Here is a 119,557-nt window from a genome sequence, read left to right on the forward strand (position 1 = left end):
TTAACGTTTAATTGCACAGTTTCGAGTTTTAATGTTCGAGTAATCAATGCACAAATATTTTCTTTCTGAATAAGAAAAAAGTTTATATTTAGTATTTATCTTATAGTATTTTAAGGAAAAAAAAAACAGAACGTAGGGTAGGCCTCCAATGGAATCATCACATGTTTCAAAATACGATTGAAACTAAATTAAGGAGAAGGTAATGGATGCACTGTAAATACTGTAGTGTTAAAACTGACACCAATTAGTGTTAATAGAGGACCCACCCTGAGGTGTTAAAATAACACCCTAGAGATTGAACATAACACCAAAGAGTGTAAATGTAACAACCATAGGTGTTGTAATAACACCTATAGGTGTAAAACTAACACCACCAATTTAACACCGGTGTAAAATAACTGGTGTGATCCTCTATGTACACCAGTTAACACCACAGTTTTTGCTGTGTGAATATTGCCCAAAGTATTCAAATTGTCATTGGTGGCTCTTCTATCTGGTGCTTTCATTAAACAAAGTGATATTAATATGAAAATTAATGTATACATGTTCTTGAAAATCAAACTTTGTAATAAATCCTAACTTTTGAGCAACACACCAAAGCAGAAGCAACTATAGTAACCATAGGTTTCACAAACGTATCAAATACACAATAACGTTTAAACAAGTGAAATGTCTCTTGATGTATCGCCTGAATTACGCAACTAAATATAGCAGCTGAATTGAAAACAAGAATTGAATATATATTCACAAAAAACATCATCAGTGTGATAATAAACAAAGTTCATTGAACTTAAATGACATTTAACCATAGTTATACTTCATTACTCTTGGGTGTAAGTTTCATGTACTAGATCCATAGACTCTCAAATTTATGACGGCAATTCAAAGTTTACCCCCAACATGGCTAAATATAATTTACCCTAATTGAACTATGAGATTATACATGTGACCTGAAACTTGCACAGGATGTATAGCGATACTTAATAAATCTTCTATGACGGCAATTTAAAACATACCCTAACATTGACCCCAAGTTAATTGACCCTAAATAACTTTTGATCTCTTTGTGACCTGAAACTCAGTGATACGCCAAAACCCTTTCCAGGTAGCAAAAAATATGGGGCCCATCTGGTTTTCCTGGGGGCGCAAATCTGTTCGCAGATGGGTACAATTTGGAAACCCATAAGGTACCCAGGTGGCATCTGGGGCCCATATTCCGTTTGAACCGTGGTCTCCGTCCAGGCCCCATGTGACCATGTGCGATTTATGCAGGATACATAGAGCCCATGTATCAATATAAACCATTTGGGCCCAAGAAGGTCTATCTGCATGGACCAGATGCAATATCTGGGGACCAGATGCAACATTTGGGAATCCAGATGGCATTTCTTTTATTACTTCATCTTGGCCTTGTCTGGGCCCCACATATGTATGCACTTGATGTGGGCGACATGAGGGATGTGGGACATAGGGCCCAGACAGAGCCCGGATAAACCATTTGGACCTCAAATGTCTATCTGGAAACTATCTGGGCCGAGATGCCCAATCTGGGGCTTATTTTCCGTTTGCATCGTGGTCCCCATCCGGGCCCCATACTGGCATGTGGGTTTAATGCGGGTTACATGTGAATTGTTTAAAAACAGAACCCATATAGATCTTAGATAACTATCTGTGTCAAATGAAGACCTACATGGGAATCATATAGGATAATTTTGCCCACATGGTACCCAGATAGGCCCCAGATGGGTTCAAGTATGGCCGATAGTAACCCACATAGCCCATGTGGGTTCCTATATGGGATCTATATAACGTTTGCACCCGGGTTGCCAAAAAAAAATGGGTTCTGCACGGGTTCGAGGTCTCGTTTCCATTTGGGTCAAATCTGGACCCCATGTTGGCTCCACACGGGTTCAATAAAAAATAATTAGTGTCATTAGGTCATTGAAGCACATTTTGGCAACTCATTACACTACGCCATATCATCTTATCCTATTCTAAAATCCTACATCCTAATCCTAAATCCTAATCCTATCCTACACCTATTTAACAGGTCTTGTCATTGACTTCTATATAAGAGCGAGTTTACAAAACTTGACAAATTATGGTTAACAGTATTGCTTAATCCTAAAACATTCTTATAAAATTCAATGTCATGACAATGAATAATATGATATATAAAGTACATATCTTTACTGAAACCTTGCATGGTGGAGTAATTGCATACACATAAAAAATATTAATTATTATAGCTATATTAGCGAAGATTTTTGACATTTATTGTTGTAATGAATATTCACGAGTGAAGTCCAGATCAAGGGATACATGATGTAAACCATCTGGGTCCCATGCAGAAAGTTCATCTTGGAACCATATGGGATCCATTTTGGCAAAGCTAAATAAGGGCACTTACATGTCAAAATTGGCATTTTTGTGCAAACAAGTGTTTTCAACGTCAGATTGCGTTTCTACATGAAGTAGCTGTGTGTTTCGCGATATTTTAGTTGAGGGCAACTTTTTTTGAAAATATCTCTCATTGATTATAAATTTATTTAGCTCCAATTTGGTGAGCGAGTTTAGCGATTGAGTGGTCTTTAAGTTGAAAAATGTAAAACTCACTTTATGGTCAATTTTGGCGCTAATTACTGTTAATAACGGGTATCCTTTAAGTTGTATGTTGAATAGATAGTGACCGGTGACACTTCTTTTTATAACTTTAAGAGATCATAAACTATGCACAGGCGGGTGTAAATTTGCAAAAGGGGGTGGGTATGCAGGGAAAAAAATATCCACACTTTCCCTGCTCGGCCACTTGTAGCTTATTTTTTGTAGGTTTTTTTTCAGGGGTAGTCCTAATAACTCCTAAACTAAAGACTAAAGTTTTGAGTACATCTTAGTTTTATTCCTACAAACATAATCATAAAATCTACATCAATATTGCGAGCACCGGGCGTGAGATCAAATTTGTTGGCATTTCATGTAGGCCTCAATGAGCATGATGAGTGTTCAAACAGGAAAATTTAAAAAAAAATCGTAGCAGTTTTCAATATCACGAAAAGAGACTTTGTACTGACATGAATATGCATCTGTTAATGACTTTTTTAAGTGACTCATGATATTGTCCAGAACAACCCACAGTGGTCCAATGTGGGGCCCACATATTTGGCTCTGGGATAATCTTTATCCCGATTGCCCAGAACAACACATATGAGGGCCCACGTGTGTTGTTCTGAGACGATTTCAATCTGGATTTTGCCCAGAACAACTTACATATGGGGCCCATTTGAAGCCAGGGGGTGTTTCTCTGGGATGTTTTCTGTTCAGAATTGCCTGAATACGGGATCCATATGGGCCCTACATGGGTGGGGTCTGGGATGATATCATTTTGAATCGACCATATGGGTCCCACATGGTATTCATGTGGAGCATATGTGCCCAAGTCAGCCCAGATAAAATCTATATGGGGCCCAGTTGTTTTTCTACCTGGGTTATGCCCAAGTTTCATGAACTAGATCCATATACTTTCAAAGTTATGAAGACATTTCAGAAAACTAAACCTTGATTGCCCTTATGTCCAATGTTTGATGGACTAGATCTATATACTTTAAAGTTATGATGACGTTTCATAACATCTATGCTGATGGCGCCGACACCGTCGGAATGGGTGCCGACAGTCTCGCTCTGCTGTGCAGGTGAGACAAAAAAAGATAACCACTAAATTTTGTTGTAAATATACAATGCTTACTACTATGATTATTGATCGAATCAGAAAGCAGGTTTTTACCATAAACAATGGTGGGAAAAGGAAAAGTTTATCAAAAACTAAGATGCGGTACACATCCTTAAACTGAAAATAATACAAAATATCATGAGAGTGATGTTAAAAGCAATCAAAGATATGTAAGAAAGGTGACCCAAACTGCTAATTAAACGTTGGGTATGACACTAAACGCCAGAGGCGTCGATCCTGGGGGGCAGGGGGGGGGGGCGATCGCCCCACCAATGAAAATATTGGGGGGGGCAAACATATCGTTTTGTCCCCCCCCCCCCCAATATTTCGGCATGTGCAAAAAATAAAATAAGATTGTAATGTTACAGAGAAATCAGCAAGCGAGATTGAGATACACAACTTGTTCTTTATCTAAAATCGTGCTCAAAATGTGCGTTTTTCAGATTGGAATATGAAAAATTGTCAGCTCGCGCTTCGCGCTCGCATCATTTCTGTAGCAAAACCCATACTTTTCATGATCAAACAGCTGAATAGAATGTCCCATTTTCAGTTCTAAGCCTCAAAAGAACTCCCACTTCGATTTGCAATAATTTTTTGTTGGATCTATATCTCGTTCTTTATTAAAAAGGTCTATTAAACTCTTTACTCCATTAATTTTTTTTCAGATGGAAATATCAAAATTTTGAGCTCGCGCTTCACGCTCGCATCTCTTGTTTTTTAGATACCTATCTTAATCATTGGTACCTAAAATTCTTAGAATATCAAGCTTTCAGGTCAGAATATAAAAAAATCAGCTCGTGCTTCGCGCTCACATTAATTTGTTGGTGAGATATGTGTCTCTATCTCATGAGTCATATATATATTTATAATATATAGGCATATGTGTGTGTGTGAGAGTTTGTTTGTTTTGTGTGATCGAGCGCCTTTCGAAAGTTGATTCATGATTTTGCCCCCCCCCCCCCAATCTGAAAAATTGATCGACGCCCATGCTAAACGCTGATCACGAAGATCGGTTTTTGGGGGGTGTTTTTTAACCTAATATTTGCCAGAAAGTTTGATGACATGCATATAAATTTGCGAGCGAACGAGGTTGGAATACTGAATGAAGACCAAAGATGTCTTTCAAGTGTTTCAAGGTCTATAGGTATGTGAGGCTAAATGCATTCAAATATATTGCGACCGAGCATATAAAACATTAGCTGGTGCATTCAAGTTCAAGTTCAAGTTTATTTTCCATTTCCATTATCAACATAAGCAAATACAAATCAAGCATACATTATAAATATAAGCAAATACAAAATAAATATGATAACAATAATTACAAATCAATAGCAAGTTCCAAAATATTTGTAAAATAGTTAACACAATCTGATATGGAAATGAGGGGATCCACTAAAAAGCATTGCTTGTAGAGCGTGGATCCCCTAAAAAAGTATATTAATCATTTGAGAAATCGGACTCATTTGCAGGTGTAAATACAAAAGGTTGAAAAAGAATATTGGAAACAATAAAAAAAGATGAGTAATAGCGAGAAATTATAAAAAGATGACAGAGATATGGGACGATACTAAAAACTAAAAAGAAAAAACACATGATGAAGAATAGAGGGCAGAGAGAAGGAATAAAGTACTGAAAGGGGAGCGAGAGAGAGAGGGCAAATATAAGTGGGGGAGAGGGAGAGGGGGGAGAGGGAGGCATAAAAACACACACAGACACAGATTATGTGGAGAGAAAGGGCCGAAAAGAGAGAGATAAGGGGGGGGGGGCAAGAACGAGAGTGCAAACGTGGATCAAAGAGAGTGTGACTTAATAGCATGCTTAGACAATACTAAAAGAATATACGAATTAATTAATTACTTTGGTAAGACAGTAAAATATTTTTTTTTAGTTTTCTCTTAAAGGAATGGATAGAGGGGGCCTGTTGAACATCTGTATGGAGTGAATTCCAAAATTTGGGGGCGGTGAAAATAAACGTATTTTGCGCAAAACGAGTTCTTAAGATAGGCAGATGGAAGTTATCGGCTTGTCTGGTAGGATACCTATGAAAATTGTTATTTTGAGAAAAAAAATGATTAAATGCCAAAGGAACGATACTGTTTTTATACATGAACATAAACTGCCCAAGCTGAAATTTGTATAAGTCTTGGACCTTTAAATTTTGTAATCAAGGAAAAGCGGATCAGTGTGAGAACGGGGGTGTGAGAATGAAATAATACGAAGGGCTTTTTTTGTAATAATAATATTTTGTTAAGTAGGTTTTGGTGGGTATTGCCCCAAACAAGGATCCCATAGTTGATATATGGTAATATAAGAGAAGAATATAATGTAAGTAGAGAAGTTACAGGAATAAACGTTTTCAACCTATTTATGATGCCTATATTTCGGGATATTGTTTTACAAATATTATCAATATGGCATTTCCAGGAGAGTTTGTTATCTACATGAACTCCCAAAAATTTAATTGAGGAGACACTTTCCAGATGAAAATCTTCAATAAAAATGTCAAAAGGTAAGGAATCTATGGTATTACTGAATAAAATGTATTTAGTTTTTTGAAGGTTAATTGATAATTTGTTAGCTCTGATCCAATTCAAAATATTAGTTAATTCAGAGTTTATTATATTAACAAGTGTAAGCGGATCATTGTGAGAGAAGAATAGATTTGTGTCATCAGCAAAAATAATGAAAGATAAAATGTCAGATGCTCTGCAAAAATCATTTATATATAAAATAAACAAGAGGGGTCCCAGAATACTTCCTTGTGGCACACCACAACAAATATTACACAAATTTGAGGAATGGTCATTAAGAAAAACAAATTGTTTTCTGTTAGAAAGGTAATTCCTGAACCACCCCAAGGCCTTCCCACGTATGCCATAATGCAATAATTTATGAAGTAGGATGTCATGATTAATAGTGTCGAAGGCCTTGGAGAAGTCCAGGAAAATACCGACCATGTGTGAAGATTTATCGACAGCATGAGCAACTTTTTCAACAAAGGATAATAAGGCGTGAATTGTACTGTGCTTTTCTCTAAAACCAAACTGGAAATTTGAAAAAATGTTATTATCGTTCAAAAATTTAATCGTTCGGGTGTATATGAGTTTCTCTAGAGTTTTAGAAAGACATGGTAGTAGAGAGATAGGTCGATAATTGTTAATATAGGTTTTCCCGTCCAATTTCGTCAAAATTTCAACCGATTTAATGATGTAATAGTTCAATTTGCAACTAATTTGAATGACCTATGAGATCAACATTTAAATAGCCATTTACTTTATTCAATTTAATCCTTTTGTCATGCGATTTCATGTTTATTTCATTTAAACAAGTATAAAGATCGATCAAATTCAAATAGCTGAAGAAGTGTTTTCAAATTCGCACCGGTACCCTCCTTGCGAAGGTTTAGGAATTCAAAATCATTAATATGCAATCACTTATAGGATATGCACAGTGTTTTTCGTTGTTTTTTGTTTACTTCTTTTGAATAATTATGAAAATGGGTTTTACTTCTAAGTTGGATGTTAAACATTTTACTGAAATGTATCATCCATCTGAAAAACCATCATCGGAACAACAAGTCGTTTTTGTTCCACTTTCATAACTCTATAGATCGTGGTCAATACCATGTTTCCCATCCCTTCCCCACAACGATATAATTTACAATTATGTAAAATAAAAAAAGAACAAGATGATGAAAAAATACCTACCATTGGCATAGGTCATTCATCCACTCACTGGCGGATCCAGGGGGCACAGCGGCTCGTGTTCATGCCCCCCCCCCCCTTGAGAGCCACAATTAAAACAATTTCGTGGACCGTCCTTATTCTTTGGTTAAAACCCTTCTTTTTTTGCTCGTCAAATTCCTAGGGAAAATGCCCCCCCCCCCCCCTTGGGAAACCCTTGATCCGCCCCTGCACCCACTCATTAATCACTAATACCCTTTTTACACAGGATTTTCTTAACCCCGGACTATCGCTAACCCCGTACTATCCTTAAGCCCGTACTATTTTTTTTCCTTTTTACACATGCCAAATTGTTATCGCTAACCCCGGATAAGGAATGCTTGCTTTTCACACACGAAACTCGCTAACCCCGGACTAGTGGTTTTTGTCGATCATTTGTGGTACAAGTACTTCACTCGTACCTTTTTACACACGCTAAAATTTCCTTAACCCCGTACTATAGGTGGGGCTAAATTGCCATTTAGCCCCACCTATAGTTCGGGGTTAAGCTTAGCCCACTTTCGTTTTACACTAGCGATCTTAACCCCGTACTATCGCTCTTAGCACCGCAATTGCTGGGATAACCCTGCTTTTTTGCAGGGCCAAATAATCCCGTACTAAAGGTGGGGTTAGCCCACTTTGCAAAAATGCTGTGTAAAAAGAAAGTGGGCTAAGCTTAACCCCGTACTATAGGTGGGGCTAAATGCCGTACTATAGGTGGGGCTAAATGGCAATTTAGCCCCACCTATAGTACGGGGTTAAGGAAATTTTAGCGTGTGTAAAAAGGGTATAAAAGAATAACCGTTCACAACCATATCCTATAAATTAATTACGTCTTTATCAAACGTAATGGAATAAAATTATTCTAACTGAAAGAATAGAAAAATAGAAAGATAGGGTAAAGTTTGGAGAAAACAAATTGTATAACGTTATAAAAACAATGAAACACAGAAACATGTTAACTGAATTTGGATGTTTAAAGTGCAAATATGTATGCCGATTAATGAAATTGAAAATGGTATTTTGGGCGAAATTAAACGATCAGTTCGTCGTTGCCAAATTAAATGACAACTTTGGGCCATTAATTTGAACGAATTTCTCCCTAAATTGAATTTTTACCAAATTCAAAGGAATGATATAGAACGGAATTAAATGCTGAATAAATGAAAATGAGCCATGTGTGCAGAGGGTTGACAAAATATTTCGAATTTGAAAGTCCTTTCATTAATTTAAATGCAACTCTAATGAAATTGGACGGGAAAACCTATATTAAGTCTATCTCCTTTCTTATAAATAGGAATGACTTTTGCAATTTTTATGGAGTCAGGAATTTGTCCATGAAGTAAAGACAAATTGAAAATGTAGGCAAGAGGATCAACAATATATGGAATTATAGTTTTAAGTACAACGTTATTGATATCATCATAATCAGAGCTTCTTTTATTATCAAGATTAGAGACAATATCTATAATTTCATAATGGGATGTCGGGGTCAAAAATATTGAATTTGGATTGGGTGTGCCAAGAAATTCGGTAAATTGTTTATATGAGGGCGCTATATCCATAGCAAGGTTATTTCCGATTGATGAAAAATGGTCATTAAATATGTTAGCGATGTTGAGTGGCTGTTGAATAATCTCGTTGTTTGATTTAACTTCTGAAATAACATCTTTATTTTCTGAGACATTCATAGCTTGCTTGAGAATTTTCCAAGTGTTTCGCATATCATGTTTATGTAGTTGTAATTTATTTTCGAAGTATCTTTTCTTTTCGATACGAATGATTTTAGTCAAAGTGTTTTTATAAGATGTATATTTCAATTTGGTATTTTCCGTTCCTTTTGCTTTATATTTATAATAAAGATTATTTTTTCGATTAATTGAACGAAGTATGGATTTGGAAATCCAAGGTAGTCTCGGGGACTTTTTATAATTCATCTTGTCACTCCTCCGTTTAGGAAGGTGAATGTCAAATTGGCCTAAAAGCGAATCACAAAATTTATCGTAACAAGAGTTAACCTCTTCTATGTCATAAATACAAGACCAATCCATATTTTCAAGACTAGCACTTAATCTGTTTAAATTACTTGAATTGACGTTACGTCTTGAGGAACAAGCACCTTGTCGAAAAGACGGTTGTGCTAATTTGTAAGAAGTCATAATAGGATAATGATCGGTGATATCGGACAAAATTATGCATGAATCAGGATTAGGTATAATATTAGAGAAAATGTTGTCAATTAGCGTAGCAGATAAATTTGCGACACGAGTTGGTTTGGAGACAAGTGGTAGGAAAGAGGCCGCTAAACAAGTTTCAACAAGCTCGTGAGCAATGTTATTGTTTGTTAATTTCAGTATATTTATATTGAAGTCCCCCATAATAAAACAATCCTTGTTGGTAAAAGTGGAACAATTTAACAGGTCAGATAAATACGAGGTAAAGTCATTTGCATTGGAATTTGGAGGTCGATAAACGACACCTGCAATTACATTCCTGGCGCCGGCGATTTCAATTTCTATAAAAAGAGATTCAATAATGTCATTGACAATTGAAATATTTTCGTGGACAGAGTAGCGAAAACTATGATGAATGTACAGAACAACGCCTCCACCTGTCCTACCTAGTCTGTTTTTGTTAATGAAGTTATAGTTGTTTAAAGAAAATGGAAGGTTAGTGTCCTGGGATAGCCACGTCTCTGTAAGACCTATAATAGACATAGGTTGTGGTGATGGATTATTCAATATCAATCAAGTCATCGAAGTGCTTGCTCAAGCTCCTTATATTCAAATGAAGTAGGGAGAATGTATTGGGATAAAAATTCTTAACAATATCTTTAAATTGGGAAACAGTTACGTATTTACAAAGGGAAGTATGTGCCGGGTCATTGTTATCAAAGTCAAATTGCAGCTCTTCAGCCGATGAACTGATGGCATCAGCAATGAAATTATCATATGTACCTGAAGAATATGTGGGGGTTACATTAGTGGGAGGAGATCTAAACAATTCAAATAGTTCGTCATCTGTTAGAGTGTTAAAAGCGAAATTGTTATCCATATTGGCCATTGAGTGCTATGAATTAATACCTGTAGAAAAGAATAATTGCCAGTATTTAAATCAAATGAGACATTGTTCGTACTGTCGTTGATAGAGGAGTAGTGAAAGGTAAAGACGACAGGGGAAAGAAATATGCAGCGAAAACAGAAACAACGGTGGTGAATGACGAGCACACAATAAATTCACAGACAAGATGATGATCGCAACACTTAACAAATCACAGCCAAGAGAGAAAAGAGAGAGAGAGGGAGAGAAGGGGGACAGGGGTTGGTCTTAAAATGTAAAAGAATAAGATAGAAGAATGATGATGTAGACAAACTAATACGAAACAAAAACACTAAAAACAAAACAAACCAAGAAAAAAGATGAGTAAACAAAGAGTGCAATGAATGCAAGCTCAATGCATTTGTTCGTTGAAAATAGTGCGCAAAGTAGTTTCATTGTTGATATACTAACATTAATTTTTCTCGCCTAAATCACGTAAATGTCTACACTGAATGGATTGATGACTGAGAAAAAATTGGCGACTGTTGGCTAATTTACAAACTCTTAGGTGTTCTAATAGGTGAATTCTTACGCTTCCTAGTGGTAATCCAACGACAGGAGTGTATACATATAAAGCTTCCGGAGAACTTTCTTTGCCGATATAAATAATCTTTTCACCGAAAGTCTAAGCCCAATTTCAATTTATACAATTAACAATATTTTTCCCTTCTTTTGTTTGGAGCGATGTGAACGAAAATTTTGCATATGTATAATTGTTTGAAGTGTGACTTTTTTAAAGGTTTCATGAGTGTGAAACATATTCCATAGACTGTTGTGCAAAAATAACACTTAAAAAGCAAATCATTAAAAATAGGAACTAAATCATTAGGTTAAATTGTTAACTACCAGTTGCCAGTTGGCAGGATATGACTTATAACCGGACATTTCAATTCTGACCAAAAAAGATAGCTGCACCTACTCATTTTAAAAACAAATATGCATTTATGACGTCAAAATCTCCTGACGGGGTCAAAATCATCACCTAAAACATTAAGTCTTCCACCAGTCAAATAGTTCCAAAAGTTCTTCCATATTTGTGCTAAGGACGTTTAGTAGTTGCCCTTCCTATAATCAGTGTTAGATGGCTAACCATAATCGTAAAATTTTGTCAAAAGGCAGCTATATAAATTTAAACCTCCTAAAGATAGGAATAGGTTGGATGGAATTATTATAAGCCTCGTGACACTTTTGAGCGCCCTCAGTGAGGACAAGAAATATCATATTTGAATAACATATGCATGTCGATTAAAACGTTGCACTTTATTGTTCAGACTGTTTATTCTGTGTTGCTTGAATAATAGTTCATTCCATTATCCTGAGGGATATTTTTGTTGATTAACGTGAAATGTGGATAATTCATATACCAAGAATGCACCGACGGGGGTCTTTTATGTGTACTCCTTAAAAACAAATCAAAGATTTTGATAAAGGTAGCTCATAATTCGCCAAAGGTACTTTTAGAAAGCAATAAATTACAATTTGAATATTTGAAATTATCTTTTTTTAAGATATGGTACCTTCTAAAAGCGGAAGAAGTGTAAAAATTAATCGAAGTTCCAAATCTCACCAGACATTTTATACAGCATCGCCTTCCGACTGATGAGTGTCTACAAAGTCAGCGTAATGTTTTCTCCTGCTTAATTTTACTTTAAAAGTAAGTATAGAATATATTCTGATAAATCATTCTAGTTTATTTCATGTCTGTTAAGGACAAAATCAGGCAATTAATTTAAGTGTCGAGTTAAGCTGACGTTATCCTGTGACTATGAACTCTAAGCGTAGTTGCTGACAAATGACTTAAGACTACATAAAATATCAATGTATTATAGTGGGACCTCATGTAGAAATGTACAATTCAACCCTATTTACAAGAGAATTTAACCATATTTACAAGATAATAATTTAATATTAAAGAAATGAATAGATTGGACGTTAGATTTATGATGTATTTCAGTCAGTACCTATTTGTTGATGTGTCAAAGTGTATGTTTCTAAATAAATGACTTGCATACATTTTGAGCATGCATATAGATGCATGTAAAAAGTGTTATTAAATTTTGAACTTTTCATTTTCCCCCTAGTTTATAATAGGAACTTGATAAATGTTTGAACATAAGTTTTGCTTTTTGTTAATAAGAAAAAAAATAGCACATGGTTTCTTTAACATATACACACATATCATTTCATTTTCATTTTACAATATTGACCTCAAATGGTCGAAGAATCTTTCTTCTAGGCTGACCGTTGTTATTAATTCGGACTATATCCCTAAATGAAACTTTCTCTAATTCGCATACTTGCTTTACACTGTAGTATAACTTATTTGTATTTTGGTCTTTAACTGGTGAATGATATTATTTGATCCGTTAACTTTGCAATGGTTTTCGTATGACAATTGAGTTGTACTACTTACACAGAAACCAATGGGTGGAACTTATGTATACAAACCGTGGGAAAGATCACACGTTTCCACCTTCAATAAACACATCATTATACTTTATGTACAATTATCATGATGATATATTACAAAATCAAGCCTATTTTAGAAAATGCATACTTACAATATATCGGTGACGTTGGAAAATGAAATGAGCAGAAGGATTGCTAACATATTGTTACTTCACTTTTCAAAAAAAAAAAATCATAAGCATATGAGACTACCAGATGTTCATACTGCCCCCTTCGACCTATTTGCAAATTATCCAACCAGGACGTTCCATTTGAACATGTTCAAGTTCAAGCAAAAGTTTGTTCAGTCTATGTGAAGGGTTCACTGTAGAGGAACTTGATTTAAACATTTCAAGAAAGATTGCAAGACCCACAAAGACCTATTAAAGAAACCATAGGGAGACTTTCTCAAACAAAATTCAAAGGGAATTAAACAGTAATTAATGCATATATTGGGAAATCTAAATAAGGAAAATAAAATTACTTCTACGCAGTGGTGTAAATGTAATGAGAGCGAGAGGGGTAATAATGTTAATGGCTCGCTGGAAAAGGTTTTGATAAGAATATTTCAGGAAAAAAGCAGACCTAAGAGCTATTACTCACCATTTATTTAGCCACATGCAAAATAGTAACCTGTCTTAATCCCATGCAGACATGTTTAACAAACTTGCTATAAGACTACGCTTTTCCATGTTTTCTGATTTTATAAAAAGAGCTGCCTGAAATGTCGTATTCTGATATCTTTATTTTTACAGCTTTGATCTGAAAATACAAGCCTACTTTGTAGGAAGCATCCAGGATCATGACTCACAGTGTATTGGGAATAATTCTAATCCAGATTCTGATATCATGTCAGGTCGGATCAATCCAATCAGCTCCTCTCTCCTCCTACTTGGTATCTTCATTTACACCTCCTTATTCTGACTTCAACCTACCATTCAACCACATAGCGATCAGCAGCATCACTGGAGATATCTACATAGGAGCACGAGAGCGGCTCTACCAACTCGACTCAGACCTGAATCTCAAAGAGACTGTGAACACTGGAAAGTGTTCTTCTCCGAATGAAGACCGTGTTAATGATAACAAACTCTTAATTTCTGTGGTAACACCTCAGAACAATACCCTTGTTAGTTTCGGAGGCTGTGGTGGCAATTGCCAGACAAGAAACTTGGCTAATATATCCGTTTTTCTGGGATATGTAGTTAATACTGAAGGTGTTCTAGCTCCAGAAGACCTACCTACTGTCGGGGTACTTGCTCATGTGGGTAAACGTAATGGATCATTTAACTTTTTTATTGGGGCCAGTGGTGGGCCTTCAGATAACAGTTTCATCTCAAAGCTCAATTTAGAATACCTCCAATCACAGCAGCATGTTCCCAAGAATAGGCTATCTGATGAATCAGCGAGGTTTAAGCATCTTATTTCTTACAATGATTATCTATACTATTTCTTATCGAGATATGAGAAATCTTATTTAGGACGTATTTGTCGTGATTCTCCCGACGTCGACTATGCATCTTACACGGAGATAGAGCTGCAGTGTGGACATGGTGGGTCTCAGAATGTTATTCAATCAGCTTACATTGGACCTGCAGGATCCCAGTTAGCTGAGTCGATGAATATCAACACCACGGATGACTTATTGTACGCGGTATTTTCATCTACACCTTCGTCTTCTCTTTGTGTGTATAAGATGATCGATGTCCAGCAGAGGTTCGAAGATGCCATCTTAGGGTGTATTTTAGGGACGGACACCGGCACCGAGAATATGTTCATAGAGGGAAGTGAATGTAGAAAAGTAAGTTGTTTTAATTCGATGACCATGAACATGATAATTGATTGTTCTTTTTTTTCTTTTTGGAGTAAATGTGTCTATGATAAAATTAAAATCGTATTTAAATTAGCAAAGGTTTGTAAAGTTTTTCCTTCTCGCGATTAGAGCAGACTGGTATGTTTCCTTTTCCCCCACATGCATCCCTACAATGATTTGTTAATGAAAAGAACCAGAACCAAGCATTCGTGTCCTCGGTTTCCTTGCACTCTAACCTTAACAAATGAATGAATGATTTAAAAAAATCATTGCAACATTGAAATCTGACGAGATTCTGGAACTTGTGAAATTTGAAATCAGAGAAGGATTTAAGATGAATGTAGCTCCATTCCTACGAGACGTGAGGTGTCAAAATTTGAGATGTTGGTTTCATAACTCTGTGTACGTGAAACGATAAACCCTGCGATGACCCAGGGGAAGGGGGCTAGCCCAGTGCAAACTAAAAGGGGAGAAAAGGAAAACAGGGGAGAGGGAAATAGGAGATGAACGGATATACAACAGACAACAAAAATATCACAAAATAATAAATATAGTGCAAGGGAGGTGCCGTGACGAATTGACATGCATCCCCGCCTCCCATCTCCACACACAAACACACCCGCGCAAAAAATGAGGGAAAGTGTAAACAAAAAGGCCCTGACAGTAAAAAGCAACTCTGCAAAGTTGTTGCCCCGCTCCATGTAGGATCCATCATGCTCACACCCCCCCCCCCCCCGTCGAGGCAATAAATACAGATAGAAAGCATAAAGGAAAGTATTATTGTTTCATTTTTTTCAAACGAAATTTCACGTTAGTCTTTATTCAGATTAGCCGGGGCCTTAAGTCAAGATAATATTTAGAACCAGGTAGAAGAGAGCCTGGAAAATGATTGCAATATCTGTCGCAATTCGATCTGCAGCTCTGGCTCGGCAAAGAATGACGTTTGAACAATCAAAATATATTTTTTTTTTACATTACTATGTGAGTTATAAAGATAGGCCATTGCAGAGAATTATCTCTTGTGTTGGCGGGTGTGGGGGCGCAACAATATAAGCCCCCCCCCCCCCATAAACAATGGATAATCCTCCGCATTAACATCCATGTTTAAAATATACAAAAAATAGTAAAATTTAAAAAGTGTCTTTCTATAACCCAAAAGAACACAGTAGTAATGCATTCTTCCTCACTTGATCCTGACAATAGATTAATTTTTGTTTTATACCTACACGTCAACACGACATAAATCGATTATGCTGAATATATTCACTAAACTCTAAGTAATCTATTCCTGCCCACCAAATGCATTACATGCTTTCTGCTTTCACCTGACAGTATCCCACTACGAATTGCACACCACCGGAATGGTACCCGTGTAGAGGTATATTTGAAGACGGGTATGTACTTTACAAGTATGTCAGTGCAACGGATCCCCTTTCTGCCTCCCCCACTACTACTATCCCTAATAATGTGATTTCAACATCAATTGTGACCACCATAGAAAGACATCACACAGTGGCATTCGTAGGAAATACAGAAGGAAGCCTACATAAGGTACGTGCACCAGGGCCCTTACAAAGAGTTAAGATTGATCCAATCAATCTCAAGTATATGGAAATCCATCAATGCCAATTGTTTTTATTTAGGCAATTTTCTCAATGTCCTTTGGAAACAAAGAGAAGTATACTGAATTGTCTAGAAAACAGTGAATGCATCACTTCTAGAAAAATATTTTGAACAAACATGTATTTTAGATGTTTACATTGCTGGCTTCCCATAGTTACGATTAATCGGATCAATCATAACCCTTTGTAAGACGGGGCCCAGGACTACCTCCCCGCCCCCTTCCACACACTTCCAAACATTTACACACACGCCAACCTGCACACCCCTTAAGCTCCCCCCTTTTTTAAGGAAAAGTCTGATGAATATTGTAAGGAATGAATGTCTTATATGCAAATGATCATACTCCTTGCGAATTTCTAACAGAAGAAAACTACAGAAAGGTTTTGTTTGAAAAAAATATCCTGAAGTTAATTTAAAATGATGAATATGCGTGGTTTATTAGTATTTAATAGTTATTTGTTAGCAGAGTTTCATTTTGTTTGTTTAATGTGTAAAGTAGACCCTGCGGCAAAACACTTGTATTGTCAGGGGTCAGCTGAGCAGGGCGATTACCTAATGATCTTATGCTGCAATTTTTGTAGGCCTATTTTCTTTTGGTAAATATATATTTGTTCGTATACATGTAGTTTTCGTAAAAGGATTATCTTCTCCTTTTTTGAAATTTACAGAAATGAAGTGACCGCAACATTATTTTCACAAATTAAATAATCTGATAATTGTGCAATGTTTGATTTTATTTGTTTTTATCTGATTAATGTCAACAATATTAATGATAAAATTTCTTTAGGAAAAAGCCAAGACGATTAATCTTGTAAAAATGCAGTATAATATTTTCAAGAAGTTCGTCATTTTCTTCTTACCCCTCCGTGCTTTTGAGTTTGATTGAAAATCAAATTTATAAAACGAAGACTGTTTAATTGAAGTCGTTTTTTAATCTCAGATCTACCAGGCCCTTGTCATCATCTATAATTTTCTTTGACAAAATAATTCTCTAAAATAAATGATCTAACTATTCATCAAACGTTTTAAGAACAAATTCGTTCAGCTTCTCGTGTACGTGTAAATAATATATATTGCAACAACAAGATAAACAGATAATGGGTTAAAACCGGTTTCAAAATATCTCGTGGAAGTAGTTGTGAAGCCTCTTGTCCATGAATAGATGAGAGCCATCGACACATCTCGGTTATGTGGTCGTCTTTTTTGTAATTTCTTCTATAAACTGTTAATTGTTGGATACATGTATTTCAACGTAGGCCTAATATATTCGATATGTTAAAATGCTAATTATCACTTGCTGTGTTTGTCAAAATAGATTAACATAGTGAACAGTTCTTACGGGTACGTGTATGAAGATGTCTCTCTTGGAGGAGGATCTGTCTTACAAGAGATGTTCCTTAATGAATCAAAAGAGCAACTTACACTTGCTACAAGTTCAGACCGAGACTCGACTCAGGTGAGAATTTTCTTATACAAGTTTTATTTGAAATTGATGGAAGTTATTGGAAATAAATGGAAATAAGATTTTAATAACCAACTAGTACACGTGTGAGAGAAGTTAAATCTAGCATTGAAATGCACTTGGTAAAATTTAAATAGATATGTGAGGAAAAGCTTATAACGTGGTAAATTTTAGCGTTGGCATCACACGAAAGTGGTAATCTTTGTTTCCTAAAGCTTTGAGATTTTTTATTTCTGATTTGGAAACGGACAATGCGTGTTATAAAGATGGAACATATTTTTTGTATACCATTATGAGCTCTGGAATAAGAGCCCCAGCACAATATTTGTTTTCCTCTTTTACATAAATGTGAAGAATCGGGTTGTTACAATCGATATAGTCAACTGTGGACAGTACCAAACCTGCGAGGAGTGCATTGGCGAGGATGGTGGAAATGATGGAGATCCTTACTGTGGATGGTGTACTCTAGAGGCAAGGTAAGTTTGTAGAATATCCCCCCCATAAAAAAGGATAAATAAATAAAATAAAAATAAAATTAATAAATATAATGAATAAATTGATTAATTAATTAATTTTTGAATACATATATAAAGAATTAAAAAAATAAAATACACTAAAAAAGAAAATAAATTTCCAAATCGATTTTCGACAATTTTTGAAGCAAGAAATCTCCCAAACTAATGATATGCAAATTTCATTACGTAATTTGCATATGTAAATAATAACTTCTGTTCGTGAAATTTTGCATATCTCTTGTGCAATATTTGAACAATATATTTTGAAAGTTTCATACAAAACAAGCATGGTTTGGTTGAGATATTCTCCCTTGAATTCATGCTCGGTGTAGAATGTCTAAAAAATGGTGAAATAGGGCCATTTTGTAGTGACGTCATATATTACGTCATTTCGGAAGGAATACCACGGATAGAACCCGGCAGCAATGTATTTTTGTAAACTTCAGGGTCCATGCCATCCAGCTATGGGATCATTTGCTTGTCCGGCTTTCGGTTGAATAAATCTCCTGGGCTGCCGGACTATAACTATGGATATCTGTCACAAACCTCCTTGCATAGTTCATCTGATTTGATATTTTATGAAAATCCCAATGTGTAATGCTTCGGTGAGCACACAGTATTCGAAAATTATGCAAATAAGAAGAAAATTAAGGCTCTGCCCCCATTCTATGCCGAATCGAATATTATTTTAGTGTGGGCTTCTTATGGATAGTGTCACTTTGAAGCCATGTGTGAAGTTTCAGGAGAAAACTGTTGGCACAAGTAACAAAAACCGTCCATGAAATAAGCCCTCATTTCACTTTTGTTAAAATGTTGACGTCCCCTCTCTTAGACATTGTATACACGAGGGGTGCTTATGTTTAAGAGTAGGTAACCCCTTATTCAATGTGGTTGAACTTTTTCTCAAAAATGTCTTTAGATATGTCATTTAAGGTAATGTTCATCAACCAAGGGGCAAAACCCTGTGCAAAAATGAAATTATTTGTTTATGTATAGATGAGTGAACACGCATCAAAGGGATAATAATTGTATTTTCAATGTCACAGACTCATTTTGAGGGGTTATAAGGTACATAATGAGGGCCATCGTTTGTCTATTTATGGATGAGTGAGCACGCATCAAAGGGAGAATAATTGCACTTTCAATGTCACGGACTCATGTTGAGGGGTTATAAAGTAAATAATGGGGGCCAAATTAAATTTTAAATGTGACTTGATTGCTCACACTTTCCAAACCTTTTACACTTTCATGGTTAAGCGAGCACACTTAAAAAGTTAGGAATTAACATTCTTTATATTGCGTTCTTTGCATTCTTTTCATAGCAATTTCTCAGGATCAGATAAATTATGGAGAAATCAGTGGCTGATCCAGAATTTGAGAATGAGGAGGGGGGGGGCAGAAATTGGGGAGGGGAGCCACTAATATTTACCAATTTCAACATTTTTTTAAGGTACAGAGAATACTAACATAAACCCATGATCCATTAATATTCGTTTACAAAATTTGGTGTGAAGTGGCTTAATGGTAGACATTAAAACAGTATCAGCACCATAAAATGCATAAAAAACACCCTTCGTCCAACTTTGTATTTACACAATCTGCAACACGATTCTTGTGACTTTCGAAAATGGTATTTTTTATTATTATTTCATCTTTGATTACTCATGCATGACTCAACCGATCAATCTCTTTTTTCTCTGGAGTTGCTAAATGAGTGGAGACAACCTCCTACGAAATATTATATCAAAATGATTAATTTCAAAAGTTACAGCATTTTGATTCATGGGGACTTTTTGTTGTGCACTTATCCTTTTTCTGTAAGGTGTACACGATACGAGGAATGTACTTTCTCTGACGAATCTACTCGGTGGCTCTCGTACAATGCTATCCAATGTGTATCAATCTCAGATGTTCAGCCCGATCATAGACTACCATACCAAGTTACAGAACAAGAGGTTTGTGGTGTTCTTAAACAATAAGTTTCTTTTGGTAAAAGCAGAATTTGGTGGGTGATTTCAAGTTCGGCAATGGTCTTATAGTTTTCTAGCCAGGGTAAAGCCACTTCTTCATCATTAATTTTTTGTATTTTTTTTTTTTTACATGGACTTTACAGTACAAAATGTCGGATTTTACTTCGAAAATAACGTAAAACGAAGAGCCTGATATAATCGTTAAAATACTGCTTAATCATTAAATACTAACAAAAAATACTATATATATATATATACACACACTAAATAAATCATGAAATGCTAAATAATAAGGTTTACCATAAACGTTACGATGGAAAGACTCACGGCATGTTACCAGAAATCTTGGAAACTTGTTTCGAACCTGAAGTAGAAAGTTTAGCTGTGTTGAATAATTTCATTGGGAATAACTCAATGCACTGAATACACTTTGTTTAACTTGACAAGAGATTAACGTCAGGGTCTATTTTTATTTCCCCTTCCTTATTGTAGTCATCTAGCATGTCTAGAAACATTGAAAAGTCCGCTTTTACAGCAAAATAGAAAAATATTTTTACATCGTCATCAATAGATAACAAGAGGCTATTCAGAAAATATCGAACATAATTTGCAACCAAAGGTTATCTTTTCTCTATACCGACTCTAGATCACCATTACTGTAGAGCAGCTTCCAACCCTCAAAGACAACCACCAATACCAGTGTGCCTTCGACTCTTACCTGGTCAATGCTGTGACAACATCTGATACAGTAGTGTGTACAACTCCTCCTGTGGACGAATTGCCTACAATCCCTGACGAGGGTGAGGCGAGAACTTTTAATCCCATCGATGCTCTTATGGCTTTACAATTATTACATGTATAGTATTTTTTCTACATTTTCAAGAACTTGGAAAACCTTTCCCCCAAAATCAATGACTAAATCTTCCGATAAACATATTTTAAATATCTTAAAATAACCTCTTCCTACAATTCATAAATAAAGATCCATTGGCCATGTACCGGAAACTAATATTTTTCACTAACCGTGTCGTTGACGTCTCTTGGAAGGTATTCTTTATTCGTTATGTATATTACTGCTGATGATTTTTGTTTTGTTTCAACCACCAGATGACCATAAGGCTTTGATTCTTTCCATTGTCTCAATGGAGACCACAGTTAACTTCATAAGCACGGATTTTATCATGTTCGACTGCACCCATCATAAATCGTATGTAGCACATTTTTCTGGATATTTTGACACAGCGCTTTACGATATCGTATAAACGTAATGATTGCACATTTTATTGTCTTATGCTGCTTTCACACCAAGGTACGATCACTCATTCTATGAACAAGGTTATGATATAACCTTGTTCTCTGTTACTCCTCCCCGTGAGGTGAAATAAGGTTGGCAATGTTTGGCTCATTTTCTCTTTTCCTTTGAGACAAATGCTTGATTTTTTTTTACACTGTCAGGTTCCAGTACAGCTATTCATCATATAACTTGGCTATTAATTAAATTTGAATCTTTAAATTATTTTTTCTTAATTAAAAATAGAGATTGAAAAACCAAAATTGTGGTGCCATATTACTTTCCACCAATAGAGGGCGTATACAAAAATATGCCCAAAATTCGATTTTTCGAGCACTTTGGTGAATAAAAAAATACACCCAAGTTACTCATGACAAATAAATTGCAACTGTATGGAAACTAGTATTTTTGGTCAGAAAAGTGATATTTTAATGATTTTTTAAAGTTTGTGTTGTGTACAGCTTTGGCACACCACAGTCCTACCTGTAGATTCCCCACAGGCAGAATAGAAATGAACCCTTGAGTGGGTACGATCGGTGGGGGTGGTCGCATCGACCGTACCCAGCGACTAATAAAATCATGATCTGAAAGCACGTCATTACTCAGTGACCAGTCAAAATGCCCTATGCATTAATGAACGATCGGTCGCTAATTACAGTCGGAGAGGCACTTCAGCGACCGAGCAAACCCTATAGTCCAGGATAAAAGAGGCTTAACCTTGTTATATATATATATATATATATATATACATAATAACAGGGCCTCCCACAAAAAACGAAACCGAGATTTAGCGATGATTTATTATAACTTAATCATAAATAAAATAGATAAAAGACCTACCAACGTAAAGCTTAGAATCTCCTCTTTAATCTGATACTATTTAGATTATTCCTCATTCACGCATGAGTGAGCAAAAACAATTCGCAGAAAGGATGCCAAAAATTCATTTGGCGGGGCGTATCTGAATTTCAAAAAGAAAGTCACATGACTGAAAAGTTCAATATCTGCTCTTTCATTTGATACCTTAAACACAGAAAATGGTCAAGAAATAAGAAAGGTCTGGTTATTTGAAACAAGGCTTGATTTTCAATAATTTCATGAAATGAAGAGGTTTTACAGGCTAGCGTCCAGACTCACTTTACGCTCCGTTTTGTTGACGATCAGCCATGCGTTCAATCTTTTGTTATACCGTGCGATAGCTTCGTTGGAAACTGGTGAAAACACGTTTATTTAATGAAATTATTGAAATACAAGCATTGCTTCGAGGGATCATAACTTTTGTACTTCTTGACCATTTTCTGTGATTAAGGTATCAAATGAAAGAGCAGATATTGAACTTTTTAGTCATGTGACTTTCTTTTTGAAATTCAGAAACGCCCCGCCAAATGAGTTTTTGGCATCCTTTCTTCGAATTGTTTTTGCTCACTCATGCGTGAATGAGAAATAATCTAATTAGTATGAGATGAAAGAGGAGATTCTAAGCTTTACGTTGGTTGGTCATTTGTCTATTGTATTTATGATTAAGTTATGATAAATCATCGCTAAATCTCGGTTTCGTTTTTTTCTGGGACGCACTGTATATATATATATACAATATGTTTTTATGGTTTCTTGTCAATTCGAGGGTGCGCATTACGAATCTGAATAATGCCACTCGTGTAACCTTGATCATTTCCGTAAATTGGCAAAATTCAACATGGCCGCCAAAATATGCCTATCACCCATGAAAATCGTAAAATTTCCAGCAAATTGTCTATAAAATGTATGTAATTGTGTTGCAGGAGTGAAGTACTCTCTAAAAAAATATTAAAAATGTCCGCCACATACCTCTGTATATCCTATAATGTACAATATGAATAGGGAAAATCAATTTTTCACAAAAATGATCACTAAATTGCAAGTAATTCTGATCTATGGACGAAGTAATATATGAAACTCATCAATGCTAAAGAGGTGGGCCGATAACATAAATAATAATACACTCGCTATACACATATAAACTTCACACCGGGAGAAAGCCTTACCTTATTCTTGTTCTCTATCCAGGCACTGACAGCTCTCTTATAAACAGGTCCGCTACGACCGGGGGTTGGGTATGGAATGATGAATGGCGTGTGTAGTGTGTGTGCTGGGTATGTGTGTTGTACAGCTGACTGGTCTTGTGTTTGTTCCTCCCGCCGATGGGTCATGTGATGTTGTGTGCTTAATTACTACTAATCCCCTAACACCATACTTCCCCCCACCCTAAAAAAATTGGGTGGCCCATTTTCTATATAACTTAGCATAACTTGACATACTTAACACCCTAAACATAAAACCATAAAATATACATCAACGTACATTTGTTTTTCCTTTTTTTTTCTTGATCATATCTTTTTCTTTCCTTTTTTCGTATTCTTTGATCTTTTTTCTTTCTTTTCTTCTTTTGTTTTCTTTTTCTTTTCTCCTTCATTTTTTTTGTCTGTGATCTTTTTTCTTTTTCTTTTCTTCTGTAATCTTTTTATTTTCTTTTGAGATCTTTTTTTTTCTTTTCTTTGTGATCTTTTTTCTTTTCTTATTTTTTCTTATTTGTTCATGACATAGATATAACATAAATACATCAATATATACATTGTACATCACTATCAATCATAAAACATATTCTTACCTTGTCTCTGCCTTGTTTATGTATCTAAGTAAAAAAGTAAGCAAATATTTAAATCGATACATACATACATATATATATATTATTACTTATCTGATCTAATTTTCCAATTTCAACAAAAAGCATAACTCAATAAGAATTGTAAATCATAGGCGTCTATTTTCCGTATTACATATATAAAGCATAATAAACACATATAAAATACAACTTTTGTATATAAAATAAATAGCCTTACAATGAAGGTAAAAGGCAGAGACAGGTGCGAGGGAGTAGCATTGCCCCATTATTTGAGGCAATAGAGCTCCCTTGCTTTAATCTGCCATAACCAGGATCGATACTGAATTCAAGATGGACACATTCCAAGGGGGCGCTCTCATGAAAACGTTTCATAGGATGCCTCCCAGAACGGGTCGCTTTCTTGTTTTACAAGTTGCACACCTGGCTATATGCAGATGAGTGTCTTCCGACATGCCGTATCGGTATATTACTGAGAGCTACCGATCCCAGCATGCCCTGCTGAAGGAGGATCATGACTAAGCTGGATGATGTAATGTCGTAGTGATTCAGAAATCATCATGACCTCACGCTCATCCTTCTCCATCAAGATGACTCCTTCTCTGTAATGGTAGAAGAGTTCCCTGTTTGTCCACAAAAACTTTCCCTCTGGCGGGAGGAGAAACAGAGTCTCTTCAGCCGGCTCTTTCTTGTATGTTAACCACCTGCAGGGGGGCTCGAGGAATTGGTTCCGCATGATCTTGACTAAATCGTCAGAAGGCGGCTCCTCTGCCACCTCAGCTGGGTCAACTATTCGGATCTCAAATGAATTGGCTTTGTTGAAGGATGCTTCCATGCACATTACAGGAAAAGATTCAACAGCCTCATTTGGGACCCTTTGTCTTTGACTTAATGGCACATCTTTGTCTAATCAATCGACAAGGTGTACCAATCTATTTCTTTTTAAGTAGAAACCTTCTCAACTCCTGTTCCCCTGGGGCCAGCCCCTCAATAGAGCGGCTCCAGGGATCCAGAAGATGAAGAGTATAGACCTGATTCATGAGTATCCACAATGGGACACATTCTGAGGGTTCTACGTCAGGTCCTACAATCAAGACTTATAAGCCTTCCCAATCATATCACCTTGTTTTATGGATCTTCTCTTTGTATGATTGATAGGTCTTCACCATTCATAGTTAAGATAGCATTTGGGATGCTAATATTGGCATTGTGTTTTCGTAACAAGTCAACGCCAAACAACATCTCATCTGCTATCGGAGCTACATAAATCTTCTCGCTGAGTATTTGGGCACCCAGCTTGATATTGATAGGCCCTACCACCATGCCGTCCATTGTCATGTCTCGGCCAGCCCCCTTAAGGATTACACGCTTAAGGATGGGCGGCCGAGGCTGGAGGCGTTTGAATAGCCTATCTGATATAATGGTGACAGCTGCCGCAGTGTCCAAAACAGATGTAATGGGCTCTTTGCCAACTGTCAACCCAACACTCAATGTTGAAGTAGACATAATTCTACAAATGACTACTTCAATATCTTGATCTTTAACCTCACCAGGAATGTCTGGTGGCCATGGTGGATTCCTCCAAGGAACACCTATTACCTCAGAGAATTTTGGGCTCCCTGGACTTGCTTGTGAGTCCGGTGCCCGTGAGCTACCATGGTCTTGTGGCATGAGGCTGTCCTTTAATGGAATGGAGATGGTGGGGATCTGTAATCGGATCGGGGATTCCCCATCTCCTCCGATCCCTGTCCATTTCCCTCCTCCTCGAAGGTGACAGCCCTAAGTTGTCTGTTCTGAGCAGGCGATCTCCCTCTGGGGCAGGCCCTACTGAAATGGCCTTCTTCCCCACAGTTGAAGCAGCCTGCGAAGTTTCGCTGCCGATCGGTTGGTGGAAGGCCCGAAGATGGTCTTCTGCCTCCTTCTGACCGATCCGGCGTTCTATTAGAGGTATACCTCGGCCTGTCTGATGTACCCGGAGCTCGACCAGAGGTATACTTTGGTCTGTCCGGTGTTCCCAGAGCTCGGCCGGAGGTATATTTTGGTCTTTCAGGTGTGACAGGGGCACGGCCGGAGGAGTAACTCGGCTGGCCTCTTGACACCGACAAAAGTTCTTTAGTACTCCGAGACAGATCCGTGATTGCAGCAACCATCGAATCCATCTTGGAGGCCCACATTGCGTTCTGAGCCTCCAGAGCACTGATTCTAGCCTCAAGGCTAGAATTTCCTTTGGTGGCAGCTTCCGGAGGAGACGACTCTTTTACCCTGAGGTCATTCTTATCTTCTCCTACAGAGAGCTGCCTTACTTCGTTTCTCAGCCTAGGGCCATGCTTCTGCATGGTCTTCTGGGTAAACTGAAACCATTTGTACTTGGTCATGGCTTCATCTAATGTCCCAGGCCGAGAAGTCAGGACATGATGCCCTGCATCTTTGTCTTGGGCACCTTGGCAGAACCTTGCCACTACAAGTTCTTGGACGAACTTGTCAGGTAGGCCTACGAAGGCCTGACCTGCAAGGGTCATAAGCCTATCTGCCCATTTGATGATGTCTTCATCCGAGCTTTGAAAAGCCGATTGAAATTGCATCCTAGTAACTTCCGGCTCCTCGTGGAGAGCGAACCGCTTCTCCAACTTGGTAACCAAGTCAGAGAAGGCGATATTTGGATTGCTCTCCTGGATGAGGGCCATGAACTTACTGGCTTCGGCCTCCAACGCCAGACACAGCTGATATTTCTTGTCTGCATCAGACATGCCATGTCTTTCGGTGTAAAGTTGGAACTTTGAATAGAAGGCCGCCCAACTTCCCTTGCCGTCGAACGAAATGGTCTTCGGCAAAGAGGTTGGTCTAGAAGGGGGCCTTCTGTCGTCATACTCTGGTACCACAGGTCTTGAGGCCGAAGTAAGTCTGGTGACGCGGGGCGGCTGATTTCTTATTGGCAGCCCCAAGTATCCAGGACTTACTGATGGCCTTGTGGTGTTTCTATTTCCACTGTATACTGGGCCTCCATGTCCATCTCTTTGGGGTCCAGCGCCTTGATACACAGGGTTGCTACCCCCATGTTGCAAGTCACATGGTCCTTGGGGAGAGGTTTGCGGGGCCACAGTGTTAGGGTAGTGTGGCGGATATCTGCCTCCAGCCCATGGTGGGCAATACCCACCGTAGGCGGCAGCAGGGTTGCAGTATGGAGGAGCTGGTTGTCCAATTCCTCCGAATGGCATCATCTGCATCATCCTAAACATCACGCCATACATTTCATCATACTGTGCTTGCGAGAAGTTTGGAGCGGCCTGTGGAAAGCTATGTGGAGGTGTCTGGGTAGTTTGGTTGGTCATTGCTGGTCGGCCACCCTGAGTACCGGGAGCCTGACCATGCAAATCTACTTGGGCATGATGACCAAATTGGAACTGGGGTCCTGCTGGGGTAGCTACCTGGGCACGAGGACCACATTGGAACTGGGGTCCTGGTGGGGTAACTTGGTGGGGACCCTGTGGTGGGAACAGGCCATCGTTCCATCCTGAAAGCCCAAATTGATTAGCCCAGAGGGACTTAGCCCTATCTTCTGGAGAGGCCGAAGGCTGCTGAGTAAAAGCGCCACCTGGCCTCCCCCCTGTGAAAAATAAGGGGGCCTCCCCGTCCTGTGTCTGAGAAGACTGGCCTACAGCACCCCGAGTGCTATGTGCACGGGTGTGCTGTGGCCAAGCCTCAAACGCCTGGCTCACGGGGGGCTCCTTTGATGGAATCATTGGAACGCTCGTAGAAGGCTCGTCTCCTTCAGAGCGCACTTCTCTGCGGTCCACATTATGAGCCGTTGTTGTTGGCTCATAGTCAAAGGCGTAAACTAATAGTTCCGCCTTCGGTATGTGAGGTATTGACATGAATGTATCCGGAGTAAGGTCAGCCGCCTCCCTCGCGTGTAGAATGCGGTTGGCGGTGGCCATACCCACTCCGGGCAGACTCATCAATTCCTCAGACGAACAAAAGTTGATTTTGATTCTTGGAATGTTGCTCGCCATCTTGATGTAGAAATTAATCAGTAACAAAAATTAAATTCCAAAATTGAACTGTAATTAACCAAAAATTATCCTGCAGACTTTGTCTTGCGGATAAAATCAAAATAAATCTGGGACAAAATTAACTTTTTGAAAAAAAAATGAAAGAATTAACAGAACTAACCTCACAATATCCTGAGAATGTAATCAAATTAAAATCCAGAGGCTACCTTGCCTAAAAAATAAAATTCCTAATTCTTAGGAGAGAAAAGAAAAAATGCAAACAATCGAACGCTCACTTGTTCAAAGAAAGATATGAAAAATATATAGAAATAATTTCAAATAAATAAATTCTTATTATTTATTTTTTTTTAAATACAATTCGAACAAATGGAATAATGATTTGATCTTTATACAATTTATTTAAATATATACAGAATTTATTTAATTGTACAATTTCTAATTTATTAATTTGAATGTGGATTTATATAAAGATCAGCAGCACAGCTCACAGCATTCACTCAACGGCAGCAGCAGCAACAATACAACAGCACAGCAGCAACAAAATATATAATACAACAGCAGCAGCAACAAATTAATTACACAACGGCAGCAGCAATAAACAACAAAATATTCAATACAGCAGCAGCAGCAAAATATTCAATACAGCAGCAGCAGCAACAACAAAATAATTAATACAAGACTGAATTTCCTTATCTCCTGAGACGCGTGACCAAAAATAATAAATTCCTAATAATTAACAGCAGCAGCAGCAGCAGCAGCAAATTTCTGGTGTTTTCTCCAAAAAACACCCAGAAATATAATTACAAAAAAATACTAACAGCAGCAGCAGCAGCGCGGCGGTCAAAGGAGAAAAGCTAATTCAGGCTTGTAATAAAATAATCAACTCACAACATCAATAATATTCAGCAATCCATTCACACCACATCAGTAAACACAGTCAAACGCAATCAAAATTACATCAAAGTCAATCACACTCGGTGGCCACAAAAATATATCCTAACGAGGGAAGATTTAAATATATGGTCAACAAAATGAGTGGATATTTCCCCTAACAGTACAACGTATAATGTTTTGTCCAGAAAAATCCGATTAGCTCCTGTCGAGCTAGCCGCTGAATTCCTTCAAGGCCAGCACGGCAGTGCCGATCGGTAAAAAAATAGAGTATATTTACGGAACAAAAAATCAAACTTTTTCCACCAAAAAATAAAATCTCAAACAAAAATAATATGTTACTTTTTGTTTTATTTAATATAATGGACGAAACAGAGTCAAACAGCTCAAATTAATAAAAAGCCTAAAATTTTCAAGATGGCGGCGGCTTTTTTATATTCGGCCACGGCCAACGCAGATTCTGCAACGGCGTTGGCTGTGGAGAAGTAAAGAAAATGTTTTTCCGAAAATAAAATAAAAATCGCTTTAATCCTCGTCGCCAGTAAAGAGGTGGGCCGATAACATAAATAATAATACACTCGCTATACACATATAAACTTCACACCGGGAGAAAGCCTTACCTTATTCTTGTTCTCTATCCAGGCACTGACAGCTCTCTTATAAACAGGTCCGCTACGACCGGGGGTTGGGTATGGAATGATGAATGGCGTGTGTAGTGTGTGTGCTGGGTATGTGTGCTGTACAGCTGACTGGTCTTGTGTTTGTTCCTCCCGCCGATGGGTCATGTGATGTTGTGTGCTTAATTACTACTAATCCCCTAACACCATAATGCTAACATGATATATCATTGATTATGTTTGTTACGATACTGCAACAAATAACAATGAAATATTTTTGAGTGTTGAAGTTGAATTTCCTTTTTTATTACAGGAAATTAATTATACATTTACAAATCATAAATTGAGAATGGTCTTACGTCTCTTGAGATTGCGATAATAATCCAAATGATAGTATCCAGATAAAATTCCACAAAGATGGCGATGATGAAACTGATGCTGAAGCACGATGAATAACAAGAGTCGCTGTAACGAGTTGAAATGTCCGTGAAGACGGTGTTGATGATGATTAACAGTCAAATTCAGCAATCCATGGGTTGAAAAACGTTAATTAAACATGTTGATGATCTCGATGAGAACTGAGAATTCCTCTCTCAAAATAACTGCAAACAGTTCATTGATGGCGTGCAAATAATTCCACAGAAGATAAATATTCCAGGTGGAAATAAACACTGCTCTGACATAAAGTCTGGCGTGAAACTCTGAGTTCTGATCTGATATGATGAAGTGATCTCATATGATGAAGTGATCTGATATGATATGATGAAATCCTCGTAGAAACTGCAGCTTATAAATGCGCATTTCAACTATTCTAGATCGTTCTAGTATTCACTACCATGGAAGGTTCTAGTATTGTCTTAAAAAAACATTCTCATTTCAGGAGCAGTCCTCATTTCTAAAACATTCTTGAATGACCTCAGTGAAATCAACAACATAGCTAATTCTATTGTTTATTTCCACTACCACTGGAATCCTATTGTTCTCTTCCACTGCCCCAGGAATCTATTGTTTGCTTTTCCCTATTCAAAAATAAAACTCATTGGCCTTTAAATAGGAAACAGGCCTGCAGAACAAAAGCTTTTACAAACACGTTCTCGAATATTCTTTATCATTCTTGGATATCCGTAAAGAGGAAATAACTAGATAATGAATGTAGTTGCTCTTACAATTCTTCTTATATAACATGTTATGTATGGGAAAATTGTTTATTTGATATTACAAATAGCTGCCAATAGACCAAATAGTAATATTTTCTATGGCAAAGGGGCCAACAAAAATCGCAAGTGTGAGCACTAAAATGAATATTATTGAGAGAAACGAGTGGAATACTGACTAAAAATACCCAATTGTTAGGGAGATATATTATTTAATATGCCATGCATGTGATCAATTCTGTATTTTGATATTCAAAATGGCCGCCAAATTCCGTAACAGTATTATGTAAAATGAGCAAGAGGACCAAAGAAATAACAAGAGTGAGCACTGAAATGTATTTATTTGTGATGAATAAATGGAATACTGTCTAAAAAAACATAATTTTTAAAGAAATATATCATTCAGGTCTATAGTTTGTTTTTAATACTGTATTTTGACTTTCAACATGGCCGCCATCGACATTGATTGTATTATTTACAATGCGAACTGGGAAATATATTCCACACGAGTGAGCACCATAAATGCACGTAATTGTGATATTTGAGTTGTTATATATAAGAATTGTAAGAGCAATTACATTCATTAATTTAGTTATTTCCTCTTTAAGGATATTTTGGAATGATTGAGAATGTTCTAGATGGCTCTTTATTACAGCTGTGTTACACATGACTAATCTTTGAATACTCTTTGTTATCCCTTGAATGTCCCAAGAGAGACAATACAGACTGAATAGAGATTACTTTACAATAGACTTGTATTGGTAGTGAAAATAACAATATGCTTAGCTATTTTGTTGACACTGTTGACATTTCACTGAGGTCATTTCAGGAATGTTTTAGAAATGTAGAATGTTTTGTAAAGACAATATAGAACCTTCCATAATAGTGAATACTAGAAACTTCTAGATCAATGAATGATCTAGAATAGTTGAAATGTGTATAAATAGCTGGAGTTTCTTCGAAGACATCATCACATCATACTAGAAGATCACATCATATTAGATCACTTCATCACATCAGATCAGAACTCAGAGTTTCGTGCCAGACTTTATGTCAGAGCAGAGTTTATTTCCACCTTGAATATTTATCTTCTGTGGAATTATTTACCCACCATCAATGAACTGTTTGCAGTTATTTTGAGAGAGGAATTATCAGTCTTCATCGAGATCATCAACATCATCAACCTGTTCAATAAATGCTTTTCAACCCATGGATTGCTGAAATTGACTGTTAATCATCGTCAACATCGTCTTCACGGACATTTCAACTTGTTACAGTGACTCTCATTATTCATCGTGCTTCAACATCAGTTTCATCACCGCCTTCTTTGTAAACAGAGTTTTCGCCAGCCAACTGGGATACTATTATTTGGATCGTACATTTGGAATTACACCAGAACTGACTCAAGAGATTGTTGTAAGATGTTCTGTTTTAATTTTGTTTAATAATTAATATAGTTATATTTCCATTAATAAAAGGGAAATTAAATCATATTATTCTGATTGTTATTTGTTGCAGTATTGTAACAGAGTAAAATAATGTATGAAAACATAATTTCTATCAAGATATATCAGTTCTTCTGACAGGTAGGTGATAAATACAAAATTATTAAAGTCAAAATGGCCACTACAGGCCCCATCATTATCATGTACAATGTGATTGGCGACAAATGATTTTGGCTTTGCTTGACTAAATAGTGTCGTATGAGTGACATATTGTCTGAAAACATGATTGCTAACGAAATGTGTCATAACATCTAAAATTTAGATGATAAATGTTATATTTCAAAATTAAAAATGGCCGCCATATGTCCTTTTGTGAAAATTATCTATCCTCTTCAAATTGTATATAATACAATAAGAGCCCATGGTGGCCATTTTCCAATTCAGAACGCAGCATTATCTCGTCAGGAACCATGGTTTTAGACAATTAAAAACTCTTACATCACAATTATATGCAATACTTATAGTCAAGCAAAGCCAAATTCTATCATAATTAAATGTCCCAAATTACAATGTACATAATACTTTTACGACCTATGGCAACTATTTTGAATGTCAAAGTACAGCATTTATTACCTCCATGACCAATATGTGATGTATTTATTTACAAATCATGTTTAAGACAATATTTTTACTCTTACATCACCGTAACATGCATTTTATGATTCCCTATAAGAATGTATAGCATAATTTAGTTAGGGCCTGTATCAGCTATTTTGAATGTCAAAATACAGTATTTATCTCTTACCTGGCAGAAGAAATGCTATATTTCATAACAATCATGTTTTCAAATAATGTTTTATCATACATCAGGATTTTATAGATTTCATAGTCAAGTAAATCCAATTCTTACAAAATTACATGTCCCCATTTACAATGTAGAAAGTACTTTTAGGGCCGATAGGGGCCATTCTGAATTTTATAATACAGCATTTATCTCATGAATGACAAAAGAAATGATATGTTTTCAGACATTATTTTACTCAGTGATTAAATTTACATTCATTTTATAGTTCATTCTATTGTAAAATTAATTTTTCCAATCGCATTGTACATAATGTATAATGGGCTTAGGCGGTAATTTTTAATGTCAAAATACAGCATTTATCACATAAATTGCATTTATATTTCGTTAAAACATTTGTTTTTAGCAAGTATTCCACTCGCTCTTAATACTAATAATATGCATTTTACTACTCACTCTTGTGATTTTTTTGTCCCAATTAACATTGTACATAATACTGTCAGGGCACTTGGTGGCTTTTTTTTTTATATTAAAATGCTTCATTTATTACATACATGACATAGCAAATGATAGAAATCATGTTTTCATCAATTTTTTCACTAAGATTCACACTTGCTTGCATTTAGTGCTCACTTTTGTGAAATTTAGTTTTCTCTGCTCATTTTGTACGTAATATAGAATACAGCGGTCTATGACGGCCATTTCGAATATCATTTTTTTCAGAGAGTATTTTACTCCTGCAACACAAATACATACATTTTATAACCAATGTGCGGGCAATTTTATGATTTTCCTGGGGAATTTTCATTTTTTGGCGGCCATAATGGATTTTGGGAAAATGTTCAAGGTTACACTAGTGGCATCATTCAGATTCATATTGGATTTTGGGAAAAGGTTCAAGGATGCACACGAGTGGCATCATTCAGATTCGTAATAAGCACCCCCGAATTCACAAGAAACCATCTAAAAATATTGTATATTTAAAAAACAAGGTTTGGTCAATTTTCTGTGGGGCCTATCCTGGACTATTTAGCCACGTCACGTTTGCTTCGAGAAATTTGAGGAGCATCTTGGAAATATTCCAAGCCTTTCACATCATGTGGGGCTGTAATAAGTACTGGCATCTACCGTATATTTCCTTAAAGAATTCGTCACTTCGTTATGAATAAGAACTTGCAAGTAATTCACTTTATAATTTGCAGTCAAAGGGGGGGATATTCTGGCGTCGTGCTTTATATCTTTCTGCGCTCATTGTTATCATTTATTACAAATAATTGCACATTGCTGATTTAAATACCGCTATTCAAATGAAAATAATCGCGATTAGAGTTCTTAAGAAGTGGTGCAGCAGCAGTTATCAAGCAAGACACATTCCATAATGACGGTACAGACAATCATGGTCTATGGCCTATGTTCAGCTGCTAAAGTCGTTCCCATATGACCCAAATGATCTTGAGAACTTATACACACATCTATTAGTCTTTTTTTCATTGTTGAATTAAAATATAAACTGAAATGAGTTTCAGATCTCTCTACAGCAAACAAAACATAAATGTGGCTACGTGATAAAACTTAACGGTGCAGACTTGAGCAATAATTAACAAACGAGTTAATGTTTTAGATCATAAATTGGTATCATGTCCCTCAACGTTTATCCAACGATTGTCTATTTACAGGGTGTTTCTAAAAAAGGTAAGCGAAGTTCAAGGGACAGGTATATCGATAATTCACGATCTATTCTTGTGATTTTTATTTGACATAACTGAGTGACCCCATCAAATTTAATTTGCCACCTTATTTGCGTCAAAATTGTCATGGGTCGCAAAGTTATGTTCCTCCGAAGGCGAAGGGTACACCCCATACTTTTTCAAAGTGTTGGGGTTTGATATACATGCAACGAACCCATTTTGTTGTAGGGTTTTGCTTTCATCAGAGTTTTTTTTTCCTCTGCAAATTAAAAAAAATCATACCTTCTGTTGTTTTGCGAGTGAATGAGCAATTTCGGTTGGGCACATCCTTGGTGACTTATAGACACATGTTTGACAATACATGTAGATATATGTTCTTCCTCACAATCCTGCAATAGCTAGAAGAGCAATACAAGACATGCAGCGTCGACAGGTAAGGTACTGTGAAAACATTGAAGGAGTTGGTGCAAAAGGTAGGAATGAAAAACGTGCTCAGCAAAAAAAAAAATGAAGCTAGGCAGTTGCTATGTAAATGCATGTCATTCAAAAAAAAAAATAATAACAGACGGGGTAAAATTTTACTAAATGTGTAGGGGGACAATCTCAGATGAAACCAAAACCCCAAACATTACGATAAGTATGTTTCATGCATGAACATTAAAACCCCATTTTTATTATTTTTTTCTGGGGGTGGTTAGGTTTGTACCCTTGGCCTTCGAAGTTCTATAACTCTGTAATTGATATTCAGTATTTAATTCTCGTACTTAAGATGGCTCTTCTCATTACGGCATATTAATTTTGACTGAAACTTGTTTAAGCATACATTTTTAGGGCAATCAGTGATATGTCATGCGTGTTAAGGTATTACACCAAACCAATATTAGTTCTTTTAACAAGACTGAGTTGTTCTTGGTAGAGGTAAATCCCATGACCAGGGCACTGTTTCATAAAAGTTACCATTATGGTAACTTTGCTATCCAATGGTAACTACTCAGGTAGCATGGCCTAACAACTAATCGATATCAAGGATTTCTTGGAAGATATCAATGCATGTTAAAGTTCCCATAATGATAACTTTTATGGGGCACAGGACTGGCAGAAAACAAGTAGGCCTGGAGTGTTTTTTTAACAACTATTCCATTTCACGCTATCATGGCTTATACAACTGTACTTCTCTTTCAGTTGTTCGTCTTGTGTCACAAGTTCATGGCCATGTGACTGGTGCGTTTACGGCAACAAGTGTACGTATGATAGCAACTCATGCCAGGCCGGTGAAACTGTGGTGATTGGAGAAAATGTAAGCATTTATCATTGAAAACATAGACCTCCATTGTAGTTTCGCATTTTAATGAGCATTTCAATAGTTTTAACTAATCGGGATTTCTTAGGGATGTTAATTTTAAGTGTTTTTTTTCTTTATTCAAGTTACTTCAAGCAAATTTATTTAAACGTAGAATGAAGATGTATACCATTTGATGCTTTTGAGCATTGTACTAGTAAGTATCATTTTCAACATTTTTGATATATAGTTACCATAATGATGTTACTGGCATAAATGGCTATCATCTTCATTATTGTAATTAATCATCATTATATAATTATAGTTAATTATTATACTTATTCCTACTATGTTCGTTTTCATGCTGTTATCAGTAACATCCGTTTAGAATCATATTACTTGGCTGCTGCTACTAGGACAACTACCAATCAATTTAGTATGATTATCAGTAGCAGTATTACCCTTATAATTCAACATCTTATACATGTATGTGGAACCATAATTATAGAGATTTCCATTTAATTTTGAATAAGAAACACATAAGTTATTATACCCGTTTAATTTTCTACATTTAGAATCCAATAGGTTCTGGAGACAAAGGTCAGAGCCACTGTCCTCAGTTGGTTGGTACCTCAGAAACCTTCTTCATACCAGTAAATATTCCTTCAGGTTTCTCACTAGTGGCAAGAAATATTCCTACAGATCAAACAAAGGTACTGCTGTGGTGTAATGATAATTGTAACGTGAATGTTTCTATTTATCCTTGCATTCGTGACACGTGGCCTGCTGTCACTCATTGCAATACTCTTAGAAGGCACAGAAGGTGAAAAGAGTGGAAAAGGGTCGAGGCGTGACAAGACAGTGTTGTCCACCCTTTTTCAGAACGTTGTCATATTTCAGCCAGTTTTAATGATGATTTACCATTTCCATTCTTTCAAGTTTTTTTTTAGAATCAATCTTACCATACCCACATTATCTACTTACTACTGTAACGATTGTAAGGCAAGGGCATACTGCCGGGTCCGCTGCTGCTGCTTTTACTGGCTGTTCTAGTACTCTTCCTTGGCTAGACTACCAATAGTTAAATTTTAGTGCAATTGATATTGTTGATGCGGCTGTTGTTGTTGCCATACCTACTTTCTCTGAATGATAGTTTGTATGTGACTGCATTCTACAAAATAGGCCTATATTCTTACTAATATATATTGACAAGGCTTTACCGATTAGCATGCAGATTATCACAGTGATTGAGTAAAATTACAATCAATGTATTGTTGTTATTGTTACTACTATACTACTACTACTACTACATATTTAGTATTATTATTTGTTAGAAGTAGTAGTAGTATTATCATTATGATTTAGTAGTGGACGCATGAACCTTTGCTCTATACAAGAATCAAATCACCATCATATTATCGATGGCAAAATGTATATTTGATCATTATGTATTTAATTCAATGTTCGCAGATCCAGTCATTCGACTGCATTCTTCTTATTGATGGAGACGAGGCACGAGTAGAAACTATATTCTTCAATGAAAGCTATGTTCTGTGTGGGACTAAAGAGGTAAACATTACTCATTTACAGTGTTCAAGTCATATGGTGTATGCAAAAGACACATATTCTTTAATTTACTAACTAAAAGTATTAAATTACTATAACGAGTGTCTTTCAAAATATTTAATAAATTCATACCTACCGATGTACAGCAGCGCTTTTTTAATATCTGAAGCGAGAATATCACGCTTCATATACACAATTTAATATGTACTTTGTCTCAGGAACAGTCTTTTCCGTATCTTTGACAAATTGAAATCACAGAATCACTCAGTCAACGTGTAATACTCCACCGCATCCTTGTCGAGCTATTCCTATGCGAACATTGACCCACCCATTATGTATTAGCTTTACTTTATCAATAAACACCTATTACATTTATATCTGGCACACGTCCCTTGCCAATTAGCACATCTCTTTTATACAAGAGTGAGGTTGGTACATCATGTACCAACCTCATGAAGTACTTTGGACTTTATTACCATAGAGTTACTAACAATTAGTAGCTCCATGTCATTACCAATGACAGTTAATAGGATTTACATGATTTATATGGAGAGTTCAATGGGGAGGCTTAATTAGACCAAACAGAATGCGCTAACAAGAAATTATATTAGGCCTATATACAAGCATTTCCCTGCATATCCATCTACCGACCCTCTTTGGAAGCAAATAATAAATATTCAATTAGATGAAGTATACTCTAGCCTAGATCTTTATTTCAATTATATACATTTTTTACAGTACATGTATGCTGACGACATCCTTCAGAACAATGTGAGCGTCTCCGTTCAATGGAATTACCAACACTATATAGATGACCCTAATGATGCATATGGTATGACAAAAGTATCTACAATATTTTTTTAATCTGTCTTCTAATTTGAAACTTCTTAAAACATTAATGTATCAAATAATTTTTTTTCTGTGTAGTAACTTTAGGCACAATAGTAAAAGTTTGTGCTTTATTTCAACTTAAGTCAACAACACCTAAAGCGTTGAATTATTTATGATCAGTATAAAACAGTAACGACGATTTATTATTTTATTCAACTTTTGATTAACATAAATTGCCCGCAATGTTAAAAGATGAGAACCAATTTTTAGAAATTCGTACGTAAAATGTGGGGGCTTGTATTTTGGATTGCGAAAATATTTTGTAATACGAACAAACTTTCTTTTGCCTTGAAGTGACTCTGTACAAGTGTTCAGCCAACGATGGAAGCTGCAGCCGGTGTCTATCTCCAGAAGCAACACCTTCGTTCCTAAACTGTGGCTGGTGTGGGAATGACTGTAATGTCCTTGAGAGTGATGTTTGTCAGAGCAATCGATCTGTCAATCAGAATGAGACTAATCTTTGTTCAGCACCAGTAATAACTGAAGTAAGATGATAGCATATGTTTTTAAAGTAATAGTTAAAAGACCAAAATGTCAATTTGTAAAAAGTATGTGTCGCGTCTTTTATACCAGGACTCTCACAGTAAGGATATACATCGCTTCATAGCAGCTTTCCGGTTACACTTCGTAATTCCGAAGGTTCGTAATTCCGAAACACGTAAAATGCCTATACCTTGATGTTCGTTAATCCGAAAACGAAAAAAGGTTCGTTAATCCGAACATTTGTGGCGTTATTCCGACGGTTCATTATTCCGAAGGTTCGATAATCTAAAAACGAAATAAGGTTCGTTGTTCCGAAAACGAAATAAGGTTCGTTAATCCGAAAACAAGATAAGGTTTGTTTTTCCGAAGGTTCGTTAATCCGAATACGAAATAAGGTTCGTTAATCCGAAAAATGAAAACCGGGAAAGCAGAAGCAGAGGCAAGGGGGCGGGGGACACTGTTGCTGTTCAATTGTTATGAGGATGGGAAGGCAAGGGCGGCCGAACGAATTTTCGTTCGGGGGGTAAAGCAAAGAAATGAAACTCCTACGTCAAAATGGGCACTTTGGTTAAGTGACTTCTTATTATGGCAAAATGTATATATAGGCTTTATTTTTCGGGAGAGAGTATAATGAGCGAGCGGCTTGGTAAAAAAATTAAAGGTGAAGTTGTAAAACTCGTTTAGGGGTCAATTATTCGTAAAATGGCATTATTGCGAGGTGTTGCGAGCGTAAATCACAAGCTAAAACTTAAGGGTATTTCAATAAAACATGAAAATAAGTTTTTAAAAATCCGAGCAGATTTCTGCTGTCATTAAAAAGATGTGAATCTAACTAAAGAATTTACACGAGCGCAAAACGCGAGCTTAAACATACTGACCAGAGAAGGAACCTGTTAAAGAAAGCATTTAGTGACCTCTTTAGGATACATATTTCTCCAATCGAATAATTGAGAGTGCGAAGCGCAAGCTGAAAATTTGCAATATTCCAGCCTGAAAACTTAACTTGTATATTTTAAAAAGAGTATTTTATTTCGAAAAACATGAAAAACAGCATATTTATTTTTGAAAAAACGAACTTTCCCATTTTGGAAAAATAAGCATTTCCCTGTTTTTATTTCATTTTTTGGGTGCAAGTGCCCCCTACCTCCCTCCCAGTGGATCCAACTTTTGTCAAATAGGGGGGGGGGCAAATTTTTGTTTCAGTCATATTTTCCTCGATCGGCAGCTTAAGTTGATTTTTGTTTGTTTCTTTGAAAGGGTGGTCCTAACAGTCAATAATTATATAATATTGACTGGCCTTGAGGGGAAATCAAATATATTGCCAGCAAAAGAATCATATTGGCCCGAGTCTTTAGACGAGGGCAATATGGGTCATTTAGGGGCAATATATTTGATGTTCCCGAAAGAAGAGCCAGTCAATATTTTTATTATCATCCAAATCAGATATCTAGAGCAAAAATCATGATAATGGGGATATTTCTTTTAAAAATAGAGTTCTATTGAGTCATGTTAATATCAGTCTAGGCTCTGTACTTTACCATTATGACGTACTTGCAAGCGCCCGGATCCAGCGTTGTCTTTATTATGACGTATATTGTTGGTGCGCGGATCCTTATGAAGCGTATCTCTGTATACGCATCAACAAATGCCCGGATGTGAGACGAGGGAAAATACAAAGGTATATTTTGCGTCGTCTCTGCATGCAAAGTAAATACGCGCATTGAGACCGAGGAAAATACAAACAATATACCTACCCTTCCCGATATTCAGAAAATGTAGGGCAATACGGTTTTGTAAATGACCAGCTCAGATGTCTGATACGGGTGATAATTAGCTTTATACTTATAAAATAATGTAAATATGTAATAACCTGATAAACCCTTTTTAAATAATGCGAGATCGAGCTATATTTTTTTATATGATGGGCAATATGTTTGTGATCTTCAAAACGTGATGCCTATGTAACTAGATAATAACTGCTAGCAAGAAGCGCGAACAGAAATTTTAAATATAAGCTCTGACCTGATCTAAAGGGGACATTTTAAGAACTTTTTCCACTTACCCATGAAGACGATGCGTGTTTTTAAACCAGTGGCGGCTGAACGTATTTTCCTTTTTTGTGGGTGGGCATAGCCAAAAAAGGGCCAATAGGGGCATTTTGGTGCAAACAGATAGTTTCGCCATAGGATTATCATCTGTGTAAAGAGCTTGTGTGTTTTGTAGTAATTAAGTTGAGCAAAAAAAATTTAAGTGATCTCTGATTGATAAGTTATATATTTACGTTTCATTTTTGCGAGCGTAGCGAGCAAGCGATTTGGGGAAAATCAAATCTGAAGATGTAAAATTCACCTTTTTGGTCAATTACTGTTAAAAGGGCATCCTTGTGAGATGTTGCGAGCGGATCACGTGCTCAAACTTTTGGAAATTTCATGTAGGCCTAAAATGATAATAATGATATGGATATCCAGGGAAGCCACTTCAGTTCTGAAAACTGTTCTTCCAGCTATTATTATTATCCCGGCTTTATCTGGGCTGCCTAGGCGCCCAAATGAAGGCATTAACGAATTTCTACCGGGTACCCATTCACCTCACCTGGGTTGAGTGCAGCACAGTGTGATTAAATTTCTTGCTGAAGGAAATAATGCCATGACTTGGATTGGAACTTACGACCCTCTGCCTTAAGGTCAGAAGACTTATCCAATGGGCCAAAACGCCCCACATAAAAAGTAAACGTTACGATTTTATTTCGTAATCATGAAAAAGGGATATGAATTTAATGAAAGAATCAAACGCGAGCGCGATGCGCGAGCTGAAATTTTTCATATACTGACCAGGAGAGGAAGCTTTTGCATTTGGTGACTCATGAATGGGATATGTGCTAGGCCTATATATCTCACCAATCGATTAATGCAAGCGCGAAGCTCGAGCTGAAAATTTGTGATATTCTATCCATGAAACTGGACATTCTAGGAATTTTATTTCACCAGGATCAGAATGACTACCAATGAGCAATAATTAGTGCGAGCGCAAAACGCGAACCAAAAATGTGTGATATTCCAACCTTAAAAGTGGACATTCTATGCATGTTTTGTTACCAAGAACTGGACGAATACCTTATACCAAATAAAAAAACTGATGAGGAGCGAGCTTCTTTTTTTTGAAATTTCATGATTGCAATTTTTTAGTCAATTTAAACAGATTATTGTTCTCACGATTCGATTTTTGTAGCTTTCAGCGAGATACGCGAGTACGCATTCTTTTCATGATTACAAAAGTACTCAATATGGAAAAAAATTATATCCCATTCCTTAAGTCTAAGTAATAATCTTTGAAATATCTAATCTTCTTGTCAGTCGACCACTCTGCCCATCTGCCTATATGTGTATATAGATTGTGTATATGTGTATATTTTGATATGTGTATATATATATATATCTTGTAATTTCGTTATATATATATGTGTGTATATATATATATATATATATATTCAAATATTTAAAACGCTTTGCACTCGCATTAATGGTTTTGTTTAGATGCTCACCCTATTCATGATTAGTAAGAGTTTAAGTTACTAGAGCTAAATCGCCTATGCTCCAAAATCTTGCTCGCTTCACTCAGGGGTAGCGGACCCGGGGACAGGGAGGGGGGGGGGGGTGGATACTTGCCCCAAAAAATCCCGTCGGAAAAAAGTGACCTTTTTCAAAATGGAATACCCTTTTGGGATCGCGCTTATTAGCACTTGCATCTATTTTTTTAACAAGAATGCTTAGAATGTCCAGTTTTCAGGTTGGAAAATCGGAAAATTTGGCTCACGTTTCTCGCTCGCATCAAGTATTGTTTATTGAGGAACTCATTCTATTCCTGGTTACAAAATTGTATAAAATGTCCAGTTTTCAGGTTGGGATATCATAAATTTTAAGCTTGCGGTTCGCGCTCCCAAATCTTAAAAGGATCATTATTCGTATTATTTTTATTTTTATTACCAGCAGAAGCTGTTATTTAAAATGACATCCCCTCCAATACAAATCCTATTATCTGGAGGTTACTCGCACGCGACCAATAAACTTAATCCCCTGCATCCTTAAACCATTTGCTAAAGGCAGCAATTGCTCAGATAAAATCGAAATTAGCCTATGCTTGATCCGGGCGCCTATTCTTAATGAAATACATGCTTTTGTGCAGTCCTGCTTTTGTGCCTAACACACGCATGTATCATCGATCGTTTTTACTATCATTGCATAATATCGTGTTATCTTGTAATGACAACACCGTGTTTGTTACCAAAATGAATAATTTTCATTTTCGGAAATACGAATCTTATTTAATTTTCGGATTAACGAACCTTATTCCGTTTTCGGATTAACGAACCTTCGGAATTACGAAGCTTATTTCGTTTTCGGATTAACGAACCTTCGGAATTACTAACCTTATTTCGTTTTCAGATTGACGAACCTTCGGGATTACGAACCTTATTTCGTTTTCGGATTGACGAACCTTCGGAATTACGAACCTTATTTCGTTTTCGGATTGACGAACCTTCGGAATTACGAACCTTGTTTCGTTTTCGGATTAACGAACCTTCGGAATTACGAACCTTCGGAATTACGAACCTTCGGAATAACCGAACCTTCGGAATTACGAAGCTTCGGAATTACGAATGTATGCGCAGCTTTCCTGCAGTCGTCATTGTTATGTTTACTGATTTGTATGATAATTTTCGATGAAAAGCTGTTTGTAACTTTCTTTCGGGGAAAGACACTGCTCTGAATTTTGACAGGGTGTATTTAGAGTCTTTTTCTTGTTATATTTATTAATATAAGATATTATGATTCCATCCTTTGTTTTCCACAACTAAAACTGTAAAGAATTGATACATAGTCAAGTGATAACCATTTTGCATAATATGGTTAAGGTCTATGCCTTTGCGATTTACTATAATTACGATTTATCAATGATCTTTGTATGTCAAAAATCAAAAGACCACAACAAACCTTTTTTCTCTAGTTTTACCCCATATCAGGTCCAATCAATGGCAGTACAAGATTGGAAATCATCGGAACCGACCTAGGAGTGGCATTTAATGATGTACTAGAGGTTACTATAGGAGACTTGATGTGTAACCTCGCTGACATGGATTCCTACTATCAACCAGGGCAGAGGTAACGGTGTAGTCGTATCGGGAAAGGTTGGGGTGGGGGACGGCCCTCGCAAGGCCCTATACAGCAAATTTAAATATTACAGACAAATGAAAAGTGTTCGACGTTCTCATAACAAGATGAAATGTTTGCATTTTTGTGATTTTAGAGCTCACCTCGGCGATATTGAAGGGCCTACTGCTAACATGCTACACAAAAAGACGTTATTGTTTACATCAATGTAAAAATTGGAATGATCATAATTATTTTGTGATACTTTTAAATCATCAAACTATATTAGAGAACATTGCTAGGGAATATTTGTTGGAGATACAAGCTATGCGTGTGTTCAACCCATATTTGTCTATAGCCTACCTACATTCCTCCTGGCAAACGTGGCCATTATTTAAATACTTATTATATGTTGTTCATTGCACAATGCGTGTGCGTCACTTGTTAATTGCCATTTTGCTTGTCATCTCTACTTATTTCCCTGATGCATTATTCATTGAATATAGTATAAAAGAGTATATACGATACTAGTTTTCTTAGTACACATATCATGTTTATATGTAGATATGTTATCAAATAACACTCCGTCTCTCTTTTCAGTGTAAGTTGCCTAACTGGGTTATCTCCCGCGGTAAAATCAGAACACATCGCGATTAAGATATGGTCTGGTAGTGAGACTCGGACGGGAAACAGTATTGAACGGTTCCACTATAGGGTTAGTGCATTCAAAGGAACTATATATTATAATTTGTTCATAACACTAAGCATACTAAATGCTTTAATAAATTTTGTTAGTAAACCTAGCATTTTGTTTTACAAATACACATGTTGGGCAGTTATTGAAAACATTTCGGTGGAGCTATAAATGAAACATTGAATAAACTAGATTCATAGCGTTCCAATTTGATGATAAAGTTTGTTTAAATCACACAATACTTTAAAAACATGCTTAATATGCACAATTTCTTTATTGCCTAATAGCTCTACATTCTTTATCTGGGTTGCCATACAAAATTCCTCAATGGATTAAGGAAATGTTATTCATGCACATTATAAAAAATGTCAAAATAATAAGGTATAATATTATCGGACGCCACTAGAGAATCCTTTTGTTTTGTTTGTTTTTGTTCTTCTAATCAAAAATGTTCGCAATCGATGGATAAATAAACCTCCACTTCTTTTTTTTGTAGGATCCCATGATCTCGGGGTTTAGCCCTACTGAGGGACAGGCAGCGGGAGGGACCCGGGTCACCATTGCAGGAATGTACCTAAACACAGGAAGAATCATCGAAGCGAGATTCGGAGCAGCACAATGCAACGAATTGTAAGTGTCATCATAATCTTAAATATTATAACAAAACAATGCGTGAGACTATAATGCAGTCATGGTATGTAATTAAATAATGCGAAACTAAAGTTCGGAGGATTAGTTTGTTGTCTCCGTCTTTATTTTTATCACACGCACCCACCCTCAAATATACACACACGCTCAAACACACTCGTTCAAACTAACCCCTCTTCCACGCCCACCAAACTGAAAGAACCGTAGGCACACTGGCATTCCAAATTTGATCAAAAAAGTTGCTTTCTTGGACAGTGAATTTAATATTATCTCGGAAATTCAATAACCCGTACATGTACCATTACAATTAAAGCAAAGCAATTTTTACGACTTTCACTTTTGAGCAAGTAACCGATTTGTTCCAATCTTTCAGGATGTTCGAAAATTCGACGACGACTTGTATTACAAGCGGCATAACCAATAATGAAGAAACCTCTGCCAAATTGATCATGTCATTTGATGGAGTTGAAAGACTGTTTGGGAAATACAGCTTTACCTACAAAGTTAACCCGGTAATAAGTGTTACAGGCACGCCCAAATCCATTTTGTCGTAAGTATATATTTGGTGGTCTTTCTAGATAATTTTCCCAATAATAATAAGAATAACAATAATAATAATAGAATTTTATAAAGAAATAACAATTAAAATAAATAACAATAATGATAATATTTCATTTGATTCGATTTCATTTTAAAGTTGTTTCTCAACATTCAAAACGAAGATTTGGAAATATATAAGTGATAAAACTGATAGTTCAATTAATTACATATATTATAAAGAATAATGTTAGAAATGAAACTGTGATACCTAAATTGAAATAATGAAATAACAAATTATGACACATGAACTTTAAAAAAGAAAATCGTTAATTTCGTTAATAGAAAATTAAGACGTTGGGATTTTTTATTTGTACATTTTCGCTTTACTGATGTAAGTTTCCTTTTTTACAAATATGCATGTACTTATAAAGATAAAACGTAATTTCTTTACATACGATTTACTACAAGTAACAACTGAAGAGTTAAACTACTCTGACTTGCAAGTATTGGTTCTTTTCCCAGGATAAAAGATTTCGATCACATAATCTGAAACGATAAACAGAAAGATAAATAATTTTCAGCATCACTACATCATTTCTACTGGAAACATTGCCAGGAGTTCATCATCTTCTTTCATTGTAGTGTTACCACGAAAATCATCTTCTTCAACTGTTCCATTTTTTTCATGCCCACAGATAGAAATGATTACAAACTTTACCTGATAAGATTTGTAGATGACATGTCCAATGAGTAATATATTTTTTTTCTCTCTCTCTCCTTTGGTTTCATACAGAGGAGGCATTGATATCGAAGTAACGGGGGAAAGATTTGATCTGATCCAAGAGCCTAGGGTTCTCGTTACTTCACTCACGACACATTCCATCGGATCCGAGGTAAATTACGCCAAAAAAATGTAAAATATTTATTTTTTTCAAATATTTTGTTAAGCTTAACAGCTCATGTGCTTGGAGAGAAATTACTGTGATCCACACGTCTCAACCCACAATATAAGTCAAGAAATAAAAGTAGAAAGGAAAACGAAAAAATCGTTCGTATTATTCTACAATTCAGATTTCTCCATGCTCTTGTTTATTCGCGGTGCGTCCATCTTTCGTAGAATGACTCTATTTCTGGACATGTGTGTATGTTGTTGCCATAATTGCTGGGGTTTCTATAACGATTCAAAATTTCTTTTTATAGCAATCGCGACCAAGCAGCACTAGCGTACCTATAGGGAGGGGGGGGGGGGCTGACGAGTCACAAACCATGCAAAGGACGTACATTTGTATACCTGCACCCCTGAAGAGTCATAACTGACAACTGATCCCTGACGAGCCAGTGTCCCCCCCCCCCTCCTTTGAAGTTGAAGATATTTTTTTTGGTTGTCAATTTTTTGCGGACGATTTTGCCCCCCCCCCTTCCTGTGGAAAATTCTAGGTACGCTACTGTCAAGCGGTGAACGATTGCGAAACATTAAATTGGATCATGGCAATTTTCTGCGGTTATCAATCAAGTTCTATGGAGTTTTTATGTTGTTGTTTTGTTAAAACACACAGGAGTGCAATGGAACGGATACTCTTCTTATTTGTCCTACTCCAAGTTTCCCTGATGACGTCATACCTAACAGAAGAAGACGAGCAGTAAATGACACAATAGAGGCAAATCTGGCCTTTGACTTCGATGGATACATCATCGATGGCGGTCTCATTCAATACTACCCAGACCCTCTCTATTGCAGCTTTAATGGATCAGACAGAATCTATGAAAGCGGCAACAGTCGTCTTGAGATCAAAGTGAGTCTGACCTTCTCGGGAAATTTCTATAACATGTATAAGCCAATATCAATAGATCGTTACGAATTTCTAATAAAATTGCCACTGTTTTTGGTTGCACCGAGTTTCCCATTGATCCATTGAAATCACACTGTTCACAAAACACTGATAATGCTCTTTCCACGAAAGATTAGTTTCGATGGCTCTAAGTTGGAGACCTCTTGTGAGAACTGTCCCGCTTCCAAGTTCTCTGATATTCGGTTAAATATAAATGAGGTTTTAAAATGAAAAGTTTCTTTAGGATTGCCAAATCAATTCGGTCATCAATCTGCACACTACTTTAAAGAGAAATGAGGTACAGTTTGCAGATACTCGACACAACCATGCAATCGCTCTGCGCGGTATATTAGATAAACAGGTCAAACACATACATGAAGAAATAACAATTGTCCCAAATGAACAGCGACTATTTGCCAGCTAATTGACTGGAATCTAGGCCAACTGCTCGATATAGTACATTACATCCTACATGTATCATATCCTCTTATAGTGATTGGTTCATATCGAATCATGTGACCAAATATATTTTAACTTTGCTGTTGTGTGACGTCAGACCTCGATATCTTTTTCGTTATATTCGTCATAATAATAATCTAAACCAGTGTTTGGTCTTAACCTCGTCATGTCACCAAAGATACTTCCAACGCATGTCACAAAATTTTCAAAAAATGCGAAGAATCGCGACTTCATGCCGTAAAGCCAGGAATAGTACCCGAGCTTTTAAATGAAAAAAAAAAACATTTACTTGGTTGGCGTGGCTTATTAAAAGTCATTCTCGTGAAGATCTTGTAACAGTGTCCGCGTACACGCAGTAAGCTATCAAATTTATTAAATTATATTCATAATATCACACTTGAAGACCGGCATCATCCTTTTTTTATTATACAAACGATACACAGGTGTGAGTTCATCAATATGTTTTGTGGCAAATACGGTAACTATGGAACTGATAAAACCCACGATCGATTGGATTTAGACTAGTTACCATAGTTACCGAATGCTCACTTATCATACCGATGAACAAACGAACTTATATATCATTTGTTTTATAGAATGGTAGAATTTTAAGGCTAATCATTTTTTTTACAACATGCATAATCAACAAGTAATTACCGAAGCATTACTTGCCATGCATCCGGTAAATTTACTATGCATAAGTAATTACCGGGCGCATGGCAATTTTACCGGATGCATCGCTGGCCATGCGTCAGTACTATGCATGATACCCATTTAATAATATTTCCTATCTGTTGTATTTAATGATGATACCGATAACGGATATCAACCAAATATACATGGCCTTCGATCGGAGGCTTGGTGAATGCGACCAATTTTCCATTGGGCATGCTTGGGCTTCGCCCCACGCGAAAAAATAGTAATTGCCAGACCAAACTTGGATACACATATTTATTTGTATATTATGATCCAAAATCGATTATTTTTCTACTACATAATGTACATCATCTGTGCGTTATTTTACTCATTGCGTTTATATTAGAAATTGATCAGCAACAGATAATAGAAATTGATCATCAACGCACTGTTCACATATTTTATTCCTTGTTTAGGGAATGAACCTTAACTTAGCCAGCACGGAAGATGATGTTACAGTTTTGATAGGTCCTGATGGTGTATGTGATGTGGATGATCTTGAGACGGATATGTTACGATGCCAGCTACCGGAAAAGAGGCCTCAACCTGGTAACATCAATGGAACAGTTGAACCCGGACCTACTCAAGGGTTACCAGCTGTCACGGTATGTCGTTCCTCGTAGGCAGTCCCACATGTTACACGTTTGCATCATCAAAAGCAGAAAAGTATATTACGCAACGCAAAAAAGTACTTTCATGCCCTTATCAGCAGCTTGTACATGTTGTAGGAGGCCCTTGTAGCATAGCATATCATCATTATCATAGCATTGCTGCTTCAACAATATTGTCCTTTCTTTTTAAGCTGATTGTGTTTGCCATATAGTTCATTGAATGACAGATAAGCATGCATGATTAGTATTACCATATATTTCTTTATAAAACGAATATTCAAACACAACCGTTGGCACATGCCAAATTCTCGTTATATACCTAAAATTCTCGGCTGTAAGCATGGCACGTATAAACCTTACCGGTTTATGCATGCATACATTTATCAAAAGATTCAAAGATTAGAAGACTACAAAATATCAAATCTAAAAGAGAACAAATATTTTTTTTTCAAATCAAGTACAGGTATTCCATGGAAATTTGGTATTCTACCCTGGCTACGTAGATTACTCGACGACAAAAATTAACGTTGGTCTCATTGTCGGTATTGTACTTGGTGTTGCTGTGTTCGTCACCATTGTCCTCGTCGTCGTAGGCGTCATCCTCTACAGACGAAGTCACCAGAAAATAAGCAAACAAGTCCGTGAGATTGAGATGTTAGAGAAGAAGATCCAAGGTCGAGTGCAAACAGGTACAAGGCGTCTTTAAAGGATACATTGCGTTGTTTGATATATGTATCTTTTCTAAAATGGTGGAAATGTTTTTCAATTCAACAAAATCTCTTTACCTTCCTCCGGTTCCATAAGTTTTGACCTTGTATTTTCCCCCTCTTTTTATTCAATACATGTCATTTCAACCCGACTTACCCCTATAAAAATATGGTTGTATAATTAATATGATAAGTTGCATATGAGTCAAATACTCGTATTGATCCTATACGTTTATTCTCAATGTGTAGCTTTTCATGAACTACAAACCGACATGTCTGAAGTGGAGGAGCAAATTGGCCATCTTGGTGTACCATTTGCGAATGCACTGGATTACTTGAAGAATATGCTCTTTGCAGGCTTGGCTATTCTTCCACCAACCACAGACCCCGAGGTAAAACATGTCAGACAATATATTATTTATCATAATAGTATTGTTGTAGACATGACTTTCGATGCAGTGATATATCCAACGTCAAAAATTGGATTAACTCAGCTGTGGAACACTTCCTAAAACAATAATTATATCATTTGTATTTAACAGTAGCGAGGGAAGTCTATAACGTGATTAGGTGTTTTAAAGCGGTTGGATAACATAGTCTAGAGATTACCTCACAAAAAGAGTGATGATATAAAAAGAGTGTTTCATCGCACTTTAATAGACCCGGGGGCGCATGGGGACATTGGTCGTTAAGTTCATGCATGTATATGGATCTTAAACGTTAGCATGCTCATATGCAGAGGATTTATTATATGATATTGGCAGTCCTTGCAACAGCAGATTCTGAAGTAAACTGTTGTCATGGTGACGAACGACTCAATCTCCATGTTCACAATGTTCAAGATTAACTTATCGTAACAATGGACATAAAACAGTTATCAAAAGTCTTCCAAGAAATTATTTCACATTATGATATTAGATTCTGTCGACTTTCTTTCTATAGTATTTGAACTCTGATCTTGAGACAGCGATGATCATGTTATCAAGGCACCTTAGTAATCCAGATTTCTTGATCAACTACATCAAACATCTTGAGGAACAAAGGAAAACGCAGCGAAGAGATAGGTTCGAAATATATTTATATATAGTAAATTAGTAATGTTTCATGAATGATATCCAATGAATTTTCCCCAAAACACTGTTTAGAACGTGAACCATATTGAACTCTCAGAAAAGGTATCTAAAAGATAGTATTTAAAAATTGTCAAGGCATACACATGACTTGTAAACATAACGGTTGATATAAAAGCTAATATAGATTGTAACGGCGTTTATCCTGCATTACACTGATAAAGAGGCACGAATTGTAATGCAGATTAACAATTTCAAAATGAATTTTTTGTTCATGTCTTTGTCAACAAACTTTGTACAAAGCTTTGCTTATGAAATATGCACAAAAGAGCATATACAAATACATGTGATGTTTTTTTAACAAAAGTATTTGCTGATACGTTGTTCGTTGTGATGATACTTCAAAGTAATAAAAACAATAATAACAATTGATGCAAACATCTGTTACATCTGTACGAAATCCTTACGTATATTCCCTTTTTCTTCATCTTCTGATCTACCGCAGGGTCAACATTGCCTCTCTAATAACCACCGTACTGATTACAGAAGGAAAGTTTGGATATTTCACGGAGTGAGTGTGTTATAAGTATCAGATCCTTTCTTTACTTTACAAAGGGAATGACTGCCCCCCCCCCCCTCCCTCCGGAATATCCGGTAGTAATAAAAAGAATATATAAACAAACGAATACTATTCTTTTCCCACCAGATTTTTATTAATCATTTCAGTAGATAACCCATAAAGAATGAGAAAACAAAATTGATATCGAAAAATAAGGTGTTAACGTGTAACGAGATATGCTAATTAATAGTGTAGAGCATTATAAATTTAAAGTTTTGCATTTTTCTTCTATTCGAATTATACTCGAATGAACAACGTACATTTGTTTAATCCTGGTAAAAATAGAATTAACAGATAAATTGCAAAGAAATATTTAAAGACTTTGTAAGATTTAGAAACAACCGTGCTACAATCAATAATCGGGGAAGTATTTGCTGTGACGAGTACATTAATTCATGATCATTTAATAACTTGTGAGAAATACAATAATAACACTTGTTTGGCGGTTTCTGTTTGAACTAAAGGCTTATTTCCCTTCTACAAAATGATAGCCTATTTATTGGTGTATTGCCTTTCAGAACTCTCTTCAAGTTGTTGGAAGAATGCATCGAGGAGGGTGCAGAGAGCGGAAGAGCTAAATCGCTCTTTAGGAGGTTTGAAACACTGCAATGTATTATTTTTAATGAATAGAACGGTATTCACTCAATACGTTAATTTGAATATAACTAATATTCAAATTATGTGTTTTTATAATAATTTTCAGATAATCCCTTTATCTGTTGCCCAATAGTAAGCGTTATTATTTCGAAACACGTAAAATGTTCAATCAAGAGATGTTAAAGCAGAAAGGCCATGCAAGATCGCCTATTTGAATCATCATAATATGATTTACCATTAAGGAGTTTTCTGTTCCCTAACGATGATGATGATGATAAACATTGCTTAGCGCAAATCACAGTGATAACATCACGTCTCTACACACTTCGAAAAAGAAAATAAGTGAAGAAGGAAAACCTCTTTACAGAGGAGTACATAACCGATGATGTATATGAATATATTATCTTTAAAAAAGGAATTGGTTAAAACATTTTACTGAGTTATTTTTTTCAGGAATGAGACGATCGTTGAAAAACTCCTGTCCAACTGGATAGCCATATGCATGTATCGATACCTCAAGGTAGTTACAATAAACAACATTATTAAAATGAATTAAAACGTGACCGTTTATAAATTTGATTTTGAACGTTTTCAAACTAGGCCAAGACATGGAAATCTTAGGTAACAAGCTGATTTTTTTTCAGGATAGGTCCAGGCATGTGCTGAGAATAACATACTAAAAGTCCTCGAAAATCCTTTTGAGGGGGTTTCCGTAATTCGAGATGGCGACTAAAATGGCCGCCATTCTGCGAAAATGGATATAACCCAATCATTATTCGCACTAGACATCAAATTTGGTGCATGTTTTATGGTTTAACACTGAAAAGGACTGGAAGGCCATGATGCCCCCGCCCTCCCCCCTCGACTCCGAGCGATATTTCCATAACGCAAAAAGATAGCTCCGCAAAATCTTACGACTTTTTACTTTTAAATTTCGTGCAACTTTTGAGACCAATTTCGTGACATACGGGTATAGCATCGGGACGTCACGTGACTTTTTACGAAACAGTGCCATGCCAGAAATGGCTCATTTTTTATACTTTGTGTACAAAGTCTAAGAGAGATGAAATTCATAATAGGGTGATCATTTTTCGTTCTAATTCGCCTGCATAATCAATTTAGGTTTAACTTTGTTAACTGTTCTGTAGTAATTTCCATTGAAAAAAAAAGAAAAACAATTAAAAAAACATAGAAATCCATGAGAAATTCTAAAAATAAAGAAATAAGGAAAGAATGGCTTTCCAAATTTGAGTCTTTTGTGGAAAACATTATAATTAGATTAAAAAGATGATATCAGCAAAAAAGAAGAAAATTTGAACTGAAATTGGGTGTTAAATATACAAATAATGTTTTTCATGAATAAATATGCATTTTGCATTCATAATGAAAAATAATAATTTTCAGATTTTTTCTATGCTAGCTTGTAGTTTATATGGTAAAGAATGTGGGTGCCATGTTTCGGCGCAAACGGTGGCCGAGATCGGGAGGGGGGGGGGGGTATAATGCCCCCAGTCCTAAATACATCTCAAATAGCCCAGCACTTTTAGGGTTAAAGGGGTAAAAAGATCTGGTGATACAGGTTGGAATCAAAATCAGCAAACCAGAGTACTTAAAAATCTAAGATGGCGTCCAAAATGGCTGCTAAAGCCTAAAAAACAACAATTCATCTATTTCTTATTTTAATGTCTTTTTAATTTTGCTTCTATTCAATGATTTTAATGGTCAAGTAGTACATAAGCACAAGTTACAAGGACAGTCAGTGGTCAAATATGTCCTAAAATCCAAGATGGCTTCCATGTAGACTTCATGGAGTCTAAAATGAGTGCTTTTACTTACAAATAGACATAATTCATTTGATATCTGCCTGAGATATATGATTTTGATATCTAATCCATGGCTTTATGTGAATGGCAGCCATTTGGACGCCATCTTGGATTACGGAAAACCCCCAAAGAGGATTTATGAGAACTTCTGGTATGTTATTCTAAACATATTTCTGGACCTATCCTGAAAAAAAAATCAGCTTGTTACTAGAAATTTCCCTTTTAAAGGCCTAATTTTGGCCTAATACTCTAGGCCTAAACGATGGAAGTGGATAAAAAGAAGATTTTAGAGACATCGTAAAAATTGTCTACTTCTTCCTCGTTTTCAAATCTCGAGAAAAATATATATGCAAGAAACTATGGTATATTAATGCGCTACCCCCCCCCCCCAATCGTTACAGACTTCGGTTTACAGATAAAAAACTAATACATCCTCACTGAATTGCTATCTGTATGTAAAGAAATGTAGGCGATATCTTTACACAGAAGAAAGATATCGAGTACACAAAGAACATGTCTTTGTTTCTTTTATTTTTGTTTCCCTTACGCATTTATTGATTTCATATATATTTTTTTTCTTTTCAGTGATGTCAATTAAGAACCTAAGTTTATAGCATTAAACAATTCCTTATGTTGATGTGATGAATGCTTAGTAGATCCACCATTGCTTGCGTCTCCAAGACTACATTGCACACGCAGTTCTGCCCCGCAATTTTCCAAAGATATTTTACTTACTCTCGAAGAACTGCAACTGTTTAGAATTTAATCATAAGGGCGTAGGCTGGTTTAAGCATGGGGAGGTGGAACTAAAATGGTATGGGGTGCACATCTTGGGGAGGTGGAATTAATGTTTGGAAAATCAGCTGTTGAGAGCAGAAGGGGTACAAATTTCGTTTTGCTTTCGGATCTCCTCTGCCCAAGCGGGAGAGCGGACGTGCACCTTCCCAGTCTACGCCCTTGATTCACTTTTATATTCCACACTCTGTAATTTTTTGTGATATCTCCCCCCCCCCCTTCTGTTATTGTTACATAATTGATATAAACCAACATAATCAGGAACATTTTATGTAATTGAACTAATGATCAAATTACCCCAATCATTTAATTTTCCAAACAGCGTCATGCGGCCGAACCTCTGTACTTGCTTTACCAGTCCATCAAGATACAGGTTGAGAAAGGACCAATTGATATCACTACAGGACAGTCTGTCTTCTCATTGAACTTTGAATGCCTCTTGGAAGAAGAAGTGGAATTCAACGAAGTGGTATTCTACTTTTATTCCCATTCATGTGCCGTGCAAAGAGTCATGATCGAGAATAACATTTATGTTTCATTGTACGCATGTGTGAAGGACCATGACCAAGTTAATATGTAAACATTAAAGACGACAACTATTGTCTGGTGTCGTGACAGTGAAATTTAAAGTTGGGAACTTAAGAAGTTATTTTAGTATATTCATTTTTTGGGGGGCAGGGGGTAGCGCTAGGTCCGAAGTCAGTTATTTGATTGAACAACCAATATAATGATAATTGGATTTGTTTAACGCTTTTTCCAGAGGATACAAAGCGATGTTAATGGCATAACAAGGTGAAGATTCATGGTGTGTTTTAAAATGTTTTTGAAGAGGACAAGAGAAGAGAGGTTTTGGAGTTATGGAAGGAGTTTGTTCCAGAGACAAGGGGGGGGGGGGGCAAGAGATGACAAAAGTTTAGGGTTTGTTTTCTGGATTTTGCAATGGCATAGGAAGGAGCAGCTTCAAAACGAAGAGAGTATGTAGACCTTTGTTGCTAAAAACCGAAATGAATAACTTAAGGAAGTGTGTTTGACAGAGATTAATAGTTTTGAACATGTATTAGATAATAGATTCTATCAGAAACATGTTTCATGGACTCAATATCAATTATACCAAAATAAACTAAGATTTCATAGGTGTCAATGGTTGCAGCAATTACTCCGATTCTCATTTTTTACAGACTCTATCGGTTGTTGGCAGAGACAAAAGACATTTGTACTACGTCAAGGTGCTTGATGTTGATTGCATGACTCAAGTCAAACAGAAGATACTGGATGCTGCGTACAGAAACAGCCACATCGTACAGCAAAACAGGGCTCACGAGATGGATCTCTGTGAGTATTGAAGAACGTATATCTGCTTAACATTCTTAATATGGTTGGTTTAGGGACGCACGATCCCAAGATTCGGAGCGCGCAGGTGTGCGGACGATGCAAACTACGCATAATATACGACGCGAACGCAGATACCATATTCAAAATGCCCAATCGTACGCTCCAGCTGCTGTTCGAAGTTTGTGGCTGGTTGGCTCATCCTTCTCATTCGTGAAGTGACGTCAGCAAATGTTTTGGCCATAGCCGATGCTGCCAAAATCAACACATCGTTTGCAGGGGCAGGGGCACCGTAAATGTTTTGCTGTTGTATTGGCATTCTTCAAGAAGATGAAGCAAATTGTGGTTTACCTTGGTTTGCATACAATTGACAATTATATTCTTCCTTTACTCTGTTGTCAGTGTGGTATCATCCTGGTGGGGAAGAGAGGGTCTTGAAAGATCAAGATGAATTCAACAAACTTGTAGAGAATTCCAAAGGCGCATGTTACATCAATACCATCAAGACATATGCGGTGAGTTGGTAATGACATGCACAACGATAGTTTTAGTGGTGGGAGGGTTGCGCGTATTACAAAAAAGTATATACCACTTACCTCTATACCCTCGCATCAAGCATGAACTCTGCAAGCAATTCCCGTCTTGGGTGGGTCACATCCAGAAGTGCGAATCTATGGGAGAAAAAAGGCGCAGGTTACCCTTATATACTGTACCGGGGGGGGGGGCACATTCATTGACAAGTGGATACCATGTGCGACCATGGGGTCTCGAAAAGCACCCTGTATATACAAGCATTTTTCATATTCTGAAAATGCACCCCTTAACTAGTATTGGCGTGTAAGCCCTACCCTTAACAAGTATTTAAAACAAAACGATACCCTTGGCAAGTGTTCCTCGAGTTGAACCCCAAAACAAGTACAGCAATATTTTAATTGTTATATGTCAAGGACGTCGATTTTACCTGTACCGAATACGGCCTCACCTCCCACACCTCGCGCAAATCGGACTCTAAACACATAGTGTTGACTGTTGGACAAAAAGTACATCCTTTATTAAACAGCACAGTCTTTTGTATACCCTCGCAAAGTTGACCCTAAACACGCAGCATTCCTAGTGAAATAAATACCATTTTTCATTATTTAGTGTTTTGACACCCTTATTACGTTAAGGACGTAACGTGCCTAGCTTTCTTGAAAAATACACCATTTTTACGTGTTTTTTACGCATGGTATACACTAGTCTATGTAAGTGTCCCCCCCCCCCCCCCCTGAGGAACTGTCGTATAAATAATCTCCACAATGCGTTTTAATTATTCTGTCGATGTTTTGTAATAGCACTAAATTGTCGATCTATCGGCTTGACAACATACACAAAAAACAGCAATCACTTCGTTTTAAAAAATGTGAATGGCCTTAAAACAAATATCATTAAGAAATTACCGTTGGTAGTGGTTGAAGCAAATACATTTTTGTGAAACGAGATATTCCTAATTGCCTGGAATGTAATTGAAATGTAGGTATGTTTCTCTCATTTCATTATTACGAATGGTCATTCAGTTTCTGTTATAGGCTTAATTGTTATCGTTCTTATATGTATATTCTTCATTTTCCTCTTCATAGTATCATGAAAATAAATCATTCCTTTGATATTATCATTTTTTGCAGGTTCCAGACAGTAGCAGAGTAGCCCTTATTACCAAGTCATCCACGAATGACACAGGGGTATACGAGCCTGTGACCCCAGGGGTGCAACTCTTCCAACAATGTAAGATATTGGTCCAAGGGGTTCACAAGGAAATCACATGAAAAGCGTTTTTATAACTGATGGCAAAGGGTTAAATATAAAAGAAAAATGGCGATAAAAACACGGGGTTTGGGCATCTGAGACAACATCGCAGACTCCGCTATTTAACTTTCTCGATGTCTTTCTTTTTCAGATTGAGGTTAAAAATGAATAAAGAGATTAATCATTCTGTCATTATTCAATTGCATAGTGCAATTTTATTAGGTGGACAAACCGACGAAAACTTTCATTTAATCGAGAAGTCAACTGTTTGCTTATTTAGCTATCTAGTATAAATATTACACATTCACCACGTGCATTTCTCAAAATTGTATTATTAAGCGCCAATCTCCTTTATTGTTTCACCAAGATCTTGAGGAAACAGGAACCGATGACATTCCCAGCAGAGACTACGTACGAGTCCGTACGATGGATGCCAGCGGACAAAGTCTCATCCACTTAGTAAGGAATATGTTTTTATAAGAATTAAGATAACTCTTAATACAGATTTTGTAATAATAATATTACGGTACAGATCGCTCTCATCGGCGTCCAAAAAGCCTTTGGCACTAGCTCAGAAACTGTTTTATCTAAACAGGTAAAGAAAATATTTTGTGACATCAATCAAATTAATAATCGAAATCGCCTAGTGTAGCTCAAAAGAGGAAATCATCATTCTATCCCCCTTTTCGTACAAAATGATCCGTTATACGTACCCTCCCCCTTTTCGCCAATGACACTTTCGCATGTGTATAAGGACTCTCTCAGAGAAAATACGAAAAAATCATTGTCTTTGATTATTTACATTATAGGTTCCTGAGAACCAAGTTCCTACGGACATCAGCAGTAAATCCAAGACTAAACTTGATCGTGAATTCCTGGCGCCTCGTTTGCTTGTCACCAAGGTTAGCAATAATCATTTACTACTCCATTTTCCAAAAACATATTGCGCCGTCCTCATTTCACATTGTATAAAGTGTACATGAACCATTCTGAAATCATAGATTAAAGTATTGAAAGCTATGAGAGTGGCATTAGTATTAACCGACCAATAGTCAATGATATAAGACTACCTTTATACGGCACAACAAAAACATATTGGCCCAAATGAACTCTAACATAGTGCCATGTGGTGGCTCAGTGGTAGAGCGCCCGCCTCATGAACGGGGGGGGGGGGGTGGGTTCGATCCCCGGCCGAGTCATATACCAACAACTTTAAACATGGGACCTTCTGCCTACTTGTCTGAAGCTCGACGTATGAGAATGGGGAAGTTTAATAACTAACATATTATGTTATGCAGGGGCCACTGGAAGAACAGCTGACAGCTGAAAGTGGCTACCCTTGGTAAATAAGAGTTGTTATTATTATCATTATTATTAATATTGTATCATTATTATCATTATTGTTATCATTATTATTATTTTTTATTATTATTGTTATTATTATATAACATTTATTGAGCAGAAAACAATCCAACCGCGCCTTGACGGCTTCCTGACATGCGTCTTCAAGAAGCCGTCTGAAACACCATGCACCATCAAACATCTCTTTGACTTCTTTGATAAGATGGCGGACAAGTACTGCGACGAGAAGCCAGAGGAGATTGCAGAAACTTGGAAGAGCAGCAGGTAATCAGGATTATGACGGTGTTTAAAGGATCTCGCGAACGCGCTCCTTTGGTCACATAATTTCACACAGGACAAATAATTGTTGTTAATGTTCTATTGCAATTTTCATCTTGGGGTGCCTCTTATTTGACGATGCTTTATACAAGTTATAGAGGGTATGTTCATTTTATACCCATCCTTTTGTGTTTGAGAAAAGACGTCACAAACTAGGAAAAAATATTCTTGACATTTCACTGTGTCTTGTTCTACATAACAAGGCAGCTAAAAATAATCCATTAGAAGACTACTATAGGAGTAATTGCATTGAACCAGAGGGTGACGGTAGTTTTAATTCTTAGCTTTGATATTTCTGCTAGCTGCTGCAATACTATTCATGTATGTTAAAATACAGGCTGCATGTTTTATTATACGTCGGCTATTAGCTATAAATATATATGCAATTTTGTGTTTAATAGAATTGACCAGTTAGAAACACCATTCAGAGAACTGTTAAAGTATCATTTCAAGCCAGAATGACACTTTATTAAACATGATCTTATATCTTTCATGTTATATCTCTAATTCCAGTCTACCACTGCACTATTGGATGACCACTTTGACCCACCCATCTTACGTCTTCGACATGCGCCAGTCAAGGTCTGCTGATCAGAGTGTATCGGTCCTGGCTAACATGCTGGACAATGCATGCAAGAAGATCCGATCTGAAAATACCAAGGTCAGTACTTAGAGAAGACAGAAAGGTAATGTGACATCAATACTCAAAATGAAGTCTCGGGCGTCGATTGCATAATATCGGATGAAAATAAACAGAGCATGGAAAGCACTTTAGCGTCAAGAAAAAAAGGTTTAAATAACTTGGAAGTGATGTGAATTGGTTAATTTAATTATTAGATTGTTTGGAATAATAATAGAAGGTCGATGATGTCATTGTTTCAAATGGAATGAACTCGAATTTCCTTCAATATCTTTATTATTTCGAAGAGGCTCTTCTCCACCGTTCATTTGAACATTAAAGGAGAATGAAACCCTTGAAACCAGCTGAATCCATATCAAAGAGAAAAATCAAAGAAACATATTGTTGAAAGTTTGAGGAAGATTGAATGAATAATAAGAAAGTTATGAGCATTTGAATATTGAGATCACTAGTGTCATGTAGATCCTCCCATCGGCAATGCGACCAAGATCTGTGATATCACACACGTACAACTCCCTCATTACTTTAGTACTTGTTTCACTTATATTCTCACTTTTATAGAGTCTATCACAAGGTGAGGTGTTCTCTTTATGAGATGACAAGTACAGAGGTTTCACACCGTCATATGATTGATGAATCGTTTGTCATATGATTAGAATGAGCAAAAAGAGATGTTTTGGGGTATATTTTCAGTGTCCAAATGGGAGAGTTGTACGTGTGTGACATCACAGATCTTGGTCGCATTGCCAAAGGGAGGATCTCCATAGCTTTAGTGATCCCGACATTCAAATGCTCATAACTCTTTTATTGCTAGTCCTATTTTACTCAAAGTTTTGTTGATCTTATTCTTCGATTTTTCTGCTTTCACAAAAGCTAACTTGCTCCAAGAGTTTCATTCTCCTTTAATACCAAACGTGCTGATCCAGTACTATAAACAGCTAAAATTGTACTAAGTAAACGACTAATTCAAATCTAGGACGAAAGTAAGCCTATTCTCCCTCTTTCTGGATTGCCCTTCCGATGAGGATCAGGTGAGCAGATCAAATCAAGTCTAATTGTTGTTAAGTTATATCACTATTTGATATGGATTTTTTTCAGGATTCTGCACTCAATCGAGTACTGTTCTACAAGGATCTACCTGGATACATCGCTACCATTGGCGATTACTATGAGAGCATTAAAAGACTGACGCCACCAACGGCAGAAGAGCTCCAAGGGGAATTCCAAACCATCGCAAATGTAATTTTACATTTATTAGTGTTCTCTTATAATCCCTCATACTGAAACTAAAATGGAAAATGACAGTGCAAACACGAAAATGGTTCCTCTGCTATCTAAAGAAGAACTAGAAATGAAGTCTAATTTCCGTATCCAATTTTGCTTTGGTTTCAATATGTAAAGAAAATACGCAGAGTTATCGACTAATTATAACAAACACGAGTCATCCGATTCTATATTCAGGTTTAATTGGTAATTGGGGATACTTTGTATTAATTTTCGAGTATAAATGAGAAAGAACAATCGAGATATAAGTCATATTTCCATAGATATATGTGAATGATTTTTTTTTTCAACCTGACTATTTTTCTACTAATATTCCAAAGGAATATACTCTATATGTGTTTTCATTTTTGTGTAAGCATTGAAAAAAGAAATTGTGTCAATTTCATCTCGTAGGATTTTTCTGGTCTGTTCAGTCGAGTAGCAACCCTTAAAAAGTTGTACGACTTCACTGCTAATGATGCAGGCTCTCTGGTAAGTCGTTTTAGTAGCAAGTTCGAATTCATTATTTGTGCAAAATAATCAAATTTAGTGCTGTGGTAGCTTTTTATGACACTTGCATGTGTTACTTTATAATGATTAATTTTGGTAGTAATTCCAAGTTAAACGAGTTTCGTTCTACAAGAGCATGAATGGCAGAAATTTCCCAGCACATTATTTAAAAAAAAGTCAAACATTATCATCAGTGTTTAATGAAAGAGTTGGCAACATTTGTTAGATGATAAAAATCGTCATTGATTAAAAAGCCCGCTTTCCAAAGCGGCAGAAAGTTCCCAGCACCTGTATGGATTATAATTAAGAGTAAAACATTGTCAGTAGTGTTAGATTCAATAGTTGGCAGCATTTTTTTAGATGAAAATTGTCATAAAAAGTCCGCTTTCCAAAGATCATTGTAAACACGAGCGGGATAATGATAATGGGCCGACTTTCTTATTACAATGTGTGTATAAAGTAATTACACAGTTTATATGAAAGGTGAATCTATACTTTTTTTTCTCTTCTTTTATACAGTTGGATTCGGTCACAGAAAAGATGCCAACTAGGGATAGCTGTTAGCATGGCTCATCTCGGTCTGCAGATATTACTTGTACTGATGTACACGATAATTTGGAGTCAATATTGATATTATGATTTTTGTGATATTACAATCATACTCCGAAATGTCTCTCATAACCTAGCATATTTCACATGATATAATCGAGCGTTGCATTCAGGCTCCCCATTTCTATTACATATGCCTGACAATACCTGACTAATATCTCAGTCGTTAACATTTTTGTACCAGCTACATATAGGTGGTTTGAATGAAAAAGACCCGGCCGCCGTAGAGCAAATGTGACTGAGGTATTAATCTTGAAACGCTGTGTTTAATGATAATATGTCTTATTGTATACATGTATATGGTTTGTTTAAGCAGCGCCATTATATTCATTCAAATTTATTTCAAATATTATCAGTGTTGTATGCCCCCCCCCCAAAAAAAAAAAAGATTAATCTAGACGTTTTCGTCTATCATGTCAATATTGCTACATTAAGTGTATTACTTTGGGTTTTCAATAATTGAACGAACTTGATTTCTCCGAAACAGTGTGATGAAACTTATGTATGATATTGATTATCATTATTGTGTGTTCTATGGTGTAAAATTAATTCTCGTCTTGGTCTACTCACCGACACAGGTGCCTCATGCTTCAATTCTATTTTCAATGTGTCCACAAAAGTCATAACTCCACTGAAATCCGGATCAAAAATTTAATATGCAACAGCTATTAAATGAACAAAGGAGTCTTTGAAAACACTATACCGGATCGCGACGCAAAAAACTTCGAGCTGGCTCTTTTTAACTCGTGGATGATCTAAAGTTATTGCACAAATCCAATGAAAATTAAACTTGTGTTATCTTGTCCGCGATGAATAACAAACGAAAATGTTACTATGGCACCCAAGAAAGAATAAAATAATCCACATGTATATGTGTCCACAGATGCTATTCCAGAATATATATCCAAGATGAAAGTAACGTTAGTAAAGTAAAGTAACTCCAAATATGAAAAAAACAGTATATCCAAGAATGTTTCAAGCGCTTTGCAAAGGTGAATGGACAAAAAAATGTTTTATGCGATGTGGAGTTGCTACAATTTTTATACTACATTATATTAATGTTATATGTTTCAGTATTGTATTCGTAAAGTAAGGTTACACTGTAAAAATTGTGGTGTTAAAACTGACACCAATTGGTGTTAATAGAGGACCACACCCTGAGGTGTTAAAATAACACCCTAGAGATTGAACATAACACCAAACAGTGTCAATGTAACAACCATAGGTGTTGTAATAACACCTATAGGTGTAAAACTAGCACCACCAATTTAACACTGGTGTAAAATAACTGGTGTGGTCCTCTATGTACACCGGTTAACACCACAGTTTTTGCTGTGTAATGTAAGTTTTGCTAAAGATCTTTGTAGATTCATGTCTGAATTTATTTTAACTCTCTCTCAATTCGTATTATGAGTAAACTTTGTAATGTGTTTAAAAAGAAATATTGAAAATCCGTAGCCAAAGTCTTAGGGATTATGAATTACTTAATATTTCAATAATTATATGTAAGATATGGTATATTCAGAGAGTTTTGTAAGAATGAAGCATGTTAATTATTTTACTAGTATATATAGGCCATATTTTAAAGAAATTGTATATTGTTTATCTTGTATTAGTCATGTTATACGTTTTAATAACCAAGAAAATGTTATTATCTTATATTACCGCTATTCGATGGAAATTGGAACTGGTTCCTTCAAATTTCGATTGAGTTAGATTACTGGTTTTTTTGTTTGTGTGTTCATTTATGTTCTAATAACCTGGAAAGATTAACTGACTCGATGCAAATTTGATAATCTGCAAACTGTCACGTGCAAACTGAATTTAGAAAAAAAAACGGTTTGCTCCACATAGGCCCATCTTTAACACAAGTTTCTTTTTATAAAAAATGTCATAACGGTTTTGCGCCACTATATATTATCAATCTTACTCCCAACAAATTGCTCATCATAATCCAGCAAAATAATGACAAGAAGTAAATTTATGATGCGCCCCTTTTCAGACCTATATAGAGGAACTTGTTTCCCATTTTTACATAGGTTGCACAAAAAGTACCCTGTATTGTGTAGTGCCCCAACCCCCCCCCCCTCCCTTCTGGACATGAGGATAAAAAAATCCCTTTGTCATATAGCCCCATAGAATATCAATTGACGTCACCTTTGTTTTGAGCAAATCAAACGCCATGTCGTTTTATGCATTCATCGGCGACAGTAATTCTGCAACTTAAAGCTATTCGCAGCTGAAAAAATAAAACATGAATACAAATTTTAACTTACTGTTCCATGCACATGAGCTACCTCTTTATATTTCCGAATGTGATTTTTACTTTTCCGAGCTCCCCTCGAACCCCCAAACGCGTATGTATTGAGCATGTTTTAGTATTTACTAATTTAGAGATGATAATTTCTGCGAAAATCCTTTAAAGCATATATATTGTTACTTGTATAGATTAGTCACTTTTCTTTGTTTTTTTTTAACTTTCTTTTATGACTGGCTTGTCTTTGTACGCATTTCAATATATTAGGGATTTATGTATCGTTTTATACTCAGAAATATTTTTATGTTTATTCAGAAACATAAACTGAGTGATGTGTATTCAGAGATACTACTTATGTCTTCAGAAAACGCTTACTTATTGATTAAGACAAGTATTCAGATTCATTAATTTAGTTTTTAATTGTTTACACCTGACCTGTTTACCCAGCCTCTGTCAAATATTTGAGGCGATTATGAATTACTTTACAAAATAATTAGTATCATTAATAAGAGTTGAAACTAAACCATATAACGTATAAGGGTTTAAAGTAAATCTGATTCGTTGTTTAGTGGGATGTTGCTGATACTGTTACAATAAAACTACGTCAGTAGCTGGTTAATGATTGAAATAGCTTTAACCTTTATATTGATATACATGAATTTAGTGTTTAAATGTCCTCCTAAAGTTGTAAAACCATCTACTTTTCTTGATGTAAAACCATGATTTGTCAATTTATAACAACTGTTATCTTTGTGGTCAACTTATGGCATTTTATTTATTTATTTTCATTCTTATATTATTTTTTGCATGATATGGAATTAAATAAAATGTGTATTTTAGAGATTTGAATTGCTTGCAGGCAAAAGTGGGGTAGAATAATAAAAATTGGATTATATCCAGCTACTGGCAAAGAATATTTTTTCAGTGCTTCATTTGTTTGTTTTAATTTTCAATTAATTTTATTTTTTAAGTGCAAACCGAGTTACCAATGATGCATATACATGTAGCATTTCCATTTATTTGAAAGCAGGATAAAAGAGCATTGTAGATTATATGCCTTGCTTTCAATGTATAGCCAGGCGCCTTAGACAACTCGGCCACGGCACCTCCACTTGAATTTTATCTTGAATAGTTACCGATGGGTCTAAATTTGGTATCGGTTTCGGCAATCTGAATTGAAACTCAGCATTGCATTTTGGAATACATGAAAAGGATACGTATCGAGATGATTTTTCTTCTCTATCTCTATCGCTTTGTTGGAAATGAACAACGCGAGCAAGATGTGCATCTCACTAAAAAAATAGATACATTGATATTGACTTGAAAACTTCCATGTTTTCCATTTGAGCAGAGAATTATCTCCCTCAATAAAGGCAATACGAGGGCGAAGTGCATTTTTCTACATGGGAGTTTGTCTGTTTTCCAATTAATCCCCTCCACTGATTATTTTATTCACTTCTCTTGTTTCTTTTTCCCCTTCTCTTTATTTTTTTCTAACCTTGTTTATTTTTTTCTTTTAATTGATTTTGTTGCTATTATATTTATGTGTTTACTCATTATTTGTTTTATCTACACAGGGTAAACCCGTTAGTGAACTAAGCACTTGTGGGCCCTGCAAACCTGGGAAAAGCAGATATGAAATACGAGTTCCAAACAATTACTGAAAAAAAAATATTCAACAAGATATCCGACATGCAGTGTACAAAGACATAGAAGACATAATTATGTTTTAGTTGTCTTTTTTATTTAGTTATTGTTTCGCCACATATATGGGACGAGAGGTACTCCCCACCACCCCCCCAAAAAAAAAAAAATAACGAAGGAAATAATGCTTTTTTATGAAATCGTTGTGAAGTAATACATTTCAAGTATTTTTTTTTTTTGGGGGGGGTCTCGCGTTCGCATCAATTTTTTTTATAAAGATACCGGCCATTTTGTTCGTGGTTACAAATATTAATGTCCAGTTTTCATGTCACCTTTAAGGGGAGCAAATTAAACGCTATGTCGTTTTATGCATTCATCGGCGACAGTAATTTTGCAACCTAAAGCTATTCGCACCCGAAAAGAAAACATAAATACAAATTTTAACTTACTGTTCCATGCACATGAGCTACCTCTTTATATTTCCGAATGTGATTTTTACTTTTCCGAGCTCCCCTCGAACCCCCAAACGCGTATGTATCGATTATGTTTCAGTATTTACTAATTTAGGGATGATAACTTCTGCGAAAATCACTTATACAGTGCGTCCCAGAATAAACGAAACCGAGATTTAGCGATGATTTATCATAAGTTAATCACAAATAAAATAGACAAATGACATATCAATGTAAAGCTTAGAATCCCCTCTTTCATGATATTACTTAGATGATTTCTCCTTCACGCATGAGTGAGCAAAAACAATTTGAAGAGGGGATACCAAAAAGTCATTTGGCAGGTTGTATCTGGCTTTCAAAAGGAAAACCACATTTTTAAAAAGTTCAATATCTGCTCTTTAATTTGATACCTCAATTAGAGAAAATGATCAAGAAATAACAAAGTTGTGGTTATTTGAAATAAGGCTTGAATTTCAATAATTTCATAAAATGAAGAGGTTTTACAGGCTAGCGTTCAAACTCACTCGACACTCCGTTTTGTTGACGATCAGCCATGCATTAAGTCTTTTGTTAACCATGTGATAGCTTCTGTGGGAAACCGGTAAAAACAGTTTATTTAATGAAATTATAGAAATTCAAGCCTTATTTCAAATAACCAGAACTTTGTTATTTCTTGACCATTTTCTGTAATCGAGGTATCAAAGTAAGAGCAGATATTGAACTTTTAGGACATGTGATTTTCTTTTTGAAATTCAGATACCCCCCCGCCAAATGAGTTTTTGGTATCCTTCCATCAAATTGTTTTTACTCACTCATGCGTGAATGAGGAATAATCTAAGTAATATCAGATGAAAGAGAAGATTCTAAGCTTTACATTGGTAGGTCATTTGTCTATTTTATTTGTGATTAAGTTATGATAAATCATTGCTAAATCTCGGTTTCGTTTATTCTGGGACGCACTGTATATTGTTACTTGTATAGCTTAATAAGTAATAAGTATATAATATATATACATGTACGTCAGGAGCTTATTCAAACTCCCCTTTACTAGCGAGTGGAAGAGCCTATTTGGTTGAGTAACTCCTTAATTTGTTTATAATTAGACCATACCTAACTGCTAGAGTAGGCATCCCCTCACTGTGTTTGATAGCTATTGTGTGTGTGCACTGCATAGGACTATGCAATCAAATGTTCAGCAGACTGCAGATAAGGAAGCAAAGGGTGCAGTAGCATCTTTCATCAGCTCCTTGGCTGGGAAAGCCAGTACTTTGGTGCCTCGCCTTTGATATATGGAGTGGCATGTAAGCCAGCAGTGGTTGGTACACTGGTTGGAATTCAAGGTCCAGACTACGGCCGTTTTCTCGACGATCTATCTACGTCTCTTGACGTTTTACCATGTGTCTCCACGTTTCCATGTACCGCCATGGTTCTCCTCGTTTGGCAAAGTTTATCTACGTCCTACGTCTTGTGATTCACTCCCGACCTTTCGTTTGAGGACGCGCACGCTTATTTACGACGTTAGTTGATTTTGGAAGAGACTTTTTGGGCCCGTCGTCATGGTCGTAAAACTCTGTCCTGCAATTCAAATTGTGTGACATGAATTTCTTTTTTTCGTTTCGCATCTGCGACGGAAACATTCAATATGCGTTTCGTGTGCAAAATTTTGGTTGCTACTATGGTAACAGCGATATATCCGATTGAGGACGACTTTCCAAAGCCACATTTGACTCCTCCTAGAGCTCGAGAGGCCGCCCGGGGGCCCACTTCCATTGATTAGTGGATACCAGGAGCGACCACGCGTAAAAGGGGACAGAGTGGGCAGGTACGTTACGTATAGGCCTATGTAACGTTATAAGGGTGTCAAAACGATGTTTAAAATGCTGACAAAAAAGGGATATATATCCAATACTTGTAGGGTTTCACAAGCCAAATTCTTGTTAAGAGATGCATTTTCATAATCTGGAAAAGAATTACTTCCCAGCTTGTTTAGGGTCCTTTTCGAAACCCCATGGTCGTGCCTGGTATCCACTCATCAATGGAAGTGGTCCCCCCGGAATTCGAATCTAATCCCCATTTCTGGGGGAAGTAAAACATAATGCCCATTACATCGTGTGCGAGAGGCATATCGTTTGTGTAGAAGGAGTAAACAAAAGAATCAAAAGAAACAAAAGAAACAAAAAGAAACGAGTTCAAACGTATTGCATATTGTGTGCACATATCAACTCACGCGAGGTTGATCTGACCCATGAAATAAATTACCAGTGACCAATAATCCACATTAAATCTAATATCGATTCGATGGACTGTAATGAATAGTATATCTAAGCCTTCATTCAGTAAGTTTTTCCTCACTCAGTATGTACTCGATTTGTTTGAAAAACCACTTTCTTATCCATGTCATAATCTATTTTAGGTCTGCATTTCGAATATCTCCAGCCATCAGTCGTAATATACATGCATGTATGGTGCGGGTGTCGCGGAAAAGGAATTTGCACACGAAAAGCAGATCTGTAGGGCCTGTAACCCCCCTGTAACACAAAGCTTAGCATTGATTGTAGAGCAGTTTTCTACGTTTGATTCTATTGACTATAATGCACAATCAATCTTAAAAATCAAGTGTATGATTAAGCGTTAACTTTTGTGTTAGGGGACCCTAATATTAGCGTCCGTGAGGATTGCGAAAGGTCCTAGCTGCCTCTTCGACGTCTTACAACATTCTACGATTGCTACGTTCTTCACGGGAAAGTCCCGAGTTCTTGGTTATCCGGTTTCTTCTACTGGTTTGGCAAGTTCATCGCATTCGCGAGTTCATCCTCATATCGTCTTCCGTTCGGCATTGCTCATCCATTTCTTCAGCATCGCATTATCAATTTGGACATCGACGTCTGACACCGGATAATGAGTGAAGACTTGAGAAACTGAACTTTCCCCATAATACAAAGTCGATATACGTATACTTTATACATTGTTTTCATAAGCGCAGAGTTTCGGAGTTAATGCTCTTTCCTTAAATAGGAATTACAGGTCACAACACTAGTTTGTTTAGATTAAATACTAATTTTAATTTAGAGATTGTTCCAAAACATTGTTGATACTGTTTTCTTGATCTTTATGTTTTGACAGCTTGTGAGCCTCGATAATGGCAATAGTGATACATATAATAAATTCGTTTTGATTGAAATGTACAATTCTATCTTATAGTTTAATTCATGGGTGGTCAAACAGCCTGATTAGACTAATAAGTCAAGTTAACATCAAACACAATATATATATGTAAGCTTGAGAATTTTTGGGTAATACTGCATCTTTTCCATTCATAATTGTTTACTGTCTTCAAAATTATTTTTCATTCATGGCCCTTCCAAGGCTTCTGGTCTTTGATCAAGGGATCTGAGGTTAAGGCTATTGCCCCCTTGGATCATAAATATATCAGTGTAATGCATTAATGCACAGTGACCACTTTCTTCCTTACCCCTCTCCTCTCTTTTCTCCCTCTCCATCTCTCTCTCTCTTTCTCTCTCTCTTGTATCCTTAGAAATATATACTGTTATTATTGGATGGATGCAGTGAAAACCAAAGAAATTATTATGGGATATCAGGGTTGGGGCATGGTCCTCATGCTCTTTGGTAGTCATTGGCAGTTTAGATTTTTGGTTTGGGAAGGACACATATCAAAATGTAGTGCTGTATTGTTTTGAGCTTCGTCTGTTCATATGGCGGTGGAGGGGAGAGCGGTGGCCATTGCAATGGGCAAGTACACAATGTAGATGTGGCTTAAGGCTAGGGTTAATATTTAGTTAAACAATTTAATAAAGTGATAATGATAATTTAGAATTTTAGTTACAATTTTGTTGTTTCCAGTTTCATTTATTATCAGTGTGTATGTGTTGTGAGCCAGGCCCGGAGGGGCCACTTACATTGACGAGTGGATACCATGCGCGACCAAAAAAACACGTAAAAAGGATGTCTTTTTCACGATAGGGCACGTTACGTACGTAACGTGATAAGGGTGTCAAAAACACAAAAATAATGAAAAAAGGGTATTTATTTTGCTAGGAAAATTACGTGTTTAGGGTCGAATTTGCGGGGATGATAAAACAAAATTAAAATGTTTTATAAAGGATGTCCTTTTTGCCCCAACACTTCGTGTTTAGAGTCCAATTTGCGCGAGGTGTAGAAGATGGGATCGTACTAAACCAAACTAGGTAAAGCCGACGACCGAAGGACCCGTAACAATAAAACATTCCTGTACTTGTTTAGGGGTTCATAATTTCAGGGAATATTTGCCAAGAGTATCGTTTTGTTTCCAATACTTGTTAAGGGTAGGGTTTCACACGCCAATACTTGTTAAGGGGTGCATTTTCAGAATATGGAAATTACGTGTTTAGGGTGCTTTTCGAGACCCCATGGTCGCGCATGGTATCCACTCGTGAATGGAACTGGCCCCCCCCCCCCGGGGAGCCAGGGATGAGAGATGACATTACATCAAACTTCCAGTTAGTATGTTTCTAATTCTTAAACACCCCCAGTTAACTACTGGCTAATCCAAACGAACATATGTCGCAGCAAACTTAGGCAAACCACGCCTTACACATACGACATATATACATATATATATATATATATATATATATATATATATATATATATATATATATATATAGGTAAGTATATAGTGATATACTGCAATATCTAATAGTGCTCGACTGTGTAGGAGCTGAGTCGCTGATGAGCCTTAGGGTGAAACAGTCTGTACGACTAGCTTAGTTAAGCAATCCAACCAATAAATATATATGTATTAATAAATAAATATATGTATATATATATATATATGAGGCTAAATATCTTCAAATTTATTGAGAGCGAGCATAAAGTGCACGGCATGGTGCATTTAATCGTTGAAAATAGTGTCTAAATTAGCGTTTGAGTTGAGGGAGAGTGTAAATACTCTCATTTATTTATTTAAGTGATATATACATGTCAAACATTTGAACATAAATATACAAATATAATCATGAATCTGTAAGATGAGATTTAAACATAAATAATTAAAAAAAGGGTTTCCCAAAAAGCCTCAAACGCTTGAAAAAAGGAGAACTAAGAAAATTACATAAAGTGAAAATGATTCACAGATAGAGAGTACTGGAATGCATTGCCGCAACAGTAACACTAACCATCATTATACACAGAACTGGATACATGTGTAAAGAATGGTAAAAGACGAGAGTTTGATTGCGATGTTCGGAGACCTGTCGTCAGTACTTTCTTTGAAACCCAAACACTGACGGCATACCAGCCGGCCACTAAGGCAACCATAAAAAAATGCGTTTAACACCATGAATTCCTGCAACATGTGCAATCAACCGATCTGAGATAGCCTATAATCTAGGCGGAGGCTGCAGTTATTGTCTTTGCTGTTATGCTGAACGCAGGCGATACGTCTGATATGGCGAAGACTACGCATTTGTGGCTGCGCAGCCACAAATGCGTAGTCTTCGCCAGATCAGACGTATCGCGCAGCCGCAAATGCGTAGTCTTCGCCAGATCAGACGTATCGATTGCGTTCAGCTTAAGAAAAAAAGACAATTACTGCAGCCTCCGCCTAGATTACAAGCTAGGTCTGAGAGGGATTAGGAAAAAAATACTGATGCGACGCCACAATCTGGTCCTCTAAAATGCCGAGCGGAAAAATTGTTTAACGATTATTTAAGAGGGCGCAACAGCTGCGTTAAGACGTATTTTGCATCCTCTGTTTTGGAACTAAGATATCTGGAAATATCAACGAGAGAACTAACCATCCGTTTTCAGTAATTAGGATAATAATATTCTTATATCAACCTTTTCAAGATATGGAGATCATTTTTTATATATTGCTGTTTAATTCCATATTTCGAGCGTTTTATTTGGTAATTGGATCAACATGTATGCTGAGAAAGCAACGCCACACCCTGAATCGCACCTTCCCCGAGGACCAAAACCCGTTTTCATCCGGACAGATAACGTAAGAAATGAGGACAAAAAAACAATTACGGGTGAGGAAATCTATGTTAGTCTTGTGGAGGTGTTCAAGAGTGATGTTGTTGCCGGAATTCAACAGATTCGACGTCTTTGGCGGATCTATTTGACTTCCCATACCGACCGTGTTGAGCTGATATCGAATGGGTTACTGCTACGTGGGGCAAGCGTCCCTGTTTATGACGTGAACCCATTCACTCAGTCAAGAGATGAAAACCTTACGAGAGTTACTATTAAGGATATACCCTTATCCGTTAGTGATGAAGTGATAAGAGCTAAACTGCAGGAGATGAAGTATGAGATGCATGGCGAAATATACCGCCAAAAACTAAGGGTAAATGGTCAGCTAACTAAGTGCTTGAACGGTGATCGTGTTATCCACATTTCTCCACCATCGCAACCTCTTCCCAGGAAACTTGTTTTTGGGAACACATTTATGGCTCGCATTTACCATTCCGGACAACCTGAGAATGCCAGTGGCGCCCATGCAACCTGTTCCAGGTGCTTACAAATAGGACACCACGTTTCGAGATGTGTAAACGAAGTAAGGTGCCAAGTATGCAAGCAACCCGGACATATGAGGACGGAATGCCCGAACACCCAACAAGCGACAGAGAACCTAGCAAAGTACGACGCTTCTTCGTTTCAATCGCAAACGCAAATGCCTACTTCGAGCGAGGGAATCAACGTACAGGATGAAATATCTCGATCAACCAACAAGACACGACAAACTCGTCTTGCTGAATTCGTATCGAAACTGGTATAACAGCCTTCGCAGACGCAGAATACCAGTGTCGACTGCAACAGCCGTAGCTTTAGATCTCCGATCACCTAGAAGAACGCGATCAGCTTCACGCCCAAAAGAAGGTTCATCTGCGTACGCTTCAGACGGAGCGATGCACTACGCGACTACGCGTAACAACATCCGCGATTACGATGATCAAGTGGAAGCATCGGAGAGCGAAGCTGAAAACAATCGAAGTAAAAGCGATGTAGATGATGACACATCCATGTCACCCGAGACTCCCCCGAAATCGTCGACGAATAAAGCAATAAAGCCTGTGAAACGGAAGAAGAAAGCTACAAAGAAAAATAAATAAAATTTCCACAACGATGTGAGTATAAACATAGAGAAATCAACATGGAAACCAGTATAAACGAAGGACAAGAGAATTATGAAAATGAAAGAACTAGGAACTGGGGTAAACATGATCACGTACATTTTATAACATTGAATGTAAGAGGGATACGTGATTCAATGAAGAGAAAGAAAATATTTCTTTGGCTCCATCGTCAAAAGTGTGACATAGATTTTTTGCAGGAAACATTCTTGTCACAAAACATAGAAAATACAGTTTCTAAAGAATGGAAAGGTACATGTCTATTTGATCATGGGACAAATCATTCCAAAGGTGTAGCAATTTTTATTAAAGAAAGATTACCTTTAACTGTCATCGACACATATTACAAAGGTGATGGTCGGTCAGTTGCTGTTAGATTATTATATCTAGATCGCTTTTATTTGTGTTTAAATGTATATGCACCTGCTAAAAATACAGAGAAAGAGCATTTTTACTTGCCATTATGTAAATGGGTACGAAATATTAAAAAACCAAATGACGTTATAATTGCGGGTGGAGATTGGAACTGTGTTCAAAACAAAAATAAGGACACGAGTGGAGTTTCATACGCATATTTACCAAAACAGAACTTTGTCAAATTTCGAAAAGAGAATTACTTAGTAGATGTATGGAGAAAAATGTTTCCAGAGAGGAGACAGTATACATGGAGACAATTGTCACTTAACATTCATTCAAGATTAGATTATTGGCTCATGTCAAAAGAGCACTTTCCATATACACATTCCATAAATATTAAACCTGTGTTAAAATGTGACCATAATGCAGTGTCAATGAAACTTAATATCTCAATACATGACAGAGGAAAAGGTTGTTGGAAACTGAACAACTCGTTGGTTAAAGAAGAATCGTTTAAAGAGCATATTAAGCGTATTATTCACAAGGTTGATATGGATTTTAATAATAGATATGATAAACAACTTAGATGGAAAATGTGTTAAATTCGAATAAAAGAACTTAGTATGAAATATGCAGTTGATCTTAAGAAAAAAAAAAGGAAAAACATTGTTCGGATGGAAAATGAATATGAGAGTTTATGTTAAATATAGATGTCTTGAGTGTAGAAGAAATAGATAAAATGAAGAAAATAAGACAAAAGATAGACAAATGTTATGAATATCAGTGCAAATGTGCTTTTGTGAGATCTTGGGCAAAGTGGCTTGAACTTGGTAAAAAGTCAACAAAATATTTTCTTCAACTTGAAAAAGCAAAAGGTAAAAAGAAAGAAATAGATTGTCTTCAGATTAATGGAAAACTTATTAGAGATGAACAGAATATTTTGAAAGGTATACAGGATTATTACAATGCACTTTATAAAAGAAGTGATATTAAAGATGGGTTTAAAGATTATATATCTGATGTCAATTTAAATGTTCTGAATGAAGAAGATGCAAAATTATGTGAAGGAAAGATTACAGAAAATGAATGTCTTGAGGCCTTAAAGTCAATGAAGCTGAACAAATCACCTGGGAGTGATGGACTCAGCGTCGAATTTTATAAATGCTTTTGGGAGGAAATCAAATATATGGTAATTGATAGTCTCAATGAAGGTCATGAAAAGAAACAGTTGTCTTGTTCACAACGACAGGGCATACTTACCTTATTGTATAAAAAAGGTGATAAAAAACTCCTAGATAATTGGCGCCCTATTTCGTTGCTAAATATTGATTATAAACTTGCTGCCCGTATCCTTTCTTTACGATTACAGAAAGTAATAATTAAACTGATATCACAAGATCAAGCTGGATTTTTAAAAAATCGATCTGCTTCTGAATGTATTAGATTGATTCAAGATACTATTGACTATTGTGTGTTTACGAAGAAACAAGGTGTTGTGATGTTTTTGGATTTCAAAAGAGGTTTCGATACCATTAATCATGATTTCCTATTCTTTTTGTTGAAAGAACTCAATTTTAAAGATTCGTTTTTAAGATGGATAGAAACGTCATATAATGGTGCATGTGGACGTGTTTTAAATTTTGGTTGGATATAAGATAAATTTGCAATAGAGAGGGGCGTAAGGCAAGGTTGCCCACTTTCGGCATATTTATTTATTATTGTTGCAGAGGTTTTAGCTCAGAAAATAAGACAAAATAATCAAATACAAGGGATCCAAATTCCACATAGATTGAACGATAGAGATATACGTATCGTACAATATGCGGACGATACAACCATTTTTACTGATTCTATACAATGCATCAAAAAGATAATGAAAGAAGTCGAGACGTTTGGAAAATATGCTGGGCCAAAAATCAATTGGACTAAATCAAATCTTATGAAAATGAATATAAACAACAATGAAACTAACAATCTCCTTTTTACTGAAGATCCATTAAATGTCTTGGTGTTTTTGTTGGAAAAAATATTATGTTGTTCAATCTCTCAATTGGGAAAATAAAGTTAAAAAAATAAAAAATACATTTGACTCATGGAAAATGAGAAAATTATCATTACATGGAAAAGTGGTGGTAATAATTTTTTTAGTAATGTCACAGATAGTACATACTGCTACGGCAGTACCAATCCCTTCTAAAATAATCAAAGATATTAATAAACTAGTTTACAATTTTTTGTGGAATTCCAAAAAAGAAATGGTAGAACGTAATGTTTGTCATAATCCTGAAAAAGAAGGGGGTTTAGGAATGGTTGACTTAAAGACAAAATGTCGATCACTACGTTTATCATGGATCAATAAATATTTTACAGGTGAAGACAGTGCTTGGAAAACCCTGTTAGAATATTGGACTCAGAAAATCGGCGGGGATTTGCCTCTTTGTTTGACTTTTAATTGCAAAAAGAATGATATGTATCGTATTTGTATGAAAAAACATTTGCCCATATTTTATGTTGACATGTTCTGTTCATGGGCTGATTTAAAGTATATTGATATGTTTAAAGTAACGAATATTGAAAACGAAATTATTTGGTACAATAGTAACATAAAGTATAAAAAAAGATGTATTATATTTTCCTAACTGGATAAAGAACAATATTTTGAAAGTTAAACAAATCGTATCAGGTGGTGAATGGAAGAAGATTGATTCAATATGCACTATTTTTAAAGAAAGATAATTACTTTCTACCTTTGAATTGTTGAAAATAAAAAATGCGTTCCCGAAGTTCTGGCTTGACAAATTACGTAATAGTGCACGAAATGTAAATAGCATGTCATCGAAATCCAGCACTATTGAAATATCAACAGGTGACTCTATAGAAATCAATGGCATGAAAGCCAGACAATATTATTATTTGATGATTGAAAAGGAGAAAAGAGACCTCCCTTGTATTCATTTTTGGAACTATTTCTTTGGCTTGCCTCCTGAATTTAATTGGAAACGATTATTAGAATTTAAACTTGATTCTATAAACGACAACAGGATTAAACAATTTAATTTTAAATTAATTCATAGAATACTACCAAGTAAAGACAACCTTTGCAAATGGAAAATTAAAAATGATATTTTATGTAATATTTGTAAAGTTCCAGAAACCAGTATTCATATTCTTTTTACCTGTCAAGTGGTAACAGTTTTTTGGAAAAATTGTTTCTAAATTAATAAATGCTTTGTTCGATGTAAAGATTGTTTTGAACGAAAAAATATCTTGATAGGTCATGAAATAGAAAAAACATAAATGAATGTGGTTAACCTTATTATAAATTTTTCACAATTTGTAATCTATAGGAATTATATTAGTAAATGTTTTGGAAACGACAAGCAAATGACTCATGCTTTTTATCTAATGAAAGATCTAAAGGTGGAAATTCGAAATTATTTTAAAAGAAAATGTAATCAGAGGAGACTTGATTTAAAACAGGTCTCAAAGGTTCTTTCAATCCTTTAGTTCCCGTTTTATTATTTTATCTATGTATATTTTTGTATGTGATTTGTAAAAACGATTGTAAATATATGAACAAATAAAGTCCCTCTTATGAGGATTAAAAAGAAAAAAAAAAGATTATTTAAAGGGATGTTCCCAGCTAAGAATATACATATTTAAATGCATAGAGTAAATATCACAGAGCAAAATGCTGAAAATTTAATCAAAATCGGATAACAAATAAGGATGTTATTGCGTTTTAAACTTTATCAATATTTTGTAAAAACACACTGTAAAAAAGAAGTGCTAATTTACATGTAGCACTTACAGTGCTTGTATAGTACGTTTCATAACATCCATGCTGATGGCGCCGCCACCGTCGGAATGGGTGCCGACAGTCTCGCTCTGCTGTGCACGTGAGACAAAAAAAGAAAATAACCACTAAAGTTTGTTGTATATATACAATGCTTATTAGTGTGATTATTGATCGAATCAGAAAGCGGGTTTTTATCATAAACAATGGTGGGAAAAGGAAAAGTTTATCAAAAACCAAGATGCGGTACACATCCCGATTCCTTAAAGTAAAAATAATTAAAAATATTATGAGAGTCATGTTAAAAGCAATCAAAGATATGTAAGAAAGGTAACCCAAACTGCTAATTAAACGTTAAGTATGACACTAAACGCTGATCACGAAGATCGGTTTTTGGGGGTGTTTTTTGTGAACATAATATTTGCCAGAAAGTTTGATGACATGCATATAAATTTGCAAGCGAACGAGGTTGGAATACTGAATGAAGACCAAAGATGTCTTTCAAGTGTTTCAAGGTCTATAGGTATGTGAGGCTGAATGCATTCAAATATATTGCGACCGAGCATATAAAAACCTACATGGTGCATTTGGTCGGTGAAAATAGTGCGCAAAGTAGTTTCAGAGTTGATGCACTAACATTTGCTCGCCTAAATCACGTAAATGTCTACACTGAATGGATTGATGACTGAGAAAAATGGTGACGGTTTGCTAATTTACAAACTCTTAGGTGTTCTAATTGGTGTGAATTCTTACGCTTACTAATGGTAATCCAAAGACAGGAGTGTACATACAAAGCTTCCGGAGCACTTTCTTTGCCGATGTAAATAATCTTTTCACCGAAAGTCTAAGCCCAATTTCAATTCATACAATTAACAATATTTTTCTTTCCCTCTTTTGTTTGGAGCGATGTGAACGAAAATTTGGCATATGTATAATTTTTTGAAGTGTGACTTTTGTTAAGGTTTCATGAGTGTGAAACATATTCCATAGACTGTTGTGTAAAAATAACACTTAAAAAGCAAATCATTAAAAATAGGAACTAAATCAGTAGGTTGAATTCATTAACTACCAGTTGGCAGGATATGATTTATATCTGGCATTTCAATTCTGACCAGAAAAGATAGCTGCAGCTATCACTGCAGCTTGGTCAAATGATGGCCGTATTTTTGTTGCATTGCCCACCACGAACGGCAAGTCTGTCAAAAAGCTCATCAGATCCTTAGAAGAAGCAAAGTTGCTTTCAGCTAATTGAGAATTCCGGTTTTGAAGTTTTTACAATTCTAAGGACAATGAACACTGGAAAACAATCTACATGTACACTTATTTTTAGATTTTAGAGGACACCCCCATCAACTCTGCTTCATGTACACGTTTATGTAGAACTAGAAGCTTTTTACTGTTTTAGACCATTTGACTTGTATTTTCTTTGTTTTGGTTTGATATCAATTGGTTTGAGTTTTTTTTTTTTTTTTTTAATTTTTATTCTTCAACTCGTTGTATATGCTGAAATCATCATTTTGTGGAATATTTAGAAAAGAGGTAAAAGCTACACATAATGGGTTGAAATGTACAATTTGTACCAAATGGATTCATATATCCTGTTCCGATGTTACTAATGATCAATACAAAGACTCAAATGAATACTTTATTGATTGGAAATGTCGTAAATGTTGTTTAACTGACATGCCTTTTTATAATGTTAAGGATTTACATTGCAGGCCACATGAAGAGGAACGTACAAATACCAATAGAAATGAAATTAATTCAAAATTCATTGATGACAATGGCCTGAATTGTGTGCATCTAAATGTTGTTAGTTTGCTTAAGCATTTTGATGAGATAAAATACCTATTATGTCAAAACAATATTCATATAATAGCTTTAAATGAAACTCGATTTGATGATAGTGTCTCAAATGTATAAATTCAAATAGATAATTTTTGTATAATCAGAAAAGATCGTAGTAGAAATGGTGGTGGAATGGCGATTTATATTCGTGATAATCTTGATTTCACCCAGTTAGAAGCTCCCAGCCTTTTGGAGTCAATAGTTTTGAAGATCGATTTTAAAAAGGGCAAACCCTTATTCTTTATTAACTGGTATAAACCTCCCAATGTAGGTAATGATACTTTGGATTTGTATGAAGTTATGCTGTCATCAATTCAGGGGCATGATTGCAATATTTTGATAACGGGTGACATAAATTTCAACATTTTTCATAGTTTAAGTACTTCACAATGTAGTAAGTACAATCAGATTAATGATGTTTTTGACTTGCATCAGATTAATACGACACAATGTACCAGAGTCACTATAAATTCTCGCTCTCTGTTAGATCATATGTTATGAAACAACATTGACATTGTAAAAGAATGGCATGTCATTGATGTTGGATTCAGCGACCATTCATTGAGTCATTTATGCTTAGATGTAGGACCTGATGACAATAACAATCATGTGAACCTAGTCACCTATAGAAAGATAAAAGGCCTCGATGTGAATGCCTTTCGAGAAGACATTAAATTGCAGAATTGGTCTGACATAGAAGAATGTATTGACATTGATGAAGCTGTTTGTAAATTTGAGGGACTAGTTATGGCAGTAGTTAACAAGCACATGCCTTTACGTACTCGTAAGGTCAGGAAAAAGTACTCTCCTTGGCTAAATGAGTCTATTTTTGGCATGATGAAGGAAAGGGATAAAATGAAGAAAAAAGCCAAATCAAGTAAATTAGAGAAAGATTGGATAAACTACGGAAGACTGAGAAATAAAGTTACATATGCAATAAAGAAGACAAAAAAGAGTTATTATTCTGAATTGATTCAAGATTGTAAGGGCAAAACAAATACATGGGATGTACTAAAGTCTCTATTGCCAAATAAATCGAAGAACAGTTTTAACAAGATTGATAATACTCAAGTCTTGGCTGAAAGATTCAATTCACATTTGCAAATGTTGCCCAAAATTGTCTTGATAGAAGTGATATGGTTGACACCAGTTTTGTATCCAGTTGTAATAATAGCCGTAATAAAAACTGTACATTTGAGTTATCACCCGTGACTTGTAACGATGTATTGCGTGAGATAACAATTTTGAAAGATAAGAAATCAGTTGGCATTGACGGAATAAGTTCGTACATATTGAAATTATGTGGCCCTGACATTGTCAAAAGCTTGACATTTATTATAAATAGGTCAATTTATTTGGGGATTGTGCCAACTAGGTGGAAAATTGCTAAAATAATACCGCTACTAAAGAAAGGGGATAAAATGAATCCCGACAACTACCGACCAATCTCACTTTTACCTGTGGTCTCTAAAATATTAGAACGAGTGGTACAACGCCAGCTTGTCAAATATTTGAATGAAAATGATATTCTTACTTCACATCAATCTGGTTTTAGAGCAAACCACTCCACAAATACTATTTTGATACAAGTTACGGATGACTTGCTAATGTCTCTTGATAAAGGATACTATACGGGAGTTGTTTCGGTTGATCTGCAGAAAGCTTTCGACCTTGTCAACCATGATATTCTGTTGTGTAAACTCAAGTCTTATGTTAGGATTGATGGGAAATCATTGGAATGGTTTCATAGCTATTTAAATAATAGAAGTATTGTTACAATGATCGATGGATCACTCTCATCTGAAAAACCCATATCTCATGGAGTGCCGCAAGGATCCATTTTGGGTCCGATCCTCTTCCTTCTTTTTATAAATGACTTACCTATGTGTATCGATAAATCATCAGTACACCTTTATGCAGATCATACCGTAATTTATTATTCTGACAAAGATCCCATTTTGGTTCAAAATACTTTACAACATGAATTAAATTCTTTGAAAAATTGGATGTGGCAAAATAGATTAAAAATTAACTCTACCAAAACTGTGTGTATGTTGGTTGGTACAAAACATATGATTCAGAAACATAATACATTGAATCTTAAAATTCAAGATATTCCTATTGAACAGGTTAAATCTATAAAATACCTTGGTATCATTATTGATTTTGAATTAAAATGGAATGATCATGTTTTGAACCTTTGCAAAAAAGTTAGTAAGATGATCAGTTTTTTGGTAGACTGAGTTCTTTTTTGAATAAGTCAAGTCTAAATCTTTTATATAAGGCTGTAATATTGCCACATTTTGACTATGCAGACATAATTTGGTCTTCTGCGACTAAATCTTGTTTGAGCACGTTGCAAAAACTTCAAAACCGTGCAGGTAGGATCATTTTAAAATCTAAACTGTCGGAGCACCGACCAGTATGTGAAATTCATTATACTCTAGGCTGGGAAACTCTACAGCAACGACAATCCTTTCATACTTATTGTCTTTTATATAAAATATTCCATGATATGTCGCCTGCTTATTTGAAACAAAAATTCATTTTTAAGACATCGAGATATCATACTCGAAAAGGTAATCAGGTTGTCTTGCCCAAACCTAATACTGAAAAATGCAAACGTTCATTTCAGTTTCGTTGTGGAAAATTATATAACAATTTACCTCTGTACATTAACAAATTGACAATTTTTCTACTTATAAAAAAGAAGTTTTGAAATTAACCGGTGAAATGCAATGATGGTTTCATGTTAGGACTGTCGGGGGGGGGGGGGGTATTGTGAACTGCACTACAAGTTCATTTCTCCATTCTCTTACATTTGTTTTATATTGATTTGTTATACACGTATTTATTAGAAATTTTCATATTGTAATGCTAATTTAATTTATTTTTTTTAGGGACCCCGAGGAAGAACAGGTTGGCCATTAATAGCCAATCTGAAACGGGTCTATCCCTACGATTCTGTATTACATGCATTGTAAGCTTCATTACTGTTGTAATGTTAATTTGTTATATTGTTTGTTTGTTTTTAATTATTTGATTATGTAATCATTTTGTTTATATTTATGCATTTTAATCGTGAATAAAACCAACCAACCAATCAACTCATTTTAAAAACAAATAGGCATTTATGACGTCAAAATCTCCTGACGGGGTCAAAATCATCACCTAAAACATTAAGTCTTTCACCAGTCAAATAGCTCCAAACGTTCTTCCATATTTGGGCTAAGGACGTTTAGTAGTTGCCCTTCCTATAATCAGTATTAGATGGCTAATCATAATCCTACAATTTTGTCAATCAACTATATAAATTTAAACCTCCTAAATATAGGTTGGATGGAATTATAATATTTTGCCTTCCTGTTGCACTAAGCCTCGTGACACTTTTGAGCGCCCTCAGTGAGGACAAGAAATATCATATTTGAATACCATATGCATGTCGATAAAAAACGATGCACTTTATTGTTCAGACTGTTTATTTTGTGTTGCTTGAATAGTGGTTCGTTCCATTATCCTGAGGGATATTTTTGTTCATTAACGTGAAATGTGGATAATTCATATTACCGAAAATGCACCGATGGATGTATTTTTTGCGTACTGCTTAAAAACAAATCAAAGATTTTGATAAGGTAGCTCATAGTTCGCCTAGGGTACTTTTAGAAAGCTTCAAATTATCATTTGAATATTTGAAAATATCCTTTATTAAGATATGGTACATTCTAAAAGCGGAAGAAGTGTTAAAATCAGTCGAAGTTCCAATTTTCACTAGACATTTTATACAGCATCGCCGTCCGACTGATGAGTCTCTGCAGAGTCAGCGCAATGTTTTCTCCTGTTTAATTTAACTTGAAAAGTGAGTATCGAATATATTTTGCTTAAAAAACAGTCAAATTTCATTGCTGTTAAGGAGAAAATCAGTCAATTAATTTAAGAGTCAAGATAAGCTGACGTTATCTTTTGACCATGAACTCAAAGCTTAGTTGGTGACAAATGAATTATGACTACATAAAATATCAATGTATTATAGTGGGACCTCCTGGAGAAATGTGCATTTCAACCTGATTTACAAGAGGATAATTGTATATTAAAGAAATGAATAGCTTGGCCGATAGATTTATGTGGTATTTCAGTCAGTACCTATTTGTCGATGTGTCAATGTTTCTGTTTCTAAATAAATGACTTGCATACATTTGAGCATGCATATAGATGCATGTAAAAAGTATTATTACATTTTAAACTTTTCTCTTTCCCCAGAGTTTATAACAGGAACTTGATTAATGGTTGAACATAAGTTTTGCTTTTTGTTAATAAGAAAAGAAATAGCACATGGTTTCTTTAACACATTCACACATATAATTTCATTTTCATTTTACAATATTGACCTCAAATGGTCGAGGAATTTTTCTTCTAGGCTGACCGTTGTTATAAATTCAGACTATATCCCTAAATGAAACTTTCTCTTATTCGCATACTTTCTTTAAACTGTGTTATACCTTATTTGTGCTTTTGTGTTTTTGTCTTAAACTGGTGAATGAAACTATTTGCCCCCTTCTCTTTCCAATGATTTTCGTATGAATATTGAGTTTAACTACTTACACAGAAACCAATGGGTGGAACTTATGTATACAAACCGTGGGAAAGATCACACGTTTCCACCTTTAATGAACACATCATTATACTTTATGTACAATTATCATGATGATATATTACAAAATCAAGCCTATTTTAGAATATGCATACTTACAATATATCGGTGACGTTGGAAAACGAAATGAGCAGGATTTTCATACATATTGTCATTTCATTCTACAAAAAATAAATAAAAATCATAAGCATATGAGACTACCAGATGTTCACACTGCCCCCTACGACCTATTTGCCAATCATCCAACCAGAAAGTTCCATTTGAACATGTTCGAGGGATGCCGCAATAGTTTGTTCAGTCAATGAGAAGGGTTCACTGTAGAGGAACTGGATTTAAACATTTCAAGAAAATTGCAATACCCACAGATACCTATTAACAATCATAGGGACTTTCTCAACGAAATTCAAAGGGACATAAACAGTAATTAATGCATAAATTGGGAAATATAAATAAGGAAAATAATTGTTAGCAGTGGTGTAAATGTAATAAGAGCGAGATGGTTAATAATGTTGAGTTGGAATTATTATAATGGAAAAGGCTCGCTGGAAAAGGTTTTGATTAAAATATTACGGGAAAAAAGGCAGACCTAACAGCTATTACTCACCATTTATTTAGTCATGTGTCAGCATAAAAAAGTATCCTGTCTTTGAGTTAATTCGATGCAAACATGCTTAACAAACTTCCCCTAGCACTAAGCTTTTCCGTGATTTGTGATTTTATCCAAAGAGTCGTCTGAATTGTCGTATTCTGATATCTTTATTTTTACAGCTTTGATCTGCAAAAACAAGCCTACTTCGTCGGAAGCATCCAGGATCATGACTCATAGTGTATTTGGAGTACTTCTAATCCTGATTCTGATATCATGTCAGATCGGATCAATCCAATCAGCTCCTCTCTCCTCCTACTTGGTATCTTCATTTACAGCTCCTGATTCTGACTTCAACCAACAGTTCAACCACATAGCGATCAACAACATCACTGGGGATATATATATAGGAGCACGAGAGAGGCTCTACCAACTCGACTCTGACCTGGCTCTGAAAGTGACGGTGGATAATGGAAATTGTGATACTTCTGATAAAGACAACAAACTACTTACTACCGTGGTTACACATCATATATATAAGCTGATCACATGTGGCTGCCTGAAAGGGGAATCTCTCTGTCAGACAAGGAATCCGGTAAATATATCACTGGACCTGATAGAACTAGCTGATACCCCGCACATTGTGGCAATGGGAGACGTGTCTATGTCTACTGTTGGTGTTGTTGCTCTCGGTACTGACTTTGAAGAAGATGAAATTACTAAACATGGTGAATCTTTGTATTTTTTCATTGCGAGAAGTGGTGGGGGAGCTGCTTCTGCATTCAGATTCATTTCAAAGTACAGTCTCGCGGACCTTCAATCACAACAACAAATACAAGCAAATATCTTTACTGACGATTCGACAAGCTCCAAGCATATTATTTCTTACGAAGATTTTATATTCGTTTCTATATCAAGAGACGAGGAAACTTATTTAGGACGTATTTGTCGTGATTCACCGGACCAAGACTTTGAATCGTACACGGAGATAAAGCTGGAGTGCCGACAGGGTCGGTCCAAAAATGTTATTCAATCAGCTTACATTGGACCAGCAGGATCTGAGTTGGCTGAATCGATGAATATCAACACCATGGATGGCGTATTGTACGCGGTATTTTCATCTACATCTTCGTCTTCTCTTTGTGTGTATACGATGATCGATGTCCAGCAGAGCTTCAAAGACGCTATCTTAGGGTGTATTGAGGGAACGAGCACTGGTGCAGAGAACATGTTCCTGGAAAACAGTAAATGCGAGATGGTAAGTCAATTTGATTTGATAGCCATGAATGATTGTTCTTTTTGTGAGTAAATGTATCTATTTATATAGTCAAATTAAAATAGTATTTAAAATAACACGGGTTTGTCAAGTTTTTCCTTGTCGCGGTTATAGCAGACTGGTAGGTTTGCGTTGCCCCCACATGCATTCCTACAATGATTTGTTAATTAAAAGAACCAGAACCAAGCATTCGTGCCCTCGGTTTCCTTGCACTCTAACCTTAACTATGAATGAATAATTTAAAACAAAAAAGTATCTAAAAAAGAATCATTGCAGCATTGAAATCTGACGAGATTCTGTAACTTGTGAAATTTGAAATCAGAAAAAGATTCAAGATGAATGTAGCTCCATTCTTACGAGACCCAAGGTGTCAAAATTTGAGATGTTGGTTTCATAACTCTGTGTACGTGAAATGATAAACCCTGCGATGACCCAAGGGAATGGGGCCAGCCCAGTGCAAACAAAACAGTGGAGAAAAGGAAAACAGGGAAAAGGGAACTAGGAGATGAACGGATATACAAGTACAACAGACAAAAATATCCCCCAAGTAATGATAAATAGCCACCTCGCAAACCTCTACAACGCGACATTAGAGCCCGGTAACACAAAAGTTAACGATTAATCCTAGACTCGATTTTGAAGATTGATTGTACATTATAGTCAATACAATCAAACGTAGAAAACTGTTCTACAATCATTGCTATAAAGCTTTGTGTTACAGGCCCTATAGATCTTGATTTTCGTGCACAAAATTCTTTCATACGATACCAATATGTCATGCCATGCCATTTGTCTGCCTGAGCTCGCGGCGGGACTGTGCTATCATGACTATCATGACTCCAGCTGGCTGGAGACATGCGAAATGTAGATTGTGACATGGATAAAAAGGTTTTTACGCGTGCCCATGCCTGGTATCCACTCGTCAATGGAAGTGGGCCCCCGGGCGGCCTCTCGAGCTCTGGGAGGAAGTACATGTAGTTCTGGAAAGTTGTCCTAAATCGGATATGTCGCTGTTACCATAGTATTTTGCACACGAACTGCAGATGTTTCCGTTGCAGATGCGAAAGCTAAACAAAATCCTCATGTCACATAATTTAAATTGCAGGACAGCCTTTTACGACGGGCCCAAAAGTCTCTTCCAAAATCAACTACCGTCGTAAATAAGTAAGCGTTTGCGTTCTCTAACGAAGCTCGGGAATATAGTGCAAGGGACGCGCCGTGACGAATTGACATGCATCCCCGCCTCCCACACCAACACAGACATACACACACCCACACACCCGCGCCAGAAATGAGGGGAAATGTGACAAAAGGCCCTGACAGCAAACAGCAACTCTCAAAAGTTGTTGCCCCGCTCCATGTAGGATCCATGCACCAGAAAGCGTAAAGGATTGTATAAAGAAAACAAACGGAAAAGAGAAATAAGTGAAAAGAAAGAGGAAAACTAGAAAAGAAATAAGAGATGGAAGAGGAGACCATGATACATAGAAAGCCTGAAAAGAGAAAATGTCAGATATTTTGGGTTTATTTTTTCAAACAAAATTTCACGTTGGTCTTTATTCAGATTAGCCGGGGCCTTAAGTAAAGACAAAATTTCGAACCAGGTAGGAGAGAGCCTGCAAAATGATTGCGATAGCTTTTGCAATTCGATCCGGAGCTCTGGCTCGGCAAAGAATAGTAAAGTTTGAACAATCAAATGTATCAGTTTTTTAACATAACTATGTGAGGTATAAAGGTACGTCATCGCAGAGAATTGTCTCTTTTGATGGCGGGGGGGGGGGGAGCAACAATATAATTCCCCCTCCCCCATGAACAATGGACAATCCTCCGCGTTAACACTCATGTTTAATATATACATTTCAATGATAAAGCAATGCCAAAAAATGGTACAATTTGAAGTGTCTTTTCCATGCCCCCAAAAGAACGCAAGTAGTCATGCATTTTCCTCACTTGATCCTGATGATAGATTAATTTTTGTTTTATACCTACACGTCAACACGACATAAATCGATTATGCTGAATGTATTCAGGTGCCGTGGCCGAGTGGTCTAAGGGGCCTGGCTATACATGGAAAGTCTGGATTTCGATCCCCGGTCACAGCACCTACGCCCGTGAGCAAGGTATTTAATCTACAATGCTCTTTATCCTGCTTTCAAATAAATGGAAATGCTATATGCATTCTTGGTAACTAGGTGTGTGCTTGTTTAAAAAAACATTGACACTCTTAGTCATCTATTCCTGCCCACCAAATGCATTACATGCTTTCTGCTTGCATCTGACAGTATCCCGTTACGCCTTACACACCATCGGATTCGTATCAGTGTAGAGGTATAATTGAAGACGGGTATATACTGTATAAGTATGTCAGTGCAACGAATCCCCTTTCTGCCTCACCCACCACTACTATCCCTAATGTGACTTCAACCTCAATTGTGACCATCATAGAAAGACATCACACAGTGGTATTCATAGGAGATACAGAAGGAAGCTTACACAAGGTACGTGCACCAGGGTCCCGTCTTACAATGAGATATGATTAATCCAATCAATCTCAGGTATATGGAAATCCATCAAATGTAAAAAAAAATTGTCTTTAGGAAATCTGCTCAATGTCCTTTAAAAACGAAAAGAAGCATACTGAATTGTCAAGAAAACAGTGAATGTGTGAATATGCATCACGTCTAGAAAAATTTTTGAAAAAAAACATGTATTTTAGATGTTTACATTGCTGGCTTTCCATAGTTACGATTGATCGGATCAAACATAACTCTTTCGTTATTTTCTTCTAACCCGTCCGTGCTTTTTAGTTGGCTTGAAAATGAATTAAAAAAAAAAGAAAAAAGTTTAATTCAAGTCGTTTTTTCTATCTCAAATCTATCAGCACCGTGTCACCTTTAATTTTCTCTGACAAAATAATTCTTTAAAATAAATTATCTAACTATTCATCAAACGTTTTAAGAACAAATTCGTTCAGCTTCTCGTGTACGTGTAAATAATATATATTGCAACAACAAGATAGACAGATAATGGGTTAAAAACGGTTTCAAAATATCACGTGGAAGTAGTTGTGAAGCCTCTTATCCATGAATAGACGAGAGCCATCGACACATCTCGGTTATGTGGTCGTCTTTTTTGTAATTTCTTCTATAAACTGTTAATTGTTGGATACATGTATTTCAACGTAGGCCTTATATATTCGATATGTTAAAAGGCTGATTATCACTTGCTGTGTTTGTCAAAATAGATTAACATAGTGAACACTTCGTGCGGGTACGTGTATGAAGATGTCTCTCTTGGAGGTGGATCTGTCTTACAAGAGATGTTCCTTGATGAATCAAAAGAGCAACTTACACTTGCTACAAGTTCGGACCGAGACTCGAGTCAGGTGACAATTTTTTATACAGGTATCATTTGAAATTAGTGGAAGTTATTGGAAATTATTGGAAATAATATTTTAATATAACCAAACAGTACACGTGTGAGAGAAGTAAAATCCAGCATTGTAGTGCACTTGGTAAATTTTAATTAAATAAATGAGAAAAAGCTAATAATGTGGTAAATTTTAGCTTTGGCATCACACGAAAGTGCTAATCTATGTTAAAGCTTTGAGAATACTTTTTGTTGTAATTTGGAGACGGACACCGCGTGTTATCAACATAAAACAGAGTTTGGTTTCCCATTATGAGTTCTGAAATAAGTCCTTATTGTAATTCATAAAAAGAACCCCTGTACAATATCTGTTTCCGTCTTTTAAAACAATATGAAGAATCGGGTTGTTACAATCGATTTAGTCAACTGTGGACAGTACCAGACCTGCGCGGAGTGCATTGGTGAGGATGGTGGAAATGATGGAGATCCTTACTGTGGATGGTGTACTCTAGAGGCAAGGTAAGTTTGCAGTATATTTATCCCCCCCCCTCCCTCCCCATAATTGATATAGGCCCACATGATAATCGGTGAACTTAAGTAAAATGCTAATCACCTTTCTTTTTTCAGTATCTCTTTTTATTGAATGTTCTAATTTACATCGTCGCGGTATATTGAACAAAGAACAGCATGATATACAACATAATTTAACATGATGAAAAAATGACAACTTTTGTAGGTTTGAGAGAGAAAATATTTCAGCCATTTCTTTAAAAAATAATTGGGGAAAATTTTACAAGAAGCTAAGTTAGTTAATTCATTAAAAAGATGTAATATTGTGCCCATTACCACCGTGTCCACCAATCACAATGTCTTCATAACTTATATCAACATTTCTAATACATGTATTCAGATTTAATGTTCGCACAGAATTTACAGAATTTTGTCAAAAGGAGTCGAGGATGATAAAATAAGTGATAATAATAGTTTTACGCTTAAAAAATTGAAGATTCTGCCATTTTAAACAGATATTCATTGACATTAAAAGTTTATATGCAAACATCTAAAGTTGAATTCAGCTAACCAAATAATTTCAATGAAAGCAACTTTTCCTTTCCAGATATTGTTGAAAATCAAAATTTATTTTACATGCAAGCGACTAATATTTTTCAACATTTTGGACTATGAGCTGTTAATCCACTGGATAATTGCATAACCTTTTACAGTTTATCTTGTTTTATATGTGAAGCAGGATCAAGGTCATTCAATAGGAAATAGCTATAAATTGAATATTTTGAGCGTTGTTTATTTTTACCCAAAATGTTTTTAAATTTTCAGGTATACAACTGCAGAATAATTTCGATTCACATAAAAAAAAATTCAATTTAACTTTGCATGAATACAAAGTATATCCAATAACCCATAGTTGTTAATAATACATCCAATATTAAGAATGTCTAAGCATGCCCATTGCTTCCAAAACAAACTCCCTTTTCTTATATAGAATCTTTTATTACCCGATAACAACTGCTGCCTAATATCTTCACGAGTGTTATCAAAAGAAATGCAATAATCAAATAAGTTGTATTTGGAAGTATTTGTTTCCTAACAAGGTTGAATATCGGTATTTCAATAATGATACTTTTTTTTTCCTCTTAATTCCAAGTTTTTTGTAAGCATCAATTATATTTTTAATAAAATACACCAAATGACGTATTTTTAAGTTTACTTTTCCAATTGATGTTTTGAAAAATATTAATATTTAAATTTCCTAAACTTAAATCCGAACTTTTCGAAATATTTAACGATGGTCCGGCACCACTATAAAGCATTTAGACTCTTTCCTTTACATTTTTAATGCTACAAATACTGTGCTGTCATTAGCAAAGTGACCTCAACTTAATAATTTACAAAATCCGTGAAACTATTATTTGTAATGTTATCATTCTTATTCAAATCAATTGATCAAGATTCTACAACTACTAATAATAACCGGGCATACAGTGGACAACCTTGTCTCACTCCTCTAGTTAAAGGGATATAAATATTTCTGCATCAGAATATAAAGTTTTTTAAACTATTTTTTTAAACCAAAACAACATATTTTCAAGGGCTCTGTAAAGACAATATACAATAGCTTAATCAAAGGACTTTTTTAGGTCCGCAAATAAAATAGTCCCCAACTTGTCATGTTTTTTTTCCTTCATAACATCCATATACATGTGATTCCTAATTCATTTTCACATGTATCCTTTTCACCGAAAGGTGTACCCGATACGAAGAATGTCCTTCCCCTGATGAATCTACTCGGTGGCTGTCTTACAATGCCATCCAATGTGTATCCATCTCAGATATTCAGCCCGATCATAGACTACCATATAAAGTTACAGAACAAGAGGTTTGTGGTGTTCTTAGACGAAAGGGTTTTTTTATCAGAAGTCGAATGTTTTTGGTGATTAAAAGTTCGGCCATGGCCCTATAGTTTCCTAGCCAGGGTAAGGCCACATTTTTTCATCAGAAAGTTTTTGTATTCATTTCTTTCATTTGGACTTTACAGTGAAAATAAACCCAGCCCGATTTTACATCGAAAATAACGTTAAACGGGAGGCCCGATTAAACCGTGAAAATACTGCTTAATCATTAAAATACCAAGGTTTACCAAAAACGTAACAGTGGATAGACACACGGCACGTTACCAGAAATCTTTGAAACCTGTTTAGATCCTGTAGTATAAACTTAAGCTTTATTGAGCTAAATCAACTTTTCTCAACTTATAAGACGAGTGACTAACGTCTGGGCCTACTGATTATTAGCATTCTCAATGTATTTTATAAAACAAAATAGTAATGAATAGTTCATGTGTTGTCAATAAAAATGAAGAAATTTTGTTTTTATTTTAAGTGCATTTTATAGTCATCGAGCATGTCTAGGTTTAATTATGAACCATTGAAAAGTCCGCTCTTACAACAAAATCGAAACATATTTTTATGTCTTTCAATATGTAACAAGAGGCCATTCAGTTATTTAAAACAATTTGCTATCAAATGTTATCCTTTCTCATTACCGACTTTAGATCATCATTACTGTACAGCAGCTTCCAACCCTCAAAGCTAACCACCAATACCGGTGTGCCTTCGACTCTTACGTGGTCAGTGCTGTTACAACGTCCGACACATTAGTTTGTACAACTCCTCCTGTGGACGAATTGCCTACAATCCCTGTAGAAGGTGAGGCGAGAACCGTTAGTCTTATCGAGGCTCTTATGGCATTACCATTATTACATGTATAGTTTTTTTTCTTTATCTTTAAGAACTTAACGACCTCAGTCTTTTTCCCCATATTAATGACTGGAACTTCCATTAAACATAGGTACTTTAAGCATCTGAAAATCACTCATTATTTTGCAACTTACGAATGAGGATCCCTGGGCAATATACTGGAAACGATTTTTTTTTCACTAACCATGTCGTTGACGTCCCTTGGAAGATATTGTTGATTATTTTTATTTTTTGTTGTTATTTGTATTTCTTTTGTTTCAACCACCAGATGACCATAAGAATTTGACTCTCTCCATTGTCTCAACGGAGACCACAGTTTACTTCATAAGCACGGATTTTATCCTGTTTGACTGCACCTATCATAAATCGTATGTAACAAATTTCACTGGATATTTTAACACAGCGCTTTATATTGCATGAATGTAATCATTTTATTGTCTAAGTAGAATGTTGTTTTCCCTCTATGTGATAAATGTTGCCATGCCCCATTTGCTTAGAGAAATTTAAGGAACATCTTGGAAATACGGACTAATAAGTTCGATCTGGCATCTATCGTGTATTTCCTTAAAGAATTTGCCACTTCGTTACGAATAAGAACTTGCAAGTAATTCACTTAATTTGCAGTAAAAAAAGGTGTAACTCTGACCCAGTGCTTTACATTTCTTTGAGCCCATTCTTGTTTATACTAATGTTTATACCCATAATAACACACTTCACATGTTACATATTACGTTTGATTTATTAAAAGGAAAATGTATTCGCGATTACATTTTTAAAGAAGTTGTGCAGGGGAAGTTGTCAACGTTCTTTCAGCGTTTATTGATATGTAGGATTAACAGTTTGTGAGACTCTTCCCAGTCCAAGCTTCGAAGAATATCTTAACGATTGAATGTATATATATTATTATATCCAGCCCTGATCGTATTTAGCCTAATGCTTTTAATGCTTAAGCTGACACATTCGAACACCAACACAAACACCCTTACCCACACCCACCCAGATCCACACTATCAATTTTTTTAGTATTTCATTCTGGCAATTACGATGGCTCTCCTAATTACGTTATGATTACTTTTGACTAAAACTGGTCTATCCAAAATTTATCGGCCAGTCAGTGGCATTATCATTAATGTTTAAGCATGGACCTAGTAGGTCCATGGTTTAATGTACAATAATCATGATAATATCAAACCAATTTTTTTCTCTAACATGTGTATGAATTTGGGAATTTTCTAGATCTGCATAGGCGGATCCAGGGAGTCGAGCCCCCCCCCCCCCCATTGCCGGAGCAAAAAAAGGGCGGAGAAAGAAAAAAAGGAAAATAAAAGGAAAGAGAGGAAAAATAAGAAGAAGACGTGTGAATAAAATATGTTGAGGGAAAGACTTTGAAAATAATAAAAAAAAGAAATCATGTAACCGCGCTCGATTGCATATCTTGCACAATAGGCTGATATGAAACTTAATATATCAAGTTTTGAAGTCAACATACAACATATATTTCATCTCGGATATCGAACTTCCTTCTGTTTGATTTACAAATTGATTGTTTAAATGCCCTGTAAAATGTATGTTTTAAGGTATGTATAATGATTTGCAAAAGGGTAAGGTCCACTTTGGACCATTCCGAGAAAAACCATGTTTTTTATTCTCACTTATTGCAATATTCTTATGAGAAACTACATGTAAATTGTCTTGATGTACTACCTTATCATGTAAACATAAAATTGGGTATAAACGAAATCTACCTGTCTTCATATTTTTCTATATATTTAAAAAAAAATATCATTGTGAACCTAACCCCTTTTGCAAGTAAAGCGAAATTAATCCAATCTCTTTTGATTTAAAAAGGTGATTTTTCTTTGCCGCTTTCATTCATGTTCTTATTTGAATTTCAAATTTTCTTTGGTATCATCAGAGTGACTAAAAATCTAGAGGTTGAGAGACAGAAAACAATAAAATTTATGAACAATGGACCTAACCCCTTTTGACAAATGAGTTCTTCAGAAGAGTTTGGTTGCAAAAGGGGTTAGGTCCACTCCCAGAAAATCATCCTTTTTTTAATTCTCCCATATTACAATATTCTTATGCGAAACTGAGTTTGCATGATACCATACCATGAGAACATAAAATTGGGTATAAAAGAAATCTTCCAGTCTTCATATTTTGTAAGATATTTTTTTCCAAAAAAATCTGTGTGGACCTAACCCCTTTTGCAACTAAACTGAAATAGACCTAAAAAAGGTGATTTTTCTTTGCCATGTTAGTTCACTTTTTAATAGGAATTTCAACTTTTCTTTGGTATCATCTTATAGAGCTTCTAAAAATCTGTACATTGAGACATAAAGGTCAAATTTGATGAAAAATGGACCTAACCCCTTTTGCGAGTGAGGTCTTCAAATATAAACATTTTTCAGCTCGCGATGCGCGGTGGAATTATTTGATTTGTCAAATACCTACTGTCTTCATGCATTCCATAAATTTAGCAAAATATCCCTTTTCAGGTGTGATTGTCAAAGCGTAGGCTAATAAGCTAGCGCTGTGCGCTCGCATTTTGATTGGTTACAGAGGCGTCGATCATGGGGGGGGCAGGGGGGGGGGGTTGCGATCGCCCCACCAATGAAAATATTGGGGGGGGGGCAAACATATCGTTTTGCTCCCCCCCCCCCATAATTCCGCATGTGCAAAAAAATTAAATAAGATTGTAATATTAGACAGAAATCAGCAAGCGAGATTGAGATGCACAACTCCTTCTTCATCTAAAATCGTGCTCACAATGTCCGCTTTTCAGAATAGAATATACAAGATTTTCAGCTCGCGCTTCGCGCTCGCATAATTTTAGTAGCAAAACCCATACTTTTTATGATTAGATAGGTGAATAGAATGTCTCGTTTTCAGTTGTAAACCTCAAAAGAGCTCCCACTTCGATTTGCAATAATCTTTTGTTGGATATATATCTTGTTCTTTATTAAAGACCTCCATTAAACTCATTTCTTTCAGATCAAAATTTAAAAATTATCAGCTCGCGCTTCGCGCTCGCATATTTTTTTAGATACCCATCTTAATCATTGGTACCAAAAATGCTTAGAATATCAAGCTTTCTGGTCAGAATATAAGGAAATTTCAGCTCGCGCTCGCATTAATTTGTTGGTGATATATGTGTGTGTGTGTATATATATATATACATATATATAGGTGTGCGTGTGTGAGTTTGTTTGTTTTGTGTGATCGAGCGCCTTTGGAAAGTTGATTCATGATTTTGCCCCCCCCCCCAATCTGAAAAATGGATCGACGCCCCTGATTGGTTAATAATATATCCCTCTATATTCTATAACAAAACTACTTAAAATCTCCTTTTCATGAAAGTTATCAAAATTTCGGCTCGCGATTTGCGCTCCCATTAATTGTTATAAATATATTAACCAATGCATCCTATTCATAATTACAAAAATGATTCGAATGTCCAGTTTAAGGTCTTAATATCAACCAATTTCACGCTCTCATTATGAAATCCTAATAACTAAATTGTTCCCTTTTACAGAATGTAATATCGACAAGTTTCATTTCACGCCTAGGAAGATGAATAGGAAGACGTTCATCATTTCCATATGATGACAAAATACCCTTAGCATGTCCCAGTTCTAGATCAAAATAATAATTTGAAAATATCAGCCTGCGCTTCGTTCTCGCATAATTCATTAAGTGCAGTTCACATCCACTCCACGATTTTTCAGTGCTTGAAATAATTCTAAAATTAACCCTTTTTTCAGATCGGAATATGAAACACTTTCTTTCAGCTCACGCTTCGCGCTCGCATTTTTTGTTTTCATGATAAAACAAAATTATTCAGAATGCTCAGAATCTAGGTCTAAATCTAAAATACATGTATGCATGTTTATTGAGATACGTAGCTTGTACTTAAAACGTGCTTAATTGATCCACTTTTAGATCAGAATTTCAAAAAATCTGCTGGGGCTTCGCGTCCGCATTATTAATGAAGGTAGGTAACCATATTTTCATGATTTACAAAACATGAATAGAGTGTCTCTCTTCTTTGAAGGTCTGAAATCTCTTTTTTTTCGCTCGCACTTCTTGTTCGCATTAATTAGTTACATCCCCTTCGTGATAGTGCTTAGAATTTCCAAATTTTAGGTCGGAATGCCAACTATTTTCAGCTCGCGCTTCGTTCTCGCATTTTTAAATTGTTGAAATGTTTATCGTTTTCATGGCTAAATGCAAACAGTCCTTGCAAGTCCCTTTTCGATAAGGTCAGAACGTATATTAAGAATTTATGTTCGCGCTTCGCGCTCGCAGTAATTATCTAGTTACATACGCATCTTGATCAGGATTACAAACATTGCTCAGAATGTTCAATTGTCAGGACAAAAAAAAATGAAATTTAAAAAACAAAATCTTGCTCAAGCTTCGTGCTCGCACTATTTTATATGGGGCTAATGAGATTATTACATGTTCATGTTGTTCTATAACAATACAAATAATTAGTGACTTTTAGGACTACCCGTTCAAAGAAACAAAAATAAACTTTGAGCGGCCGATCGGCGAAATGTGAGTGGAAAAATCGTCCCCACCCCCCATGGGCGAAAGCTGGATCCGCCACTGGATCTGGACCGGTAAAAAAAAAAAAAAAATTGCCTTTTGAAAAAAAATGTCAATTTCACTGTAGTATTATAAGGAATATAACTGAGTTTTCTTTTCCAGTTGTTCGTTTTGTGTCTCAAGTGCATGGCCATGTGACTGGTGTGTTTATGACAACATATGTACGCATGAGAGCAGCTCATGCCAGGACGGTGAAACAGTGGTGATTGCAGAAAATGTAAGCATTTTATCAGTGAAAACATAGGCCTACCTTGTATTTTTTCACCTCGGGTTAGGTGATTTATTTTATTTTTGTATCAAAAGAGGTTCAATGTAATACTTCAGCAAGTCGTTGATTGAAATACGAAGTTTGTAAACCTTTGAGAAGTAATAAAAAAATATTTTAAAAAATCGCTGAATGAAATCAATCTTGATTTTTTCTTCTTCTTCCTAAAATTAATCTTCATTTTCAATTTTTTTTTATAGTTTTAATCAATCAGAATTGCTTTAAGATTTATCTTTTAATTAATGGTTTTAATCAAGTAACTTCAGGCAAATTGATTAAAAAACTTAGAACGTAGATATACCATATTTGATTCATGCTTTACAGCATTGTACATGTAATAGTAAGTATCATGTTCAGCATCTTTGATATACATGTATTAGTTACACTCATCATGATTCTATTGGCATAACTAATTATCATCTTCATTATTGTAATTGATCATATAGTTCGTTATGATAATTATTTCTAGTATGTTTGCTTCGTTGCTGTAATTAGTAATACTATCCGTTTAAAATCATAATACTTGGCTACTACTACGACTACTACCAAAACATTTATTTTAATATAGTCATTATGTCCAATCTCATCATGAATATTATAATTACCAGCATTACCCCTATGATTTAACATTTCATATTTGAAATCATATCAAGCTCTCCATTTAAATTTCCTTAAAAATTGTCATAAGAAACGCATAACTGATTGAAAACATATAACGCTCTCTATTTAACCTAGCTAAAGAAATGTCATAAGAATCACATAACTGATTGAAAACATATAACGCTCTCTATTTAACCTTGGTTAAGAAATGTCATAAGAATCACATAACTGATGATACCCGTTGAATTTCTTACATTTAGAATCCAATAGGTTCTGGAGATAAAGGTCAGAGTTACTGTCCTCAGCTGGTTGGTACATCAGAAACTTTCTTCATACCAGTTAACATTCCTTCAAGTTTCTCACTAGTGGCAAAAAATGTTCCTACAGATCGAACAAAGGTACTGCTTTGGTGTAAATGGGGTGTAATGATAGTTGTAACCATTATTCATCCTTACATTCGCGACATTCGCCCCACTGTCACTCATTGCAACACGCTTAAAAATAAAAAGGCGGAAAGGGTGGAAAGGGGGTCGAGGAGTGCCCAGACAGCGTTGTCGACCCTTATAAGAACGCTGTCATTTTCAGCTAGTTGCATTTTTTTTACTATTTCCGTCATTTCAGTTTTTAGAGTGTGTCTTACCATACCCCCATTATCTACTTACTACTGTTACTGCTACAAGACGAGGGCCTACTGCCGATTCCACTGCTGCTGTTGCTGCTCTAATACTCGTCCTTGGCTAGACTCCCAATAGACACTTCCACTGCAGTTAATATTGCTGATGCGGCTGCTTCGTTTCTCTGAATGTTAGGTTTTATGTGACTGCATAACCACAAATGATTCTACCAATAGGACTATATACATACTGCTATACTGACAGGGTTAGACTGATTAGCATGCAGATTTTAAATCACAGTTATTGATTAAAACCATAATCAATTCATTATTAGTATCACTGTTATTATTAAATATTGAACGTCGCGAATCTTTATTCTTGATAAGAATGAAATCATAATATTGTTGATGATTAACTGTATACTTGATATTTTTCTCTTAATTCAATGTTCACAGATCCAGTCATTCGAATGCATTCTTCTTATTGATGGAGATAAGGCACGAGTAGAAACCACATTCGTCAATGAAAGTTACGTTCTGTGTGGGGCTAAAGAGGTGAACATTACTTATTTAAAGTATTCAAGTCATATCGAGTATGCGTCATCATCCTTCAAAATACAGATATTCTATAATTTATTAACTAAAAGTATTAAATATCATCAAAGAATATTTAATAAATTCATACCTGCCGATGTACATAAACGCTCTTTTTAAAAGATATCTAAAACGCCAATATCATGCTTCACATACTTAATTTAATATGTACTATGCCTCAGGAAGAGTCTTTGCCGTATCTTTGACAAATTGAAATCACAGAATCGCTCAGAAAACGTGTAATTCTCAGCCGCAACCTTGTCGAGCTATTCCTGTATGAACACTGACACTCCAATATATATTATATTTTAGCTTTTATCAATTGCAGATAACTATAACTGAAAGGGCTACCTGCGTAAATAAAACTGAAATAAATACTCAATTAACACCTATTACATTTTGTCAGACGTGTATCAATCAGATATGATTATTTACGTCTGGGACCGACCTTTAACGTCACCATCCGAAAGACGTGACCAGGGCTCGAACCTCGAACCTCTGCATTAATTTGTAACTTCCCCACAGCTTGGATTACAGGCGCACGCCACAACGCCCACAACGCCCTGCGAATTATCACATCTCTTTAATACAAGAGTGACTTTATTACAATGGAGTTATTAACAATTACTAGCTCAATGTCATTACTAATGGCAGTGTATAACATTTATGAGAACAGTTCAATGGGGATGCTTGATTAGACCGAACAGAATGTGCTAACAAGAAATTAGATTATAATAGACAAGCATTTCCCGACATATCCGTCTCCCATTCTTCTTAATACTAAATATTCAAACAGATGAAGTATACTCCAGCATTGACCTTTTTAAATTATATACTTTTTTACAGTACATGTATGATGACGACATCCTTCAGAACAATGTAAGCGTCTCCGTTCAATGGAATTACCAACACTATATAGATGACCCTAATGATGCATATGGTATGACAAAAGAATATGCAGTAATTTTTCTTTATGTACTAATTTGAAACTTCTTAAAACATTAACGTATTAACTAGGTATTTTATGTGTAGTAGCTTTAGGCACAATGGAACTGCTGTGCTTTATTTCAACTTCTGTGATCAACACCTAAAGTGTTGAATTACTTATTATCAGTATAAAAAAGTAACGACGATTTATTATTTTATTTAACGTTTTACTAGCATAAATTGCCCGCAATGTTAAAAAATTGGTGAACCATTTTTTGAGAAATCCGTACATAAAATGTGAGGGGCTTGTATTTTGGTTTGCGAAAATATCTTGTAATACGAACAAACTTATTTTTACCTTGAAGTGACTCTGTACAAGTGTTCAGCCAACGATGGAAGCTGCAGCCGGTGTCTATCTCCGGAAGCAACACCTTCGTTTCTAAACTGCGGTTGGTGTGGGAATGACTGTAATGTAATTGAGAGTGATGTTTGTCAGAGCAATCGATTTGTCAATCAGAATGAGACCAATCTTTGTTCAGCACCAGTAATAACTGAAGTAAGATGATATTATACTTCATGGTTTTTTTTTTAAGTAATAAGAGTCAACTTGTCAAAAGTCTGCCTCGCGTGTTTTATACCAGAATTCCCGCTGTAAGCCTAAGATGCTATGTGCATTTTATTGCAGCTTTCCTGCAGTCCCCAGTGTTTTGTTTATGAATAATATGATTTTTTTTATGAAAAGCGGTTTGCAAGATTTTTGTTTTTGGGAAAGATGCTTCTCTGAATTTTGACAGGGTGTCTTTAGAGTATTTTCTTGTTTTATTTAACAATATTAGATATCGGCAGCCATAATTCACATATATATATATATATATATATATTGCTTGGTAGTTGGTAGAGCGTCCGTCTCACAACCGGGAGGTCGGGGGTTCAAACCCCGGCCGCGTTTGAACCTGTTTGGCGTTCAACGATTAAAGGGATAGAGCCTCGTCGATCTGGCGCTGCATAGTGGCTGCCGGGCCCACGATCAATTGGGCAAAGTACTTCATTTCATGTTTATTTCGAACAATAAATTATGGATTTTCATTTTCATTTTTCATATATTTATTTATCATATTATGGTTTCATCATTTGCTTTCCAGAGCAAAAAAAATGTAAAAAATGATACATAGTCAAGTGATAAGCATTGCCTTCTGCCTAATATGGTTAAGGTTTATGCCTTTTTTACAAAATTTATTATAATTATGAATTATCAATGATCTTTGTAATAAATGTTAAAGGCCAAAAGACCAAAACAAATAATTCTTTTCTATAGTTTTATCCCATATCAGGTCCAATTAATGGCATTACAAGATTGGAAATAATCGGAACCGACCTAGGAGTGGCATTTAATGATGTACTAAATGTTACAATAGGAGACTTGGTGTGTAGCCTGACTGACATGGATTCCTACTATCAACCAGGGCAGAGGTGAAAGTGTCGTATCGGGAGGGGAGGGGCAGGGCCATGGATATCACGTTTAATATCGTAGACAAATAAAACGCGCTTGTCGTTATCATCAGAAGTTAGAAGGTCTGTGATGTGTGATTTTGGAGCTCATCTGCGATGCTATCATACCGCTAGCAAATGGCCGAAGAAGACATGATTGTTTACATCAATGTAAAACGTTGAATAATCATGATTATTTTGTGATATCTTTATTACATCAAACTCCCAGAACATGCAGCTATGCACGTATTCAACTTAAATTTGTCTTTCGTATTCATACAGTCTTCCCAGTATGTGGCAGTTTTGGAGTATGCATTAAATGTCATTCAGTCCTCAATGTGTGCACGTCATTGTTTAATTGCCATTGTGCGTGTCATCTCTAATTCTTTCTCTGATTCATGATTCATTAAACATAGTATAAGAATATATGCAATATTTTTTGTCTGAGTACACATATCAGTTTCATTTTTAAATAAGTTATCAAATGACATACCGTCTCTCTTTTCAGTGTAAGTTGCCTAACTGGGTTATCTTCCAAGGTAACATCGGGACAAATCGCGATTAAGATATGGTCTGGTGAAGAGACTAGGACCGGAAACAGTGAAGAACATTTCCACAATAGGGTTAGTGCATTCAAAGGAACTATAATCATTTGTTCATAACACTAAGCTTACTAAACGCTTTGATAACTTTTGTTAGAAAGCCTATCATTTTGTTTTACGAATTCACATGTTGGGCAGTTATTAAAAACAATTCTATGGAGCTAAAAAGAAACATTAAATCAACTAGATTCATAGCATTCCAATTTTATGATAAAGATTTTTTTTCAATCACAGAATACTTTAAAACAAGTTTAATATGTACATTTTCTTTATTGCACAATAGGTCTCGGGTGCCATACAAAATTCCTCAATGAGTTAAGGAAATGCCATACATGCTCATTTCCCCAAAAAAATCCGAATTGATAAGGTATGCAATAGGTCCATGGTAATACTATGGGACGCCACTAGGGAATGATATATACTAACTTATCTAACTGTGCATAAGGTAACCCGACACATGCTCCGGCGACGATTGCTCCGGTGACAAATGCTCCCCCAAATGGGACATTTGCTCCGCGACATTTGCTCCTCGACATTTGCTCCGCCGACATTTACTCCGCCGACATTTGCTCCGCCGAAATTTGCTCTGCCGACTGTTGCTCCGCCGACAGTTGCTCGGCCGACTGTTGCTCCGCCGTCAGTTGCTCCTCCGACAGTTGCTCCGCCGACAGTTGCTCCGCCGACAATTACTCCACCGACAGTTACTCCCCCGAAATTTGCTCCGCCGACCCTTGCTCCGCTGACATTTGCTCCGCCGACAGTTGCTCCGGCGACAATTGCTCCGCCAATATTTGCTCCGCATGTAGGGACAGTTGCTTCGCCGAAATTTGCTCCGCATGTAGGGACAAATGCTCCGCTGATAATAACTCCGCCGAAAATGCCATCCACCGAAAATTATTGTTGTTTTTATTTGTAAAACTAACAATGCTTCTTCTCCAAAGCTGTGTGGTCATTATCATTATTCTATATATTTTTAAAATTCCTAATTGAATTGCTCAGCGGAAAAAATAGTTTGGCTCAAATTAAATTTCCCATCAGCGCTTTTATTTCGATTATTTCTCCCTTTCTTTCCTTGAAAACCACCCCGGAAAACCACCTTCTCCCCGTCCCTCTCTCCTGTTTTATTTTTTTCCTCTCTCTCTGCATTCCTAGTTACTTCGATTTCTATTTCTTTTACAACCTCTCCCTTCTTCTCCTATCTCTTTCTTCTCGCTCTAATGCTATTTTGGTCTGTTTTCACTGTTATTCTTCTAACCTTTTCCTACCCCTCTAATGGAATTGAAAACTAATGAAGTTTTACAATCTTCTTAGAAAGGTGTTTCTTGTCACTTTCACTCCATTTTCTTTTATTATTTTTTCCTTTCAATTACGTGCAGTGTGAAAACTACTCTCATCTTAAAGGACATGTCCACCACAAGAAAAAGTTGATTTGAATAAAAAGAGAAAAATCAAACAAGCGTAACACTGAAAATTTCATCGAAATCAGATGTAAAATAAGAAAGTTATGATATTTCAAGTTTCGCTTAATTTCACAAAATAGTTATATGCACATCCTGGTCGGTATACAAATGAGAGAACTGATGACATCACTCACTCACTATTTCTTTTGTATTTTATTATAAGAAATATACAATATTCAAATTTTCTCATTTTCCTGTGAAAAAAAGTTTTATTTCTCCCTGAACATGTGGAATTATCATTGTTTAACATTTCTCTGAAGAGGTAGTCCTAATAGTCACTTCTTAGCTTTATTCTTATAAATCAACATAAATATATGATATCATAATCCTTACTTGAATAATGCAATCGCGAGTGCGAACAATCTTTATTTTATTTTATGTGTTAAAAATTGTGTCCTAAAATTTGAACATTCTGGGCAATGTTATCATGAAAAGATGTGTATGCAACTGGATAAAAACTACGAATGCGAAGCGCGAGCAGAAATTGTTAATACACGCTTTGAACTTATCAGAAAGGTACTACTAAGGTTTGCCTGCAGGTTAGCAATAAAGGAGTTACATATTTTAACAATCAAATAATGCGAGCGCGAAGCGCGAGCTGAATTTTTTTTGACATTCCTAAAAATGGAAATTCTTAGCACTTTTTGTGATTTCAACAGGAAAAGTGTATATACAACTAAACAATTGATACGAGTGCGAAGCGCTAGCGGAAAATTTCGAGATTAAGACCTAAAACGAGATACTCTATTCACGTTTTGTAAATTATGTAAAGGAAGAGTAATTGGGGATCTTCCTAACACTAATAATGCGAGCGCAAAGCGCGAGCAATTTTTTTTATATACCTTTAGAACTGATCGAAAAGGTCCCTGTTAAGTATGGTGGCCCTGAAGGGTCATCGCATATAGACAAAATCGCGAATATTCACGACGAAATTGCCGACGAAATTCACGACGTCGTGAATTTCGTCGTGAATATTCGCGATTTGGTCTATTTGCGATGTCCCTTCAGGGGTACCATAGTTAAGAACTGCTTGCAGTTAGCCATGAATACTACAAATTTCAGCAATCAAATAAGGGAGCTTGTCAAAAGTCCATGCACCGTTCTTTACCATTCTTACCGCATCCGGGTTTTCGCTTCGGCTTTCCCGCCCAACGTTCCCTTGTCTTCAAAGGAACGGCCGCCATCAAAGGCCCATTGACGCCACCGTTCTTTTGTTCGTCTTTCCTGCATGTCTTAATTTATGTCGAAAGACCGAATAATCTATTCTAAATAGCTCCCTCTACGACCAAAACAAATGCGTGCCTTCATATTGACTGTCGGATCGGAGAGTTCGGATCAGTTTTCTGAACTGTGGTTCGCATCTATAATGGAAGTTTGGGTGCATTCATAAAGCCACGGCAGCTTAATCAAAAATCACGCACGTGTCATAAATCGTTACTGATCTTTCGAATTTGCTACAATAACGATGAAAACCTCTTTTTTTGCAATTGGAAGAGAGTCAATTCATGATGTTTTAGGTGGGAAAATAAGATTCCACACATTTTCGTTTCGTAGGCCCAAGCCATTCGTAGAATTCACGTCAACTTGGAATATTCATTATTACTCGCATCTGAAACAAGTTTCGGGAGCACTCCCCCCCCCCCCCCCCAAATAAAAAGAGAAGGAAATAGAATGATAACATAAATATGACTGGAACAGCTTGGCACTATTAGGCATAGATAGATCAAAGATGTATTAGAAACTGTTTTGAATAGTTTGTTCAATTTTTGGACGGGCAACCATTTCCCGAGGATAACATATTGTCTCTTAATTTTCTTTATCTCCTTGTTTTAAAGAAGCGGGACCAAAGGGGAGGTGAAAAGAGGAAGAAGAAAACTAAGAAGTCATAGGGAGAGAAAAGGAAGGGGAAACAGAAAGAAAATAATATTGGGATGGAAGAAGAGGAAGGGTGAAAAAAAATCGGAAATTTGAGAGGGGAAGAAATTTAGGATCGAGAATCAACGGGAGAAAGGGGACAAATTGGAATATCGAAATGAACAGAGGGGAAGACATGCAGTGGCCATGCTGAAACGGTTCTTTATTCTTTGTTCATTGTTCATTCAGGTAACAAGAAGAGAATGAATAAAACATGAAACCTAAAAGCTCGGAATTAAATTGGCCGCAACTTTAATCTGATTCCGAACCCCTTCTAGCAATATTTCATGAAAATATATACAGAGCAAAATAAGTGAATGAAAAAGGAAAGATAGAAGGAAAATGAGTGAAAAGAAATTGAGAGAAAACGAAATAAATAACTAAAAGATTTAAGAAAAAACATGAGAAAGAGAAAGGGAAAATCGTGTACCGAAGAAATATAGTTATCGAATTGTTAATGTAGGAACCTAAATCACTTATACCACATCAGTAATTATCAGGAAAGGAAAGAAAACAAAACCAAAATGATTATAGGGGTTGAAGCGGGCTCCTATTTGCGGCGAAAAAATGGATTAAAGATTCAAAGATAAAAGGAAGAAGAATTAATGCAAGGAAACATGACAAGGGGAAGGGATAAAGAAATGAGGAGGTGAAAGATAGGTGATACAAATGGAGAGGGAGAATTGCAAATAGGAAACCCTCGGGGCCTCTTATACCCTTTTTACACAGGATTTTCTTAGCCCCGGACTATCGCTAACCCCGTACTATCCTTAACCCCGTACTATTTTTTTTCTTTTTCACACATGCCAAATTGTTATTGCTAACCCCGGATAAGGAATGCTTGCTTTTCACACACGAAACTCGCTAACCCCGGACTAGTGGTAGCTCATTCACTCGTACCCTTTTTACGCACGCTAAAATTGCCATTTAGCCCCACCTATAGTACGGGGTTAGGCTTAGCCCACTTTCGTTTTACACTAGCGATCTTAACCCCGTACTATCGCTCTTAGCACCGCAATTGCTGGGATAACCCTGCTTTTTTGCAGGGCCAAATAATCCCGTACTAAAGGTGGGGTTAGCCCACTTTGCAAAAATGCTGTGTAAAAAGAAAGTGGGCTAAGCTTAACCCCGTACTATAGGTGGGGCTAAATGGCAATTTAGCCCCACCTATAGTACGGGGTTAAGGAAATTTCAGCGTGTGTAAAAAGGGTATTACATCGGGAACATTCCAATAGACCGCGGGTCCGATAGTCCACGGGTCCTATAGTCCGCAGTGTGTGTAAAATTATGATCAGATATATCAAATGTCATCGAGAAGTCCAAAGGTCAAATGATACGAGACCATGGGGTTCTATCAGGTGCGGATCCATGGGGGGGGGGCGAGGGGGAACTGCCTCATCCCCCACCCCCAGCTCAAAAAAAGAGGGGGAAGATGGAAAAAGGGAGAGAATTAAATAGAGAGAGGAAGATGGGAAAAGAAGAGAATAGAAAAGAGGCAGAGAGGGCAGGGGCGGGAATCTCTCCCAAAAGGTAGGGGGGACACAGGGGCGGATCCAGCCTTCGCCAATAGGGGGGCGGCGGCGGAAATTTGTTTCAGCCATAATTTCCCCGATCGGCAGCTCGAAGATGATTATTTTTTTCTTTGAAGGGGTAGTCCTCATTAGTCACTTCTTAGCTTTATTCTTATAAATTAATATATAATATCATAATCCTTATTTATATGATGCGAGCGCGAAGCGCAAGCAAATTTTTTGAAATTTGTTTGTATTTTTTTCTAAAATTTGAACATTCTGGGCAATGTTTGTTATCCTGAAAAAGATGTGTACGCAACTTAATAATTACTACGAATGCAAATTGCGAGTACAAATGAACTGATGGAAAAAAATACCTGTTAAAGTAGCATTTAACTATCAAATAATGCGAGTGCGAAGCGCGAGTAATTTTTTTTTAACTTATTCACCTAAAGAATGGAAATTCTAAGAACTTTTTGTAACTCAAGCAGAATAGGTATATAAGTAAACAATTGATGCGAGCGAGAAGCGCGAGCGGAAAATTTCGAGATTTAGTCCTATAATATTTACTGAACGAGACACTCTATTCATGTTTTGTAAATCATGAAAAGGATGAGTATTAATAATGCTAGCGCAAAGCGCGAGCATAAATTTTTTATATACGTTTTGAACTGGTACCTGTTGAAAAGGTAACTGTTAAGGACTGCTTGCACTTAGCCATGAAGGCGTTACATATTTCAACAATAGAAAAGTGCGAGTGCAAAGCGCGAGCTGAAAATTTTTGAACTTTCTAAAGAAAGAATGGAAAATTTTAATCAATTTTTGTAATCGTGAACAGGATAGCTATATAATTTAATAATTGATGAGAGCGGAAAGCGAGAGCAGAAAAAAAAATCGACATTTAGACCTAAAAATTGGCCACTCTGTTCATGTTTTGTAAATCATGAAAAGGATGAGTAATATGGGGTCTTCCTACATTAATAATGCGAGCACAAAGCGCGAGCAGAACAATTTTGATATTGCGATCTGAAACTGGATAATGATTTAAATAGAGAACAAGTTGAGTATCTGAATAAACATGCGCGCGCGTGTTTCATATTTAGACCTAGAATCTAGGCATTCTAACTACATCTTTAATCATGAAAATCATGAAACTTTGATATTCCGATCTGAAAAAAGAATCAATTTCAGCTTTATATTTCAAGCACTTTGTAGAAAAATTGTAAGGTGGATATGGATCGCTCTTAAAAAAGAGCTGATATTTTCATTATTATTACTCTGAGCTTTGACATAGGACCGGGACTTCCTTACATGTCATCATATGAAAATGATGACTATCTTCCTATTCCTCTTGCTAAGCGAGATGAAACAAAAGGGACAATTTGATTATTAAATTAATATCATATTTATTCATGCCTAATGAGGGCGCGAAATCTGATATTATGGCATAAAAACTGGACATTTTACTTTTGTAATTATGAATAGGATGCATCAGTTAATATATTTTTAACCATTAATGCGAGCGCAAATCGCGAGCTAAAATCTTTGATAAACTGTCATGAAAAGGGGATTTTAAGTAGTTTGTTGTATAATCAATATTGAAACATATATAACTCGCCAATCAAAATGCGAGCGTGCAGCGCGCTAGCTGATACGTCTCAACAATCAGACATGAAAAGGGATATTTTGAAAACTTCATGAAAAATAATAGGTACCTGATAAATCAAAATTTGCGAGCGCGCAGCGCAAGCAGCAAATGTTAATATTCAGACCATAAAATTGACATTTTTACAGAGCACTTTTTAAAAATCAATTTGTAAATCACATAAAATAATGAAAGTTCGATTTCCGAGATGAAATATGTTTTGTATATTGACTTCTAAACTTGACATTCGAGCTCCATATTGAACAAGATATGTAAGTCATCTAACAAGCAATGCGAGCGCGAAGCGCGAGCGAAAATTTTATATAGTGGCACGAAAGATTATTTTTATTTCCCAAGTCTTCCTCTCATTTTATTTTATGGACTCGTCGTCCTCCTCTTCTTTTTCTCCTCTCTTTTCCCTCTATTCCTTCTTTCTTTCCCTTTTTTCTTTTTTTTTCTCCGCCAAGAGGGGGGGGGGGGGTGGTGGGCCCCTCGGCCCCCTGGTCCGCCAACGGGGACAAGGGGCGGGAAAATTTGACAAGCAAAAAAAGTTATCATCCCAAAAGTAAGGTCATCTCGTCCCAAAATACATGTTTTATTTCGATTTAGAATGATGTATTTCTTACCATCATAAAAGACCAAAAATAGTAGGGGGGACATTTGATATTGTGTCCCCCCTACTATTTTGAGTAGGGGGGACACGTCCCCCCTGTCCCCCCTGGGATTTCCGCCCATGAGAGAGGGAAAAGGGAAGAGAAGAAAAAAAGAGAAGAAAAAGGGGGAAAGGAAAGACAAAGAAAAGGGGAGAAGAAAAGGGGGAAAGAATAGAAAAAAAGAGAGGAGGGAAAAGGAAGAGAAGAAAAGAAAGGAGAAAGGAAAAAGAAGAAGAAAAAAAGAGGAAGGAAGAGAATAATATTTAAATAGAGAGGAAGATGGGAATAAAGATAAGAAAAAGAGAGAGAGAGAGAGGAAGAGGGGAAAAGAAGAGAAGGAAATTGCATGCCATGAATGAATCAGCATCCTCAAATTTCCGGTACCCTTCGATCACTGGGGGATTCAAAGGGGGAAGCCGCCCCTTGCCCCCCCCCCCCCCATTATGAGAGGCACAATTAAAAATTGTAATGTAAAAATGCCGCCAAAACAGAAGTGTGCCCCCCTCCCTCTTGAAAGCGAAACTTGTTTCTCCCTGTCATGGATCCGCCCCTGACCTCTAGACATTATGCTGTATAGACCAAATTCTTGGTTAGATTTACATTTACATAGGGCCCGCCCCCCCCCCCCCCTATAGGTGGAGCAAAAAAAAGGGAAACAAAGAAAAAGAAAAAAAGGAGGAAGGCGAGTGAATAAGATGAGGGGAAGACTTGGAGAATAGCTTTAATAATCATTTCGCCACTGGGACAACCGATTAAAAGAAATAAACAAAAATCAACTTTGAGCAGCCGATGTGGGAAAATATGGATGAAAAAAAAATTCACCCTCCCCCTATTTATTTCTGATATTTTGACAGGGTATCCCATTCACCAATAAGAAGTGGTCTTCCATGGGGCCCTGAATAACAATAAACGTATTTACAAAATGCATAACGTATGTACAGAATGTTACGGCATTAAAATTCACATTAGGATTTGAATGTAAAACGAAACATTTACAAACTTAGCAGCAAACAAAACGCAGACGGACACTCGTTTGACGTATAATCAAATATAAAGATAAGTGTATATTAATGTACTAGATCTAGATTTATGATAAATATTTCGTATCGAAATCGTCATGTAATCATATTCGAAATTGCGTCTGATACTTTGTGCTGTACATGGTCTATGACCTTCCATAATTATCGATATCGTCATCACCGCTGTTACCATCGCAATCACCTTCATTTCTCTATTATAAGTATTAACATATCTATTATTTCATTATAATTTTATCTTCATAAATCGATGAGGTGGGAGAAGGAGGAGGAGAAGAATTACCAAGGAGAAGCAGACGTACATGTAGAATGGGGGAGCAGTAAAAAGGGATGAGAATAATAATGGGAGATGAGGAAGGATACGAAAAAGCAAGATCACTCACCCGTATAGTAGAGAATCATTGACAATAGCATGCTCAGCGGGTTCGCCACAGAAAACAATGGGAGAGATGCTCACAGACTTTAATTCCCCATATCCGCTGTCGTGATTATTGTCGTAATTTCAATAGATGAACCTACTTCAAAAGACCGTTGGCCCGTCTAATGGGGAATCTTTTGTAATGATATAGTGTATTAAAGTACGTGTATGCACTAACTACATGTACCGTCCCGACTTCTTTTGTGCTATTTAAAAGAATTCTTTCAACATCATCGAGTAGCGATTAGCGTGTATAATCGCATAAATTATCTCATATAACGGATCTAATGGTCATGATTACCAGCATCACCATAATCATTACTATTATCTTTCATATATTTTTAATTATAAAAAATATAAAATTGATACTGGAGAACGATTGGAAGTAGATAATGAATGAATGATGATGATGATAACTGTGATGATGATAGTGATAATCATAATTTTGAAGTGATATTAACGGACATAATACGAATAATAATATCAGTGATAATGTTGATGATTATTAACAAATGAAGATGATTGGTATATTTTGCGGCCGGGCAATGAACCATGTATAACTTGAGACGCGTTTTCCTTTATCATGTTTGTTATAAAAGGGTTTTCATATCATGATCCTGAAATACATATATTATATTATTTAGATTAAAAAGAGAGATAATTTTGGAAAAGATTTTGCGGGTTGCCAAGTCCGATGCAGTACAAAAAATGATTGCATATCGAGGTCGATGCGATTTTTATATCAACGACATCATCCCCCAGAGTCTATCAAGTTATGAGTTTGTGTGCATTTTTAGCAAAATTGACATTTGTAATACGAGATTATTCTAATTTTAGAGTGCTGTAACATCCGAACTGCATGCCATTCCTGCTACGTACGTTTTTAATTCATCGGATATTTCGATTTCTGGATGCATGTTACCATGCAGTTAAAGCGGTGTACACCTGAATCATATTGAATGTCATTTGTATTAACTTTATAATAACGTCGACATACAAAAACAGAATTCATTAGGTTCTTTATCACTACACCAATGATATGAACGCACATATAGGCCTACGTTTTTTGATTGATAGAACACTGACCCCCCCTCCTTTAGAGCGAGAACAATATTGTGCTCTCTCATTGATATTGATTTCGATAAGGAGATCGGGAAACTCACGCCATTAATAGTAATTTACATTATTTGTATACCACTTACAAGTGAAGCACAAAATATGTATCTAAACGCTTAGGAAAAAACAGAAAGAGAGAAGGAATTTCACCAAAAATTAAAGTAGTTGCACAGTTCACAGTAGGCTGTAAACAATAGAGGGGCTTCACATGCGGAGGGAAAGGCTATCTAACCCCCAACAAAGTTTGAACATGGATTTGAATTTCTCTTATGAATCTGCTTGTTTAGATTGTTCCAGAGTTGGATCAGGGGGGCCAAGGGGCCCGCCCCTCCCTCCTCCCTCTATTGGCGGAGCAAAAAGGGGGGAAAGAAAGACAAAAAAGAAGGGAAAAGAGAGGAGGAAAAAAACATAGGAGGAGGAAAACGATTGAATAAATAAGATGAGGGAAAGACTTCGAAAACAATTTTAAAAAAAATTTCATGTCATTATAAAAAATTTTCGCTCATGCTTCGCGCTCGCTTAAAAAGTTAAAAAGACCCCCCCCCCCATTTTGCGAAGGCTGGATCCGCCTCTGCAAGTTTACCCAATTTTTGAGAGTCACAGCAAATATCTGCAATATGAATGTGTCGTTCAAACACAAGTAAATACCTTAGTTTTTTTAAACGTCACGTTTTAAACGGGTCAAAATGCCATATTTTAGTGACAACTTTTTTGTCTAAAAAGTTTTCAAGGGAAAATGTACTCCACCTGAAAACCTGTCACTGATTGAATAAATCATCGAATTATAGACACGTGTAGTACAGAATAATGCATAAATCAGAATGAGTATGGTGGATTTTTTAGTCGGCCTATAATAAGCTTAACGTTTTTACTTCGTCTATTACTCTATTCCGTTCCTGTTCAAAAACACAATTCGAATTAACTTCATCGCAGTGGTGCCAACACTGAACAGTTCAATGGTCTTGCTCGTGAATAAATGTTTTTTCCCGAAAGCATGAATCCAATTAATGCTCATTTAACCACATGTCTATCCCAGCTTTTGTATGAAAAAAAAGGTGAAAAAGAGATCGGGCTCAGTGGGATACAAAAATTGATCTTACCCGCGCCTGAACATTAACCCTAAAAGGACTTGGGCTATTTGAGATGTATCTAGGACGGGGGGGGGGGGGACATGATGGTCCCCATTCTGATCTAAGACGTTGTTCGCGCCGAAATTTGGCACGCACATTCCTTACCACCTATACTGCAAGATAGTATTTTAAAAAATCTGAAAATAATTATTGTTTATATATTTTGAATAAAATATGCAAATTTATTCAGGAAAAACATTATTTGCATGCTCAATGCCCAATTTCACTTCAAATGTTCTTCTTTTTTTGCTGATCTCATCTTTGTAATCTAATTTAACGGTATCCACAAAGAAAAATTGAAAAAGGCAATTTTTCTTATATATTTCTTTTTTTTTATTTTATTTCTCATGTACTTCTGTTTTTCATCTTTTGTTTTTCATCGTTTTTTTAATGGAAACTATTACAGACCATTTAACAACTAAATCAATTAAACAGACACATTAGAACGAAAAATTATCATCCTTTTATGAAGTTCATCTCCCATAGACTCAGTACGCAAAGTATAAAAATTAGCCATTTTCGGCATGATATTGTCTCGTAAAAAGTCATGTGACGTCGCAATGCTATATCCGAATGTTAAAACTTTGGTCTCAAAAGTTGTGCGAGACTTAGAAAAAAAAACATAGTCATAAAAGTTTGCGGCGCTCTCTTTTTGCGTTTTGGAAACATCATGCGAAGCGTCGAGGGGGGGGGGGGGGTCATGCCCTCCAGTCCTTTAAGAGTTAAGTTTTAGATGGTCAACACGGTCTGTTCTTTTTTGTTTAAGGTGCCGGTTCGTTATGTATTATAGTTTTTTTTTACGTTTCAGTTTGAATTTATTCCTAATAAATGCTTAATATTACAGCGCTTTACTGCAAGTCTAAACTTTTCAGAAATCTAAACCTTAAACGCTGCGCGCTCGCATACCAGTGCCAAACGGGTCACGGCAACGATCACGCCAATAAAAGAAAATTATGTATACGCAAATTTTTTTTATTACAAACTCACTTTGAAATATAGTTTAATTTCCAGGGCCCAAACAAGAATTTTCACTGTTTGGACTCCCCCTTGAAAGAAACCAACAAAACTAAGCTTTGAGCGGTAGATTAGGGGGGGGGGGCATTTTGCGCACTCTCTCTGGTAATGAAAGCTGGATCCGCCCTGATAAAAATGATCCCTTTTCAAGCTCGCAATTCACGCTTGCATTATTTAGTCTAATACTTACCCTCTCGATGACTTTGAAATATTTTGGCTGTAACTAAATCGAGTATAACATCTGTTCTATGAAACTTGATTTTGTAACATTTATTATAAAGATGCTTATGAACAAATCATAATTGGTTTACATATTATAAAGAGCCTTCTCATATTCCAATTTTACCTTAAACGTAAGCATTTAATTTTCAAACGAAATCTATGAAAAGGGTGCAGTTAGGCTTTCATTTTGATGCCAAATAGTCTCATAATTGGGATTAGTTGCAAACACGGTTTTCGAATAGAAGACACATCGGGGAACATCAAAGTATCAAGACAGTCACCCGCGCTGACAAAGTGGTAATCTCCCATTGAAATACCCCCACCAATCAAGGGGTCATTTCTATTGAAATCCGCCACCAGTCAGACCACCTCTATGTTCAAGAATATAGGGTAATCTCCCCAATCAAGAATGGGGTCATTTAAATCTACCTTGACAATGGGGTAAGCCGTTAAATACAGCTTGCAATGCGCTGGCCCATGTCATTTTCAACGTCCGGCTTTCGGGGAATTAAAATGAGCATCAAATTGGTAGTTTTCTTGTTCTCTTTTTGTCCCCATTCTAGAACCTTGATTTTGTTTCTTTTCGTAATGTGCATTTTAATATGGTTTCCATTATATTATCAACATTTCGACATTTAATGTAGTTGAATACTTGCCTTTATAAAGAGCAATATTACATAAAAACTGTTTGGCGAAGCAGATTATAACATAACGTTCGAGTGATATTTTATCAACACATTTTTAATTAACCATGTAACTTCCCTCTTGATAGGTTGACTCTTAATATGAACATTCGAGTTATATTCTTTGCCTACCATCTCTCTGTGCATTTTTATAACCAAATATATTTGGAAAAGAGGTGTTTACCAGGCTAAAGTGAAGGTCCTCACTTGTGTATGAACGACATATTCTCATTAAAATACATGCTGTGAGTTTCAAAGGGGGCACACTAGTCTTGTGTAAAAATGGCATATTTACATTAACAAAATTGATAATGGCTCTCAAGGGGGGGGGGGGGGGCGCACGGGCCGGATAACCCCCCCCCCCCGGATTCACTACATCATGCATAAAATCATGGTACTTGTGGAGGCCTCAGCCCCAGACCCCTTTCGGTTCTGTGGCTCCTGGATGGTAATCAAAAACACTAGGGCACATAGTAGATCACAGGGGAAATTTATATAAGAGAATAAAGACGGATCCCAGGTAAAAAGATAATATAGGTTTTCATGTCCAATATCATGTCGGAGTCACTAAAATGTGTTAATTTGCATTTTAATTCACGCGATATTTTTTATCGGTCATTCAAAGTTTAGAATGGGATTCATTAGAAGACGCTATGATTCCGTTATTAACACTCAACTCAATTCATGGTCAAGACTACCTCAACTTTAATAATTATAACATTTATTTGTTAAGTGCTTTTGATTTCGTTCGAAGGTAAAGATGTTTGTAATTGTCTTACAAAGTAACGAAAGTACTTTTTGTTCTGAATTTCGGGCAATGAAATTCAAGAATTGTGCATTTAATCTACAATCCCAGGACCAAAATCCAATTGAAACCAGTTGGATTTCCAACTGGTTTCAATTGGTTTTAACTGGTTTCAATTGGTTTTAACTGGAATTTAACAATTTCCAGTTGAAACCAATTGAAACCAGTTGGGCAACTGGAAATTCTAACTGGAACCAGTTGGGTAACTGGAAATGACTTCCAATTGGAAATTATGTCTAACTGGAACCAGTTGAGTAACTGGAAGTCTCAACTGGAACCAGTTGGGCAACTGGAAATCCCAACTGGAACCAGTTGGGCAACTGGAAATCCTAACTGGAACCAGTTGGGTAACTGGAAATGACTTCCAACTGGAAATGATTTCTAACTGGAACCAGTTGGGTAACTGGAAATCCTAACTTGAACCATGCAGTTGTGTAACTGGAAATCCTAACTGGTACCAATTGGTTGAATTGGGTAACTGGAGATGACTTCTAACTGGAAAGATGGGTAACTGGAAATGAATTCTAATTGGAACCAGTTGGGCTGGAAATAAAACTGGAACCAGTTGGGTAACTGGAAATGATTTCCAATTTTCCAATTGGTTTCCAATTGGAAATTTTCCAGTTACCCAACTGGATCCAATTGAAACCAGTTAATTTGCATATTATCTGCCAGTGTGCACAGATTATTGTTTTATGAGATTCATCATCATTAACAATGTATCTATTTAATTCTTTTCAATTTCAAGTACCACACTTTTTAAAGATAAGTATTTAGAATACTTAGCAGTGAAAACCATGTTCATAAATGTTATAGATTATAATTAAAACAGATTAAAGGATAATTAGTATCACACTAACTGTTACCAAATTACATCAAATAAAAATACATATATTTGAAGATCTTCCATATAAATATATACATATGAAAGTCTGTATTTTATCAATGCCCTTTACATTGGTATTAATAGACATATAACATTGCTTCTATGTTGGCATGAGCAATAGTTAGTGCAAATGCTAATTAATTTGTAACTAATTAAGTTTATTCCAACTGGAAGTTCCAATTGGATCCAGTTGGAAACCAATTGGTTTCAACTGGTTCCAGTTGAAACCAGTTGCCTCCAATTGGTTTCAACTGGAACCAATTGAAACCAGTTGCCTCCAATTGGATTCAATTGGTTTTAATAGGGAAATTGGAACAACTGGAACCAATTGACACCAATTGCCAACTGGTTCCAGTTGCCCAATTGGTTTTAACTGGAACCAATTGGCAACTGGTTTTCAATTGGAACCAATTGGTTTTAACTGGAACCAATTGGCAACTGGTTTTCAATTGGAACCAGTTGTTCCAATTTCCCTATTGAAACCAGTTGGCCAACTGGTTTCAATTGGTTTTGCCCTAATTGGTTTTAACTGGATTTTGGTCCTGGGATGACCGATATGACTGCTTGAGCATCCAATTTGATATTTAAAGTTCAAATTAATGATATTTTATTCGTTTGTTTTGCACGGCATCTGTATTATGTGTGAATATATTAGTTTCTAACATGGCAATTTTTAAACATGTATAATAAGAGTAAAATTGATGTGCACTTCGGCTAAATTAGATATAGGCCTATGTTTAGCTCAAATTTGAATTTCAACGATGTCCTTAGTGTTCATCTTTTTTCCACACACAAAAAAAAACGCTTGCATCTTATGTATTTAATTTTTTTTTGTCACAGTAGCGTTTCAATGTATAAATTTAAATGCCATCATTTTTGGACCCAGGTATGATTTATATTGCATCTTTTGTGAGGGGCTTTGCATTTCGTTTACAAAGATGTTAAGGACAACTCCATATTTTTCCTTTTCACCCGACAATGCTGACTGTGTGGGCTCAGTGTGATAAAATAAAATCTCACCCGCGCATGAACACTTACTTTTAGAAAGTCAATTTCTTAACGGTATATTCTTCAAAATAAAACAAAATGCTCGTGCTAAAGGGCTAAAGCTTAATTGTTTTATTAAAGAAATGAAATCTAAATCTTATTGAACTTTGTCATATACTGAAACCCGAAACGAAAAATTATCAAAAGAAATTGTGAAAGCGTAACTTTGGAAAATATATACCCCACTGGACTAGGCACACCGATACAAGGACACAACGATATTCAGATCAGTGACTAGAGATCGGGCCTAAAACACCGATATCGTGGACATAGAGGGCGCTCATGCAAAAACATATTCTCGGAGAGCCAACCGGGGGTGTCAAAAGAAAAGATAAAAGCGGACGCTTCCGTTTTCGCTGCAAAAGGGCACGCTGGCGTCTTGAATGGCAAGAGCACTGACCCGTAGGAAAGAAAAATGGACAATGGCACGCTCAGCGGGTTCGCCGTAGAATATAAAGGTAAA

General features: G+C 36.1%; 2 protein-coding genes and 1 long non-coding RNA gene across 3 annotated transcripts; all 3 read left to right on the forward strand.

Annotated features, from left to right (window-relative positions):
- Positions 1-12,115: 12,115 nt before the first annotated feature.
- Positions 12,116-63,581, forward strand: LOC135157280 (plexin-A4-like). The gene is made up of 37 exons (XM_064112350.1): positions 12,116-12,202; positions 13,752-14,797; positions 16,142-16,360; positions 17,748-17,888; positions 18,249-18,370; positions 20,232-20,364; positions 21,026-21,179; positions 21,487-21,586; positions 36,119-36,233; positions 36,791-36,928; positions 37,686-37,784; positions 38,520-38,613; positions 38,967-39,157; positions 44,160-44,314; positions 44,903-45,017; positions 45,493-45,626; positions 46,018-46,194; positions 46,978-47,077; positions 47,741-47,977; positions 49,585-49,773; positions 50,243-50,468; positions 50,736-50,878; positions 51,429-51,550; positions 52,062-52,127; positions 52,694-52,768; positions 53,226-53,292; positions 55,713-55,859; positions 56,569-56,722; positions 57,122-57,234; positions 58,384-58,483; positions 58,872-58,963; positions 59,314-59,406; positions 59,967-60,130; positions 60,698-60,845; positions 61,923-62,063; positions 62,502-62,579; positions 63,117-63,581. Exons 2-37 carry the CDS (start codon positions 13,799-13,801, stop codon positions 63,159-63,161), a joined length of 5,586 nt encoding a protein of 1,861 aa, XP_063968420.1. The 5' UTR covers positions 12,116-12,202; positions 13,752-13,798; the 3' UTR covers positions 63,162-63,581.
- Positions 63,582-84,463: 20,882 nt separating this feature from the next.
- LOC135157324 (plexin-A4-like) lies at positions 84,464-95,155 on the forward strand. The gene is made up of 8 exons (XM_064112496.1): positions 84,464-84,552; positions 86,113-87,188; positions 89,489-89,704; positions 90,451-90,591; positions 90,973-91,094; positions 92,838-92,970; positions 93,646-93,799; positions 94,119-95,155. The coding sequence occupies exons 2-8, from the start codon at positions 86,160-86,162 to the stop codon at positions 94,268-94,270; spliced, it is 1,947 nt and encodes a 648-aa protein (XP_063968566.1). The 5' UTR covers positions 84,464-84,552; positions 86,113-86,159; the 3' UTR covers positions 94,271-95,155.
- Positions 95,156-100,413: 5,258 nt separating this feature from the next.
- On the forward strand, positions 100,414-102,938 carry LOC135157158 (uncharacterized). The gene is made up of 4 exons (XR_010296202.1): positions 100,414-100,497; positions 101,383-101,476; positions 101,829-102,019; positions 102,779-102,938. It is a non-coding gene; the product is annotated as an uncharacterized LOC135157158 (long non-coding RNA).
- Positions 102,939-119,557: the final 16,619 nt, after the last annotated feature.

This window comes from Lytechinus pictus, chromosome 17, assembly GCF_037042905.1.
Source record: "Lytechinus pictus isolate F3 Inbred chromosome 17, Lp3.0, whole genome shotgun sequence".
Lineage (NCBI taxonomy): Eukaryota > Metazoa > Echinodermata > Echinoidea > Temnopleuroida > Toxopneustidae > Lytechinus > Lytechinus pictus.

Bases quoted from the DNA above. Each gene is read 5' to 3' on its own strand.
- LOC135157324 (XM_064112496.1), top strand. From the start codon at position 86,160: ATGACTCATAGTGTATTTGGAGTACTTCTAATCCTGATTCTGATATCA. The intron at 89,705-90,450 runs GTACGTGCACCA...TTGTCAAAATAG, and splicing joins CAGAAGGAAGCTTACACAAG to ATTAACATAGTGAACACTTC. The intron at 92,971-93,645 runs GTTTGTGGTGTT...TACCGACTTTAG, and splicing joins ATAAAGTTACAGAACAAGAG to ATCATCATTACTGTACAGCA.
- LOC135157280 (XM_064112350.1), top strand. From the start codon at position 13,799: ATGACTCACAGTGTATTGGGAATAATTCTAATCCAGATTCTGATATCA. The intron at 46,195-46,977 runs GTAAGTATATAT...GGTTTCATACAG, and splicing joins ACGCCCAAATCCATTTTGTC to AGGAGGCATTGATATCGAAG. The intron at 62,064-62,501 runs GTAATTTTACAT...TTCATCTCGTAG, and splicing joins AATTCCAAACCATCGCAAAT to GATTTTTCTGGTCTGTTCAG.